General features: G+C 42.5%; 2 protein-coding genes across 3 annotated transcripts; both read left to right on the top strand.

Annotated features, from left to right (window-relative positions):
* Positions 1 to 60,502: 60,502 nt before the first annotated feature.
* LOC308604772 (uncharacterized protein) lies at positions 60,503 to 74,353 on the top strand (the record flags this gene model as incomplete). The annotated part of the gene is made up of 4 exons (XM_081214234.1): positions 60,503 to 60,568; positions 61,350 to 61,541; positions 61,865 to 62,608; positions 73,422 to 74,353. The coding sequence occupies 4 exons, from the start codon at positions 60,503 to 60,505 to the stop codon at positions 73,458 to 73,460; spliced, it is 1,041 nt and encodes a 346-aa protein (XP_081070360.1). The 3' UTR covers positions 73,461 to 74,353.
* A 1,671-nt stretch (positions 74,354 to 76,024) lies between these two features.
* RB1CC1 (RB1 inducible coiled-coil 1) lies at positions 76,025 to 117,767 on the top strand. Of its 2 annotated transcripts, none has more exons than XM_081258553.1 (23): positions 76,025 to 76,135; positions 77,059 to 77,178; positions 78,118 to 78,244; positions 78,423 to 78,593; positions 83,129 to 83,331; positions 84,754 to 85,180; positions 88,955 to 89,125; positions 91,751 to 91,935; positions 92,102 to 92,288; positions 92,373 to 92,454; positions 92,579 to 92,640; positions 93,874 to 93,977; positions 94,738 to 94,864; positions 94,957 to 96,857; positions 104,953 to 105,118; positions 107,784 to 107,892; positions 107,976 to 108,204; positions 109,311 to 109,365; positions 110,385 to 110,432; positions 112,888 to 112,946; positions 114,585 to 114,712; positions 116,670 to 116,740; positions 117,490 to 117,767. In XM_081258553.1, the coding sequence occupies exons 2-23, from the start codon at positions 77,108 to 77,110 to the stop codon at positions 117,565 to 117,567; spliced, it is 4,761 nt and encodes a 1,586-aa protein (XP_081114679.1). In that variant the 5' UTR covers positions 76,025 to 76,135; positions 77,059 to 77,107; the 3' UTR covers positions 117,568 to 117,767. The 2 variants fall into 2 exon arrangements, with proteins under 2 accessions (XP_081114679.1, XP_081114678.1); XM_081258552.1 differs by having other exon boundaries at positions 114,585 to 114,721.
* The last annotated feature ends 26,412 nt before the right edge of the window (positions 117,768 to 144,179 follow it).

Genomic DNA, 144,179 nt, shown 5'->3' with positions numbered 1-144,179 from the left:
GGAATCCTTAGTAAGCTAACGTAAATCAGGAACTCCAGTTCAAACAGCAGTAGGCAGAATTCTATAGACTTTCGTTACCTGAGAACACTTCTTTATGTGGATGCTTCCAAGAGACAAGCATTCTACAGAACACACCTAAGAAAATGCAGTGAAGAATAAAGTACCAAAATAAAGATGAAGTACTGCAGAGGCAAAGTCCGGTGGAAGTCCATGAGAAGAATTGTTCTTGCCGACCAGGGGAAATCAGGGGAGGCGTTACTGAGGAGGTGGCATTGTAGCTGGTTTCCGAAGGGTATAATGAGGATAAGATGTGGATACGGACAGTCCTGGTCAAAGAGCACACACAAACAAAAGAATGAGGTGTCAAAGTGCGTGCTGTTCCTTGAGGAGAGATAATTTTGACATTCCTAGTCCAGAAGACCAGGAGGATGGTGCACCATTTACCAATGATAGGGAAAAAGGAAAATAAAACTTTTGACCAGAAAGAACTAGAAGATGAAGGAAGTGGCATGTGAGAGATGAAGGTAAGGGATTATTTTGAATTTGTTAAATTTGTGATGAAGAGGTTCTTGGTGAAGTCTTCAAGAGACAATTCCTGGAGATTAGGACAGAGCCCTAAGGAGACAATAAAGATTTGAGGGGTCTTCTCCTATCCAACATCCAGAAATATGGGACTAGCTAAAGTAGCCTCTTAGGGATTAACCCTTGATGACATTAATCCATATATCTCAGAAAACAAACTACTTGATGAACATATCAAAATCACGTCCATCTTTACAGTGGCAGAGAATGAGTTCTGATCAGCCTCTTAAAGATGAAATGAACTTTCATCTTTAAGGTCGTTATATGTCAGCCTCTTAAAGATGAAATGACCTTGTTTGTATCTCATAATTTGCAGCACAGTCAGACGGTAGGGTTTCAGCAAAATTATAGCAAAGTTTAATCCTAACTCTGACATCTCAGTCACCTTTCATGTTATTTGAAAGAAAATTGGTCTGCCTTCTCTGGTCTGACAGATGATGGGAAATATTCGTCTACATCAATTCATGAGCAGTAGCTAATGGATTGGCTGGATGCATGGTAAGGGATACAGAAAGGACAGGACTGGAGGACTAGTGACAAGGAAGTTTGGGGTATCCACATACCTCTGTAGATAGATCTCTCAAGTGGGGTTTGTGTCTGTATTAGTTATGTGTTGCTATCTAACAAATTACCCTCCAAAACTTAGAGGCTCAGAACAACAATCCAGTAATGGCTTAGCCGGTCCCCTGCTTCACGGGCTGGCAAGGTCGCAATCAGGGGTCAGAGCTTCTGGCTCAAGTGACGGCTCTTCTGGGACACGATCCACCTCCAGGGAACATGGTTGTGGGCAAGACTCAGTCTCTGAATCTGGAAGCCTCAGTCCCTCACGGGCTGCTGGCCATGGCCCACGCTTCACCACGTGACAGGTCGTCCTCTCCGTCGGGGCTCGTGTGCAGGCAGAGTTCCTCGTCATGTCGGTGGCATGTCACCAGTTTCCCGCATTTCATTTCCTCGAAGCACGTCCCTGGGTCCAGTCCCCACTCAAGGGGAGGGCATCACACGAGGACATACACGCCCAGAGGCAGGACCCCCGGGAACCATCCTAGGAGGCTGCCCACCACGCTCTCATGTGAATACTCGTCCAAGGGTATCCACTGCGGAGGAGGCGCTCCGTGGCTTCAGTCAGCATCCTTCCCCAGCCCCACAGGACCTTTTCATGGACGAGAGAAAAGTATCCATGGTGATAAGGATGCCATTCACAGGCTCAGCAACACACACTCCTCCTCTCCAAGGCTGACCCCTCTCTCTGCGGCCTTATCTGCCAACAGCAGAGAGAAATAGTTCAGCCCCAAACAGCGAACAGTTCTCCAGGAGGAACAACCAGCTACCTGGTGGCAGGTTGGTCACTGGTTCTGTTCCATCATGGAGGAGGAAAGATTCATCCCCACTGGATGTTGACTTGACAGATCAGTCTTTAGGGAGCAGAATTTTCGGCGGCAGATGACTGAAGGTACGGAGTTGTTCATATGGTCTGTGACAGGTACAGTTACCTTTGGGACTGTTTGGGGCCGATTCAGAGAGGTGAACGTAGACTTCTTCTCTGTACTTTGACTGTCAAGCACCCAGGAGGTGCTCAATAAATGTTTACTGGAAGAATCAATAAACTCAAATTACTGTATCACAGGATGCTACTGAGTTAATCATGAACCTTCTCAGGTGATGCTTGTCATTTCAAATATTTCAAAGAAGATATTCCAAAGAAGTCTTCAGATTTTCGGTTACTGAGCTGGGTAGTGGAGAAAACTCTGAAGCAAGGATGTCCTCAAATCAAACCATTTATGTGCTGCCTGTATAGCACACACTCAGAGGTGGTCCTGGCTGTTCATCATTATCTATGTTTCTCCATGGTTACTCTCGGCCAGCCTAGTAACATGCAAGGCTGCCTGTAGGATTGGCCATTTTTACAGCTTCACCGTCAGCTCGGTTTACAGGCAATTTATGCGTGGCTGGAGTTTCTGTAACTTAAAGGTCACGGAACTTTAATAAAAGGCCAAAGGCTGTTATCATTCATCTGCTTTCTTTTATGGCCCTGTGTGAGAAACACAGAGGTAATATTGATAATTCATGGAGGTTCTTATTTAGCTACTTAGAATATAATGCTGAGAACTGGAAAAGGTGTACGATGGCATGATAACCCTTGTATATGGATGGTAACCTACTACTCAGAACTTAACCATCGCTAAGCAACGTGGGTGTTTTTTCCCTCTTTGCTGTGATTTGAAAGAGTTCTGCTGCCGTGCTCCCTAGGTAGGATCTCTTCAGATGACCTGCACCTTCCCAGCATTGCACAGGTCTGAAGAATCAAAGACGGTGCCAGGCATACACCTCAGCTGTCCCTGGAAAAGCTCTGGGCACCGCGGCATGATGCCCTGAGACCACACTGCATGAGAAGTTCTGAGAAGCCAGCGCTCTTTGCAACGGCTTCACTGGGAAAACATCATGTGCGTGGAGGATCCCCCCCCCCATCTCCCGCCTGCATTGTAGGTGCCCGAGGGAAACAATCAAGAAATCCTGTAAAATGTTTTTTCTAAAGTTCGACTTGTTTCAAGACTAGTTCATGTTAAAACATGGTCAAGAAGTCTTACATTTTTAAAACTTTTAATTTTATATTGTAGTATAGTTGATTAACAATGTGGTGTTAGTTTCAGGTGTGCAGCAAAGTGACTCCGTTATACATATACATGTGTCTATTCTTTTCCCATTTGGGTTGTTACATAATATTGAGCAGAGTTCCCTGTGCTATACAGTAGGTCCTTGTTGGTTATCCATTTTAAATACAGCCATGTGTACATGTCAATCCCAAACTCCCTAACTATCCCTCCCCCCGACCCTTCCCAGATGGTAACCAGAAGTTCGTTCTCTAAGTCTGTGAGTCTGTTTCTGTTTTGTAAATAAGTTCATTTGTATCTTTTTTTTTTAGATTCCACATATAAGCAATATCATATGATATTTGTCTTTCTCTGTCTGACAAGAAGTCTTACATTTTTGACGATTAAAACCAAGATGGATATTTTCATGTCACTGCCTGTGACAGCCGGAAGGAAAGTGGGCGTGCTTGGAGGGACAGCGGCAGAAAACTCATGCTGGTAAGACACTTAGGTTTATTGGATGTTTGTGAGGTGCCAGGTTTGCCTGTGTCAGCTCGTCTGAGTCTCAGCTTGGTTCTGTGTTTACCTCCCATCCTCCCGATGAGGACATTGAGGTGTAGAGAGCATGGGTTGAAGGTCACAAAGTGGTAAGCGGATGTGGGAGAGTCCAGACCACACCAGCCCTTACTCCTGTAATTACTCCTCCAGACTGCTTTTCCCCTTCAGTTATTGCTGTAGAGGGCCAGGAAGCAAAATATGATATCCAGCGACCCTTATAAATAAGTCATACATGGGGAAATTCTTAGAACTAAAAAATTATAGATCATACAAGAAAGCATTGAAGTTACATTCAATAAAGCTGTCCGACTTACCAAATATTTTTCCAGACTGTGGACACTTCTGTTTACCAGGTAACACTTAAAATTTCAGTTCTTGATAGTACTCGATAGCTCTTGATAGGATGTTAGTGACATGCTAACCGTCTTGCATCCCGATTGGTTCAAGCCAGTTTGTGATAAACCAAGGGTATGATGTCATAGAAACCTAGGGGCTGCTCTGTGTCCACTTGTCTTCCTGCTGAGCTGTCCATTTTCTTTTCATTTATCAGGCCAGGGGCAGCTGCTGATAAGGTACAGGTATAAGGCAGCCTCTCTAAAATATCACACTTTCAATTCTCTGATGAAATTTAATTTTCTGAGGATTTTTTTCTTTTGTAGACACATTCACTTAATTTAAGTTAGAATTTGTACTTCTGTATTACAAATGAATCCTTCATGTAATAAGTGTTTATTGTGTGCCAGACATTCTCATATGGGTCAGTTATAGTCACCACGGCTAGCATAGTGTGAAATAACTTTTTACATTCATATTTTATGATCTTCCTAGCAAAGCTTTTAAATAATTAAAGTTTATTTCAAATTAAAATGAAGTTGAAACATAAACTCCGGTGCATGAATTTGTAATGAGTCCATAATTCTTAGGAAATAGAATGTCTCCATTGTAATTAGTCTATTCTTTTAACTTGAAACCCTTTAAAACTAAGAAATGGAGCTGTCTACACTTCAAGTTTGCTCAAGGCACACTCCAGACAGCCACTCGGGGATTTTTGTTGAGATACCCTTTAGAGGATGTTCCAGGCCCAGCCGTAATCAAATGGCACACTCCGTTTGAGAAGTCCTTTGAGGAGTCTTAACAAGAGGACCATGAGAGGTGTAGGTCATGTTTAGGAAAATTGGTAAGAAGCAAGAAAAAATGTATCCTGCCGCTGGCCTCAGTGGAGGAAAAGAAGAAGGCATCACCTCCTACGGGCCTGAAAGGATGAACAGGGGCCGGGTTCCCTGGACACAGAGAGAGCCGTCTCGGGGTCAGGGCCGTGCAGCTGGACCACCCTAAGGGAGAAGGAGGCAGCTGGACCTCCTGGCTCCACAGGGAGGAGACCCCAGAAAACACCCCTCACTCCCTTCCTGTCCTCTGACCTCTGCACAGCATCCCACTGGCCAAACTCAGTGGGAAGCCAGAGGGGAAGGGGGGCTGTGGATGCAGCCCACAGAGGTCAGTGTCCCTGGACCCACACACTCTAGAGCATGAGGAGAAGGTGGGAGGGGGTCTGAGAGGGATGAGCAGAAAGCACTATGCGGTACTTCTCTGTCACTGTATGCTGCAAGAATTTCAAGAGCCTCATGAAATGGGGCCACTCAAAACTTCGTTGGGAAAATTAGTATAATACCAACCTCTTGGGTTTTCTTTTTCTTTTCTTTTCTTTCTTTCTTTTCCTTTTTTTTAGTGAAACAAAGTGTTTATTTGGAGGAAAAATAGTACGAGTGAATAGACACACACAGATGGACTCGAGAGAGAGTCACGCCTTTGTGGTGGTTTGAATTACTTATATGGGGCATTTCTTCCGGGTTTCCTCTGGCCAATCATTTAGGTTTTCTTTTTCTCTTCTTACTTCGTTTTGCTCTCAAATTAAGAAAATTCTCCTACACATTCTATGCTGAAGTATTTGGGCAACGGATATGAAAATATTTTTTTGATCTACCTGAATAATTACTCTAATTCTCTCCTCTTCACAAATTATGAGCAAAAAAATACCAGAATAGTTTAAAGTAGCACAGGCCACATTGGAAATACAATTTTGAAGACGATCAGGGTTATGTGTGAGACGAGAAAAATGCCTCTTGTTTCTGTGATGTAAGTGTCCCATGGCATTTCCCGAAAACCATGCACCGAATAAATGAATATGAATGAATGAAGGCATTGGGTAGGAAACACGACACGTAAACGTGTGAGGCCAGGAAGTCACTGCTCTACCAGGAGCAGGTCCTGCCCCTCTCCTGTCATGTTTCTTCTCTGACTGCCCCCATCCTCTCTTCACCCTACTTAACTTGTTTATGCGTCTGGCTTTCTGACCGAACTGTAAATTCCTTCAAAGCAGGTGCCATATCCTCTCAGGAGGTAGTAACTCAATTCATGTTGTTTAAATAGTCGACAAAGCAGGAATTACAGCAATAGTTTAATAGTAAATCTTACAAATAGGTGAAACCAACTAAATTTAAGAGGCCCAAAACTCAGAATTTTCACATGTTCCAAATGCCAAAAAGAATTGAGGGAGGGGAAAAAAGCCTTCATTCCCCACCTTCTTTATTCTCTCATTAAATTATTTTTATCTTACTAGTAGCAAATAGTGTTTCTTTTTTTTTAAACTGGTGCTTTCTTCCATTTCCAAGTTGTACAAATGCTTGCATTACAATACAGGGCACCTATAACAATATTAAATGTATTTATATTATATATTTATAAATATTAGAATTCCCATAATGCTTATTATGGAAATCTTAGTGAAGTTCTAGAAATGGGAGCTATTTAGCATAGGTAGATTACTCTCTGAGGACACAGTCCCGATTCCATGATTCTTTAAGCCTGATGAGGCAAGGGCAAAGGTTTTTCAAGCAAGGCATCTTCATTTCTTTTGCTTAATTATACATCTGTGTAGTGGCTGCAGAAGCTTACAAAAAATTTTACTTTCATAGTTCAAAAGGAAAATGCTTTCTTAATACTTACATTTTTAATGGCAAATATAACTTTTTAAAGCTTTTTATATTGAACATGTTTATTAGCTTTTGAAAAGTATGTTGAAGGTGAAAGTATCTAAAGTGATGGAAGAAATTTTCACACATTGAAGTATGGGGAAGTCGTTCTAGCTTGTATGTGATTTGTCTTGAACTTTATGCTAATGGACAGCCTGTCTTCTGGCCCGTCAGACACGTACTGTACATCTGCTTTAACCATTAAAGAAAAGAATGCATTGGTAAATCAAAATGGATGCTGTACAGCAGAAACTAACACAACATTGCAGCTGACTGTACTCAAACCTGGAAGAGCTGAAAATATACAAATTAAAGATGACTCTGAAAGAGGAAAAGGCCAGAATCCTATTACAACTAATCGTTTTACATATTGATCTTTTGATCTCTCCCCATGGGCATGCATATTTTCTACGTTACTCATTAATACATTCAACAAGCGTTTACTGAGTCTCCTATATGCTGACGTTGTTATAAACGAAGCACATGCACAACTTTGTATTTACTTTTCAACTGAATATGATAATACACATTTCTGTCAAATGAAATAAACAAACAAAAAACACAAAATGGAGTAACCGTGGTTCAGGCATCGGAAATGGAGCCCAGTTGTCACTGTGAATATTGGTTTCAGACACATTCCTGCATCACTGAGAACTTGAATTTTGAACTGTATCAAACTCGGGACACCACCAGCTGCTCTCAAAACAGTACCTGCCAGTAGCTGCCAGCTGCCACCTCATGGTCTCAAGGTCTCCCCTTGAGCGTGCAACCACTTCAGACCCCACCCGATCCTTGCTTAACAAGCACCCTTGCTGCTTGCCAGCTCCCATCCTAATTCTTGACAAACAACTTACGTAACTTTGTGTGTTCTGCCTTTGTAAGCTCCCCCCGTTTTGTAGTCGGGCAGAACACAGTTCAAGTGCTTCTTGAATCTGTGTCTACCGGGCCTATAGTTCTCAGTGTGACTCAGAAAAAACTCATTTCTATTCTTATAATAGATTATTTATGGATTATTTGTGTCAACAAAAGTCAGTGGGTTGTGGTTTCATTCGTTTGTTTGCTGAAATTAAAAAACACACAGAAACAAAAAACCCTGTGGTAAATACAACTTTTATCCTGTCTGCTATCAATTTGGAGAATAGTTTCTATAACTTCAACATCTAAGTTTTCTCACTTTAATTTTTAGTCAGCATTATTTTTATGTTTATACAGTAGACAGTGAACCAAAAATTAGAGCAGAAGTAGGTTGGTACTTTTGAATAGAGCTACTAATTTAATGGTAAAATGAGATTTGCCTTAATAAAATTTTGATGAAAATATTTGATTTCATGTACTCTGTTATAGAAGGAAAAATTTCAGGCTTTTGCCTGAAATATCTTATCAAAATTTCTGAATGCATTTGTAAGTGGAGGTTTTACCTTATTTTTTAATTACCCCTTTGGTGTTTAACAACCCTCACTCTCAGGAAAATAATTTAAATCTGCCTAACTTCTTTCATGAAGGGTAAGCTGAGTTTCTCCTGATTTATCTTCACTGAAAGTATTTATTAGATCAGACTTATTCTTGTCACCTAAGAAAATATGAAATTTTTCCAAGGCAAGCTGACCAAATGCGCTTCCGATTCAAAATGCACTCATTGTTCCCTTATCTTTGAGTGACTCAGGTTAGTAGATAAGAAATGGAGTGGCTGATGGTAGGCTTTCTGAAAGCAGGGCTTTCTCTCTTTCATCCACTGGTGTAACCACCCATAGGGTTTAGAACAGCCCTAGTAATTGTCCAATTATACTTTTTGAATGAATGGATCAATCAAAGCAGATTGTCTTTGTCTGTTTTGGCTGCTTAAATAAGAACACCACGTACCAGGTGGCTTATAAACAACAGAAATGTATTTTTCACTCTTCTGGTGGCTGGGAAGTCCAAGATCAAAGTGCCAGCAGTTTCGGTGTCGATGAGAGCCCAGTTCCTGGTTTATACGGTTCAAAGCCGAGTGTCCGCTCTAACCTCACATGGCAGAAGGGTGAGGGATCTCTCAAGAGCTTCCTTTGTAAGGGCACTAATCCCATCACCTCCCAAAGGTCCGCCTCCACATACCATCACATTAGGGACTAGGTTTCAACATATAAATTTTCAAGGGGCACAAACATTCAATCTATAGCACAGATCTTTCATAAAAGGCTGTTTTGTTGTAATTCTCTAGAAAGCAAACATTCAAGTAATAAAGCAAATAAGGGTAAATGTGGATGTTTATAGAGTGTTTCCAACTCAAGTGAATCTCAGGTAAATAGATGATAGGTCAATTGATAAATATTATGTTATAATAAAGTCATACCACGGTCCACACACCAAGTCTGATCAGGGCTGGGGAAAGAGAGGAACCTTTGGGGATGTTTAACCGATTATTACATAAAACTAACTTTGACTTAGATCAGTTTTCCACGCTTTGGTGATACGGTTCACCTACAGGCTTATTTAAAATATCTTCCCAGGCTCCTCCATAAAAAGTCTGTTTCATTGTACCTGCAGGGATCCCAGGAGTCTGCATTTTTATAAGCTCAGAAAGTGATTTTTATAATCAGCTAAGAGAGCAAAGTGGCTCTGTTTTCATAGGGAAATAGTTAATCAAAAGCAAGAGAAAATATAAATAAGTATGAAATAACAGAGCCGCAACTGTAAAAATAAGAGCTGTAAAAAAAATGTACGGTAGCTCCCCCTTATCTGCATGGGATCTGTTCCAAGACACAGTGGATGGTACCGGACCCTCTATATATTGATACTTTTCCTATACATATATCTTTTCCTATACATACATACCTGTGATAAAGTTTAATTTATAAATTAGAAACAGTAAGTGATTAACAACAATAACTAATAATAAAATAGAACAACTATAACAATATCCTGTAATAAAAGTTAGTTGAATGTGGTCTCTCCCTTTTGAAGTATCTTTGAAGTATCTTACTGCACAAATTTAATGCCTTTCCCATCTTAACTAAGCCCTTGTCAGGTACCACAAATTTTGCAGTTTGAGATGCCACAGCAAGAGTAGGACAAATTTCCTTTTCCTTCTTCACAATTTCACAGATAGAATAGTCGTTCTTATTGTAGATCTTAGCCACTTCAGCATATAATTCTTTTCTTTCCTTATGAACCTTCACCTTTTCACTTAAAGGAAGCACTTTACGGCTTCTATTTGGCATATTCGAATTGCCAGCATGATTCCTCTTGTGCTTTGGGGCCATTATTAGGTAAAATAAGGGTCGGTTGATCACAAGCACAGGACAGTTGGCCTGATCACCCAGCGGCTACTAAGTGAGTAACCTGCAGGACACTCTGGACAAAGAGACGATTCATGTCTCAGGTGGGATGGAGCTGATGGTGTGAGATTTCATCACATACTCATAATGACACACCATTCAAAACTTAAGGGTTGTTTATTTCTGGAATTTTCCATTTAATATTTTCTGACCCTGGTTGACTGCAGGTGACTGAAACCGTGGATAAGGGGGGGCTACTCTAAGAATAAAGAAAGAGGACAAAAAATAAGTACATAAGTTCTGATAAATATCCCTATCTGATAGGAGAGTACAGAAATGTCATTTTGAAATAAAACATTCTTTTTAAAAAAAAAAAACGAACATTTATTCTTTACTTTTACCATAAATGTTTTAGTATATTGTAGCAGCAGCTTCTGAAAATGTGCAACTTATAATTACAAAACTGTCCAAGGGAGGATCTTGCCCAGGAAAGGTAACCTTTTATTTGAAAACTGAAGGAACACCTAGTGTCTGATAGACAATTTCAGGGCCATGACTAATAGGTGTAATAAAAGTGTTTCTCAGCAGGCTGGGGAGAGAAAAATCTGAAACTCTGAAAAAAGTCTCGTCAATTTAAGACCTCACAGATTTGAACTCCAATAAGAAAGACTCAAAGTTTGGAGGGGATTTTGGGGGAAGTCCTGTTGGACACACACAAGCTGGAGCTCCCTGGGCTGTGCCCATGCAGCCTATTCCCCGGGCACTGGGGGCCATGGCTTGCTGGTGCAGGACCCGCTGAGTTCTCTAAATTGTAAGGAATGACTCAGAGTGCAGGTCCCCCACTGGGACCCACTCAGGTCCCCCTTGAAGTTGGGCATGAGAGGCATGGGGGTGAAGAGAAAGAAAGCAGTGGGTTACAACCAGTCTGGCTACAACTGTGCAAGAACCGTGGGTGTGGTCACCAGCAAACAGAAGTCACTGGAATCAAATAGATACAAAGTCTCTGAGGTTTCAAAGACAGCCGTACAGCTCCCAGCCACAGGTGGGGCTCATTGAGAGGCACACTCTGAGTTTGCAGGGAGCCCCTGCCTTCCCCCACCCCAGGGGAAGGGAAGGCAGGAAACAGGACTCACAGAGGACAAGCCCAGCTCCGACATAGCCTCAGTGGTGGCTTCAGCCAGCCCGTGGGGTCTCTGAAGCTGGCGTGATGGTGGAGGACTTGGTACCCTTGCACTGACCGTAGGGACGTGGCTGCACCAGCAAGGGGCGTAACCTTGGCAAGGCAGCTCCCTGCAGCTCAGGGCTAACTGATGCTGAGGGCTAAATGTCGCATCATTCCCGGTACCAGGAAAATCAGTCCTTCAGTTCTAGATGGAGTGCCTGCCAGGGTCCACTTTACCAGGAGACCACAGTCTAGACTAAAAGAACCTGTGACTGGTTGAGCCATAAGATGACCCTTGAATCCCAGCCTACATGGGCAGGAAACGAGCTCAAGTGCACAGGGAGGGGAAATTCCAGTTCCAAGATTGAGTCGATGTACGTTTCCCTACAGTTCCCACTAAGTATAGCTAAATACCTTGGACGTTACATAAAGCATACATAAGAAAACTCAAAAATGTAGAGAGCAAGCAGACCAGCTAGGGACCTTGTGACCTGAGGAACACAGGGCAGTTCCCTGGCTTTTCTTCTTGCCTCACATGTGGAGCCAAAGAAACAGGCAACCTGGAAACACCAACAGGTGCAGATCCAGAAAGTACCCCCCCACCACCAAATAAAAGATCTGCTCTCTCTAGTCAAAGGACAAGGAACACTGTAATCTCTGAGGACAGAAACTTTCAGATAATAATCATTCTACTCTAGCCAAACACCGCAGGAATAGGAAAGCGAGGAACCCAGCTTCCTGGTCCCCAGCAGCCTGTGACAGGGCACCCCTCATCCCCACAGTGGGAGAACCAGGGACTTGCATGACTGCGTGCAGGTCATGAGACCCCAACACAGTGTCCCTGGACCCCACGAGGGGAGACGAAGCTTTCAGCCCGACCCAGCAGGAACCAGGAGACCCAAACCCTTCGGGAGACCAGTTGGGGAGTTTGGACTTCTTCCTGTGCTGGCGGTGTCAAGGAGATGCCCCCCACCTTTTCTTGCCAGAGAAGTGTCAGAAAAAAACAGCTAAAACACAAAGCTTAAATAAGATCCAGAGTTTCATAATACAAAAATGTCCAGCTTTCAATAGAAAATTACTCATCACACCAATAACAAAATCTCAAGCTGAAAGAACAAACGACAACAAATGGAAGCCAGCACCGCAATGACGGAGATATTAGAATCATCCTACAAAGATACAAGCAGCCGAGAGAAAAATAATTCCACGAGCAATCACAGAACACTTGAAATAAGTGAAAAACAGAAAGCCTCGGCAAAGAAAAGCAGCCCAATGGGAATTTTGAAACTGAAATAAATACAATAATGGAAATAAAAAGCTCCGTTGATGGGCTCAACAACAGACAGGAGGGGACAAAGGAAAGAATCGGTACACGGTAAAATGGAAAATTAGAAAATTTCTAATCTGAACAAAAGAGAGAAAATAGGTTGAAAAATAAACAGGGGAGGGGTAAGTCAGAAACTTGGGATGAACACACACACACACACACACATACACTACTATATATAAGATAGATAAACAACGAGGACCTACTGTATAGCACAGGGAACTCTACTCAATATTGTATGATAACGTATATCTAAAAGAAAAGAATCTAAAAAAGAATGAATATATGTATATGTATAACTGAATCACTTTGCAGTACACCTGAAACTAACACAACATTGTAAATCAACTATACTCCAATAAACTTTAAAAAATTAAAAATAAAATAATTTAAAAAGTAATAATAAATAAATAAATGAACACAGCCTCAGGGCCCTTCTCCCTGTGGGATAAGAACTACAGCTCTGCATAGCACAGGGAGATCAGCTCGGTGCTTTGTGACCACCTAGAGGGGTGGGATGGGGAAGGTGGGAGAGAGACACAAGAGGAAAGGGATACGGGGATATATGTATACGTATAGCTGATTCACTTTGTTATACAGCAGAAACTAACACTCCATTGTAAAGCAATTATCCTCCAATAAAGATGTTTTTAAAAAAAAAAAGTTAAAAAAAAAAAAAAAGCACTACAGCCCTTACATTCCCATCACCTAGTCTCAGAAAGGAGAGAAGAAAGAGGTGGGGCTGGAAAAGTACTGAGATAAATAATGGCTAAAGCCAAGTGAGCAGATCATTGGACCCTCAGAATATTTTGTCGCTCTCTGGTCCAGGTCCGCAGTGCAGCACGTGCTGACCCCACAAATCACGACAGACGATGAGGCAATGTTTGGCTGTGCCTCAGATGTCGCTGGTGGAGATGACTGGGGGTGATCGACATGCACACTTTGTGTACAAGAAGAATGTAATGAGTCACTGCCTCTCTCCTACAATTTGACTTTTATGATCTGTAATCTACTTTTGGGCCTTGAAAACAGCTGCTTCCCCCTCGCCATCTGTCACGGCTTCATACGTTCCCGTTAAGGTAGAAAGAAGACAGCAACCCGGTGGTCAGAGTGAGCCAGAAGCAGAAGCACAGTGACGCGGCTTCCGGCTCAGGAGCTGTCCCAGCGCTGACCTCACGGGCCGCGACCCTGGGCAAATCGCTGAACATTTCTGAGCCTCCGTTCCCTCATCCTTAACATGGGCACCATCAGAAGGCCAACCTCGCTGGACAGCTGTGCAGGTTAGATGAGACGGTGGAAATTCTCACTGTGATCAGCTCCTGCAGTCAGGTCCAAGAGGACAGGGCACAGCTGGCTGTGTTGGGAATTTTTTCTCACAAAGATGGTTGTGCCCAATCGTTCATGCACCTACAACCGTGTGCTTAGGGAACTGGATGAGAGGAAGGCACGGTGTTGGAGCTCGTTTATTCATTCATTCATTCATACTCCCCTGCTGCATCCTGGAGGAGCTGACAATCTCGTCAGGGGCCCGGACAAATAGACAGGCATGGTGATGAGTGCTGGAATAAGACATGGGCGTGGTCAGAGCCCCAGGCAGGGACCCACCGGAAGGGCTAGAAATTCTATGTGGAGCCGCTCCTTGAACTGGCACAGCAAGATGGGGGGCAGCACTCTCTATGTGGGGAGTGGAATGGGTCAAAGCAAGAGAGGGCAGGGACGCACAGGGAAGTGGGGGATCTGGCTTGGCTGGAGAGTGGGAATACCAGTGGGAGAGAGGCCAGAGATGAAGGGCTTTCATGCAGTGATGAGGGATGGCGTTCCTTAGGCAAAAGCAAGGAGCTTTTGTATTGTGAATATTGTGAATCAACTATACTTCCATTTAAAAAGGAAATATATTTAAATTCTTATATTAAATTTCAGTAAATTATATACTTCCAAAAACTCTTGGTGTTGCGTTTGTCTTCAGATTGTTTGGTCTGTGGGTTCACCTTTTCGATAATTGCTGGCATTTCTCTGAAGGTTACAAAGGAAAAAAGTTCTTAAAAAGTTAATGAGTCTGTCTTCTGGGGCTCCAAAAGGAAATTGAGACTGTCTGTAGTTTAACGACGGTCTAGCTGCCCTGTACAAGGACAATAAAAATCATGTGCTTCCCTCATCAGACAGGTTTTTTTTTTTTTTTTTTTCCCGGTACGCGGGCCTCTCACTGTTGTGGCCTCTCCCATTGCGGAGCACGGGCTCCAGACGCGCAGGCTCAGCGGCCATGGCTCACGGGCTCAGCCGCTCCGCGGCATGTGGGATCTTCCTGGACCGGGGCACGAACCCGTGTCCCCTGCATTGGCAGGTGGACTCTCAACCACTGCGCCACCAGGGAAGCCCCAGACAGGTTTTGACTGGTTACCTTCCAAGGAGCTCTGAAGCAATCAGGGAGCCTGTATCAAGCAGAACGTTCATCTCTGATCGTCAAGTGGCTACCATTAAGCACATATCTTGACATTTACTTTAAACGTGTTACCCACAGCATCCTATCACTCATTTGATCAAAACCTGCTCTAAAGGGTTTATTTTAATGGCACACATTGGCCTTAGCATCCAGCACTTCCCTGTTTCAGACTCACAGATGGGGAAAATGTAAAGGACATCTGGCTTCTTTATAATTTAATTCGAGTCAGCAATCATTTCTTCAGCGCTCACTGTTGCAGCCTCCAGCCCACGTAGGTCTCTTTCCCCAGCTCCTTCTTACCTCTCACCATCCTCCCCCATCAAAGTGCTGCTCTTTCTATCCTCTTAACTTAATGGAACTACCGTTTAAAGGATCATCATTTTAGACCCACAGGCGTGGAAAACAGACTTGTGGTTGCCAAGGGGGATGGAGTGGAGGAGGAATGGATTGGAGTTTGGGACTAGCAGATGCAAATTATTATATGTAGGACGGATAAACAACAAGGTCCTTACTGTATAGCACAGGGAACTATATTCAGTATCCTGTAATAAACCATTATGAAAAAGAATATATATATATGTATAACTGAATCACGTTGCTGTACAGCAGAAATTAACACAACATTGTCAATCAAAGTATACGTCAATAAAATAAATTTTTAAAAAATGATCCTTCTTGGTGCTGTCAGACTAGACCTGCTGGATTCTGGCCTTAGCACAAGTCCCAGGTCGTCAGTACAACCCCACCTCTGCCCCGCCACTGTCCTCGGCGCCCTTTCTCGGCGCAGGGCAGTTTCCCGGCAGGTAACACCTCCTTGACGGGAACCCAACCCATAAGTCACATCATTTTACTGCTTCCAGCCTGCACCACTGAAAGGATTGTAGTTTTCTGTACAAATCATGCTGCTTTTTGTCTCATTTATTTGTTCATATAAGAAATATTTATTAAGGTACCTGCTCTCTGCAATTCTGGAAATGTCATGGTGAACTGAATGTCTACCCAAGGTTACAGGCTATTGGATGCCTCTGGAAATCCCAGATCCTCACCACAAATCATGGGTCTTACTCGTTGCTGGGCATCACCTTCTAGAAGAGACTTCTGACCAGCCAGGCTCCCGCCCCCACCTGCTTCACACCTGCCTCCTCCCCCGACTGTGCTTCTTTCTGCACATGTGAATACAAGAACAAATAGAGCCACTCTGCAAGACCTTATAATCCGTGAGAGAAGATGAGAAATATGTGCATGTCCCCATGAAAATGCAGAGAGCAGCCAGAGAAACATAGCCTCCCTGGACTAGATAATATGAGCGATTCCCTCAAGAACCATGCCCTGGGCACCTGGTGTGAAGCATCTCCTGGTGCTTGGTGACAAGAAGAGTAGGCAGCAGCCCATACATCTGAGGAAATCACAGGCTGACATGGGGTTCAGAAATTTTCATAGGGAGGAAGCATTGGAGATGGACAGAAATTCCAGAAAGGAGAGTGAGGAAGGGGTGAGCGCTGTGGGCATCAACAGCTGGTGAGCGGTCCGTGGCAGGGGGACACCAGGCTGGGGTTGCTGCAGGGATTAATTTCCCTGGAGGGGGAAAGGATAGCCAGAGAATTGAGGTCTTAAGTAAACAAGTAACCAATCTTTTAGGAGAAGGTGTAACCTCAGATTGACTAAATTTGTTTGATTCTGTTTGCATTTAAGTTTTCTGAGTCACGAGGGGATGGTGACTATTAATTCAGAGTGCGTGTCCGGGCAACAGCTAGGGATGTCAACTTACCGTGAATCATTCAATGATTTACTAGGTCAATCTGAGTTTCAAAACATTCGTTTTCTTTTTTTCTTCTCTCTGTGTGCCAAGCATGGATTTAATACACAATTACTGATGGATTTATTTTAGTTCTGATATATAGATCATACGCTTTCTGAGTCATGTAGTTTCATCCTTTTGTTTTTCTGTCTTTAAATTTGATTTGTTTAAAAGTTAAAGAGGGGTAGAGTGAAGATGGCAGTGTGGGAAGATGCGGAGTTAGCTTCTCCCCACAGCTAGGGTGCCCGCCGGCTGCTGGGGGGAGACTCTGACCCCCAAGGAGTCGGGAGGAACCCCAAAGTGAACCAGTAGGATGTAAGGGGACTGAGGGGGGAGGAGGAAAACATAGGCAGAACACTCTATGACATAAATCACAGCAAGATCCTTTTTGACCCACCTCCTAGAGAAATAGAAATAAAAACAAATGGGACCTAATGAAACTTCAAAGCTTTTGCACAACAAAGGAAACCATAAACAAGATGAAAAGACAACCCTTAAGGATTTCCCTGGTGGTGCAGTGGTTAAGAATCCGCCTGTGGATGCAGGGGACACAGGTTCAAGACCTGGCCTGGGAATATCCCACATGCTGTGCAGCAACTAATCCCACGAGCCACAACTACTGAAGCCCCAGAGCCTAGAGCCCGTGCTCCACAACAAGAGTAGCCACCACAATGAGAAGCCCACACACCACAACGAAGAGTAGCCCCTGCTCGCCACAACTAGAGAAAGCCCATGTGTAGCAATGAAGACGCAATGCCGCCAAAATAAATAAATAAATAGAATGAATAAATTTATAACAATAAATAAATAAAATAAAGAGACGTAAATCTAAAAAAAAGAAAAGGAAAGACAACACTTAGAATGGGAGAAAATATTTGCAAACGAAGCAACTGACAAAGGATTAATCTCCAAAATTTACAAGCAAAACATGCAGCTCAATATCAAAAAAACAAACAACCCAATCCAAAAATGGGCAGAAGACCTAAATAGACATTTCTCCAAAGAAGATATACAGATTACCAACAAACACATGAATAGATGCTCAACATCACTAATCATTAGAGAAATGCAAATCAAAACTCAATGAAGTAGCGCCTCACACCAGTCAGAAATGCCATCATCAAAAAATCTACAAACAGGACTTCCCTGGTGGCACAGTGGTTAAGAATCCGCCTGCCAATGCAGGGGACACAGGTTCAAGCCCTGGTCCAGGAAGATCCCACATGCTGCAGAGCAACTAAACACGTGTGCCACAACTACTAAGCCTGTGCTCTAGAGCCCATGAGCCACAACTACTGAGCCCACATGCCACAACTACGGAAGCCTGTGTGCCTAGAGCCCATGCTCCGCAATGAGAGAAGCTACTGCAATGAGAAGCCCACGCACCACGTTGAAGAGTAGCCCCCACTCGCCGCAACTAGAGAAAGCCCACGCACAGCAACGAAGGCCCAACACAGCCAAAAATAAATAAATAAAAAATTAAAAAAATCTACAAACAATAAATGCTGGCGAGGGTGTGGAGAAAAGGGAACCCTCTTGCACTGTTGGTGGGAATGTAAATTGATACAGCCACTATGGAGAACAGTATGGAGGTTCCTTAAAACACTAAAAATAGAACTACCATATGACCCAGCAATCCCACTACTGGGCATGTATGTACCCTGAGAAAACCATAATTCATAAAGAGTCATGTACCACAATGTTCACTGCAGCTCTATTTACAATAGCCAGGACATGGAAGCAACCTAAGTGTCCATCAACAGATGAATGGATAAAGAAGATGTGGCCCATATATACAATGGAATATTACTCAGCCATAAAAAGAAACAAAATTGAGTTATTTGTAGTGAGGTGGATGGACCTAGAGTCTGTCGTACAGAGCAAAGTAAGTCAGAAAGAGAGAAACAAATACTGTATGCTAACACATATGTATGGAATTTTAAAAGAAAATGGTTCTGACGAACCTATGGGCAGGACAGGAATAAAGACACAGGAGTAGAGAACGGACTTGAGGACATGGGGAGGGGGAAGGGTAAGCTGGCACAAAGTGAGAGAGTGGCATGGACATATATACACTACCAAATGTAAAATAGATAGCTAGTGGGAAGCAGCTGCATAGCACAGGGAGATCAGCTTGGTGCTTTGTGACCACCTAGAGGGGTGGGATAGGGAGGGTGGGAGGGAGGTGCAAGAGGGAGGGCCTATGGGGATATATGTATATGTATACGTATAGCTGAGTCACTTTGTTATACAGCAGAAACTAACACACCACTGTAAAGCAATTATACTCCAATAAAGATGTTTTAAAAAAATAATATGTGGCCTTGATGGACAATAAAGAAAAATATATATGAACAAAAAGGCAAATATAAAAAGCAACCCTAATACTCTTCATCAGAACAAACTGCTCCTAACTTTTTAGTGTATATTATTTCAATCTTCCTGAACTTCTAATGACTAAAAAGTCAACATTAGTTCCTGGTAAGAACACTATTCACTCCATTAACAGGGCAAAGAAAATGGTCAAATAACCAGAACTCCAATTTTGCATCTTCAGAAGGCATTGGTGGCCATGTTTCCCCCAATTCTCATGAGGAACAGGTACCCCTGCTGGTGCTGACAATAACCCAGAGAAGAAGGAAGGCTGCAGGCCACTCCTGCACGTCTGCCTGGACACACATGGGTACGCAGCTCAGGAAGAGACGTGGATGAAGAGAAGGGAGAATCCTTTCTCAAAGGCCATCACGAGACACGTGTTCCAGGCCACAGGGGAGCAGACAAGAGTATGACTCTATTAATGAATCCTTCCCACTGAATCCCACTGAGCTCCTGGCTGCACAATTGTCTTAACTATGAACTTTAGGAACCTGAGAATTAAATTCACTGGAAATTCCAATGTGCAGAGAACTAAGAAACAGGAACAGGGACTTCCCTGGTGGTGCAGTGGATAGGACTCAGCGCTCCCAATGCAGGAGGCCTGGGTTCGATCCCTGGTCGGGGAACTAGATCCCACATGCATGCCACAACTAAGAGTTCACATGCCACAACTAAGGAGCAAGCCTGCTGCAACTAAGACCTGGTGCAACCAAATAAATAAATTAATTTTTAAAAAAATTAAAAGGCTCCTATACCTTTAAAAGAAAAGAAGAGACACAGGAACACAAAAGTCTAAGCCAAATTAGTTTCCTTTGTGGACTGATGTCTAAAAATGTGGGGAGTGGTGTGGTGAGAGCTGATGACAGCGTAAACAAGAGGGGCTGAGCACAAACGTGGAAGGACAAACCGATGTGAGAGGCATCGGGAGGGAGGGCTGATGAGAGGGAGGAGATGAACAGGCGGACTGAAGACCATGCGAAGAATAAACACAATCAACCACAGAGTTTCCAATGCAGTAGAGGCTCAGACATCAACGTTATGTATCTTCTTTGAAGCATTATATTTATTTATACCTAAGAAGGCAACCTCGACTTATGGGGCTTTTCAAGTTAATAGATTTTGGTTAATCCTGGCCAGGTGTCTGTTCCTGATACCATTTGGATTCTGGGCAAACTGACTTAATCTCATTATAATTTAAAGCTTGTTGCTAGGTTCTTTCTGATCCCTAGATCAAGATATCCTTGCCCAAATGTTGGTAAGCTAATCTGTTTAGATACACACACATGTCATTTATGAAACTATCTCTGCATGAACAGAGTCAGATATTTTCCCACAGAAGCTGAGTATTCACCCGATGGTAACCTTAGTCATCTTTTTAAAAACACGAGGATGCCAAAAAAAAAAAAAAAAAAAAAGATTCCAAATGTAGAAGAAAACATAGCACAAGGAACAGAAAGAAATTCCTCACAGTATGGCATTAGATGGTTTTTGAAGTTATTGTAAATTGTGTATTTTTTTGTGTATTTCATTTTATAATTGCTTGTTGCTACTATGTACAGGGTTAAGCATTAAAAAACTTTCTTGGCCTTAAAAAAACCAAACAAAAAACCTGAGGAAATAGAATAGGCCCCTCCCACTGAATGGCCAACAACCCTCTGTCCTTGGCTTCAGAGTTACAAAAGTGTGAAGCAGCATCCTGTGAGCTGAAAATACAAAATCCTCGCCTGCACCTTCTCGTGGAGGACATAGGAGGTCAGAGAGAGAGGATACCTTGGAGCAATCTGGTTCCCAGGGGGTGAGCAGCCCGGGAGGGTTAATGTGGAGATGGGCTCTGGACGACGGACTTGAGCACTGGGACTCTGCTCTGTAGGACACAGGAAGGGATGGGGTAACTGAGGGAGAAACACAGCACCCAAAGGACACTTGAAAGACAACCTACTCATACCATTAGTTGTCAGCCTCGTTCTAGGTCTTGTGTGGGTGATTACTGGTCAGCGTCATGAATGGACTTACGTACTGTGCATGTATTGCTCCAAGGATATCACACAGTGACCACACACGATGCTAAACACTTCCTGTGAATTTATTTGACCAATAAACAAATAAATGCCACAAAACTCTGGTGTGTCTATAAAGACTATAAAGGTGTTAAGTGCCAGTGATTCTACAGAACCCATCAAACAGGAACGCTTTGGGGACTTCCCAGGTGGTCCAGTGGTTAAGACTCCTCACTCCCAAAGCAGGCGGCCCGGGTTCAATCCCTAGTCAGGGAACTAGATCCCACTGGCTGCAACTAAATATCCCACATGCAACACCAAAGATCCAGCGTGCCACAACTAAGACCCAGAGAAGCCAAATAAATAAATAAATATTTAAAAAAAAAAGGAATGCCTTGGAAGAAGTCACCAAGATGGGACCCTGCATTAAAACAGACTTCAGTGACTTCCCTGGTGGCGCAGTGGTCAAGAATCCACCTGCCAATGTAGGGACACGGGGTTCTATCGCTGGTCCAGGAAGATCTCACATGCCGCGGAGCAGCTAAGCCCGTGCACCACAAGTACTGAGCCTGCACTCTGGAGCCCACGTGCCACAACTACTGAGCCCGTGTGCCACAACTACTGAAGCCTGCACGCCTAGAGCCCGTGCTCCGCAACAAGAGAAGCCACCGCAATGAGAAGCCCGTGCACCGCAAGGAAAAGCAGCCCCCGCTTGCCACAACTAGAGAAAGCCCGCGCGCAGCTATGAAGAGCCAACGCAGCCAAAAAATTTTTTAAAAATTTTTAAATTAAAAAAAACAGACTTCATAAACCATATCTGAACAAAATGTACTTGAGATGTGGCACATTTGGGGCAATAAAGAAAATCAAATGAGGACAGGGAAGTGTTTCCCATACAATTCTGGTGGTGCATTCAGTCACTCCCTTTCTTCCAATTTTATTTTTCTCATTAAAATCCTATCTGTGGCACATTTCAAGTTCTCTCCCATCCAACAGTAACACACGGGAAGCAATAAGCTGCACGTACCCTGGGGGACACCAAGTGAAGACTCTCAGGGTTCCAAGGTCCATGTGACACTGCAGTCTACAAGACTTGTCAGCCGCTGATTGCACAAATCTGACACACTGCCAGGTGAGACTGGGTGAAATATGTGGATAATACATATAAGAGTGTTGGAACTGAGTCATACAATTTTTGCCTGTTTTATGGGGAAAAAATAAAAGCATTCAAAAATTGGGCTTGGGGGGAAATCACTTCTTCCCTGGACATCTGAAAGGCTGGGTGGCAGCTCAGACTATTCTAATTGTTCAGCTAAATCTGGTTTGCTCCCAGTGAGGCAAGGGCTTTTTTTTTTTTTTTTTTTTTTTTTTTTTTTTCTTTTTGCGGTATGCGGGCCTCTCACTGTTGTGGCCTCTCCCGCTGCGGAGCACAGGCTCCGGATGCGCAGGCCCAGCGGCCATGGCTCACGGGCCCAGCCGCTCCGCGGCATATGGGATCCTCCCAGACCGGGGCACGAACCCATATCCCCTGCATCGGCAGGCGGACTCTCAACCACTGCGCCACCAGGGAGGCCCAAGGCAAGGGCTTTTTAATTCAACAATGTTCTTGCCTCAAAGCTCAAAAACTAATCATCTTTTTCATGCTACTGCCAATAGCTTTAGTGTTTTGTCAGAAATGCATCCTTCTTCCAACAGAAATCTGCCGACAAACACACAAACAACCCTAAATGATTGAAGAGCTTCATTTCATCCTTATTTAAGTACCGCAGGAAAAGAGTCTTCAATTTTTAAAATATACTTATGAGAAACTCATCTATCTGATGAGTGAAATTAACTTTCTTCCCCTGAAAATTCTTGTTGAAAGTTAGTTAATTCTGGGCTCAGTCCTGAAATTTTGGGGGAATTCCCCATGCTTCTCCCTACACAAATCCAAATTGACGGATAACTAAAGGTTAAAGGAAATCGCCCTTCGCATGACGTCGAACATAAGGATGGAAGAAGGTTGCCATGCCATTTCTGTGGCGTTTGTGCTGCCAGGAGATAGGGCTTAATGTCCCTGGCACAGCACTGCTTTTCTTCTGAAAATGCCAAGGTCAGAATATTCACTGACCAAAGGCAGGCCTACAGGACCTCATCAGCTCATGCAGAAGACAGTGAACCGGCAGGGACAGTGTGATAAATTCCTCAGCATGTGCAAAGGAAGGGAGGTTACCCCTTCAGCTTTGGAAGGTCCATGAGGGCATCCCGGAAGGCAACACTTATAAGCTGACTCCTAAAGGGAGGGAGAGAGCGAGTTGGGATGGAGAGAGGGCGGCAGAAGATGAGAAGTGTGGGAGGCCCTCTAGCCAGTGAATGCAGCTCCTGGACATGTCAGACGTAAAGGGGCACAAAGCTTCAGGAGAGTCCCCAGCGCTAGGCCTCATCAGCAGTGTTTCTGGGCGTGGCCCACAAGCCATCTCCACGTGCAGCGCTCAGCTTGTTGAAATGCAGTTTCCTGACCTTGAAGCTCTACTACATCGGTATCTGGAGCCCAGGACTCTTAAGTTTTGAATAAGCATTCTAGAGGATTCTCCCACACTCCAGATTTTATATCCTCCAGCACAGCATAAGATGGGCAAGGAGGAAGGGTCCAGAGATGATTTTGGAGAGGAGAGCGGTGTTGGACCACGATGTCCTTCAACATTGAAGGCTTGGGACTTGGGACTTCCCTGAGCGCAACAGAGAAGCCACAGCCAGGATCCTCAACGTAACAAAAAGCGAACAGAATTCTGCTTGAGGAAAGGCCATCTTGGCGGCCATGTGTGAGAAGGGAGCTGGGCTGTCAGCTGTTCTGTGTCCCAAGGAGCCAAAGAGAAATAGTTACAAGCAGACCTGATTGATTCAGTGGGATATGGCAGTGGAGGGGAGGGGCATGGTTTTAAGGACAGGGGACACCAAGAATGACCCCACCCCAGGGTTCTGGCTTGAGTACAGGGCACAGGGTGCTGATCACAAGGCGTGGTGCGGGGACAGTTCAGTTCTGAGCAGGTTGCGTTTGAAGTGTCTGTGGAACTCTGATTCTGGAGACACACTTGGGATGGAGTTAAACTCAGAAGTCTTCGATACACAGATGGCAATAGAAACGGGGGGGAAATCAAAGCATATGGTACGCTTTTCTTCATAAAGTAGGAAGTGAAGTTATTTCCCAATGCTTAGTAAAAGAGGAGGTGTCAGAGAATGCAGGAGATACAAAATAGCCTCTACGAAGCCACAAGAGAGAACACTGAGTAGGGAAACAGAGTAAGCGTTAAAGGCTCAGCAAACATGAAGAACAGCGACCATTGCAGTGACCCCTGTCTGGCTGGCTGTGCTGTCCTCGTGTAGCACTTGCTCGCCTGGGGCAGGAATGGAGAAAGAAGACAGCTGGGGTGCTGGGGCCTCGGCCTTTAGAGGAGCCGAGGGGACTGAAGGGCCCCTCTTGTCTGGAGGGCTCCCTCCACCGTGCTGTGCTCCCGAAACCAGAACCTGCCATGCCTTTCTTCAGTTTGACTGCACGCGCACACGTGCACACTTTCACGGATACAAGCACAACCCTTGACTACTTACTAGGTCTACTTAAGTAGCAATGAATGTTGACATTTCTTCCTGTTTCGCAGTTACATGTGCCTACAGCAGAAAAGCCAGCGTGACAATGAAGCAGAACTGTCATTCTAAGGTGTATTCTGAGTTCATAATCAATCATTATTTCTATCCCTGGCGTTTCCCAGCATCTCTCCCTCTGTTCACTCCCTTCTCAGATATCTTCACCAAAATACCCTTTACAAAGGGCTTAACTTGAACACGATTGTATTTTTTAGAAAATCATCTTCTCTGTAAACTCATCTCAGTTCATAGTTTTTCACCGGTTGAATGGTTTTTGACTATTAACAAAACAAAACCAAAGCACAAACAAAACAAAACAAAGCACCTTTAACCACATCAGTAGAAACCCACAGAAATTAAGTCTCACTACACCATGAATCAAAAGAAGATTGGGGGCTTCCCTGGTGGCGCAGTGGTTGAGAGTCCACCTGCCGATGCAGGGGACACGGGTTCGTGCCCCGGTCCGGGAAGATCCCACGTGCCGCGGAGCGGCTGGGCCCGTGAGCCGTGGCCGCTGAGCCTGCGGGTCCAGAGCCTGTGCTCCGCAACGGGAGAGGCCACAACAGTGAGAGGCCCGTGTACCGCAAGTGCTTCTTGTGAGTATAAATTAATATTATCGTGTATATGCTAGCAAGTAATTGGAGGCAACCTAAATGTTCACTGACAATGTGATGGTTAAACAAGTAACTAGGAGATGGTGCAGTCAGTGAAAAGGACAGCTATAGGCATAGAAAGATCTTCATGTTACACTCCTAAGTGAAAAACAAATCACAGGAAAATGTGTGTACTGTACTCCTGCCTGTGTTGGAAAAAGACACTCAATCTATACATAGTGTTATGGGCTGAATTGTGTCCCCCAGACTCATATGTTGAAGCCCTACTCCAAAAAACATCAGAATGAGACTGTATTTGGAGACAGGGCTTTTAAAAATGTGATTAAGATAAAACAGGCTGCTAGTGTGGGCCCCAATCCAATCTGACCAGTGTCCTTGTAAGAAGAGGTAATTTGGACACACAAAGAGATACAGGGGAGACAAGACCATATAAGGACATGGCAAGAAGATGGCCGTCTGCAGGCCAAGTAGAGAGGCCTCAAGAGAAACCAAACTTGCTGACACCTTGATTTTGGATGTCCAGCCTCCAGAACTGTGAGAAAATACATTTCTGTTGTTTAAGGCCCCCAGTCTCTCCAGAACTGTGAGAAAATACATTTCTGTTGTTTAAGGCCCCCAGTCTGTGGTGCTGTGTTATGGCAGCTGCTGCAGAGTAATACTACTAGTAAAGATTTTAGGAAGATACATGCCCAATGGAAAATAGAGGTTGCTTCTGAAGCTCTGGAATAAGAAGGGGGAAAGGAAAGAGATTAAAAAAAAAAAAAATATATATATATATATATATATATATATATATATATATATAGAGAGAGAGAGAGAGAGAGAGAGAGAGAGTTTATATATGCTTTCATGTTGCTAGAAATGTTTAGAGCAGTTATTTCTTTTGTAGTTTTTTTTAAATTGAAGTACAGTTGATTTACAATGTTGTGTTAATTTCTGCTGTACAGCAAAGAGACTCAGTTATACACATACAGACATTCCTTTTCATATTCCTTTCCCTTATGGTTTATCACAGGATACTGAACATAGTTCCCTGGGCTATACAGTAGGACCTTGTTGTTTATCCATTCTATATATAAAAGCTTACATCTACTAACCCCAAACTCCCACTCTATCCCTCCCGTCTTTCATTATTAAAAAAGAAAGAAAAAAAAAAGGATCACTCTGACAAGTTGGGGAACATTTGTCGATGACACACAAAGCAATACTTTAACCCATTACTCAATGTTTTAAACAGAATAGGTGCAGACAGTATGTTTTGAGTTTAATTATACAGGAATGTCATAAAGTTTATATATGGAGTATGTATTTTTGAAAAGACTTAAAATATCAGTTCTATTTTCAGAAGGTACATTTTCAAAAAAGGAAACCTCACAGCCAGTGTAATTTTAAGTCCAAAGACTGTTCATTTTCCTTGCTGCATCTTCATTACTGCAACAAGCCACCACCACATTTTGCTAAATCTAAGTTATTCCAAATTAAATAAACAACACACTGACAAAGTCAGAAACATTTCCACCCCAGAGAGGGCAGCAGAATCCACAGCAAAGCTCTCTGGCTCAACCCTCCACGGCCACGGATACTACCTGCTGGACGCAGATTCTGACAGGTTGTCTTACCCAACAGCTGGCTTCAAGAACTTGCTTTACGCTTAGGTCACTAAAGGACAAATTCAAGAAAAAGAAGCAAAGGGATGAGGAAGTCGCCCCGCCTCCCAATTCTGAACCTTAAAATTGTCGGCTAGAAGCATAAAAACTCTACCATCAAAGTTTTCACTAGCTGAACCGTGTTTTAACCCGGCTTCACTGTCCACTCTCTGCCATCCCCATCCGCATCCCGCCCACCCCTGGGATCAGGGTTTGCATCCATATTGTGACATATTTGTTAACCTGAATCTTATTATGTGATTTTTGCCAGAGAAGAGTCTGTCCTGAGAGGAATAATGTTGGAGGCTCCAAGCAGAGGAACTACGTACATAAAATTGAGCTGTAAAATGACACTCTGGTTGCTGTGTTGATGATAGACAAGGGAGGTGGGGGGCAAGCAGGCAGAAGAGTGGAGCATCTGTTAAGATAGTCTAATGAAGAAGACGGTGGTGACTTAGACCAGAGCATAGGAGGGGAGAGGTGAGAAGCAGTCAGATTCTGGATCGTTTGAAGGTAGAACCAAGAGAATTTCCTGATGATTGGATTTGAGGGGTGAGAGTAAAAGAAAAGAATCAAGGGTGAGTTGGAGTTTGGTCAAAGACAAATGGAAGATTAAGTTGTTGGATGCAGGGGTTTTGGAGAATCAAGAGTGTGTTTGGGGGACGTCCCTGGTGGTCCAGGGGTTAAGGCTCTGCTCTTACACTGCAGGGGGCACAGGTTTGATCCCTGGTCTGGGAACTAAGATCCTGCAAGCCACACAGTGTGGCCAAAAAAAACAGAGTGTGTTTGGGCATATTTTGGAGATTTCACATAGAACACTGGATATATGATTAGAGTTTAGAACCAAGGTCTGAGCTGGACATACAGATTTGGGAGTGGAGGCTGTAGAGTTGGTGTCTGATGCCAATGAGTTGGGTGTGACAGAGGTGAGGTCCAAGGTCAGAGAGACAAGGAGGGACAGCATGAGAGGTGAGAGGAGGAAGAGCATGACACCCTAGAAACCCAGGTGAGGAAGAGGCTTTGAAGAAGGGAGGTGACCAAGCATCCTTGTCCACTGTTAGAGCAGGACGGGACAGGGAAGGGCCATTGGTTTCCGGTACTGCAGTCATTGGGCAAAGCGCTGTCTGCTATGTTTTTCATTTACGTCACAGGATGAAGCACATTAATTGCTAATACTATCTGGAATCAGATTACTACCAGATTTCTGGCAATATATCGATATGAATCCATGTTGGTGTGATAAAGAAGAGATACATATACATTGATATATTTTTAATTAACTTGAGAGGAAACCATGGAGCCATAGATAAAAATCACAGAATCTTGCCAAAAGTTTATTTTTATCTTAAAAAAAAACCTCCTTCCTATTAAACCTTTACCAAATCCACTCAAGAGCGCAAAATTGACTCGCTGATAACTCACCTCTCAGCAATATTAGGTACAATTAACAAATGTTCTGAAATAGATGCAGGACCTATAGGAGGAGAAGCAATAGCCCTGAATAATCTCCAAACTGAATAATCAGCAAGCATTACAAAGCATCTGTAGTCCAGAGAAAGGTGGCGTGCAGATCCCAAGGCCTGTATTTCTGCATCACCTTTGCCACGAGCAAGCTGCCTGAACTCTGACAGGCTGCTGGCCCTTCTGGACCTTCAATTCTTCACGTATAAAAAGAATGGATCAGAACCGAACCTCCAATTCTAAAACGCCATAAGCCTGTACCAGCATAAAAACATGGGTGTCATTCAGAGCAATCTTTGAGGGTATATATGAGTGAACTCCATTCTTCTATACGTATTTTTAAACTCAGAAGATCATTCTCGGATTCAAACTTGACACTACTGATAGCTTTCTTTCCCAGTACCCTATTCTCTATGCAAATGGACTGACTCAGGGGCGCATTGAACTGCTATGACGCTGTTGAGTTGCAACATGCAGGGAAGACTCAAATATTTACACCTTTCTCTTCCTCCCCAGAACCAGTAAATTCAGAAGGTTTAGTAATAATGAAGGATTATTGCACCCAACAGTCGTAAGCATGGAAATGGTGACGCTGTCCCCAGGGGGTCTTCAGGGGCTATAGCACCAAATGAAATGTTTAGTTTGCTTTTCCAGCAAAGAGATCCTGAACATAATGTTTCAAGTTTTGCCTACTGATGTAGCAGAACTGAAAGAAAAATCAAATCAAAATGAAACAAAAAACTCATTATAGGTGAAAGGCAAGGGTTAGATGAAGGTATCTTTGCCTTCCAGAAATAAGTTACAAAATGCAGATGCGTGGTTTATAAACATTTACTTTTCTCATGAAATACAATCAAGAAAATCATACATAACAAAAATGCAAATCAGCACTCTAGGACAATAAAAATCTGAAGAAAGAACACTGTTGGCTTTCAAGTCTCATTAGATGTCAGAAGATATTTATTAGCAAAAATAACAAACCACTACTTTGCCTAGCATTTAAAAAAAATAGCTTAACGAGACTGAAAGGCAGGTCACCTTGCCCACTACCCGCCGGGCACCCATAAAGTGTTCAGATTCCATCGTGAACAAAATAGGAAGTGGTGGGTGTGCTTCAATCGGGGTGACATGACTATCATCAACAACACATGTATCCTCTGGTTATAGATGACTAGTTAAAACTCCTAACTTTTCTATGCCCTTTTTAAAAAAACATTTATTTTTGGCTGCGTTGGGCATTCTTTGCTGCCTGCTGACTTTCTCTAGATGCGGCGAGTGGGGTCTACTCTTGGTTGAAGTGCACAGGCTTCTCATTGCAGTGGCTTCTCTTGTTGCGGAGCACAGGCTCTAGGCACGCGGGCTTCAGTAGTTGTGGCATGCAGGCTCAGTAGTTGTGGTGCACGGGCTTAGTTGCTCTGTGGTATGTGGAATCTTCCCAGACCAGGGCTCGAACCTGTGTCCCCTGCATTGGCAGGTGGATTTTTAAGTCCTGCGCCCCCAAGGATGCCCTGAGTCCCCAGGGAAGCCCTCTGTGCCATTTTTAATTAGAGTAAACTTCATAGACATTACCTTGCTTAAACATTCATTCAGAACAACCACGTTTGTTGAGTTTGCTATGTTCCAGCCCCTCATAAGGCACTGGTATGTATATATACAATGGAATATTACTCAGCCATAAAAAAGAAATTCTGCCATTTGTGACAACATGGATGGACCCAGAGAGCATCATGCTAAATGAAATAAGTCAGACAGAGAAGACAAACACCGTATGATCTCACTTATATGTGGAATGTAAGACAACGACAACAATAAAATGAACTCATAGATACAGAAAACAGATTGCTGGTTGCCAGAGGCAGGGGTGGGGAGCTGAAATGGGAGAAGGTGGTCAAGAGGTACAACGTTTCAGTTATAAAATAGATGAGGCCTGGGAATGTAATGTACAGCTTGGCAACGATAGTTAGCAATACTGTATTGTATATTTGAAAGTTGCTAAGGGAATAGACCTTACAAGTCCTCAACACAAAAAAAAAAATTGTACCTGTGTAGTGTTGGATGTTAACTAGAAATACTGTGGTGATAATTCATAATATATACAAATATTTTATCACTACATCATATACCTGAAACTAATATGTTATATATCAACTGGATATAAATTTAAAAATTAAAAAGACAGTTTAAAAAAAAAATAAAGATTGGAAGGAAAATCAGAGAAGGGATGAGAGCTGGCAGTCTCGGGGGAAGGAATGAACTCCCACCTGTACTGATTCCTAGTCTAGTGGGATGGTCCAGAGGGAGTTTGCAAGGTAAATTATAAATGATACAGCAAGTGTGGGAGAGTGTAAATATTTTATTCTCTATTAGCACAATCCTGAAAAACAAATTTTCCCTAGATTTGATTACAGAAACTTTTCTTCTCTCAAAAATCGCTATATACAAATAACCTGAGGGAATGGAAAGAAACTAATTTTTTAAGAGCAATCAATCATTCGTTGTATTACTTCTTTCATTCATAACCACACAATGAGCACTGAGCACAGCTCTGTTCCCTGTGCTCGGATGCTAAAGTGGATAAACATGATTCTAGAATCCAGTGGAGATGAGGGGCGTGAATCACTCAGAGAAGGAGGGCAGTGGCCTGAGACGGGCACGCACCTTCCTGGGGTGCAGGTCACTTGGAGGACTAGAAGAGGGCCCAGGGGGTCAAGCCCAGGACCTCGAAGCAGAGACTGTGGCTGGAGAGTCCCCTGCATTTAGGGCGGGGTGCCGCCCAGCAGAAGGCACAGCATCCACCCAGGCTGGACTTTGGGAAATCAAGCTGACACAAGCGTCAGGAGGACAGAGAAAGACTGGCACAAATACACTGTGGTGGTTCAAGCTGTCAACCTCAGGAAAATAGAGCCCCTGCCCACCTCCAGAGGGGTCTGAGCTGACACAGAGGAAGCTCCGAGCTGGATCTCACTGTGCCCAGCGGAGAAGCACCTGCTGTCCGGACACAGTGGTGAAGGCTTATAGCTCTTATATTTGGTGTTCTCCAGACACTAGTGAATTTATATATTTGTGTATAAAGAAATACATATATCTTTTTATCCTTTTTTTCTACAAAACTTGAACCATTCTCTGCATACCATATTTTTAAAAATTAATTATTTAATTTACTTTTGGCTGTGTTGGGTATTTGCTGCTGTGCACGGGCTTTTCTCCAGTTGTGGCGAGTGGGGGCTACTCTCCATTGCAGTGCGTGGGTTTCTCATTGCAGTGGCTTCTCTTGTTGCTGAACATGGACTCTAGGCATGTGAGGTTCAGTAGTGGCATGTGGGCTCAGTAGTTGTGGCTCACGGGTTCTAGAGTGCAGGCTCAGTAGTTGTGACACACAGGCTTAGTTGCTCCATGGCATGTGGGATCTTCCTGGACCAGGGCTCTAACCTGTGTCCCCTGAATTGGCAGACAGATTCTTAACCACTGCACCACCAGGGAAGTTCCTGCATACCATCCTATAATTTGGGTTTTTTTTTTAACTTAACATGTCTTAAAATTTTTTCCATCTCAATAAATATAAATTTATGCCATAATATAAAACCTGTATAATATTACATGATATACCTGGATCAAAATTTTCCTGATTATTCATCTACTGTGAGGGATATGAGTTGTTGTTTCCTATTTTCACTCATAAACCAAGACATGATGAAAAACCTTGCAGTTTTCCCATTATTTCCTATGATTAAATTCCTAGGATTGAATTTACCCTGGATCAAAGGATGTTTACTTTTGAAATTTCAATACATGTTCATATTGCTCCCTGGAAAGGTCGATCCAATCTTCACTCTCACCAATAGCATGAGATTTCCAATAAAACCATCTTGGATGCTTAATGAAACACTCCCACCTTGAGATACTAACACCTGCTATGTCACACATACACAAGTTTGAAAACTGATTCACATATCAGTTTTCTTCTCAGATCATTCATTTATCATTTTTTTGATATGGTCTAAACATATACATAACATTGTGATTAAAAGCAATATTCCACTGTAAAAATCTGTACACAGACCAGAGGGCAGACAGCAGAAGCAAGAACTACAATTCTGCAGCCTGTGGAAGGAAAACCACATTCACAGAAAGATAGACAAAATGAAAAGGCAGAGGACTTTGAACCAGATGAAGGAACAAGATAAAACCCCAGAAAAACAACTAAATGAAGTGGAGATAGGTAACCTTCCAGAAAAAGAATTCAGAATAATGATAGTGAAGATGACCCAGGACCGCAGAAAAAGAATGGAGGCAAAGATCAAGAAGGTGCAAGAAATGTTTAACAAAGACCTAGAAAAATTAAAGAACAAACAAACAGAGATGAACAATACAATAACTGAAATGAAAACTACACTACAAGGAATCAACAGCAGAATAACTGAGGCAGAAGAACGGATAAGTGACCTGGAAGACAGGATGGTGGAATTCACTGCTGCAGAAAAGAATAAAGAAAAAAGAATGAAAAGAAATGAAGACAGCCTAAGAGACCTCTGGGACAATATTAAATGCAAAAACATTCGCATTATAGGGGTCCCGGAAGGAGAACCTGAGAAAATATTTAAAGAGATTATGGTTGAAAACTTCCCTAACATGGGAAAGGAAATAGCCACCCAAGTCCAGGAAACGCAGAGAGTCCCAGGCAGGATAAACCCAAGGAGAAACATGCCGAGACACATAGTAATCAAAGTGACAAAAAACTAAAGACAAAGAGAAATTATTGAAAGCAACAAGGAAAAACTGACAAATAACATACAAGGGAACTCCCATAAGGTTAGCAGCTGATTTCTCAGCAGAAACTGTACGAGCCAGAAGGGAGTACCATGATATACTTAAAGTGATGAAAGGGAAGAAACTCTAACTGGCAAGGATCCCATTCAGATTTGATGGAGAAATCCAAAGCTTTATAGACAAGCAAAAGCTAAGAGAATTCAGCACTACCAAACCAGCTCTACAACAAATGCTAAAAAACTTCTCTAAGTGGGAAACACAAGAGAAGAAAAGGACCTACAAAAACAAACCCATAACAATTCAGAAAATGGTAATAGGAACATACATATCAATAATTACTTTAAACATGAATGGACTAAATGCTCCAACTAAAAGACACAGGCTCACTGAATGGATACAAAAACAAGACCCATATATATGCTGTTTACAAGAGACCCACTTCAGACCTAGGGGACACATACACACTGAAAGTGAGGGGATGGAAAGAGATATTCCATGCAAATGGAAATCAAAAGAAAGCTGGAACCCCGGAGGAAGATGGCGGAAGAGTAAGACGCGGAGATCACCTTCCTCCCCACAGATACATCAGAAATTCATCTACACGTGGAACAACTCCTACAGAACACCTACTGAACGCTGACAGAAGACCTCAGACCCCCCAAAAGGCAAGAAGCTCCCCACATACCTGGGTAGGGCAAAAGAAAAAAAGAATAAACAGAGACAATAGGATAGGGACGGGACCTGCACCAGTGGGAGGGAGCCGTGAAGGGGGGAAGGTTTCTACACACTACAAGCCCCTTCGCGGGCGGAGACTGCGGGTGGCGGAGGGGGAAAGCTTCGGAGCCGCGGAGGAGACCGCAGCCACAGGGGTACGGAGGGCCAAGCAGAGAGATTCCCGCACAGAGGACCGGTGCCGACCGCCACTCACCAGCCCGAGAGGCTTGTCTCCTCACCCGCCGGGGCGGGCGGGGCTGGGAGCTGAGGCTCGGGCTTCAGTCAGAGCGCGCTGGCGGCGTGAACACAGCCTGAAGGGAATTAGTGCACCACGGCCGGCCGGGAGGGAGTCCGGGGAAAGGGTCTGGAGCTGCTGAAGAGGCAAGAGACTTGTTTCCCTTTTGTTTTCTGGTGCGCGAGGAGAGGGCATTAAGAGGGCTGCTTGGGGAAGCGCCGGAGACAGGCACGAGCCGCGGGTAAGGCACGGACCTCGGAGACGGGCGTGGGCCGCCGCCGCCGCCGCCCGCCGCCGCCGCCGCCGCCGCCGCCACCGCCGCCCGCCGCGGCCCACCGCCGCCCGCCGCGGCCCGCCGCCGCCGCCGCCGCGGCCCGCCGCCGCCGCCGCTGCCGCCGCCGCCGCGGGGCCTGTGTGCGAGCGCGGGTCACTGTCCGCCCCGCCTTCCGGGGGGCCTGTGCACCCCGCCACTGCTGGGGTCCCCGAGACCCGGGGACGGCTTTCCCGGGAAAGCGCACGGAGCGCCACGGGCTGCTGCAACGTCACGCCGGCCTCTGCCGCCGCAGGCCCGCCCCACACTGCGCGCCCCTCCCTCCCCTCTGCCTGAGTGAGCCAGAGCCCCCGAATCAGCGGCTCCTTTAAACCCGTCCTGTCTGAGCGAAGAACGGACGCCCTCCGGCGACCTACGCGCAGAGGCGGGGCCAGGTCCAAGGCTGAGACCCGGGAGCTGTGAGAGCAGAGGCAGGGAAATCTCTCTGTGCAGCCTCGGAGGCAGCGGATTAAAGCTCCACGGTCCATTTGATGTGCCCTGCGTCTGTGGAGTGCATGAATGGACAGCGAATCATCCCAAATTGAGGAAGTGGACTTTGAGGACAAGATTTAAGACTTTCCCCCCTTTTCCTCTTTTTACAACGAATTATTCCAAATTAAGGAGGTGGACTTAGAGAGCAAGATTTCAGACTTCTCGCCCTTTTCCTCTTTTTACAACGAATTATCCCAAATTGAGGAGGTGGACTTGGAGAGCAAGATTTTTGATTTTTCCCCCTGCTCTCTTTTTGTGAATGTGTATGTGTAATCTTCTGTGTAAGATTCTCTCTGTATAGCTTTGCTTCCACCATATGTCTCAGGGTTCTATCGGTCCGTTTTTTTTTTTTTTTCAATAATTACTTTCTAATTTTAATAACGCTACTATATTTCATACTTTATTCTATTTTACTTTACCTGCTCTTTCTTTTTTTCCTACTCTCCCTTCCTCCCTCCCTCCCTCCGCTCCTCCTTTCCTTCTTTCTTTTTCTTTCCTCCCTCCCACCCTTCTTCTTTCCACTTTCTTTTTCTTTCCTTCCTCCCTCCCTCCTGTCTTTCTTCCTTTCCTTTCTCCCTCCCTCCCTCCTTTCTTTCCTTCTTTCTTTCCATCCTTCCTCCCTCCCTCCCTCCTTTCTTTCTTCCTTCCTTCCTTCCTTCCTTTCTTCCCTTCTTCCTTTCTTTCCCTCTCTCTTTCTTTCTTCTACTAATTCTTTCTTTCTACTTTTTCTCCCTGTTACTCTGAGCCGGGTGGATGAAAGGCTCTTGGTGCTGCAGCCAGGAGCCAGTGCTGTGCCTCTGAAGTGGGAGAGCCAACTTCAGGACACGGGTCCACAACAGACCTCCCAGCTCCACATAATATCAAGCAGCGAAAATCTCCCAGAGATCTCCATCCCAACACCAGCACCCAGCTTCAGTCAACGACCAGCAAGCTACAGTGCAGGTCACCCTATGCCAAGCAACTAGCAAGGCAGGAACACAACCCCACCCATTAGCAGAGAGGCTACCTAAAAACATAATAAGGCCATAGGCACCCCAAAACACACCACCAGACGTGGACCTGTCCACCAGAAAGACAAGATCGAGCCTCAACCACCAGAGCACAGGAATTAGTCCCCCCCACCAGGAAGCCTACACAACCTACTGAAACAACCTTAGCCACTGGGGTCAGACACCAAAAACAACGGGAACTACGAATCTGCAGCCGGCAAAAAGGAGACCCCAAACACAGTAACATAAGCAAAATGAGAAGGCAGAAAAACACACAGCAGGTGAAGGAGCAAGATAAACACCTACCAGACCTAACAAATGAGGAGGTAATAGGCAGTCTACCTGAAAAAGAATTCAGAATAATGATAGTAAAGCTGATCCAAGATTCTATTTCCATGATCCATAATCTTGGAAATAGAATAGACAACATGCAAGAAACAGTTAACAAGGACCTAGAAGAACTAAAGATGAATCAAGCATCGATTAAAAACACAATAAATGAAATGAAAAATACTCTAGATGGGATCAATAGCAGAATAACTGAGGCAGAAGAACGGATAAGTGAGGTGGAAGATAAAATAGTGGAAATAACTGATGCAGAGCAAAATAAAGAAAAAAGAATGAAAAGAACAGAGGAGAGTCTCAGAGATCTCTGGGACAACATTAAACGCACCAACATTCGAATTATAGGGGTTCCAGAAGAAGAAGAGAAAAAGAAAGGGACTGAGAAAATATTTGAAGAGATTATAGTTGAAAACTTCCCTAATTTGGGAAAGGAAATAGTTAATCAAGTCCAGGAGGCACAGAGAGTCCCATACAGAATAAATCCAAGGAGAAATACACCAAGACACATATTAATCAAACTGTCAAAAATTAAACACAAAGAAATCATATTAAAAGCAGCAAGGCAAAAACAACAAATAACACACAAGGGAATCCCCATAAGGTTAACAGCTGATCTCTCAGCAGAAACCCTACAAGCCAGAAGGGAGTGGCAGGACATAATTAAAGTGATGAAGGAGAGAAACCTGCAACCTAGATTACTCTACCCAGCAAGGATCTCATTCAGATTTGATGGAGAAATTAAAACCTTTACAGACAAGCAAAAGCTGAGAGAGTTCAGCACCACCAAACCAGCTTTACAACAAATGCTAAAGGAACTTCTCTAGGCAAGAAACACAACAGAAGGAATATACCTACAATAACGAACCCAAAGCAATTAAGGAAATGGGAATAGGAACATACATATCAATAATTACCTTAAATGTAAATGGACTAAATGCTCCCACCAAAAGACACAGAGTGGCTGAATGGATACAAAAACAAGACCCATATATATGCTGTCTACAAGAGACCCACTTCAGACCTAGAGACACATACAGATTGAAAGTAAAGGGATGGAAAAAGATATTCCATGCAAATGGAAATCAAAAGAAAGCTGGAGTAGCAATTCTTATATCAGACAAAATAGACTTTAAAATAAAGACTATTAGAAGAGACAAGGAAGGACACTACATAACGATAAAGGGATCGATCCAAGGAGAAGATATAACAATTGTAAATATTTATGCACCCAACATAGGAGCACCTCAATACATAAGGCAAATACTAACAGCCATAAAAGGGGAAATCGACAGTAACACACTCATAGTAGGGGACTTTAACACCCCACTTTCACCAATGGACAGATCATCCAAAATGAAAATAAATAAGGAAACACAAGCTTTAAATGATACATTAAACGAGATGGACTTAGTTGATATTTATAGGACATTCCATCCAAAAACAACAGAATACACATTTTTCTCAAGTGCTCATGGAACATTCTCCAGGATAGATCATATCTTGGGTCACAAATCAAGCCTCGGTAATTTTAAGAAAATTGAAATTGTATCAAGTATCTTCTCCGACCACAATGCTATGAGACTAGACATCAATTACAGGAAAAGATGTGTAAAAAATACAAACACATGGAGGCTAAACAATACACTACTCAATAACGAAGTGATCACTGAAGAAATCAAAGAGGAAATTAAAAAATACCTAGAAACAAATGACAATGGAGACACGATGACCCAAAACCTATGGGACGCAGCAAAAGCAGTTCTAAGGGGGAAGTTTATAGCAATACAATCCCACCTTAAGAAACAGGAAGCATTTCGAGTAAACAACCTGACCCTGCACCTAAAGCAATTAGAGAAAGAAGAACAAAAATACCCCAAAGCTAGCAGAAGGAAAGAAATCATAAAGATCAGATCAGAAATAAATGAAAAAGAAATGAAGGAAACGATAGCAAAGATCAACCAAACTAAAAGCTGGTTCTTTGAGAAGATAAACAAAATTGACAAACCATTAGCCAGACTCATCAAGAAAAAAAGGGAGAAGACTCAAATCAATAGAATTAGAAATGAAAAAGGAGAAGTAACAACTGACACTGCAGAAATACAAAAGATTATGAGAGATTACTATAAGCAACTCTATTCCAATAAAATGGACAACCTGGAAGAAATGGACACATTCTTAGAAATGCACAACCTGCCAAGACTGACTCAGGAAGAAATAGAAAATATGAATAGACCAATCACAAGCACTGAAATTGAAACTGTGATTAAAAATCTTCCATCAAACAAAAGCCCAGGACCAGATGGCTTCACAGGTGAATTCTATCAAATATTTAGCGAAGAGCTAACAGCTATCCTTCTCAAACTCTTCCAAAATATAGCAGAGGGAGGAACACTCCCAAACTCATTCTACGAGGCCGACATCACCTTGATACCAAAACCAGGCAAGGATGTCACAAAGAAAGAAAACTACAGGCCAATATCACTGATGAACATAGACGCAAAAATCCTCAACAAAATACTAGCAAACAGAATCCAACAGCACATTAAAAGGATCATACACCATGATCAAGTGGGGTTTATCCCAGGAATGCAAGGATTCTTCAATATACGCAAATCAATCAATGTAATACACCATATTAACAAGTTGAAGGAGAAAAACCATATGATCATCTCAATAGATGCAGAGAAAGCTTTCGACAAAATTCAACACCCATTTATGATAAAAACCCTGCAGAAAGTAGGTATAGAGGGATCTTTCCTCAACATAATAAAGGCCATATATGACAAACCCACAGCCAACATTGTCCTCAATGGTGAAAACCTGAAACCATTTCCACTAAGATCAGGAACAAGACAAGGCTGCCCACTCTCACCACTCTTATTCAACATAGTTTTGGAAGTTTTAGCCACAGCAATCAGAGAAGAAAAGGAAATAAAAGGAATCCAAATTGGAAAAGAAGAAGTAAAGCTGTCACTGTTTGCAGATGACATGATACTATACATAGAGAATCCTAAAGATGCTACCGAAAAACTACTAGAGCTAATCAATGAATTTGGTAAAGTAGCAGGATATAAAATTAATGTACAGAAATCTCTGGCATTCCTATACACTAATGATGAAAAATCTGAAAATGAAATCAAGAAAACACTCCCATTTACCATTGCAACAAAAAGAATAAAATATCTAGGAATAAACCTACCTAAGGAGACAAAAGACCTGTATGCAGAAAACTATAAGACACTGATGAAAGAAATTAAAGATGATACAAATAGATGGAGAGATATACCATGCTCCTGGATTGGAAGAATCAATATTGTGAAAATGACTCTACTACCGAAAGCAATCTACAGATTCAATGCAATCCCTATCAAACTACCAATGGCATTTTTCACAGAACTAGAACAAAAAATTTCAAAATTTGTTTGGAAAAACAAAAGGCCCCGAATAGCTAAAGCAATCTTGAGAACGAAAAACGGAGCTGGAGGAATCAGGCTCCCTGACTTCAGACTATACTACAAAGCTACAGTAATTAAGACAGTCTGGTACTGGCATAAAAACAGAAAGATAGATCAGTGGATCAGGATAGAAAGCCCAGAGATAAACCCACGCACATATGGCCAACTTATCTTTGATAAAGGAGGCAGGAATGTACAGTGGAGAAAGGACAGCCTCTTCAATAAGTGGTGCTGGGAAAACTGGACAGGGACATGTAAAAGTTTGAGATTAGATCATTCCCTAGCACCATACACAAAAATAAGCTCAAAATGGATTAAAGACTTAAATGTAAGGCCAGAAACTATCAAACTCTTAGAGGAAAACATAGGTAGAACACTCTATGACATAAATCACAGCAAGATCCTTTTGGACCCACCTCCTAGAGAAATGGAAATAAAAACAAAGATAAACAAATGGGACCTAATGAAACTTCAAAGCTTTTGCACAGCAAAGGAAACCATAAACAAGACCAAAAGACAACCCTCAGAATGGGAGAAAATATTTGCAAATGAAGCAACTGACAAAGGATTAATCTCCAAAATTTATAAACAGCTCATGCAGCTCAATAGCAAAAAAACAGACAACCCAATCCAAAAATGGGCAGAAGACTTAAATAGGCATTTCTCCAAAGAAGATATACAGACTGCCAACAAACACATGAAAGAATGCTCAACATCATTAATCATTAGAGAAATGCAAATCAAAACTACAATGAGATATCATCTCACACCAGTCAGAATGGCCATCATCAAGGAATCTAGAAACAATAAATGCTGGAGAGGGTGTGGAGAAAAGGGAACACTCTTGCACTGCTGGTGGGAATGTGAATTGGTACAGCCACTATGGAGAACGGTATGGAGGTTCCTTAAAAAACTACAAATAGAACTACCATATGACCCAGCAATCCCACTACTGGGCATATACCCTGAGAAAACCATAATTCCAAAAGAGACATGTACCAAAATGTTCATTGCAGCTCTATTCACAATAGCCCGGAGCTGGAAACAACCTAAGTGTCCATCATCGGATGAATGGATAAAGAAGATGTGGCACATATATACAATGGAATATTACTCAGCCATAAAAAGAAACGAAACTGAGCTATTTGTAATGAGGTGGATAGACCTAGAGTCTGTCATACAGAGTGAAGTTAGTCAGAAAGAGAAAGACAAATACCGTATGCTAACACATATATACGGAATTTAAAAAAAAAATGTCATGAAGAACCTAGGGGCAAAACGAGAATAAAGACACAGACCTACTTGAGAATGGACTTGAGGATATGGGGAGGGGGAAGGGTAAGCTGTGACAAAGCGAAAGAGAGGCATGGACATATATACACTACCAAACGTAAGGTAGATAGATAGTGGGAAGCAGCCGCAGAGCACAGGGAGATCAGCTCGGTGCTTTGTGACCGCCTGGAGGGGTGGGATGGGGAGGGTGGGAGGGAGGGAGATGCATGAGGGAAGGGATGTGGGAACAGATGTATATGTATGACTGATTCACTTTGTTATAAAGCAGAAACTAATTAAAAAAAAAAAAAAGAGAAATCTAGAAACAATAAATGCTGGAGAGGGTGTGGAGAAAAGGGAACACTCTTGCACTGCTGGTGGGAATGTGAATTGGTACAGCCACTATGGAGAACGGTATGGAGGTTCCTTAAAAAACTACAAATAGAACTACCATATGACCCAGCAATCCCACTACTGGGCATATACCCTGAGAAAACCATAATTCCAAAAGAGACATGTACCAAAATGTTCATTGCGGCTCTATTCACAATAGCCCGGAGCTGGAAACAACCTAAGTGTCCATCATCGGATGAATGGATAAAGAAGATGTGGCACATATATACAATGGAATATTACTCAGCCATAAAAAGAAACGAAACTGAGCTATTTGTAATGAGGTGGATAGACCTAGAGTCTGTCATACAGAGTGAAGTTAGTCAGAAAGAGAAAGACAAATACCGTATGCTAACACATATATACGGAATTTAAAAAAAAAATGTCATGAAGAACCTAGGGGCAAAACGGGAATGAAGACGCAGACCTACTTGAGAATGGACTTGAGGATATGGGGAGGGGGAAGGGTGGGCTGTGACAAGGCGAAAGAGAGGCATGGACGTGTATACACTACCAAACGTAAGGTAGATAGATAGTGGGAAGCAGCCGCAGAGCACAGGGAGATCAGCTCGGTGCTTTGTGACCGCCTGGAGGGGTGGGATGGGGAGGGTGGGAGGGAGGGAGATGCATGAGGGAAGGGATGTGGGAACAGATGTATATGTATGACTGATTCACTTTGTTATAAAGCAGAAACTAATTAAAAAAATAAATAAATAAACTTAAAAAAAAATGGAAAAAAAAAAAAAAGAAAGCTGGAGTAGCAATACTCATATCAGATAAGATAGACTTTAAAATAAAGACTATTACAAGAGACAAAGAAGAACACTACATAATGATCAAGGGATCAATCCAAGAAGAAGATATAACCATTAGAAATATATATGCACCCAACATAGGAGCACCTCAATACATAAGGCAACTGCTAACAGCTATAAAAGAGGAAAGCAACAGTAACACAATAATAGTGGGGGACTTTAACACCTCACTTACACCAATGCACAGATCATCCAGACAGAAAATTAATAAGGAAACACAAGCTTTGAATGACATAATAGAGCAAATAGATTTAACTGATATTTACAGGACATTCCATCCAGAAACAGCAGATTGCACTTTCTTCTCAAGTACACACAGAATATTCTCCAGGAGGATCACATCTTGGGTCACAAATCAAGCCTCGGTAAATTTAGGAAAATTGAAATCATATCAAGCATCTTTTCTTACCACAACGCTATGAGATTAGAAATCAATTACAGAGGGAAAAAAAACATAAAAAACACAAACACATGGAGGCTAAACAATACATTACTAAATAACCAAGAGATCACTGAAGAAATCAAAGAGGAAATAAAAAAATACCTAGAGACAAATGACAACAAAAACATGACGATCCAAAACCTATGGGATGTGGCAAAAGCAGTTCTAAGAGGGGAAGTTTATAGCAATACAAGCCTACCTCAAGAAACAAGAAAAATCTCAAATAAACAATCTAACCTTACACCTAAAGGAACTAGAGAAAGAAGAACAAAGAAAACTCAAAGTTAGTAGAAGGGAAGAAATCATAAAGATCAGAGAAGAAATAAATGAAATAGAAACAAAGAGAACAATAGCAAAGATCAATAAAACTAAAAGCTGGTTGTTTGAGAAGATAAACAAAATTGATAAACCTTTAGCCAGACTCATCAAGAAAAAGAGGGAGAGGGCTCAAATCAATAAAATTAGAAATGAAAAAGGAGAAGTTACAACAGACAACCACAGAAACACAAAGCATCATAAGAGACTACTACAAGCAACTCTATGCCAATAAAATGGACAACCTGGAAAAAATGGACAATATCTTAGAAAGGTATAACTTTCCAAGACTGAACCAGGAAGAAATAGAAACTATGAACAGACCAATCACAAGTAATGAAATTGAAACTGTGATTAAAAATCTTTCAACAGGGCTTCCCTGGCGGCGCAGTGGTTGAGAGTATGCCTGCCGATGCAGGGGACAAGGGTTCGTGCCCTGGTCCGGGAGGATCCCACATGCCGCAGAGCGGCTGGGCCCGTGGGCCATGGCCGCTGAGTCGTGCGTCTGGAACCTGTGCTCTGCAATTGGAGAGGCTGCAACAGTGAGAGGCTCGCGTACCGCAAAAAAAAGAATTAAATAAATAAATAAATAAATTTATTTATTTAAAAAAATAAATAAATAAAGCTCTTACTGTTATAAAGGAAAATGAAAAAATTTGAAACATTATTAATGCTAATATTCAAATATGAATTTATATTAATTATACTAATATTCTTTTAAATCCTAATGAATCCTAATTTTAAATATTAGGAACATTGAGAATAGAAATATTTTATTTCTTGAAAAACTTAAGAGCAGCTTGACCACTGTATAACTTACGGAACAAAGGGAGCATATTTTCCTTGCTTTGGTCAATTTTACTGCTTTCTAAATGGATCAGCTTCCAGTATTTTATAGCTTGTGCCTTTGATGTCATGAAATATCGTCAAGAATTCCCTTAACGCGAAGCTTTTTGCCAGCGTCACGGTCTGAGACATTGTCGTCCTTTTCTCACAGCCATGGTCCTTGTTTACGTTGATAAGTTCCTCTAGGCTGCAGGACTAGACGCTCTTGGGGCAGCAGACCACATTGCTGTGGTCCGGTTTCGCTTCTGTAATTCCACTGATGTTTCACTCAGTTTCCACTTCCAGCATGGTCAGTTTTTGCTTCTTTGCTGCACTCTTGTCTTCGTCGGCCAGTTTCCTTTTCTGTGTCTATTTTCAGGAAATGTCACAGGGGTTTACAAGTGGGAGACAAGGAGGCAACAGAGCTACATGCTTTGCTGCCTGTATGTGACCCGAGTAACGGCTCAGGGACCCATCACCAAAGGACTTTGCAAGATGTGATGACACACACCTGCTATTTATGTAATGACAGACACGCCGAAGACCTAGCAGTTAAATTTGTACTTTACCCACTTACAGTTCACGTATGGTGGACACAGACGTTTTAACTGAGTTGTTGGGGGACTGCTTTATTGAGCTGAACGGGGGTAAATGAAAATCCATGCATATTGGGAACAACCAACACAGGGGCTGCCTGTATTGTTCTTACTTGCACATGCCAATAACTTGGAGGAAACTTAGGGAGAGAATGGGACCTAAGCCCCACTTCCTATTCCCTACGTTATTTCTATGCAAGATCTTTCCTTTACCTATTTGCTACAGTAGCTAAAATCCCACTGATGGTCAGCCACCCTTTGGTGTTAATACCCTGCCCTCCTTTGATCAATATTTACTGAGTACGTCCTGTTCCACACACAAGGAACGTAGTGGGAGACGAGCAGAGAGGGATGTAAACGGAGCTTCCATTCCAAAGGAGAGACTCAGAAAACAAAATGAACAAATAAACCTGAAGCATGACTTCTGCCTGTGAAACTTGCTTTGGAGAAAGTAGACAGGGCGATGTAATAGAGCCGAAGCCAGAGCGGGTGGGAGGAGGCTGTGTAAGCGTGAAGGAGAGCAAAGGCCCGCTGAGATTTCAGATGAGCTGCGCCCTGCTGATGAGAAGAAGCCAGGTTTCAGAAAATGAAAATGCATTTGGAGTGTTTGAAAAAAAAGCCAGGAGTGCGGCTGGGGCCCCCGAGTGACGGGGGGAGGAAGGGGACGTGGGATGGCAGAGCTGGGCCAGATCTCGGAAGGCCTGCAGGGCCCCAGAACGGAATGGGGTTTTATTCCACTTACAATGGGAAAAGGTTGGAAAGTGTGAGGCAAAGGACTGGTGTGATAAGAGCTTTGTTAAGATGGAAATATGCCTGGGAAGGGTGACAAGCTGCTGCCAGTTGGAAATAGAAATGGTAATTCTGTAGCTGAGCCGAGCAGAATAATTTGGGATGAGGGGTGCCAGCCACACTGAGTAAGATGAACTGGAACGCCTCCGTGCAGGGATGCGGATGCTCCAGGGCACCCAGGACAATCAGGAGGACAATGGACACCCCTGGGCAGGAGGCCGACCCACGCTGCCAGGTGCTCTCTGGGCTCGGTGATCCGGCCAACAGCAGCCAGTGTGCTAGAGGTATAGACACTGCCTGCTAAAAACGGCAGTTTTCTACCCTGAAGGCTGTCATTGCCTGGCATCCTTTTTCATTTCTTATCTATTGTCGCTAACCCAGATCCCCTAAACCCAGCAGAGAGAAGTAGCTAAGAAAGAAAGAAGATGCATCGTGAGAGGCAGGAGGAATTGTTACTTCCCTGTGTTCCCAAGATCTCGGAAGGCAGTTGAATCTTTCCTCAACGCCTGGGGTCCTGGAAGTAAACCTGGAGTTCTGAAAACTGAAAGAAATCAGATTAAGAGCCCTTCCTATGATATTGTGAAATAAGGATCTTTTGTTAACAGAGCCTCTTTGGGTTGGGAGATGGAATAGACAGGCTTTAAAGTCAAACAGGCTTAGATTCAAATTCCAGGGGTAAATCATTTTATGTCTGAACATCAGCTTCCTATTTGTATGGAAAACAGATTTGATAATCATACTGACCCCCACGCTCCTCGGCAGGTGAGATGAGGCAAATATATAATATGTCAAAATCCCTGGCCCATAATGAGTGTGAAATAAATGTCTGGTATGTGAAATACGGAATCCATGGAAGTTCTGGGCTCCGAATTCGAGCTCAGATAGATTAGTCATCTTCCTTGCCCTCCGGCCATTCCTCTCCCCGCCTCCCTCCCTTGAATGGGATGCATGGCAGGCCCAGACTACCTGAATTTTCTTCAGTATTAAAATATTATTATAAGGTGCCAGGATAGGAAAAAGAGGAAAAGGAAAACAGGAAGTCAACAGGAACATGCAATGTGGAGCGGTCTGGGGGAGGTGGAGAGCAGATCCAGGCAGCGCCGTCTTCCAGCGCTGGTTTGTGCCACTGAGCAGGAGCAGTTTGCTAAAATGATGGGAGCGCACCCCATCCCGGCCCTGAAGCACCAGCCATCAATTCCCTGTGCACAGCACACTCTGGCGCAGCTGGTCCATGAACGGGGAAGAGGGCCCTCCAGGCAGGCTCGCAAACACATTCTTAACTTTTCAAAACATGAAGTGACTGTGAAATGGTGTTGAATGCTAAAATCAGAGTGGCAAGCTAGACAAGAATCTGGAAAGGTTGTCCTACCGATTTCTTTGTCTTATGGCCCAAATAGGGAAGATGCCAAAAATGAATGACATTCAATTTAACAAATATTAATAGAGCACATACCACATTCTAGACACCCAGCTGGGCAGGGAGACTACAGAGATGGGTGTACCCAAAGGGAAGAAGATCTAACATCCAATAGCAAACTATTTTTCTGTTTAATAACCCTTCGCCAAGTTGTCCCTGACATTTTATTCTGTCCCCAAAGTAAAGAAAGCCATGACCTCTCATGGGGATACTAGAGACAGTTAAAGACTGAGACTCTTAGCTAATTCCAAAGTTTTGGCCCAAACAAACAAGGCAGATAAGCAGAAGAGATGATGTCAGACTCCAAAGTCTGTGTCACTTACAAAATGTCTAATACCCAAGGTATGAGTATTTGGAAACCCTAAGGGGATGTTTCCAGCAAAATAGAAAATTAACCTCTTTAGAACTATAGATAACTGGTCTACTAGCTTAGAGAAAACAAACTCCTGTCTTGTGTGTATCCCTGTAATTTGCATGATTTGAATATATGTTCTGCCTGAAATAGAAGTACATCTTTTTTTCTTAACTGGATTGAAATGGAATTGAAGTAGTAATTTTTTTCTTTTTATCATTTCCCTCCACTTCCATCTGATGTTGTTATGTAGACCATGTTAGGCTTTCCTGATATCAGAGGGGCAGAACTGAAGGAGAAGAGAAAGAGTGATAGAAAAACTGTCTCGGGTTTGCTAAGGGAAGTTGGCAAACAGGGCTGGAGTAGGAATCTTGAGATTAAACCCCATCCTGGGGCAGAATTTTCCATTTATGTTTGAATCAGGTAGGTATACATTCTTTTATCATCATTCCTAGTGTAAGAACCAGAGGAGAATTGGTAAATCATTTCAGAAGCAAAGTCGGACTGAGCTATGTGGTTGTTTTGTGCCTTATATAAAATGTATATAAGAATCGCCAAGCAATGAACAAAACTAGACAAAAATTGGGGGGAAATTTGTGTCTTACAGGTACAACGCAAGCCATTCCTATACTCTATGCTTGCTCCTAGTTGCAGCTATTTAATCACTCTGACCTTTTTAAAATTTTTATATTCTATTTTATGTTCCTGTTAAAAGTAAATTCAGAATAAAATCAAATACTCAAATAATCAACCAACTTTTTTTGCATTCAAAAATAAATGAAATTCATCACAAGCCCAATTAGAATCCCAGCAGTCTTTTTGGTAGGAATTGACCAGCTAGTTCTTAAGTTTATATGGAAAAGTCTATATAGAATATGCAAAAAAGTCTTAAGAAGACTAAAGTTGGAGAACTTATACCACCTGACTTCAAGACGTACTATAAATCTACAATTTCAAAACAGTGTAATATTTACATAAGGATCAACCACTACAGCAATGGGATGGAATACAGAGGAGAAAAACAGACCAAAGCTTATAAGCTTATTTGATTTTCAACAAAGAAGACAAAGAAATCAGAAATGGACAACCTTTTCATCAAATAGTGCTAGAACAACTGGATATTTTTTGGGGAAAAATAAAGCATGATCCCTACCTCACACCATACACAAAAATTATTTTCAGATGGATCATGTGCCTAAATGTGAAAGCTCAAACCATAAAACTTTCAGGAGGAAACATAGGAGGCTATTTTTCTGACTTGAGGGTAGGTAAAGGTTTCCTAGAAGAAAATATAGAAAACAATAACAATAGGAAAAAAGTAATCATTGAAAACAAAAGACATTAAAAGAGAAAAGTGATAACTTGGATTTAATTATAATTTAAAATTTCTTATTAAAAGACACCTTTTAAAACATGAATAATCAAGCCACAAGCTGAGGGAACATATATCTGTCAGAGGACTGGTATTAAGGATAAGTAAAGACTCCTTACAACTTAGTAATAAAAACAAATAACCCAATGAAAAAATAGACACAAGATTTGAACAGATACTTCACAAAGAAGATATACGATTGGTCAATAATCTCATTAAAAGCTACCCAGTGTCATTATTCATTAACAATATGCAAATTAAAATTGCGTAAGATGTCATTGCACACCCGCAGTAGCAAGTGCTTGCAAGCATGTGAGGAGTAACTGAAGCCTCAGACATTACTGGTGGGAATGTGAAAATGGAACAACTACTTTGTAAAATGACCCCACGCTTCCTTCAAAAGGGAACCATACACCTACCCTAGCAATTCTCCTCCTGCATATAAGCCAAGTACCCATCAATAGGAGAATGGAAAAACATACTGTGGTGTATACATAAAATGGAACACTAATTAACAATAAAAAAAAAGGAACAAGCTGTGAATACACACAACTACTGGAGGGGAATCTCAAAAGCATTATGCTGAGTGAAAGCCTAACAGAAAAGAGTACAAAGCGTATGATTCCATTTACATGAAGTTCTGGAACAGGAAAAACTAACCTGGAATGTAGAAATAAACATAGTGACTGCCTCTGGGTGGGCAGGGACCAAGATTGGCTGGAGATGAAAAGGGGGGGCGAGTTTCTCAGGTGAAGTTCTAAATCTTAATAGAGGTTTGGAATGCATAGATGTATGCATTCATCAGAACTCACAGAATAGTAGACAAGATGTGCCTATTTCACTGTGTGTAAATTTTACCTTAAAAAAAAAAGAAATGTAAACAATATAGAGTTTAGGGGAGTTCCCTGGTGGTCCAGTGGTTAGGACTCTGCACTTCCATTGCCGAGGGCATGGGTTCAATCCCTGGTCAGGGAACTAAGATCCCACAAGCCATGCGGTGTGGCCAAAAAAAAATTAAATATATATATATATATATATATATATATATATGTATATATATATGTATATGTATGTGTGTGTGTATATATATATATATATATATATATATATCTTAGGGAAAGTGTACTGATTTCTGCAACTTACTTTGAAATACATCAGAAAATAAGATGGGTTGATGGATAACAGAGGGATGGACAGATTGATAATAGGCAATAAAGCAAATAAAATAAAACGTTAATGGTAAAATCTAGGTTGTGGGTATACAGGTTTATAGTGTAAAATTCTTTCACCTTTTATGTGTATTTAAAACTTTTCATAATTAAATGATGAAAGAAATGAACTGGAAAGCTTTTCTTATACTTCTTGTAAGTTTAGAATTAATGCAGCACTATATTATTAACATCCGTCTGGAACTGTCTACGTCTTCCAGATCCGGGCCATATTTGGCATTGCCAATCACGTTCTCACCCAGGCACCCCTCTTTATATTTGCATAGTTCATCGTTCCCCCCCGCCCCAAGCCCCCATGTTCTACACTCTATTCAAATCTGTCAAGAGGCATCATGATGATTATTGATCATGCCTCCATCTTTGTGGTCACTTTGAAACCATATACCTGTCAATCCTCTACCCGCAAACCAGGGCTGTGGTTTTCCAGGGCTTTTTACTCCATCTGATCTCTGTGCAGAGGGTGGGAAAATAGCAGTCTCCTGGGCTGGTCACTAGGCAGCATGTTTGCCCAGGTGCCTCATTTCAAGAGTCATCACATTGAGATTATTTTTAGCCACATAAATTTTTCAGCCAGCAGCTACCTTACACACCAGATGGCTCCCTGCTCCTGCTTTTCTCAATAGGACCTTCTAATGAGACTATTATATGGTGTGCTTAGGGTACCACAATTAGACGTAAAATGAAGAGAGAAATCCAGGCTTTCTGATTTCACAAAGGTCCTTCCAGTGAATCCCCACCGATCTCAGTTATGTTAATCTCATTTTAAAAAGAGAAAGAGTAGATGGGCTTCCCTGGTGGCGCAGTGGTTGAGAGTCTGCCTGCCGATGCAGGGGATGCGGGTTCGTGCCCCGGTCCGGGAAGACCCCACATGCCGCGGAGCGGCTGGGCCCGTGAGCCACAACTACTGAGCCTGCGTGTCTGGAGCCTGTGCTCCGTGGCAGGAGAGGCCGCAATAGTGGGAGGCCCGCGCACCGCGATGAAGAGTGGCCCCCACTCGCCGCAGCTAGAGAAGGCCCTCGCACAGAAACGAAGACCCAACACAGCAAAAATAAAATAAATAAATTAATAAACTCCAACCCCCAACATCTAAAAAAAAAAAAAAGTGTATATGTGTCAACGCCAGTCTCCCAGTTCCTCCCACCCCACACCTTTCCCCCTTGATATCCATACGTTTGTTCTCTACATCTGTGTCTCTGTTTCTGCTTTGCAAATAAGGTCATCAGATTGTTTTAAAGATCACACATCTGGGAGGGGTTGAAACTGAAATCAAGTCTCAGTTTGCTATCCTGGGGCAAATGACTTTTGGGCTTTTTACCACTTTTAAACACTGTCAAATACAGACTCCCTGATTGCTGCCCACGGTCCATGGAGGGGTCTGGGGATGAGATAATGCAATCTTTATAAAGTTCTTAACACAGTGCCAAGCACATAGCAAAGGTTCATTTCCTATAAGCTGTTGTTATGATTACTTTTCTACTTTGACTCACAATCTTCCTTTCCCTCCCGACTCCTGCCAGAATTCTGGTGGTTCTACTGTGAAACAGACCATTCATTTCCTCCCGCTTTAGCCTTTGAGAACCACCCCCCAAGAGTTGGACCATTTACCGCCTTTATCTCTCTCGTATTTGACGTACACTCCCATTACCAGGAAGGGGTCAGGGCACACCTTTAAAAGAGTGACACAGCCACTGAGAACACGACACAAACTGGTTAGAGCCAACTAGTTCCAACATGGTGGACTTCCACTAGACCCTGAGCCTCATCATACGCTCACTGTAACACATCAGCTAAATGACACACCCACAGGTGCCACAACTGTTCCGAGGCTAACCATAAAAGGTCACAAAGTGGGCAGTGGCCGAATTCCAGGAAATCTCTACTCCTTCCCCAAAATAGTTGGACTAATCCTCCTACTCATTAGCCTATGAATTTACCCAGCCCATAAAAACCACTCCATATTTTGGGGCCTCTCTCACTTTCTGAGACAACCGCAGTCTGCCTGAGGCAGAAGGTTGATGGCCCCAGGCTGAACAGTTTCCCCCTTGTGGACAGAAACTACATAATAGCAGAAGCTCCATAAAAGCAGGATGGTGGAGGAGGCTGGGCCCTGCCCAGATAGAAGATAAGAGACTGCATATTCCTCATTCTCGAAGTCAAGGAGACCTCCCCGACTACACATGCGCAGAAAGGCTCCTTGGAGGTCAAAAGGGGAGGGGGTGCCACCTCATAGTAAGTGATGCCAACTACCCATAGGCCTCTTCGCTGGAATCCATCTTGGCTAAGAGATGCTCACACACAGGGGAGGACCCTGAGGTAAACCAAATAGGAGCTCAGACCAGGCAAAGCAAGTCGATTGATCAAAGGAAACCCAGAAGAGATGCCCCATACAAGTGATTCAAACGGCCACAAGCACTCGACTCCCTCTCTCTGAGCCCGCCCATGTGTCTATCCACAAGTTCTGTGCTCTTTTTCCTCCTAATAAACACTTTACTTGCTTCACTACTTTCCATCTCTATGTGGAAATTCATCTCTTCATAGCTGACGGGCCAGGGCCTTGTCACTGGCCACTTGTCCCTGGTGGTCTGGAGGCCAGGATTCAGCGCTCTCCCTGCCACTCCCGACGTCAGTCTGTGGCCGGGAACCGAAATCCTGCTTCAAGCTGCTGCAGGCTGAGGCAACCGAGATCATGTCTATGGAATGTGTATTTCTTTAAGTAAACCTGCTTTCACTTTACTATGGCTCACTCTTGAATCCTTTCCTGCAGGAAGCCAAGGACCCACACTTCGTGGCCCATCCCGTCCCAGGGACTCACCTGAGACCTGGGACATGACCCTCCTCTCACGCCCCACTCTTTCCTGCAACGACATGGAATTCTTCCACATTGTAAGTTCTCAGTGTTCTCCCCTCTAATCCAAGCTGTCTCTGAGAATAAGAGCTGGGGTGTGATCTTCCTGAAGTACTAGTCTGATTATGACCTCAGCCAGTTAAAAAACCTTCAAGGGCTCCCCCTAGTAAAATTCAGTGCCTTTAGCTTGTCATGAGTAAATTCACAATCCTGATTCAATGTAATTCTTCTCCGTTAATCTCAAGCCACAGATACTACACCCTCTAAACTTAAAACTCTCAACTCCAAGGATACCTTATCCTTTTTCCCTTTCTAGCCTGGGTGGTTGCAGAAGCTGGTCCTTAGCCTGGGGCAATGGAAGAAGGTGAGAGGGCCTTTCTCCCTTCTAGGCCAGATGCTCTGGTTTACCTTTCATTTGCGTAGAGAATACTCCTGCAGAGGGACCCTTCCAAACCCCTTCTCTCTGACTCTCATCTCCCTTCCCTTTGTGTCACCTCAAGGTCAGTGTCCCTCTGTAATGCCCAGCCGTCCAGCACTGTTGGCGCACTGGGGCACCGACCACAGAACTGAAGTGTCATGGCACCCGAGGGCTTTCTTCTCCCTCCTTTCCAGGGACTGTAAGTCCTCTGAGGACAAGACCTGGTCTGGTTGTATTTTATTTTATTTTTTTTTTAACTTTCTAGGGCTTAGTGCTGCCTGGAACACAGGAGGCAACCAACAACTGCTAACTGAGCCAGATGACTGGATCTCATCTATTCCAGCCTGGAACTTGAAACTCTTCCACAAAGATTCACAATGTCCCCGCCTCCTGGGATAAATCTCCTCAAGGACAGACAGACGTAACTCCTACCTGAAGACCAAAAGGCCCTCTCGTCTTTTAAATTTAGAAGAAGATGGTTAGGAGAGGGGTATAAGCATAAAAGAGAATTTAAAGATCTGTGAATTTACACTAACCTTTTCGGCAGTATCCACTTTCTTTTGCCTCTACAGGTCTTCCAGGAAAAGGCGAGTGAGACTAAATTTTTTAAATGTAAATGAGATGTTTTTTTCCAATTGCTTTGTATTTCAAGTACAGAAAAAAAAGTGCTGAATTTATTTTTTGCCAGCTTAGTGAAAATAGTTGTCTTTTGAACATATAGTTTGCCATTAAATCAAATGTATTTGAAAAAAATGTTTTAAAAACATACTTCCTTGTAGATTATTCTATTTAACTGTGAATTAGATAATTTTCAAGAAATGAGATGCTAAATTAATCCTTAAATCATTGACTCACCAGAGTGTCTTCAGAAAGGCAGCATGTTTACTCTGAAGTTTATTATTATTATTCATGCATGTGACCATAAATGTCAGGGTTTCCTTTTTTATGGCTGGGCTATATTTCACTGTGTATTATTACCACATCATCTTTATCCATTCACCCATCAGTGGACACTGAGGTTGTTTCCATATATCGCCTGTTATGAATAATGCTGCAATGAACATGGGAGTGCTGATATTTCTCAGAGATTCCGTTTTCACTTCCTTCGGATATATAGCCAGAGGTTGAATTGCTGAATTATGTGATGGGTTTTAGTGACTTGTATTTCTTTAGTTACCTGTTAGTGTCATTTTGTCTTATTTCCTCCTTTTGAGTTCTTCATGTTTTTCTTAGAGATTTGTATGAGCTATTTAGCTAATAAGCATACAATTATTTTTTATGAATATTATTTCCTACTTTATTCTCTCATTTTATTCACAATCAATTCACAACCATTGTGATGTACAGACATTTAGATCTTTTATAGTCAGATCTCCCTACCCTTTCCTTTCAGAGGCCTGCCATCCCTTTGATGCTTAGAAAGACTTATTTACCTAACTCAATGAATGGCTCAACAGCCAAACCAGAAACCGGAAACATACATTATTATGTAAAGGCCCCTTGTTTGTTAAAAATTATTATAAATATAAGTTTATTATTAATGCCTAAACTAGTAGTAGGCACAGTTGGCACAGGACACCACAGAGACAAAAATAAACAACATCCAGCCCGTCCTCCTGCCTCCCCCAGTATTTCCCTCTTCACTCCCACGTCCATCATCTTAGTTCCCACCTGCACCTCCTGCCTCTATTAATCTATGCATTGCTCCCTGATTGCCAGAGTGATTTTCCAAAAAGCCAAAACCGTTTCTGCCACTCCTGTGTTTAAACACCTTCAATACCTCCTTGAAGATTGTCTCAGCAGTGTAGCTTGACTTTATTCATAGTTCATCTCTCCCCTTTTATGTAGTCACGCCCTAAAGCCCACCGATTTTGCACACAAATTACTCCCTGTGGTGTTGGGAAAGTGTTAAATATCTTTTCTATTTAAACAATTTTTCTTCATTTAATACTACTGTCCTCTCTATTATACTCTACACTTTCATTGTCATACCTGCAAACCTCCTTGGTTCCCCAAACAAGTGGAAATCTAACAAGTCCTTTCCACATTCTGATTTGCTGTCCCTTGAGGGAAGGATGGACATGCAAAGGCAGTAATAAATGTATTCCCTGTCTACATTATAATGAAATACACAAGAGTCTACAGTGCCCTTTTTTTTTTTTTTTGCCGCATGACTTGAGGGATCTTGGTCCCCCCCACCAGGGGTCGAACCCATGCCCCCTGCCGTGGAAGCGCCGAGTCCTAACCCCTGGACTGCCAGGGAATTCCCCACAGTGTCTTTTTAAATTTGCCTTCTCAGGGGTGAGGAAACAGGCATGATGGCAACCACACAGCAAGTCAAATGACGCAGAGTCACATTCTTAAGATGAACTTCACGGTAATGATTTTTGTGCCTGAAAAGTGCACGCATTTTCGTTCGTAATTTTGTTGCCTCCTAACTTATAGCCTTTGGAGGGGCAATTCATAAATAATCCAAAGGATGAGGGCAAGCATTCAGCCTCAGTGTGACTGGCTCTTTTGGGTGAAGGTACTGATTCATGGATAGGTTAGGCTGCTAATAAGCAGAATTGTACTTATCGTGACTGGCCAGTGGCTTCTGGGCTGCAAGTTTGCTGGGTGCTGAATTACCCCAGCACAGATCTAACTGTAGCTAAGAGCAAACCTACAACACAACCCATCCTTGCTTATTCTTTACAAGTAAGAGAAATCAGACTGAAATTCCTATGGTAGACTTTCTCAACCTAAGATCCTTGGTTCTTTATTGGTCAACACTGAATTTTGTGCATCTTTCTGGGTCAGAATGTCTGTAGCTATAAGCAAATTCCAGAAGGCGTTAATGATCCCCTAAAATGCTAAAATCTATAGTTTGGTAACCGGAACTCTATTTCCTGTATATACCCTATCCCACCTGACCCCAAAATTGAAAAGTATTCTATCTAATCTTCAACCTGAATTTACTCTTCCTGTTGTCCTTATCCTTCATTTGCCTGTTTATTTTGAATAATAAATACTGAATTTATTTTGTTGAGGCTTAATATTCAAATAAAAATCATGTGACTGACATGAACTCAACATTTTAAAACATTTGAAGGTTTCTAGCTTATAGTGACCCCTGGTGTTATTTTGAAAATATGCAGTATGCTATTCATATCTTTAAGGTCATCTACTGATGGTCTACTGCCTGGAGTGGGCAAACTGTATAGAAAGCTGCTCCTTCCTGGTGACCCATGGGGTAAATAGCAAATTTATCCACGTGAAATTAGATTCTGTGCACTAAACATACAAAAGAGCAACATTGTATTAGGTAATACCTGCATGTGCTATTTTAAAATTTTACAATAAAACCATTTGGGAAATAAATTCATTTTATCAATTCAAAACTATTAAAGCAATAGGAAAAATAAAAAGTGATTATAGGAATCCAGACTTACCTAATCTAGTGGAAGGCAATATCTAAAAGGAGAAACATAGATATTTTCCAAGTACCTTAAAATCCACAATTATGCAGAATTAGGTGTTCCCCCCAAGAAAAGCAAATTTAAGAAATCAGTTGTCTATGTAATAATATGAGATAAATCTAACTAACTCATACTGAACACTAGAACATTTATCTCTGGATATGCTATTGTAATGAAAACAAAATGTTCACCTCAAATCCTTCATGGATGTATAATCATAATTTGTTTAACTTGTCTTCTATTAATGAACAATCCATATTTTACTACTACAAATAATATTTCAATAATTATTCTTGTTCATGTGTTCTTGTTCAGTTCCCATATGTGCAGTTATGTCTATAGAATAAATTAGAATTGACACTTTTATGGTAACATTAATCACAATGGATTGTCAAATTGCCCTCCTTTGAGGTTGTAATACACTTACACTCCCTGAAATAAATATGTGCCCACTTCCTCACCTCCTTTCCAACACTATTTTTTACTTAAATACTACATTTTGGAGATATATATAGCTCTAGTTCATGCACTGAATAGTATTCAATCGTATAACTTGAATATACTCCTATTTATTTATCCACATCCCCACTAGTGGACAATTATGTTTTTCCCATGTCACTTTATCCTTGTCAGAGTGTCTCATCCATGATAAATGTTTGTTGAGTGAATGAATAAACTAATGAATCAATGAGTAACAAAGAAACTGATTGAAAAGTATGCTAGACATCTGGTATGGACTGTAGTTGAGAATCCCTACTACAAATTGCAGTGTCAAAGGGATGCCCAAGAAACTCCAAGCTCCAACTACCTGCTGTCTTTTCAAGACCTTAGAGGTGGATGGGTAGGGTTGGGGAAGAATAGCCTTTTACTGCTTTTAAGCTCTGTATAATTTTTCAGTTTTCATAATTGGCATTAATATCCTCAGTTATCACTTAATCAAAGTGTATATTAAGGATAATTTTTCTACTTTTAAATGTAAACAGTACCTTATTAGTGATCTTTTGAATTGTAGGGACACACCCAGCTAGCTACAGGCCACCACAACCTGAGTGTGGCTTATATTTACTGAATCAAGAATAAATCCAGCTAGGTTGCTTTGTTGTTAAAACAAGACCAGTAATTTGAAGCTCAAGTTTGAGTTCATATATTCTGATTCACCAGTTGGTTTTTATATCATGACAAAGGGGCAGCTTCCACATAAGAACTTTAGAACACTGACCATCCAGTGATGGCAAGTTTTGGCACAGGACGTTATTTAATATTTGGGAACGATGCATTTTGTGCTGGGGCAAAGGAACACTGAAATGTGGTCGACTGAGGTCAAGCTTAGAAACTTCTGATTTCAGATCTCTCTTGGGTCAGCTTCTAGGAATTTAGGGGTGTAAAGGGAGGAAGGGAAAAAGGGGAAGAGGTAAAAAGCCTATAGTATGAATGTGACAAGAAAGATGTAAAATAAAGAAATTTGGGAAATTCTTTTATGTTTTAAACGTACCTAGATGTGTGTACTGACAAACACTTTATTAATTTCAAGAACTGAGAGAGTTGCATTTTTCAAAATGTATCGAGTGCCCATTATATAATTATCGTTCTGGACCAGCACAAAATGTCTTGAATTGCAGTATATTTTACATGCCTTTTTTTTTTTTTTTGGCTCGCTGCACGGCTTGCGGGATCTCAGTTGTAACTACTAAATCATACTGCTGATGTAATGCTTTATTTCTTACTTGATTTTCATTTTAAGTGGAACAACAGGCAATTAAGGATAAATTCCAATTTCAAAAGATGTTACTTAAATTCTGTAAAACATTTGCCACGTATACTTAATTTGGCACTTACCAAGGGGTCCCACAGAATGACTGAATGAGATGGTGGGATGGAGTCAAGAGCCCACCAGTCCCTTCCGTAGAAGGGACTGAAGAGTGACTGGAGGGGCACCAACAGTAGGCATGGAGAGGTTTGCAGATTACTCGGCAGGAGAGCGGAGTTCTTTCTCACAGCTTCCATTTCCTCGTGATGTAGGAGGTGAGATTACTGACCAAGAGAGAGGAATCGCAAAGGGGTGGGGATTAGGGATTTAAGAGCAGTGCAGTTTGATGGAGAGCAGAGTTGACTACTAGGGAAACAAACACAGCACAGACGGCTGAGGCAGGCATGGACACCAGGTTTCCAGGCACCCAGTTTAGTGCACTCCTTAATAAACCATATTAAAAAGGATGCCTACTGGGAAGTGTTTTACATGTATGGGCAGCAGGTAGGGTTCACTAAAACAAATGGATGATTTGGGGAAGCAGTAGTTTCTTTTGCTGTTTTTTTCTTTAATAGATCTAAGACAACCCAGTTCTATTTTTTGACATTTTAAGCTGTCAAAATAATGAAAGACAGAAACTCGATGTGAAAAAATGACTATTTTGTCTCAATCTATCGGTTTAAATCTGTTGGAAAATGAAGGATGCTGTATTTTCTTGAGGGTGTTGCATTAGAAACAGTGTTGCTCACGAAGCTTCTGACTAGCTTTGAAGATCCTCCCTTGTACATTAACTATCATTATCATCATCATTAATAACATGTGAGTACCAGCAGAGCAGCTGACTGGGGCAGCTTTAAGGTCTGTAAATAGCACTGGACAGATTAACTTAATAATGCCAGAAGCCTCCAAGTACTGTACATGACCATATCTTACACACCAAATAGCTATGGTCTTCAAAACAAAGTCCGAGACTTTTTAAAGGGGCTAACTTTTTAAAATGGAAAATTATGATTCATACTTTAAGTCATGTCAGTCGTGGTTACTACTGTTTGAGCATAATCTAAAAAATCAGGCTAATGACACGAAATTGTTTGAGAAATATCTGACACAAATGGAGAATGAAATCCCCAATCAGGCAGTTAACAAAATTAAGCTGTGTACTGTGATCTTCCCAATATCCTGATGTATTTTTGGTTCAAAGATTAATGTCATAAGCTTGTCACGACAATGACTTTTGAATGATCCCCTGTCCGAGTTTCTGAGATCCTCGAGGGCAGAAATCTTCCACAGTACCTTACCTACTCAACCTTCAAGTTGAATATTGCATAATTTATTACATTCAATACTTTATTGCTAAGTGCCCAGCTCTCTATAAAGTCCTAGGAACTTAAAAATGAGTAATTCATAGTTCCTTGTCTTAAGGGTTTCAGATTTAGATGGGGAGACAACACTTTACAGTGGTGTGATACGAAGCAGGGGTGGTGGAAGGGGGAGTGATCGCTGTATTGTCTAGAAGCTGGCAGCTGGCTGAGGCCCAAGCTCTGTTTTAAAAGGTGACTTTGAAAGATGAACAAGAGTGGAAGAACATCCCTGGATGATGAAACTCATACCAGGCATGTGTCAACATGACAAGTGCCAGGAGATACCCTAGAGGTGGGTTGGGACCTAAGAGATTCTTATGCTAAGAAGCTTAAATTGTATGTAAAACGCCAAACAAAATCAGTGAAGGTTGTAGGTGGTAGGAGACAGGATGAGGTTGGTCTTAGATTGAGTAAATAACAAAAGATGAGTTGGGTGGTGAGCTGAGGTATCAACTAAAAAAAACCTGTAGGGCACCGTCAACAACTGTGTGAGTGCACTGTACAGCATGCATTTGGGGAAACAGCTCCATTAAAGGACTTACATTTCAGCAGGTCAGAGAGATGCTGAAAGATACAAGGATCTAGGGGAACTACGGGCATGTCAGGGAAGCCTCCCTGAGAAAGTGACACTGAAGTTGAGACTTAGAGGAAAAAGAGGTGTTAAAGACTGGCACTGATCTGAAGTACTTAGGGTGTTTAATAGCAGACTTTTCCTACTCCTCTTAAAGACTCAGAAAGAGAACCACTGTCTTTCGCCCTCATGGGAAATCCATCAAAGGACCTAAAATGTTTATCAAATTAACGAAGTAATGTGATGAGGACACGATCAAGTCTCTTATCTCTGCGTCCACAGCACCTTATATTTTCATCATTTGCATCTGTATTGAGAATTTAGAAGAGGTCCAAGTAAAGGAACAGATTTAAGAGCCAGGAAGGAAACACTACAAAGGGAAGGGGGAGAAAAAAAGATTTAAAAATGTAAAAGGGCAAATGGTTTAGAAAGTTCAAATTAAGTCTCAGCATTGCCCATTTAATACAATAATTTGGGGGTCCTTATTAATCCGCAATTTCAGCAAGAAAAGTACAGTTGGCAAAAATGAGACTGTGGATCGAGGACTTCCTATCCGGAAGCTTGGCTGAGAAGGAACGCCGCATGAGGATTGTTTGTTCTTGTTTTCATTTCTTAAGGGAGAGAGTGCAGAGGGTTTTCAATATCCTTGGTTTGAAGGAAAACGTGACTTACTGACAACTATTATGGACACACGCAGCATTAGGACACGGTAACAGTGTTTCCTCTAGATAGCTAGATATATGTCAGAAAACTAATGTTGATACATTTTCACTTATCACTAGGCAAGGGCATGAGGCATATAAACTCTTACTATTTATACTCTGGAGAAGAGGAAGATGAGGATTGAATTAGGTTTTGTTTTGTTTTTTCCCCCAAATAAAGAAGTCAGGCAAGTAACATTTAAAACATTTTATTTAATAGATTATCACTGGCATATTCCAGTCATGATTTTACATTCTAAGGTGTATTTAATTTGTACTGACGAACGTCATTGATAACTAAGAGGAAGGTCAAGCACCAATATATTCTTTAGAGGCCTAATCCTGTGCTCCGCTTGCCAATTTTCTGGCTGAATCCCTCCTGACCACTTACTTTCTTTATGCTGGTTACGATGCTGTGCCTGATAAAATCAGCTCCTTTCTTCATCTTGCCAGTTCACAGCTTCCCCCAAGGCGTAACAACGGTTTAGCCTCTTAATTTTCAGTTCCCTGCAGTAGTACCTTGTTGGGGTGGTGTAATAACCCCACCTGAAAAAAAAAAAAAAAAAGTAAAAATGACTCGCCAAAGACAAGACCTCTCCAGGATCGTCAGGAGTGTAAACTTAAGAATCAAGGGGTAACACGTGTTAGCCCGTCTCAGCCATAACTTTCAGATACCGGGTCAGCGCGACGGAAACCGAAAAATCCGTAATGCTTACCAGCTATTCGACGTTTTCTTTCAAGCTCCTACCATTACAAACGAAGGAGCGCAGATTTCGCTTGCCCGTAGCGTGTGTTCTGCTTGGGCGCCTTCGAAAAGGGTGCTGACACGCCTCTTTACGCAATCGGAACTCAAAAGCCCTCTAGTGACTCAGCGGTAGCACCTCCAAGCTGTTACTCATACCAGATATTCCTGGACCTAACAGGAAGCCTATAAGTCTTACGTATTACTCTACCTGCAACTCCCGCTCCTCAGACTTGAATACTTGCGCGCTGCGGCTCCGAGCCATGGCCCGTGACTCACCGTCTTCACAGCATCAGGACCCCCGACACTGCTTTCCTTAGGGGGCTAGTGCTAACCCACTAGAGAGCTCAGGCTCGAGCTGAAAATGGGGTGGTCGCGGCGCTTTCGACCCAACGACCCCACCGACCCAGCCTTAACTGCCTTCTTTCCCTTCCCTGATCTGAGCCTGTGCCGCCAGCGCCTGCAGGCTTGCCAGGCCCCTGGCCGGCGGCCTGCAGGCCCGGCGGGGGGACGGAGCCCAGGGGCCGCGACAGGCCGAGGGGGCCGAGCTCTTCCGCCCGGGCTAACCCAGGATTCGGTGGGTCGACGAGCGCAGGCCCACTCGCTGGAGCGCAGAAGGTCAGGCTCACCTTGGGGCAGTCGCGCCCGGACAGCGGCCAGCACCGCCCCGGGCCGCCCAGCGGAGTCTCCCGGGTCACGCGAGGACGCCAGGGCCCCGAGCCGGGAAGCACCAGCACCAGCACCGGCACCAGGCGGAGCCCGATCCGACCCTTCCCGGCGGCCCGCCGACTTCCGGACCTGCGCGGAGCTGCCCTGCGCTCGCCGCGCCGCCCCTCCCCCGCCCGCTTCCCGGCGTGCCCCGCGCAGGAAGGGCCGGAGTCGACAATAACAAACCCGCGGCGGCCGTGTCCGCGGCCCTGCCGAGCCCGGCGCTGCCTCGGCTCCCCGTCGCCCGGCCCCTCGGCTCTGACCGGCCGCGGCCCGCCCTCCCCCGGCCCCCGACCCAGAGCCGAGGGGCCTGCCCGTCCCCGCCGCCCAGAGGCGGCGGCCCCGGCCGCGGCGGTTGTGTCGGTTGGCGGCGCCGATGGACGGTTGGTAGCAGCCGCCGAAGACGAGGCGGCGGCGGAAGATGGTGCCGGGAGCCGCGGGCCCTGCTGCTGCCGCCGGCGGAGGAGGAGGCGCTGCCCGGTGAGTGCGGCCTGCCCCTCGGGCGCGGCCCAGGGAGTGGGTTCCCGGGCGGGGGAGGCGGAGGCGGGCGGCTCCGTGGGGGCCTGTGCAGCCCCGGCCTCCCGGTGCCTCCCGCCGGCGTCGGGAGCGCCGGGGCCCAGGGACGCACCCTCGCCGCCGCCGGGCTGGGCCCCGAGGTGTCAGGCTCGGAGGCCGGACGGGGCGAGGGTCCCAGACGCGGCTCCGTCCCGCCGCGGAGCGCGAGGCTTCCCCGAGGGCAAGATGCGGATAAAGTTACTCCCGGGAATGACTCAGCCTCCGCCGCCCCGCGGGCGGGCGCGGGACGGGGCGCGGGTGCGGGTTTCACAGCTTCCGCGGCCGGAGCCGGACGGCCCTCGTGGGGGGTCATCGCCGCGGTGCGTCCCACCGCCTGCCGCGTGCGCTGCGTTCGTTGTAGATGGTTTCGTGCCCGCGTCCCCTCCGTCCGAAGTGTAGTCCCGCGGGGCCCTGGGCAGGCGCAGGTGCCCGCTGTTGATAAAGAGGCGCGTTGCTGCGAGACCCGAAGCCGGAGAGGAGCGTCCGCCAGGCAGGGAGCAGTGATTTGGGCCGCGGGAGCAGGGCCTAACCACCGTTTTGTATAGTTTCTAGGTTTTCGTGTGTGGGTGGTGCTTGTGTGCTTTCTCCCGAGGGTGGGAAGGTGAGCCGCTTAGGAGCAGGGTACTCAGTTTAAGCAGACAGACAGCCTGTCTGATGAATCTCGCTGTTGTATGTCCGTATTTGACATAAGCAGCGCGCTTCCGATCCTGACGTTACTATGAGGGGCAGCCAGGGGCCACTGAGGAAGGTGGCTGACTCGATCCGTAAGGAGACCCTTGCTGGCGAGGTGAAGGTCTCTTTTTCCTTTCTGTTTTTAATGTTGCAACAATGGAATATGGTCTGGATGAACACATTTTCTCAGCAACATTTTCGTGTTTAATATTGTGTTTAAAACCTAGAGTTTTAGAAAAGAGATGCTTCCTGTTGATAAACGTTTGTGTTGGCAAATGCCTGTTGATGGACATCGGACATGGACTCAGACCACGGTTTTAAAAAGTAATTTTATTTCGTCTGTTTGGAACCTTTTATGTTAGTCACAGGATTAGTTTGGGGCCTGATTCTTACATGGTGATGTTGGATTACAGGGAAGGCGAGGAAGCGAAAGTCGTCTCTGAGGACAAGTGTTTTTCTGGCCCTTGCCAACAAGCACAAGGTCAGAACACATGGCAGATTGGACTCCTAGCAGATGAAATTCATTAAGTCAGAGGGGCAGAGGGCCGAAGACCTTTGTTTTTGAAAAGCCGCACTTTTGAACTTAACATTTTTCCTAGGTAAACTTGAGGAGCTTTTATTTAGCCTCTGATTTTGAGACTATCTTTAATTGTCATGCGTTCAAGCAAATGTTTGAACACCTGCCCTATGCTTTACTTTTCAGCTGTATATAACTCTTCAAAAAAAGTAGTGGGTAGTGAAATTTTCTCATTCAGGTAATGCTGTTCTGTAACCCCAGTTAAGCTTTCTGTGTTCAGAAAATACTGGCTCAGGCAACTCAGGTAAAAATCTAGCAGTCCCTTTCCACGCACACTCATTTAGATGGTTATTATTTCCTTGCCAAGGCAGACCGTTGAACCAGTTACTGCAAGGAATACAGGAATGTGTTCGATATTGTTTTTGCCTTTTATAAAGAGAGAAAATGGAAGTCCTGTGTACAGTTAATTACTATTTAAGCATTAATTGGAAATCTGAAGGAAAGACCCAAGAGAAGTGAGGAAGCTGGCTGTGTGACTGTCTGGGGAAAGAAGGAATTGTAAACGCAAAGGCTCTCAGGACCTTGGCATATACGAGGGAAGGCGAGAAGGTTGTGAGGTGGGCGGGGCGCGCGAGGGGAGCCCCGTAGGAGCGTGTGGTGGTGGCAGCAGAGGCTCCACAGACACTCAGGTTTCCGGACTCTGAGTAAGGAAGGTAGCGTACTCTAAGCCCCACGTGCAAAGCCACAGAGGTTTGTTCAGTAAACCTGGCAGAGCTGGGAAGCAGCTTGGGCTGAGAGTCATTCCTTTGCTTGTGAAATGTTAAACCCCAGCAGGACCCAGTTTTAGCTCCAGCAACACGAGCAGTGAACAAAAGGAACTTTATATGTAAGCTTTGTATACAAGGTTGTAGGAAATGGTGAAACACCGGAAGTTTTCAGGAAGATAAATCGCAAACGCAGACTGCTCTGAGATGCTGAAGCAGACACGGTGCTGGGGGAGCAGACTGTGGAGTACTTGCTGTCTCTACGTAGTGATGAAAAGGATGCACATTCTCATTATTACATGACTCTGATTCTTCCATATTGGGGACCCAGTAAAGCTAATTTGTCCGTAACCTGGACCCCTTGTGCAGGGCCCTGGGAGGGGGACCTTTCTTCCATGGCTCGGTGAAGTTGCTGTTCGGTTAAATCTCTCTGCAGGTACGGGGCTGGAGCGCTGCAAGGGTCCCTTTCTCCGTCGGTTAGCGTCTGCTTTCACAGCCGTCCAGTGGGGACCCAGAGGGTTATGCAGTCTCCCCGCAACCGCCCCCCTCCCCCGATTTTGCTGTCGAAATCTCATATTTTATTGGCTTGTAATTACGCTAAGAGACGAAATAACGGTGACTCCCCCTCCTTTGGTCGCTGGTTCAGGACTGTTTGCATCATGTTTTCCTTCATGTGCCGCACATAACTGGTTAGTAACCAGCAGAATATCGAAATGTTAGTCGCATCAGTACAGTACCTGTTCATATTTCCATGGCTGTTTTAGCCATTATACTGCAAATTCCAGATGTGCACATCCTTTTTTGATATTGCTGTATATTTACATATAGTCTTGATTTAATAGAATGAAACTAATTCAACATTTGCTGTAAAAGATAGTTTTGGTTCCATTTCTTTACTCTTAGCATCTATTATAAAATGAAGCATAGAACTAGAAAATTTTGCTGTAGATATTATTGTGTGAGACTTTAGAGTTAAAAAAAACAGTTCGCATTTAAAGAAGGTGTCATAAGTCGATATTGATATTTCAAAATTGTACCACGCACAGCCCTGGATTTAACATCATCACGATGACACTAATACAGAAAAAACGGTTGTGGCTTCCATGGTTGGTATTTGGAGGCCGGAGAGCTATTTTGTAGCAGACTGACTTCAATTCATTTTAATGGTTATTCTGAGAATCTATCAAATGACCCATGAAAATTTTTTAAATGTATTAAGGATGAAATCGAATGATACTCTCTATTGGGACTAATTTTTTAGACTGTGTATTTACTAATATTTCCAATTCCAAATTATCTTTAAATCATGTGTTTTACGCAGTTTTTACGACTGTCAGGACACCACAGTGTGTAACACATTTATATGTACTGATATGGAAAGATTCCCATGATATTATATTATTCAACTCAAACAAATTGCACGTATGCACGATGTTATCTCGTTTTTGAGAAACCAGACTGTCCACACGTAGACGTGTCCTTCCTGTACATGTAGGAAAAGCCCGAAGCGCCTGCTCCGCACTGCTGAGAGCGTTCCTTTTGCCTCCACGCTTGTCTGTCGAGCCGCCCTTCCGTCAGGTGGCCCGTCTGGTTGCCGGCGAGGCATTCATTCAGGACGCCCTGGACCTCCATGGAAAGGTTCTCTTTCGGGGAGTGTAAGGAAGATGGCTGACCTACTCTTCTTTCCTTCTTTTTCTCTTTTTCTTTTCTTCTTGAAAGAGAAAGAGGAGGATCAGATGGGAATAAATCTGATCTGGGGAGGTTGAAGCCCAGTTTGCAGTCCCTGGGTAACCCGGACAACTCCATTTGTGGTGAACATTACTAGTTCCATTGATGTAGCACCCGTGGCCCTCACTGAGGTCCACCTGCTGAATTACAATTTGCAGAATTGCACATCAGAAGTTTTCCTGATCCTTGTTCTTTATGAAGCGTTTGGTCCACCTTGTCCAGCGTCATCCACATTTCCTGTGTTCTGCTAGACTTGAAAGCAACTTGAGGGTCTTTGTACTCCCAGCACCTGGCATGGTGTCTGGGTTATGTCGGGTGTTCGATAAAAGTAGGGTGAATAATGACTGGCTTTGTTCAGTTTGGGAGGGCAGAGTTGTTATCTGGGGCTTTCCCCTTGGTCTCCCCAAGTAGGGAAGCTGATTCTGAGTTTTGAATGGATTAGACCCGTTGACAGTAAGCTGGAGTGACTGACCTGGTCATTGTGGTGGTAATCTCTCAAAGAGGAAATTACAAATTAATCTCCAATGATAAATGATAGACACTTTTTTGTGAGTATGAGAGATGCTTTCTTGTTTTTATGGGCATGAAAGGACAGTTGTAACACCTGTATGTCTGGGAATAAATGCAGCGGAATCAGTATTTTTAAAAATAAGTCTCTCCTTTCCTCCTCATTTATAGCTGACTTTATCCCAGGAGGATCCAGAAGAAACAGATGTCCTTTCATGATGTGAGATTACCCCCCCCCCAATAAGATAATTCACACCACTTGATAGTGCAGAGCTCTGTTAGTTCAAGGCAGGGAAGGGAAGACTGTGGGCCACCAGTGACTAGGGAAGACTTCCCAGAAGGGCTTTTTTTTTTTTTTAAAGATTTTTTAAAAATTATTTATTTTATTTATTTTTGGCTGCCTCAGGTCTTAGTTGCAGTGCACGGGCTTCTCTCTAGTTGTGGCCTGCAGGTTTTCTCTCTCTGGTTGTGGTGCGTGGGCTCTGTAGTTTGCAGTACGCGGGCTCAGTAGTTGTGACACGGTGGGCTCAGCTGCCCCGCGGCATGTGGGATCTTTGTTACCAGGGATCGAACCCGCATCCTCTGCATTGCAAGGTGGATTTTTTTTTTTACCACGGGACCACAAGGGAAGTACCCAGAAGGGCTTTTGACCACAGTTGGATGAGTAAAGTTCAGATGAGACGAAATGGGGCGAGTATTTTATCTGGTAGGACTATGTATAGCTAAAGTGAGAGTATGGGTTTCGTGTAGGAGAGTAGCTGGAGATACTTTTAAGAAAGACAAACTGGGGTTGATTATGAAGTCCTAGAGTGTTGAAGATTACGTAAAATTACAGTTGGCACCATTTTAGAAGCTTTTATTATATTCCTTACACCATAACCTGAAATGCATTATTGCCATCCCTCTCGTACACTCTGCAGAAGGTATGATTTCAGTTCATAAACGGATGTGCAGAGGGGCACTGAGGGTGGGAGAGCTGGCCCTCAGATACAGGGGGCTCTTGCCGTTTTCCTGTGAATATGGCTTCAGGCCAGAGCTGTGGCTCCACACGTTTGATGGGGCAGGCAGAAGATGAAGTTCAGGGAGGCTGTCTGTGTACCGAACTGCGTCCTGCACCCAGGTCACAGACAGCGGGGCACGGTGGGCCGCTGGTGTGCCAGCTGCTCTGGCAGCAGTGAGGCTCCAGGGTGGAGGGGCGAGGCGGTGTTGCCCGCAGTGTTGTAAGTGGAGGGCATGTTCAGGAAGGGCTGGAGCCGGATGAGGGGAGCTTCCAGGCTCTGAAAGAAGGGTGATGTCGTCGGAGAATGAGGGGTTGGATTATAAAGGGAAAGAGGGACAGGGTTTAGACAGAAGTAACTGAAGTCTTGGGTAGCAGGAGAACCATCGTTTTGTTCACAAAAGAACTTAGGGAATAACTTTAAAGGAAAAGCACTGAGTTGAAATGTAGACGTGTTGAGTTTGAGGAACAGTGTGGATTCTGACTGGAGACAGTTAGCAGCGGCCAGGCGCTGGTCCTGAGCTGAGGACAGAGGTCTGGGAGAGTTAATTGTCTTGCACGCGGTTTGCATAACCCTCCTGTGTATGTGTAGATTCTTCTCTGCATTCTCACAACCTGTGAGTTGGGAAGTCTCCTTCCTTTTGGTATCAGAACAATTCAGGTTAGTTGAGGTCCATCAACATCACACAGTCGGTAGTGGGGACGGGACTTGCACGTAGGTCTTCTGACTCGTGATCTCACGTTCTTTTCACAGTTCTCTTCTCCCTCTTATGTGCACATCAAGACAGTGAATGAAACTTGAATGGCCATCTAGGGAAGTGTGCAGAGTAAGTGGGGTGGGTCTCCCTGGGGCCCGATTGGGGGCCAGCCTGGGACCAGCAGGTGGGGAGGGTTGTCTTGTCTCTTAGCTGGACCAGCTCTTATAGGGCAGTATATTCAGGTCCTTTATTTCTTTGGAACGTGTAGAGTGTTGTCTTTTTTTCTTTTTCAAAATGGAAGCAAGTATTTTTAACCCCAGATTATAAATGTGATTTTAAAGACACCAGAGAGCGTGAAAGTCCTGCATCCAGAGATAGCCTTTGTTAAAAACACTGACGTTACGTTGTTCCAAACTTTTTTTTAATGCTTGTGTCTGAGTATATATCCTTCAGTTAATAAAATAAAAATAAAATCCACAAACAGAATCACATGATATATTCTGCAACTTGCTTTCTGTAACTAAATGATAAATATATCACTAATCAATGGGTCTAGATCTAATGAACATTTTAAAATGTCTGAGTAATGTCACATTATATAGTTGAACTGTAATTTATTTGACCGGCACCTATGATAGTCATTGTTCTGATGTTTCATTGTTAATAACGGTGTAATGGAAATCATTGAATATTTACCTTTGTACACTTGCCTGGTTATCTGCTTCCGATACCTTTCAAGAAGTGGAATTTCTGGTTTGCACATTTTAAGTTTTGGTGCATATCGCCAGATTAAATCTCCTTAAAAGGTATACCAATCTATATTCTTGTCAGAACTGTGCCAGTGTGCTCACTGTTACCTTGTCAGCAGTTTTATTCATTAATCATTAATAGTAATCTGAAGTGTAAAAATGGTATTTAAGTAGACTTTGTTTTTCTTCATGCTGTGGATAGCCATTTAGTATAATACTTTGTTTGAACAGTTTTTACTTTCTCTCTGTTTGGATTTCTCCTGTTGTGTATCTGTGTGTATGTGTTTAAAGATATGTTTGAATCTCTTCTGTTCCATGTGTTATCTATTAATGGGCCAGAATCCTAGTTTTAATCGCTGTTATAGTATGTCTGATGTGTTTTGATCAATGTTCCTTCCTACAGTGTCTCAGTATATGTACAGCAGGCTGGTAAGTTGTATTCTCAACCGACAGAAACTAAAGACAGTGTTTATGCAAAGGGCGACATAATTTTAAGAAAATTTTGTGTCAGTGGTTGAGTTACTAATCATTTGATTTTTAAAAAAAATCTAATATTGGCTTCTTTTCTTTCTTTTTTAAAAAATTTATTTTTATTTTTGGCTGCATTGGGTCTTTGTTGCTGTGTGTGGGCTTTCTCTAGTTGCGGCGAGCGAGGGCTACTCTTTGTTGCGGTGTGCGGGCTTCTCACTGCAGTGGCTTCTCTTGTTGCGGAGCACGGGCTGTAGGTGTGCGGGCTTCTGAAGTTGTGGCAGGTGGGCTCAGTAGTTGTGGCACGTGGGTTCAGTAGTTGTGGCTCGCGGGCTGTAGCCCGCAGGTTCAGTAGTTGTGGCGCACGGGCTTAGTTGCTCCGCGGCATGTGGGATCTTCCCGGACCAGGGATTGAACCCGTGTCCCCTGCATTGGCAGGTGGATTCTTAGCCACTGCGCCACCAGGGAAGCCCCTGACCCTTTGGTTTTAATTTAGAATTGCGTTGTGTTAACTTGTGTAATATTGAGTATGATTTCATCTTGTAGAAGTTAATAAAAAGTTTATATAAAAAATGAACATGCCAAATTTTAGAAAATCTTGACTGGTGGAAAGTAATGTTACATTATGAACTAAGCTTATATTTTATATGAGGCACATAGAGTTAGTTTCTAATTCCTTCAGCAGCAGTTGGCTTCTGTGCTGGTACTTTATAATTAATTGCATGTAAGAAAGGATGTCTGTGACCTCTTTGCTTACAAAATGGAGGCAATGAAATGATAGGAGCAAGGGCACGAAAGATGAAGCTTATTCCTCCCTGTTCAGGAGGTCAGCGTAAACGGTGTGCAGCTTTATGTAGCGAGCTGTAGAAAGGCGATGCTGGAGTGTTAGTCCAAGGAATTTAGATGATTGAGTAGATGTCATCAAGCGTTTTTAGTTTGGGGAGAACTACAGTGACATTAAAATGAGACCTAAGATTGCATAGTTGGTGATGTCCTCCAGGATGGCTTTGACATGACTGCTGCGGGTAGAAGGAACTGAGCTAGGCTGTTGGCCCAGGTGTGCAGTAGTAGCGCTGAGTTAGATCGCTTCCTGGGAGTAAGGTGGACAGAGGGGTGCATGGACTTGGGGCTGTTAGGTCTGTGCTGGGGAGTGCTTCTTCACATAAGACACGTTAAGCCAAACTGATCACCACTGGTAAAACCAAAGAAGTGGGTAGGAGGGGTAGTTACAAAGAGAAGGATATGTTTAAGGTAGAGGTGATTATTACTGTTTTGTTTTTTTTATTAAGGAACCTTGGAATATGTTGGCTGCTAAAGAAACTACCAAAAATTAGCTACTTGGATGTGTTCTCTCTCAGTTACTATTTGAACTCTGCTTTGCTAGTAGTGGAGTTTTTGTTTGTGAGGACCTATTCACTCAACAGATAATCTTGAGTACTTTGTGTTATGTCACAAGGTATTTATTTCCTGTCCCTAGGCAGCATTTTGGAGTATTTACTGTGCAGTTGGCAGTGTGCTGAATATGCTCTTTTGTGGGGATTATTTTACTTGTTTTCTACAAAAGCGGTATGAGGCAGGTATTGCTAATATCCCTACTTTACAGGTTAGGAAATGGAAATTTAGCTGGGTGTGCACTGATGAGGACGTTGGGTTTTTTTTTGTTTTTAGCTCTGTTTACTTGACAGTGAAGCCATGTGGCTCATGGATTGGCTGGAGAAGATGTAACTCAGTAAAATTTTATAACTTTGATTTAGATTAAACAAAATTGGTCTTTATATAGGTCTTATGACATTTCTTTTAAAATAATTTAAAATATTAGCATGAATAAATATATTTTGTTCATTCTGTTACCCTTTTTAGAACATTTAATTTTATAACCCATACTCTTCGGTTAGAATCTGATCAGAGCTTTTATTTCGCTCACATACACATTCCTATTTCCATTCCCTTATTATTGTGTCCAGTCTACAGATTATGAAAAAAATAAAATTAAATGTAGATATAAAATCTTTCCTCTACCAAACAAACTTCCTTGCTGTGAAGCCGTGACATGTTCATCTAAAAATTAGTAATACAAGATTGAAGTTACAGCTCAAGATAGAAATAGATTGTTTTAAAGGACTTTAGTCTTAGAGGAGCTAAGGTAAAGGAGAGAGAACTTGACATCAGGCAGCTTTATGAGGAAGTGCAGGTGGTGGAAAAGCAGGGGTCTCTGTGGTACTCTTTGGCTTGGACTGGGACAGAGTGCTTGCGTGAGAGTCACGGGACATCTTTCTCGTTTACTGTTTATTCACATCTGGCTCTTTGAATTGTTAGTTACATCTTGTTACCCCTGCAAGATGGTACACCCTGCAGGACAGAGACTCAATTTTGTCTGTTTCCATGTACACAAAATTTACCTTATAGAACCTCCCTCGAGTAGGTCGGTACTGTGGGTGTCCTCCAGGGTGTCTTTCCTCTCAGGGCAGTGACAGGTTTGGGGAGCTCTTAACTCAGAAGTAATTTCATTTTTCCTGTCTGTAGTTTGAGAATAAGAAAGCCTGGACTGACCTTTATACTGTATATCGATCAGGTGTTGGTGCCCAATGGAAGTTTGGTTTGTATGTTTCTGTATATTTATGCTTACTGGTAGGAAGTTATGATTTTCATTTCACTGGCAGTTGTTACTGTTACTTTTAGGTAGTGAAGCATAATATTTATGCCTTGCCGTGGACACAGTGGCCGCAGAGTCCCTCTGTACAGGCATTATTTATATATTTTGCTCATTTTCATGGATTGGCTGTGAATATGATATGCTGAGAGCTGATAGGAGATGCTGGGTCCAGACTTACTTGAAAGTGGGATGAAGATTGCCTTGGAGAAATTATGGAAAAGAAAATTTCTTAGCTCTGTCTTACCACAGTGAAAGGCTACTCCAAAAGTGTTTCAGTGACTTGTATCCATCAGCATGAGAAAGGATGACCAAAAGGTGTGGGGGGAATTAAGTTTGTGTCCAGCATGAACGGTGGGAGATCAGGTTCATAATTTCTGGTGTGCATGTAACCCTCGCACAGGCATATGTGTCATTTTGTTCAGTAGTTATCTCATGGCCAATCTTGCTTCATGTATGTGTCCCCCCCTCACTTCCCCTTGTCTCACTACTTTGATCTTGTAAATTTTGAAGAACAGATATGCCCCGGATAGCTCTGCAAGGAAGATATTATCTCTGCTTTTGAGATGAGAGAGGTGTGTGTTTATTAAAGTTTTACTTACCTATCCCAGGAACACCGGTTGCTTTTCAGGAAGGTCATAATTATTTATAGTAGATTCCCACCTATAATATATGAATGCCGAATGTCTTGTGTGCTTTAATAATTACCAGTCTTTTGCTGATCTTATCTATCCCCCTGTGTAGCTAAACTCTCCCCTCCCTCCCTCTCTTTCTTCCTTCTTAAATTTGTTTTTGCTAGACTATTTTAGAACATCTCAAATATCATTTTACATATGAATATTTTTAGAACTAAATTATTTTTTACAACTATTATTTTATAACCAAAATGCTATTATCATCCAAAAAGAGGAATCTTAATTCTTTTTTTTTTTAGTTAATTAATTAATTAATTTATTTTTGTCTTCACTGGGTCTTTGTTGCTTCACAGGTTGGAATGCTTTTTGGCCATCAGTATTGGTGCTTATGAAGTATCTGTAATGGTGTGGAAGGATGGTTACTAAGTGATGGACAGGTAATTTAGATAAGTCAGGATACACTGGATGATGCTCTGGTATGAAATTCTCATCTAAACTTTCAGTGATTTTTCACATGTTTTTCTCTCACACTACAAGCCCCGCAGGGGTGGGCAGGGGACCGTGCTTATTGTTATTACCCAGAGACCCAGCTCTGCTGCTTGGGATGCCCTGATAATCAGCTCTTTATTTATCACTTCAGTCTGTTGGCTTCCTAGTCACCTTCCTTCATTCATTAAAAGATTTGGTTCTACTGTAGTGTAACAGGAGCATATCTCTTAGTACAAGTTAGGTATCTGTTTAGTTGGGCTGAGCCGCTGGGGTTGCATTTGTAGAGTAGTTGCACCACCCATAATCGGTAGTGGGGCAAGTGTGTTGTGGTGGGTGAAATGCAGCCTTACTTATCCTTGGTGGAGATAAAGAACCTGTGGTCAGTGCCACGCATGTGACTTCTTAGCAGTCTTCATAAGGATATAGAATAATCCTTTACTGGTGTAAGATTAATCACTCATTTTATTGAGAAAGTATTTTAGAGCTAGTTCCCAGGAATACAGGGTCCTTGCTTTAAAGAAGCTTGCCGTTCAGTAGAGGTGAGAACTCTGTAAAGAAACATCACAATATATGCAGCGTAGACGTGCACGTGGAGTACATAGTCAGCACGGCTAACAGCAGGATTGTGTGATTAACTCTGTGAAAGACTGTGGTGGGGGGGCAGGGGGAGGGTGACCACAGCCGACCAAGGAAGGAGGCTCCAGGCCGGGGAACAGCCCTCACGAAGGCTCAGAGACTCGAAAGGGCTAGTTTTGTTCAGGAAGTTAGGCAGGGTGGTATCTGGGAGTGACAAGCTGCGGAGGGGTGGGAAAGGGCGGGGAGGCTGAGGGTGGAGAGGAAGCAGCCACGCAGTGTCTGCTGTTCTCCTGGATGTTACCATCGTGGTTAGAGACTCGAGAAGATGGAATTGGACCGTCTGGGTTTGAGTCCTCACTCATTACCCTGTGACATTACTGAAGCCCTTAATTCTTAGTTTCCTTGTCTATAAAGTGAGGACGATGATAGTATCTACCGTAAAGGATTCTTGTGAGGATCCAATGAAAACGTTTCATTTAGTAAAGTGTTTAGAACAGTCGCCTGGGACAGAGTAAATCCTTATGAATGGTGGCCGCTGCTATAAAGGTCATCCTGACCCTGGTTGGTGTCCCGGAGCAGAAGGGTTGAGAACGGCCTCCCTGAGGGCGGTGGGAGGGTATATGCGGGGGGGGGGGAGGGTCAAGGAGGTGGGGAGCCGGTTGAGAAAGTCCAGAGTTAGCGAGGGCTTGAGTAGCCACAGGAATAGGGGTAGGTAGCGTAGATAACGCGTCAGAACCAAGCAGACGTGGATCGTTACTGACGTTTATGGACCTGTGAGGAAGACGGAAGACGCAGGACAGTGGGTGAGCGTCAGCTCCATCAACAGAGAGGAGCAGAAATGGACAGCGAGTTTCAGGTGGCAGGGCGGATTCCAGAGGGGTTGCGTGAGAACTCGGGGCCAGGGAGTGATTCAGGCTGGGTTCGGTGGTCGGCAGTGGTGCCTCTACAGCCCCGGGGGGCGGTGAGGTCCCAGCCGAACGCTGGAGAGGTGGCCGAGGAGGGCGAGGAGCCCCAGACAGGGTGGCGGTGACGGCCTCAGCCCTGCCCAGCACTGTCCTGTGAGGCCCCTGTGGTGTGAGCACCATGTTACCCGTCTCTGAGGAAGAATGACCACGATCTTCGCTGTTTAAAACGTCACAGACGTATTATTTCACGTTCGTGGGCACGGCTTGGCTGGGTCCTCTGCTTCACGGTCTCTCACAAGACTCCAGTGAAGGTCTCGGCCCGGGTGGGGTCTTGTCTGAGGCTCAGCAGGAATGATCCGCTTCCGAGAGCTCGCAGTGGTTGTCAAGAGCCGGCCGGTTCCTCGCAGGCTGTCGCACTGATGCCCTCAGCTTCTTGCGGGCTGTTGGCTTCGGTTTCTTGCCACGTGGGCCTCTCCCTATGACAGCGCATTCCATGGAAGCTGGCAAGAGGGAGGTCACGGTCCTGAGTAGCCATCATGTAAGTGACACCCCATCACCTTGGCCGAATCTCAGTGGTTAAAGCAGATCACAGGCTCCGCCCACGTCCAAGGGGACTTGGGGAAGCCGCGGGGCTGGCTCAGAGGCCCAGTGCTATGGGCACCATTTTATTCCCGTCTTACAAAAGAAGAAACTGAAACCATTAAGCATGCAAGTAGTGGGGCCGTTATATTTTAAGGACTGAAAAACGGCTCTACGCTTTGACAGTGTCGGGGAGTTCTTTAGGGACTTTTGTCTGGTGCCTTTTTAATGCAGTGCTGTAGGTCAAGGTCATGTGCTTGTGGTTCAGTGAATGTGCAGGTGGGAAGAGAAGCCGAGTAGAGATTACTCTTTCAGAAGGTAATGTTAAAAGGAAGAGCACGTAACCGTTTTTATAGTCACATTGAATTATTTCTTTTTATAATCAGAAATTTTTCTTTTCCAGTTCACTGAGTTTAACCAGTAATGCCATTCAGTTGCCAATATCAAGCAAAGCAAACATAAGCCACCTTTAATCTGCTTTTTAAGAAAAGTGGTAATCCTTTTCACAGTGCCTGACGGTAAGTCACAGTTCCTGCCTTTATAACGGAGTTTTGATCTAATGCATTTGAAATAGCGATTTTGGAAACATTAATTTTAAAGCCTTATTTGTTTTTTCTTCCCTCATAATTCTGCTCTAAGCTCATGTGGAGAGAGCGTAAAGAAAGATAACTACTAGTTTCTGGAAATTTATTTATCGTCATCTTTCATCACTTACATTGATATTGGGGGTTTTTACCTCCAGTTGTTAACAATAGAACGCTAGCTCTGGACATCTGTCCCTTTTATTTATAGACGAGGAAGCTTTATTTTATACATGGGGTTTTGACTTGGACAACTAGGTAATGGCAGGGTTGTTTTACGTATTCTGATTCCCAGACCTGTGCACTTTCTGCTGTTCCACAAAGCGATGAACTGTTAGGGCCACAGTTTCTTCCGTCAAGTGTTTCTAACTCAGCGTGGAGGTGGAACACAGAGTAGGAGGCACCTGGCGGAAGGAATAGGGGCTCTTCTTATTTGCCGTTAGTAAGTCTAACCTTAAGACGTTTTCACTGTTACAAGGAAGAAGCAGGGGGAGAACTTTTGGAGTTAGGAAGATGTTGGACCAAATTTTTAATTTTTATTTTTCTTCCTGACGTCGGGTGGTCCATGAGAGCAGTGTGAAATGTACACCACAGTGTTCTAACTACTGTCCTCTTTCTTCCTCAGAACAAATTGTTTTTCTTTATGATAGAAGTTACGCTTCTCATTAGCCTCATTACTGTTCATTTTTGTTTTTTAAGCAACAAGTTTACTGAATTGTCCAGTTAGCCGTTCTAGACATCAAAACCTATTCTGTTTTTTTGTTGCTTATGTAGTATAACTGTGCTCTGTCTTACACGAGCATAATTGTCTTTGTACTTGCGTTTGTAAATTGACCACTTTTCTTGTCTGTTTCTTTCAGTAATCGTATCAGAGTGAGGTATAAGCTCACAGAATCCAGAGAAATCATCATGAAGTTGTATGTATTTCTGGTGAACACTGGAACCACCCTGACATTTGACACTGAACTTACAGTGCAAACGTGAGCTGGGTTTCATGAATTCTCATCAGTTTTGCATTTTGTACATGTAAAAAGTTAAAGATTTGATTTTGAGAATACTATTCCTTTATTAAGTAAGAGTAGCAGTATAGCAAGTCTTAAGTTTTTTTATCCTCAGCATATTACGTATACAGTTGTCATCTTTCTCTAAAGTGCTCATGATAAATTTGTTAAGTTGTGCTTTGTTCTGTTTGCGTGACTATATTTTTCAGAGTAAACATACTGATTTCAAACCAAAGCTCAGGATGCTGCTGAGGGGGTTATTGCTAGCTACATAAACCAGCATGTACCAGTCCTATGGTTTTTCGTCATTGTTATTATTTTATGTGAATAGAGTCAATAGTGTTTGTTTTGTTTGCTAATGATAGAGTAAAATTTCGAATTAATCTTATTTTTTAATGGAATTATGAAATTATTTTTTTGAAAGTTCTCGTTTTTATAAAATCTGATTTGACCTGTAAAGGAATGGTGTTTTGAAAGATCAGGAAAAGGAAGCAGTTTTCATATGGTGTAGACTTCATGTGTTTTGTGTAATGTGATGTGGAAATTTTAACACACATCCTTTGTTCTGAGGATTTTAACAGACCTGGTGCTAATTTGAGCATGTTCCTTTGCTACGTTATATAAAGATCACAAAAATAAATGTTTCTACTGCCTGCATTTCATAGGCTCACTTTTAGGTGTGGGACACAGGTGATCGATGGCCTTCTAGTTATTTATGATTGGCTGGTTGATTATGGAATCCAGCTGCAGAAACAAGAAGCTTGTAGTTTTTACTACTGTTTTGGGGGAAATTTTGAGAGTGAAATTCATTTATCTGTCAGGTATTTTTACATAGTGCCACTTGGATAATGAAAAAAGTTGTCATTGGGCAAATGTAAATAGCTGATGTTTTGGCCCCCTGCCCCGCCTCTTTTAAAGTGTGGCTGACCTGAAGCATGCCATCCACAGCAAGTACAAGATCGCTATTCAGCACCAGGTGTTGGTGGTCAACGGGGGAGAGTGCATGGCTGCAGACCGGAGAGTGTGCACCTACAGTGCCGGGACGGTAGGTGTCCAGGGCCTTTCCTTCCATGCAGACGCGCTCCAGCTTCACGGAGGGGCTCGGGGCTCGTGGTCGCAAGGAATGTGTATCTGATTGGTGTATGGAGGGCAGTGTGCACATTCAGTATTTGTAACATTTTACTTCCTTTTTTTTTTTTTTTTTTGCATTTTTACTTCTATAGGACACAAATCCAATTTTTCTTTTTAACAAGGAAATGATCTTATCTGAACGTCTACCTGCTATTCCTAAAACTACCTTTTCAACAGAAAATGACATGGAAATAAAAGTTGAAGAGTCCCTTATGATGCCTGCAGTTTTTCACACTGTTGCTTCAAGGACACAACTTGCAGTGGTAATTTATAATATTTATTTATATCTAGTACAGTTTAAAATTAAAAATTGGCATTATTTAACAGAATAATGTCTTATTCACATGCTTGGTAATGTTTTTGTGGACTATTAGCTTACTAGGCATTGACGAATGATCTAAAAAATTGATTGCTTCTAAAAGCATTCAAGTCTTGGGCTTCCCTGGTGGTGCAGTGGTTAAGAATCCGCCTGCCAATGCCAGGGACACGGGTTCGAGCCCTGGTCCAGGAAGATCCCACATGCCACAGAGCAACTAAGCCCATGCGCCACAACTACTGAGCCTGAGCTCTAGAGCCTGTGAGCCACAACTACTGAAGCCCACGTGCCTAGAGCCCATGCTCCGCAACAAGAGAAGCCACCGCAGTGAGAAGCCCGCGCACACAATGAAGAGTAGCCCCTGCTCGCTGCAACTAGAGAAAGCCCGTGCGCAGCAACAAAGACACAATGCAGCCAAAAATTAATAAATACAAAATAAATAAATTCATTAAAAAATAAAAGCATTCAAATCTAAATAGCAGAGTAGTCTAAATTATAGAAGAAACATGCCAAAAACATGAAAAATAACAAACTTTGAAAAAATATTTTGTGATTACTTTGTCTGGTTTTTAAATTTCAGGCATGTGCTTTGTAAGTCATCCTACGTTTGCAAACAGTTACAAGCTCTTAGAGTGGAACAAGTGTCTTAAACGTGGTTTGTTTACTCTTTCCTAGATGATGGTGTGCAGATAATGACTTCAGGACATTGCTTTGATCAGTGCAGTACTTATGTTCGAGTAGACAGACATAGGCACAGAGAGCTTAAAGAACTCTTTAAGATTGTGACTCTTTCTCTTATATCCATATTTAGGTCCTGGAGGAGCACCCAGTTTCTTCCTAACACATACCTCTTGTGTTGCTACTTGCAGTCCCCATGCATTGTTTCCCAGTCATTTGGTTTATTTTTTGTTTTTGTTTTTTTGTGTTTGTTTTTGACTTGCTGGTACTTTACTGTAATACTGGCTGTAAGCTATCAGTTGTGGGACACATTTTGCTTTCAGACATAAAAAAAATGTTATCTTTTAGAATCAACTGAAAAAGAGTATTTACCTTTTATAAAAATAAATTAATGAAATAAACTATTAAGTAGTAATATTTGCGATTTTTAAAGAAATTTCAGAGCAGGTTGTTTTAATGTAAGTACATACATTTGTGAAACGATACCATTTTTCACACAGGATACAACATAAAAAGAGAATAACCCCATCTTTCTGGAATATGCTTAATAAACATTAAAGAGTCTGGAAATAATTTTTAGAAAGCAAAATTATTTTTAAAAAGACAAACTCTTTAAACGGAATTTATGTAATAGAGTCCTTTAGATTTGTTTTCTGATTATTGGTCTATAAATAAATTAATAAAACTAATAAAGATAGGTTACACAGTTGCATGCCACTTAAAAAGTAATAGTTTTGAGTTAATTGAAAAATATAGATACTACATGCTAATAGAAAAATGTAATATTAGATATAAAAATTAAAGGCTAACCAAATAGGATGTATAATTGTTAAGTGATAAGAGTAAGAAATCAAAAGAACAAATAAAACTTGATAAAAAGATTTAAAAATCAAACAGATGAAATGAGAGAGAGGATTAGTGTAGCAGCAAACGATCTTTGCATTATCTGGTGATGCCAGGTGGCAGGTTAAAGATTGTAAAGGTGTAATCCAGGCATGGATTAAGTCAAGTAGGAAAGAGAAGGGGGTATAATGAGTAGCAGAGAAGAGCTAGGAATGGATACTATCTTCATTAAACTAGCAAAAATCTAGATAGGATATAATAGAAATAATAAAGTGAATACTAAACATAAAAGAGTGAGATTAATACAGTCCAGTATTTGGTTATTAATTAGCCAACTTTTATTAAAAGAAATTTTATGGTATGATCAAAACAGAAAACAACTATGCCATCACAAGAAATACTGCTAAAACAGGTTGCTAAAGTATGAGAAGAAAGATATGCACGGAACTAGTAGATAGTGGTTGTTAAAAGCATTAAACAGAAAAAAGTGAAATTAATAATAAAAGATTTAATTTATGAAAAAGACAAGCCACATCTGTATTTGCCTGTCAACACAGGCTAAAGATAACAATATTAATCCCAGGAGAACTTTTAATATAATGACGTACGTCAGTGTTCATAGCAAATGGTGGAAACAGCTCAAATGTCCAAGCGGATGGATACACAAAATGCGGTATATTTGTACAGTGGGATATCATTCAGCCTTCAACAGGAAGGAAATTTGTGATATGAGCTACAAAATGGAGGGACCTTGAAGACAGTATACTAAGTGGAATAAGCCAGACACGAAAGGACAAATAGCGTATCATTCCAGTTATATGAGGTCCCTAGAATAGTCAAAATCATAGAGACAGACAGTAGAATAGACGTTACCAGGGACCGAGGAGTGAGGGGAATGTTGAGTTAATTGTTTAATGGATGCAGAGTTCCAGTTTGGGATGATGAAAGAATCCTGGAGATGGGTGGTGGTGATGGTTGCCCAGCAACGTGAATGAGTTCATGGTACTGAGCCATACACTTAAAGATGGGTTGAAACGGTAAAATTTATGTGTGTTTCACCACAAAAAATTTTTTAAGGGAGATTTTAATACATTTCTCTCATAATCAAAAGGATCTTGTGGACTAGATTGAATTCTCTGAATCCTAAAAATATAGAATATACTTTTTTCCTTATAGATAAAAACCCAGAAGAGTATCAAAAGACTAATATATTAATAGCAAAAAGCAGATGTTATGGGGATGCAAGGATGGTTCAATATTTGGATATGTATTAATATAATTAATTGCCTCAATCACTAATACTTTACAGGAGAAAACATAGAGCATCATATTAATGTTGTCTGGAAGAGGCATGTGTTAAAATTCAGCAGCTGTTCCTGATTAATTAAATAGCCCTAGAAGGGAGCAAAATAAATGTAACACAGACTTGACCAAATATAAAAAGATAATCAGCTTTCAAGTAAGTGAAAAGCTAGAGTCACTTGCATAAATCAGAATAAACCTGTTTAGTATTCTTTTGGAACTTCTGGGAAATATACTGAAATTAAAAAAATCAAGTAAGTGGTGAAGTTAATGGAAAAGAAGTGAAAAACATCCATTTTAGGTGATATGATTGCATATTTGGGAAATTTGAGAGAATTTAATAAAAACCCACTGGAAGGAATTGTAAGGTTGATTGGGTGTTTGATAAATATATAAACATCATTCCTATTTCTCTGTATTGGCACTACTTTAGAATAGAAATGGGAAATATATTGCATTCTCAATAGCAACAACAACAAAAGTCTATAAAGTTCCAGAACATAAAAACTTATTATGTTTTTAATCTTTAAAAAAATTTTATTTTATAATGGAACATAGTTTATTAACAATAAAACATAATCAAATGAAAAGATATATTCTTAATGTTCATGATCATATTCTAATTACTATCTGTTCACTAGCTTAATTAGTTAATTGCTATGATGAAGCATTTTTGCTTTGGGGGGGTGAGGGAAATTTGGTTGTTTTGTTTGTTTTATTTGTTTTGCATAAAATGGATATTAAGTTTGCTTGGAAGGATCACTGTCCAGGAATAGCTAAGAAAGTGATGAGAAAGAAGAATGGGAAGTGGAGGGAAGAATGTACCTCTCAGATTGTAACATTCACCCAAAGCTACTCTAACCAAGATAGAGACCCACAGTCAAACTGTCCATCACTGGGATCTTAGTTCTCCCACCAGGGATCAAACCTGGGCCTCCAGCAGTGGGAGCTCAGAGTCCTAACCACTGGATCCCAGGGAAGTCCCGAGCCTCTTGTCTTTTAACCATCTAGAGCGTGGTCTCCAGAGTCACGTTTCCCAGTTACTTGTGTGACCTTGGACTGTTGTCTTTACTGCTAGTGAAATTAATAATAGAGTGTTGTTTATTGATAAACATTTGAAAATGGACATATCACAATTATACATTCATAATTACTAGTGCAGTTTCACAAAGTGAACACAAATTTTAAAATACGGTGTCACCCCAAAAGCCCTACTTCATGCTTTCTCCCTTTCAGGACCCATTATTTCTTTCATGAAGTTAACCAATATCCTGACTCCTAAAACAGTTTGTTTTCTTTTGTGTCTGGCCTCTTGGACTCAGCATTATGTTCCTGAGACTCATTCATGTAATTGCGTGTGTTAGTGGTTTGTATTCATTGCTGTGTAGTATTCCACCATAGAAAGTTCACAGTTTTACTTTTGATGGTTGTTGCTGCGTTGCCCTGCATGGACCTCTGGCCGCATTTACTCCCAGGAGCAATGAGTTCCTCCTCATTATCACGGCAACAAGCAGGAACCAGAAACGGAAACTTTCCTGTAACAATGCTTCCTTTGAAATGAGTTCAGAGCACATTCACACATGTACGTATGTACACATATGCAGACATGCACACAAACATTACCTTCTTTTACCGATTATGTCTTCTTTTCCAATATAGGAAATGTATGAAGTTGCCAAGAAACTTTGCTCTTTCTGTGAAGGTCTGGTCCATGATGAACATCTTCAACACCAAGGCTGGGCTGCAATCATGGCCAATCTGGAGGATTGTTCAAATTCCTACCAAAAGCTACTTTTCAAATTTGAAAGTATTTATTCGAATTATCTGCAGTCCGTAGAGGACATCAAGTTAAAACTTACTCAGTATGTATGCCATTAAAATGGATAATAAGATGTTTGTTTAAAATACCTTTGCAATTTATCAGTAGTTTTAGTAACAGTAATTTCGCTTCTAGTAGGCCATATATTTATTATAATTGAGGTTCATGTTTTTGAGACTTTTATGCTGATTTTTATGGACTGTAAAATTTTTTAAATTATGGACAGTTTTATCCTCCATATATTTTATGGATCTGCCATGTTTCTTTTTCTTGTATTTTCTCAAAATACTTTTGAAATCACTTAGAAACCAGGAATCTTTGTCTCTTGCCTTGCTACCAGTTTTACAATAAAGTAAAGCAAAATGCAGAAATAACAATCTAATGGGAGTGGAAAAGTTTTCAAACATTAGGCAGTCAAGGAAAACTCTATTTTTCTTTTTAAATATTGCCACATGATGAAGGCTTGCTGAGGTGGAAAAAAGGCTTTGTGTTCTGGTTCTCATTTAGATGTTTTTTTGGTTCTTTGCATATAAGCCCATCTGATACCCATTGGTTCTTTTTTAAAAGGGCTATAATGAATGTAAAACAGCACGGCAATAATTCCACACAAATGTAGCCCTTTGTTGTTTGTGTGTTTGTGCTTTCAGTGTTTTGTATTCATTTTTTTGGTTCTTCTTAAATTTTTTATTTAACTAGAGTTGGAGGGAAGTATCATTTTCTTTTTCTTCTTTCAAGTAAACTTTATTAATTCAAGTTTCTCTATTTTGTGGTATGAATATTTAGAAATTTTGGCCTTAAGTGGACAGTGGGATGCATCTTGGGAAGGCAGGAATGATTAATGAAGACTGGAAAGAGCATTTAAAATTTTTTATAACCTGAAATTTCAAGTAACTGTTTTTTGGGGGGGTGGGTAGTTCTCTCAGATGTTAATTTAATGTAGGATCCTGAATCATTTTACATAGTTTTTACAGAAGTCAAATCATCAAGATTTGATCTTTTCCCCATGTTTTTTTGACAGCATACATCTATCTACCTGTTTATTTTCAGGGAGTGACGAATGCAAGAGTTAACCTTAATCTCTAATAAGAGTGTTAATTTTATGCTTTGCTTTCAACATATCAAAAATGTTTTGTCTTTAAGCTAATCGAACATTAAACTTTCTGTGGTAAATCTTTTTTATAAGTTCCAATTTTTTATACCTTAAGGTTTGTTAAAAACCAAGCGTCCACATGTCTAGTGTAAACTTGCTATCTTTACTTGAGAGGGTGTTTCAGTGTGTGAACGATATCCTCCTTCTCTCTGTCTTCTTTTAAAGAGCACCTCATGGACTACTTAGATGCATGTAGTGTTAGCAGAGAGGTGGTGAGATTTCTGTGGGTGATAATAACATATTATTTCTTTCAAAACGCTAACCTCTGACTAGAGCAGTCCCATTATTTTACTGACAGGTCTCTTGTACTTTAAGTTTAGGAACTGCGGTTTCAGTCATGGCCAAGATTCCACTGTTGGAGTGCCTAACCAGACATAGTTACAGGGAATGTTTGGGAAGACTGGATTCCTTGCCTGAACGTGAAGGCTCCGAAGAGGCCGATATGAAAACCTCCACTGAACTGGTGCTCTCTCCCGACATGCCTGCAACAATGAACAAACCCTCCTTAACCTCATTTCACAAGTCCGTGGAACATGTAGCCCCAGACGCCACAGATGCCGAAAGTGGAAAAGAAATGAGGGAACCTTGTCCAAGTCCTGTCCAGCAGGACGAAGCTGCAGTAGATGCTAAAGACGGTGACCTGCCTTTTTTTAATGTTTCTTTGTTAGACTGGATCAATGTGCAGGATAGGCCTAATGACGTGGAATCGCTGGTCAGGAAGTGCTTTGATTCCATGAGCAGGGTAAGAGTCATCTGATTTTTCTTGTCATTTAACCACTTGAGATTATGTTACCTGTACTACATACTTTCTGTACAGTAATGGGAGAAGGGGCGGGGGTCGTACCATGTTATAGCGGAAATAATGAGCCTTGGAATAAAACTTTACAACCATATCTAAGACTTCAGACAAATCCAGTCATTTAATGCATAACCTTATTTATGAACTGATAGTGAATTTGGGAAGATTATTAGAAGTAATATAGGTAAAGTCTCTATGCAGTGCCGAGCCTTGAGGTGTCCACTCCAATGGGGATGGTCTTGGTGGTGGTGGTACTTTGAAATTTTTTTCCCCTGATCCTGTAATATTACTTGGACTTTTTAATATCTCCTATCCTCTAATTTGTCCCTACAGTTAGGCTCCTTGATCTACTAGGTAAAACTTGAACAGTCTTGCTGGTTTTCATTATTGTGCCTTGAGTACTGAGCATTCTCTACAAGTAAATCTACAAGTAAATGGGTAAAATGATAACATTTGGCCATCGCTGTTTCTTACATTAACTTAATAATGATTCATATGTTCACATTTACAGATGCTGTAGAACTTTCAAGCTTTGGGGGGGAAAATATTAACGATATAATTTTGTTTTTATCTATAACAGTTTTTTACACTGAGAATGATTGACGTTCGATGAAATACACAAGTCTGGAGTGGTTAGTTCACGGGAGTGACCAACATCCAAAGGCAGATACATTGAACCTTTCCACCTCCCAGAAAACCCCCATGGGCCTCTTTTGCATCACTCCCTCCGCCCCCCCCCCCGAGCCCCACCCCCTCCCAGGGAACTCGTCTCTGAGGTTTAAAAGAAGTAATTTTAGATACAGTATCTGCCTGAGATATTTTAAAATTCAAAACCTAGACATTGTGTTTTTAGTTTTAGTTTGTAACGGTAGTGACTTGTGTTTTGGATTAAGTTCTCCCCCAAGTACACTTATAAAAACTTTTAAACCTGGGGAGTAAATCTGGAATAAACCTCTTCAGATCTGATCAGTAAGTGGATAGAAAATCTTTGAGGCCTGAGAGGAAGTTGTTGAGGCACATGCGTCAGTGATGCAGACCATATGAAACAGTATTTTGAAGGCTGCTGTTGTCTAAAGACGATGGGCAGAATACTTAAACTTTTCTCAAAGGTAAACTTTTGACTCAGTTGGAAAAGAGACTTATTAATCTTCAGTTGGTGATTGGGGGAAAGGCAGCACACTGTCTGGGATGCCTGGAAAACAGCAGCATTTTTTCTTGTTTAAGTTATTGGACAGTAAAAATGGAGTGCATTCTGAAGTTTATTCTTAATTCTTTCAGTACAGCCATTTCCTTGATGACATCCTTTAGGCACTTCTTTCATTTTGACCATTTATTATCTGTTGTCAAAGAATGCTTCAATTATGACATTTGCCAGGGCGGGGAAGCATGGAATATATTGTGCAAAGATTGCTGCCAAAAATGAATGAAAACTAGTGTTCCTATTCAAACTGTTGACATTTTAGTAGCCTAAAAATTCTATCTGTGATTGTGGAAAATCAACCACATGATTGTGATGGGTGATTGAAGCGTCATTTTTTATAATTCCACATGAATCAGAGAACAGGGCTCTAGGCCACGAGAACCACTTTTTTAAAGGGCTTGCAGTTGGCTTTGTGTTTGCATGTTTAAATGAAATCTAGCAAAGCCATAAGGTTTATTCACTTTATATGACAAGAGAGAAGAAACAATGATCCTTTTCTGGCTTAATAATGAAAATTCACAATAATTTATACCTACAGAATTCAGTGAATCTTAAAATATTCTTCCATGCTTGTCTGTGTAGTTGTGTTGTACTCTGAGTGAATTATGAGATACAGAAACATTAGAACCAGGAGCCATGGTTTGGAGTTTGTTTTTTCTTCCCTAAATCACTGCTGTGTTTTATGTATAGCTGTAATTTGGCCCAAGTTGAAATTTTGAATTACTTTAGTCATCTTTTTTAGCCTTTTATCATCCTCATAGTTTATAACTAGTCAATACTTTGGATTGGAAATGTGTGCACATTGGACTCAGCGTGGAAATGAGGAAATGTTCACATATGCACAGGTTTTCGTTAATATTGTGTGAAGCAGGTACTGTCTGTGTTACATAACGGCTGTGTTAACTTTTCTGTGATGTTAGAAGTGCAGCTTCTTATCGACTACACTGAATTCTTGATAACGGTAGAACAGTTCACTTTTAACTGCTTTCGTATGTTGTCTGTGAACCTAACAGTGCACCTAAAATGAGTAATTTACAGTCCCTTTGTGGTGATCAGGGAAGACACGAAGGAGGTGGTGTTGGCTAGGCCCCTCACAGGGAGGCTGAGGTGGGCTTCAGCAGCTGGCAGGACAACCCGTGAGAACAAAGATCAAGCTAGAGAAACAGCATTTGTCTGCAGTTCAGTGTCTGTGCTTTGGGGACACGTCTGGGGGCCGAGGGAGCCGTTTCGGGATTCCAGCAGAGGACAGCTTAGTAATCACGGCCGGTGTCCGCGTGGAGGTGTGAGCGGGCAGGCAGAAACCCAGGCTGAACATTTGTGAGAAGGATGAAGGGTTGGACAGGCGTGGGGAGTTCACCTCCTTCGAAATCCTGTAAGAAACAGTAAGGATGGGCCATAGCACAGAGTCCTGCGGGATCTCGCCTGTTTGTGGAGGAGACGGAAGAGGAGCCAGACCCAGCGGAGGGGACGCCCGAAGCTGCGAGGGGTGGTCTCCCTCCCACGGGTAGGTGGGCTACACTGTGAGCCCCGGCGGAAGCCAGTGCACCGAAGACGCCAGTGTGCAGTGTTCTTCCGAGGGAAAGTGGAGCGGGGTGGAGAGAATTTGGGGGGTTCCTTGAATTACCTAAATCCCAGAAATCTTGGAGAAGTAAAGCCCAGGAACAGGAGAGATTGCAGAGTAAGAGAGTGTAGTTGATCAAGCAGCTTCCTTGAGGAGCTACAGACCGAGAATAAAGGTCTCTCCAGGAGGGAGGGAGGTTTGAAGGTGTTGCTGCGTTTTAGGGGGAAGTTGACCGATCAGACAGGTAATGACCGGAGGATGTGTTTTCGTTATTAGTTCTGCTGTACTTCATAAGACCTTGACAATAACATTTTCGGTGGGATATTGAGAATTGAACGAACTGCGGCTTGAATTGAAAGGTGTAATGCGGCTTCCCTGGTGGCGCAGTGCTTAAGAATCCACCTGCCAGTGCAGGGGACATGGGTTCGAGCCCTGGTCCAGGAGGATCCCACATGCCGCGGAGCAACTAAACCTGTGCGTCACAACTACTGAGCCTGCGCTCTAGAGCCCACGAGCCACAACTACTGAGCCCACGTGCCACAACTACTGAAGCCTGCATGCCTAAAGCCTATGCTCCGCAACAAGAGAAGCCACCACAATGAGAAGCCCGTGCACCGCAGCAAAAAGTAGTGCCCGCGCACAGCAGCGAAGACCCAACACAGCCAAAAATGAATTCATTAATTTTTTTTAAAAGTTAAAAAAAAAGTGTAATGCCTGGAACTAGATTCCTAGTTATGTATCCCAATATAATCAGTAATAATTGTGTTTTTTTAACACCATAATTACCCTGTTCTTGACCTTCTTGTGGAAATATAACCTTGATTGCTCGTGCTTTTGCTTTTCTGTATTTTTCACTATTACTGTTTTTCATTAAAGCTGTGTACCAAAATAGTGTGAAATACATTTTAAGCCCTTTGCTGAAAATTTCATTCGCACGTGTTTTCTTGTCATTCAGCTTGATCCACGGATCATTCGACCCTTTATAGCAGAATGCCGTCAGACTATTGCCAATCTCGATAATCAGAACATGAAGGCCATCAAGGGGCTGGAGGACCGGCTGTACGCCCTGGACCAGATGATCGCCAGCTGTGGCCGACTCGTCAACGAGCAGAAAGAACTCGCTCAGGTGCTTATTGCAGACTTCTCTCAGGAAAAGGAATTTGCGGTTTTCTAGACACATCTTTTTACGTGCGCTATCAGTTTGCTGTGCACCGTGTGTTCACTTCACCCATGAATGCTGTTAACGCGGTATTACTGGTTCCACGTAGTAAAGGAGGAGGCCGGTTCTTCCCGTTCAGGTTCGAGAACACCACGTGAGCTGAGGCTGCAAAGGGTGACAGCCGGGAGGCGGCCCGGAGACGCTGTGGGTGGCAGGGGAGACCTGCGCACGCGACAGCCCCGTGCTCGCCACCTGAGCAGCCTCCTGCTCCCTCCTGGGGAAACCGGGAACCTCAGAAAATGTAGGTCTTGTTAATGCAGTGTTCTAGGAACCCTGTTGCCAGGTTAGGTTGATGACCAGAAGAAGGTGGTGGAATCGTGGGGAGTTTTCCACGTGGTGACTGGCTGTGACTCTCGACTGCTTTGTGTGCCCCCTTCCCTGGTGAGAGCATTCTGTGAAAACAGCCGGGGGCCAAAAGAGGTCACTTTTCTAACCTTGACGCTCACACACGCTTTTCTGGTTCAACTTTCCCTGCCACCATTTTTCCTCTAAATGTGTTCTTTCATTAGAACATCAGAGTGGTCATTTTAATGGGTACAAATGTTTTATTTCACCTGCGTGGCTGAGGACATGCAGTATCGGGTAGGTAGATAAAGTGTGTAGATAGAGCCTTGCTGAGTTCTTTTTAAACATGTTTAAAATATTTATAGCATTTTTATAGTTTACTAACTGAATTCATCTTGTAATTACCAGATTCTCTTTTTCTGTCTCTTGATTTTGGATCCGGCCCCCTTACTGTGAACTGAATTTCTTTATCTTGTGTTTGCACCGAATGGAGCCCTCCCAGTGTAATGCTAAAATAGATGTGATACTGGGTGTCCTTGGTTGATTCCTGATCTGTAGAAAATGATCAACGCTTCACCATTACAGTGTTCGTAGTAGGTTTTTTTTCCTCCTTGTTTTAATAGAAACCCTTTATCAGATTAAGAAAGGTACGTTCTACTTCTAATCTTGGACCATCCTTGGATTCTTGGAATAAGCTCAATGTGGTCATAGTATATTGTCTTTTTAATGTATTAGCTGTATTCCTTTTAAGGAATACATACATCCTTGACGTATTAAAGTCTATCATACGTTAAAATATCCTTTAGTATTTCCTTCCAGGGGCAAATTCAGGTTTTATCATTTGAAAATCCTTTGTTTCTGAAGGATATTTTCTCTTAATAGAGAATTCTAGGCTGTTACTGATTTACTTGTAGCACTTTGCCTTTGGTTTGGGTTTTAGAGTTTGACTGTGATACGGTGAGGTGTGGCTTTCTTTGTATTTCTCCTGCATTGGGCTTGTACTTCATGAATTGTGGATTGATGCCATATTTTTCTTGGATTCAGTAAAAAGCAATTGAAAACCTATTAAGATTTTATCAAAGGAGAATAAAGCAGTAAGTTACTTTTTAAAAATAGATTAAATTACAGAAAAAGCATAGCCACGGTTAGGCACGCAGCATATTGGAAGAAAAATAAGATATAAAATAATTACTAAAATTATCTTACTTTCAGATATTGAATCATCTCGACTTTTTTTTAACACACATCATTTAAACTTAAATATTTTCATGATATTTAGAAAAAACATGAAACAGAAAAGAGAGAGAGACCTACCAGAAAGTAAGAAGACACACTTGCTGTCCTTTGTTGGTTGTGTGGTTGAGCCCTACAAGGATAATTACCTATAGTAGCAAGTGTGACAGCGAGATGGGTGTGCAGATCCTAACACTTCTATAACATGGTAACTAGTGAGTCGAGCAGGGAAAAAACCCGTGAATACAGTGAAATACTCAGCAAGATGTCTCATCAAGATGTCTTTGGACTTTTTTTTTTAAGTGTTTGCTCTTGGCTTTGGCACATCTGACTGAATTAATCTATAGCCTAAAAACAATCCCTGCCTAACAAAAAGATGCAAGGTTCACCTGTGAAAATAAATAAGGATAGCTAAGAAAAAAGTGTGATAATTACTTTTCCTATGAAACAGTAAGATATACTGTAGAAGTCATTGTTCTAAAGATAATGAGCACAGATCAGTGGAACAAAGTATATAATAGCCCAGAAACACCGGAGGAAGGAATGACTTTTCAGCGAGTAGTGCAGAGTCGATTGATTGATTTTTATTGGGGGAAGTGTATAATATGCTACTGAATATCATTGATTAGATTAAATCTGTTGTTAGTTTTCATGGGGCTTAAAGTCAGTGCCCCTGTTTTTACCCGTGCTCTGACTGAACTGTGGTGTAACAGGAGTTTACACTCATAGGTTCTAGTTCTGATTTGCCTGCTGTGTCCTTGGATATGTTGCTTTAGCTTCCTGGGTCTCATTTATTTTTCTAGCACGAAAATGGAACAGAATTAGATGAGCATAAATTTCTTAAGAACTCTGAACTTTTGCTATGGACACACCAACTACACTCAGAAAAGTAGGAGATTTTAAAATCTTACCTGAAAGTAGAACAGTTCATGTCTAACGTAAAGCTTTTCCTCTTAAATGAATGCTCATGGTTTTCATGAAAGTTAATATCCTTTAAAATATTTTCTCCCAAAGGGATTTTTAGCTAATCAGATGAGAGCTGAAAACTTGAAGGATGCGTCTGTGTTACCTGATTTGTGCCTGAGTCATGCAAATCAGTTGATGATTATGTTGCAAAATCATAGAAAACTGTTGGATATTAAGCAGAAGTGCACCACTGCCAAACAAGAACTAGCAAATAACCTTCATGTCAGACTGAAGTAAGTGATTCTAGGGTGTCTAATTTGGGATGTTGAGAGTTGATTTTTTTTTATTTCTCCCAAGTGATGGCGTAATCCTGTCACCATGTTGACATACTTCACTGGTTGATTAACATGGGCTTGGATGATTTGTACAGCGTTTGTGTGTCTTGATTTCATTCTGTAGGTGGTGTTGCTTTGTGATGCTTCATGCTGATCAGGATGGAGAGAAGTTGCAGGCTCTGCTCCGTCTCGTTATAGAGCTCTTGGAGAGAGTCAAGATCGTTGAAGCTCTGAGTACAGTTCCTCAGATGTACTGCTTAGCTGCCGTCGAGGTGGTCAGGAGAAAAATGTTCATAAAACACTACAGGGAGGTATGCAGGTTGGATTGTACTTTGATTGTGCCTGAGCCTCAGTGACTTGGTGTGTGACACTAACAGAAGCTTTCCTTTTCTTAGTGGGCTGGTGCTTTAGTCAAAGACGGAAAGCGATTATATGAGGCTGAAAAGTCAAAAAGGGAATCCTTTGGGAAATTATTTAGTAAGTGTTCTTTATTAATAACTTATACTTTTTAAGAAAAAAATGCTCTTTGTATTTTATAGATATGAATAGCATTATATAGCATGAGTTGTAAAATAACCATATTGTTAATTTCTTTATACAGGGAAGTCCTTTTTAAGAAATCGTCTGTTTAGGGGATTGGACTCCTGGCACCCATCCTTTTGTGTATGTAATTTATCTTCTAATATGACTAAATCCTGTGTGTGTTCAGACCTTTATTTCAGAAGTAGAGATATTTATCGGAAACAAATTTTTTATCAAAATGTTTTTGGCTTTAAGATGAATTCATAGTTTTTGGTCAGGAGTCTTCACTGCATGGGATGATGAAGTCCTACTGCACTGTCGAGATGGGTGGGAACAGATTCTCCCCCTCACTTTATCTGTCTCCACCCCTCCTGTCCCTGCCGCCCTTTCCCTCCCCTCCCCTCCCCTCCCCTATCATTCATGTTGCACAAATCAGAATAGGGTGACCCATCAGGTCATCTTCATTGAAACCATGAAAAATAAGGTTGCTGTATTTCTAAACCAGAGTGGTCTGGGGACCACTAATTTTATTACATGAAACATGTGATTCCGTGATCAAAGAAGTTTTGGAAATGCTGTAGGTTTGTTGTTTTCTCCTCAGACACACTGCTTAACTGTTAAACATGTGTTTGTACTGCAGGATTCCTTAGGGCTTTAAATATGTGTTTTTGTGTATCTATGAATGAGTGTTGTAATAGGCAGGATTTCCCACACTCCTTTATTTAGGACCCCTGCTTAATGAAGGGTGTCTTGACATCTCTAAATCTGCATAAGTGATGACTCAGACCATTGGAATTATCCTAAAAGGTGCATTTCTTGGCAATGTTTATAAAGAAATGGTAGATAATTTTTTTATGAATCTGAAATTGGCTAAGACTTTGTATTTTGGAAAATGTAATGAAGAGGTGAAGAAAAGGGCAAGGAGGAAGTTTTGCATAAGAAAAAACGATCTTTACTGCATTAAGACAATACAGCACGCTACTAGGTGACAGGAATAGATACAGAGGGCTGGGGCTGTCCTCACGACTGTGCTGTTGGTCAGGTAGAAACTTGGGAATAGCCTGTGTAATAGCGAGACAAATGGGTTCCTTTAATGCTGGCGGGAAGACGCTGAGAACAGAGAAGTGGGGAGTGAGCACGGCAGTTGATCACCAACAGCTTGCACGTCCCGGTTATTTCAGACTCAGAAAAGCGGTCTCCCCATCCTCACTGAATAGTCCTTCATTTGCATTTTATTATTTTATTCTGTTTCTTAGGTGTGAGTAGATCATTTGAAGCATTTTTGTTTATTTGTTATTGAATTTGATTATACTAAGAAATCAGTTACAAAAGGATACTGTATATTTTTTGGTACATTATTATTTTTTAATATAGACACAGAAGCCTCGAAAATTTGACTGTGAACTTCCAGACATTTCATTAGAAGATTTACAGTTTCTGCAATCATTCTGTCCTTCCGAGGTTCAGCCATTCCTCAGGTAAACACAGTTCCTATTTTTAGCTTTAGTCACTGCCTTGTGATGATTTCGTTATTCTGGGGCTGTGGGAATGGCAGCAGCACCCCAGGGGATGCCGGAGCGGAGGAGTGTGTTACGATGGCTGGCGCGCTCGTGGCCGCTTTGGGAAGTTTCTGGAGAGTATGAAAAGGACCAGAAAAAAGGATCAGAAAATGAAGAAGATAAAGTAGGAGGAAAGTAATGCCTTACATGAAGTTAGTTCTTTTCTGGTAGTTGTCTGACGTTGTTGCATACTGTGAGAGATTTCTGAGTTATCACTTTATTTATTTTATATATATATATATATATATATATATATATATATATTTATATCTATATTTTTTAATTGGAGTATCATTGCTTTACAATGGTGTGTTAGTTTCTGTTGTACAGTGAAGTGAATCAGCCATATGTATACATATATCCCCTCCCTCTTGGACCTCCCACCCATCTAGGTCATCACAGAGCACTGAGCTGAGCTCCCTGTGCTCTACAGCAGGTTCCCACTAGCTGTTTATTTTACACACAGTAGTGTATATATGTCAATCCTGACTGATCTCCCAATTCGTCCCACCCTCCCCTTCCCCCCCATTTAATGATACGTCTTAGTCTGCTTAAACTATTCGTGGTATTGATTGAAAGACGATGGTGAGTTGCTTTTGACATAGATTGTAGTATTTGGTTGCAGTTACCATTTTTCATTGAGAAATTAGACATCTAAGTTGATTGTGCTCTCTTTCAGGGTGCCCTTACTTTGTGACTTTGACCCTCTACACCAGCACGTACTTGCTCTACATAATTTGGTAAAAGCAGCACAAAGTTTGGATGAAATGTCACAGACCATTACAGACCTACTGAGTGAACAAAAGGCAAGTCCCGTTCTTTCTAGTGGTTCGCCCCGTTAGCGTAAATGCCTGTGTTGCTGCAGCTCTGTCAGCCTGTCTGTCCCTCTCTTTTCCAGGCATCCGCGAGTCAGACGTCCCCACAGGCGGCTTCCTCCCCCCGGATAGAAAGCACGGCAGGAACCACAACTACTACCTCGCCCCGAACACCCCCTCCACTCACTGTGCGGAGCCCCTTGTGTCCTGCAGCCTGTCCCTTAGAAGAATTGTCTCCGGACAGCATTGATGCACATACGTTTGATTTTGAAACCATCCCCCATCCAAACATAGAACAGACTCTTCACCAGGCTTCGTTAGACTTGGATTCATTAGCAGAAAGTCCTGAATCAGATTTCATGTCTGCAGTGAATGAGTTTGTAATAGAGGAAAACTTGTCATCTTCCAATCCTATCAGTGATCCACAGAGTCCAGAGATGATGGTGGAATCCCTTTACTCCTCAGTCATCAATGCCATCGACAGCAGGCGAATGCAGGACACGAGTGCCCGAGGTCAGGAGCACTCGGGCCACCACGCGTCTCTCAGCGTCCAGTTGGAGAAGTGCCGTGTCACTGCCCACGACTCACAGCTCAGTGTACAAACCATAAAGGAGGACCTTTGCCACTTCCGAACATTTGTGCAGAAGGAACAGTGTGACTTCTCAAATTCTTTAAAGTGTACAGCAGTAGAAATAAGAAACATTATTGAAAAAGTAAAATGTTCTTTGGAAATAACACTAAATGAAAGACACCAAAAAGAACTACAGTCTTTAAAAAGTGAATATGAGGGCAAACTTGCTGCACTAGTCAAGGAGAGTGAAGAAAATGAAAACAAAATCACAAAGCTGAAAGGAGACTTGGTGTGCCTTGAGGAGGTTTTACAAAATAAAGATAACGAATTTGCTTTGGTTAAATGTGAGAAAGAAGCTGTCATCTGCCTGCAGAAGGAAAAGGATCAGAAGTTGTTAGAGATGGAAAATATAATGCATAGGCAACACTGTGAGATTGAAGAACTGAAGCAGTCACGAGAGACCGTGCTAGAAGACTTAAAGAAGCTCCGCGCGGAGAACGATGAGAAGCTCCAGCTGTTGAGGGTGGAGCTCCAGTGCCTGGAGCACAACCGGCTGAAGGACTTGGAGGACACCCTGCAGGTCAGGCACACCCAGGAGCTCAGGAAGGTCATGGCCGCCCACGAGGTCTGTTTGGAGACATTAGAAAAGGAAAATCAACAAAGAGTCGAGCAGATGCAAGGTTCTCACGCCACAGCCGTCCAGGAAAAAGAACAGCAGCTCCAGGAATTAAAACTCAAGGTTTCTGATTTGTCGGACACGAGATGTAAGTTAGAGGTTGAACTTGCCCTGAAGGAAGCAGAAACGGACGAAATAAAAATTTTGCTGGAAGAAAGCAGAGCCCAGCAGCAGGAGACCTTAAAATCTCTCGTTGAACAAGAGACAGAACATTTGAGAACAGAGATAAGTAAACTAAACCAAAAGATTCAAGATGATAATGAAAATTATCAGGTGGGCTTGGCCGAACTAAGAACTTTAATGACAATTGAAAAAGATCAGTGCATTTCAGAGTTACTTAGTAGACATGAAGAAGAATCTGATATGCTTAGAGCCGAGTTAAACAAAGTGACATCATTGCGTCACCAAGCATTTGAAGTAGAAAAAGGCCTGAAAGAAGAATTGGCTGAACTGCAGAGTAAACTGGACTCAGAGTTGAGTGCTCTTGAGAAACAAAAAGATGAGAAAATCACCCAGCAAGAAGAGAAATACGAAGCCATTATCCAGAAACTTGAAAAAGACAAAGAGGAATGTGTCATGAGGCACGAACAGGACCGAGGACAGCTGATTCAGAGGCTTAAGTGTGAAAAAGAGGCAGCTATTGAGACTGCCCGTAAAGAAATGAGCTTGGAAAGGGAAGCTGTTGAGAAGGAGCTGTTAGAAAAAATTACACATCTTGAGAGTCAAATAGCAGAAAGGTAAGAATGAACTTCAGTCTATAATCATAAAATTAAAGTCTCAGTGATGGAGATTTTAATTGTGAGTGTCATCACGGCACCTTGATTTTTTACTCATTTACCTTAGGTAAAGGTAACAGTGGAGATACTTTATGAAGTAAAAACGTACGTTTTAAAGTAGTGTTTCTCACAGACATCTAAAAAAAATGAACAGGCTACGTGAATCCATTAGGATGGCTTTTAAAAATGGATTCGTATTTTGGATTTTGAGAGGAATAATTTTTGAAAATTTCCTATGTTTTCGGGATCTTCTTATTCCTTTTTTAAGTTATACATTTCCTTTTGGTTTGTTTGTAGTTCTTTCCCTAAATTCTTCATTTGAAAGTTACTTATTTTCATTCTTTTAAAATACTGTATGTATGTATGCATAAAAGAGAAGTAGTTAGTAACTTCTGGGTTGGTGGTTAGCTTTCTGGTGGTTATTTTCTTGATATTACAATTGCGGTTATTTCCTCTGTGATTCAAAAGATAATGTTAAATGCTGGGTTTATACAGTGGTGAGGGTTTTTGCGTTGTCGTTATTGTCACTGCCGGACGTTACTGCCTTGGCTGAGAGAAAGTGGGCTTCCGCATTTCCACTCGTTAAAATTCATTGAAGGGGTTTGTGGCCTAATAAACAATTTCTAGAACATTATCAGTTGGTTCTATCATTAATTTTTCCAAGGGAACATATGTATAGGTATATTTGCATTGGCTATTTTAACCTCTGGCTGGAGGTTAAAGGGACTTTTACACCGTCTCCTGTGATCGACTGTCCGCTGTGTGGTGTTCATACCCTGGTGTGCAGTCCACCCTCCGCGTCTGTTTTGAAGACAGAAAGCCTTTATGTGTTCCGGAGGGATGGCGGGCTCTTAGAGGAACTAGGCCCTACACGAACCTTCTCAGAGCTTGGGGGACGCCGAGGTCCGGGCAGTCACCGCAGAAGGCTGGGAGGGCACCGGTGACACAGCAGGAGGACAGACGCTGGCGCGCCCACCGCGGCTGGCGGCCGGCGGGGCCCCTGGGATGGCGCGGCGGCTCCGGGCGTCCCCACGGGGCCCAGCGATGGGATCGGGGTGCGGCTCAGCCCGGGACTGTGTTCCTGGACGACGGGGAGCGGCCCCGGGGAGCGGGCCCGGCCGCCCTTCTCCTTCCGGACTCCACGCTCGTCCTCCTCGCTGGCGGATTTGCAGTTGCAGAGGGGGTTCCGGGAATAATCCGGTGCAGGTGAGGCCCTGGCACGGCGGGCCGCCCGCCACCAGGCACCCTGTCCTCCCCCGGCTCCCGCATCTCTCTCACCCACACTGACCTGCCGGAGCCAGGCTCCCGCGACGCGGCCTCTGTCCCCCGTCTCCCCTCCCTGGAGCATATGTGCCACCCCGGAGTGGATGCGCGGCGCTGAGTTCCCCTTTCCACACGGACGGTCTCTCTCCAATACTCTGTTGGCCGGTCCTCCCCCGGGGAGGGCGTCCTCGAGTTCACCGCTGATCTCGGGCGCCCCTGCCCGCCGGGCTCTCGTCCTGCCCCTGGGCTCTGGAGCCGGGCCCGCCAGTCAGCTTCCCTGCCGGGCTCGCCGTGGCTGTGATGGAGAAAAGGGAAGCGCCTCCTGCGCCCGCCTGGCGCTGCCGGGGCTCGTGTGGGCCCGCCTCGCGTCTACCACGTCGTCACCCGAGTGTCCCCCCCGGCGTCCTGGCTCCGTGGGCGAGACAGTGTCCCCTTCCTGACAGGCGTCCCAGGTCGCACGGTAACTGGGGAGAGCACGGTCAGGCTCTCGGCCTCTAGACCCAGGAGCGAGCCCTGAGCCACCTTACGGAAGGGAGACGCTCACCTGCCTCAGGATCCTGAGCGCCTCAGCCGCGATTCTCCTGGAGGACCTGCCGAGGCTCCGCACACTGCCCACTTCTGCCGCAGACACGTCAGGCACCCGCTGGGAGACGGCCCCGCCGCAGGGCAGCTGGCACGGGTTGCAGGGGCTCCCACACAGCAGGAGGCTGGGCAGGTGTCCAGGAGGAGCTGAGCTACTGGGTGCTGCCCGCAGCCCTCGGGGTCCTCACCCGCACCCTGGACGGGCGTCTCGCAGGCCTGGACCGCTGGGCACTCAGAAATCTCGCTGTGCTCACAGGCTTGTGGGCTTCCACGGCGCTCATTGCTCACCCCACCGGCACTCACGTGTCTTGCCCTGGTAGCTCAAGTAGTGGCTAATTCCTGTTTACCAGGCCTGAGGAGCATGTTGCCATAAATGGGTTGGATTAGTGTGATTTCTTGAGGAATAGCAGGAAGATCGATATCCCTGCCAAGGAGATTTCAACAGAGGACCGGAGAGTTGATCTAATCCTGGATAAGACAGTCGATTGCGGTCCCTGTTGGTGAAATCACACTGCTTCCTGTGGTCTCTACCCAGGATTGATAGTCTGTGGCCTGTGGGAATCCAGCCCACAGCCTGGTTTTGTAAACACAGCTGTATTGGCTCACAGAGAGGCCATTTCTCTAGCTGTGGCCTGTGGCTACTTTCAGCAGAGTTGAGTAGCTGTGACGGAGATTGTCTGAGTAACATTTATACTATTCAGTATTTGTCTTTACAGAGAAAAGTTTGTTTATCCCTGGTCTGTACTAATAAGAATAAAGGGGGAAGAAATCACCGTATCAGTAGCTACATGTCAGGTAGTAGTGGTCTTGTTAATTTGCTCCAGTAAAGAGGTTGTGTAAGAAATAGCAGTTTTATTGGAGTCACTACCTGATTAAATTATGGTAACCCATTGCTTGTTTTTATATGTTTTCGACAGGACACATACTTAAGTTGAGCAAGATTGTGGTAGAAATCTCTTCTGTGTTTCAGGGGTTTTACCTGGCTCTTCCTGCCATAATGGTCCTCGTTGCATCAGTAGGGGGACCAGCAGTGATTCGCCAACAGTTGCTTTTACATCTGTTCCATTTCAGGTCCTAGATGGAATGACGCGTCTCTCATGTATGGTTGTCAGTGGTGTCCTGGTGGACCACAGCGGCATTAGTAACGTGAGAACCAGTGCTCAGTATTCCCTCAAAAGTTGATTAATTACCTTCCTTGAATACACACTCAGCCTGGAAAATGGCCGTGGGTCTCTCTGAAGGTTAGAAAGAAAACTCAGTATAAAATTTTGGCATTGTAGTTGGTGACTGACTCAGGTCTTGGAATTGGGTGAAAGATGGTGATTCTCTGGAAGTTAGATCTCTGAACGCCAGCTACCGGGTTTTTTAAAAATCAGTTTAATAAGCCTTTATTGGCCCATTCTGGTAGAGCCCTAGTGACAGCCACTGCCAGAGGTTTTTCTGGGTCAGACTTTTGGTTGCTCTGGCTCTGCTGCCTGTGAGGGCACCACGTCCTGCGTCTGGTTAAGTGGTGCTGGTCGGCCTCTCCCCTCCAGAACCTGTCCTGCCCGTGAAGCTTGTTGAATTTTACTGGCTTGTCCTGCCACTCTCCCTCTTCTGCAGGCGCCCTGCAGAGCCTTTGGGGTGGTGTTTCTGAAAGCCTTGGTGAAGGAGCATTCTCTGAGCCCTACCGGGGGTATACAATGAATCCCAGGATTTTAGTTTCTTTTTAAAGTGTCACATTTTGTCAGTGGTAACAAGTTATGTCACTTATTCATTGAAGTAATGTTGATCATTTTTGAGAAAACATCTATCAAAAATGCAAGTCTAAATAACCAAAGCTCCTCATTTTTCAAATAGAAGTAGTGCACCATGAAAGAAGGTGCTCCTTCGTCACACACAAAACAGATGTGCAGGTGCTTTTCCATGAGACAGGCGTACCTTGTGATGCCGGAGGGCTTCGTAGGTACTTCTCATTTTGTCACACAGAGGATTAAACGCTGTAGGCTCCGTGGTCAGGACCCAGTACTATTACTGATTTTACTGCATCACGGATATTCCACAGTAAACCTGCCTTCACTTGGCGTGCTTTGACCTGCGGGATACAGTGACCGAGAGCATAGCTGGTGCCACTGGCTCTCCATCAGGGTGTCAACAGCCTTAGCGTCTGTGCGACGCCAGCAGGGAGTAAAAGAGCATCTTGGCGTCATCGTGTGAGTAGTTTTGACCTTAGTGATCCCTTGACTGTTACCTCCGGGGTTCTGTGGATCGCCCTTTGCGCGTCACTGGTGTAGGGAACCAGTTGGCAGTTTCTGTAAAGGCTTCCTTTTCAGTGTTCTAGGCTTTGAGGGCTAAGTGGTCTCTGAGCTATTTAGCTTCACTGTTGTATCAAGAGGAGTGAGAGAGATGAACGAACAGGCACGGCTGTGCTGTGGTGAAACTCACAGGTCACAGGCCGCATCTGGCCCGCAGGCCGTGGTTTAACCGTTAGGTCCAGGTTTCAGGCTATCACCATAGCAAACTGATAATAGCTAATATTGAATCTAGAATCTCTGGTCTTTACATCCACACAAAGTTTGGCCTGATTCTTCCTGTTCTAACTCTCATTGGGTCCATCCCTGTACGTATTTCCTATGATTCTGCCAAAATAAATGAAGAAAATCTTGCAGTTGTATTTTCTCCTTGGTTAGATTTTTAGCTCCTCTGGGATCTGGGGATTTGAAAGCCGCGCTGGGTCGAGTAGTAGTGAAATGGTGGAGAGGTTGTCGAGAAGAAAGATCAGCTTAACTGAGAAGGGACCTCAGGAAGGTGATCCTGATCTCTCCAGAGAAGGGGGCAGGAGAGCTTGGTGGGGCACTGGGGGCTCCGCTGGATGTCTCCAGACTCTCACTCCCGGAAGACACAGCTGTCCGGTTCTGCAGTGGGGGCCCGGCTCCACTGGAGCACCCGTTGCCCTGGTGCCAAGGTGGTTGCTGCCTTCCGGTTGGAGCCGGTCAGAGAATCAGTCCCAGGTCTCTGTCTTGATGGTTTTCTCCCCTAGGGTTGTATTTGTCTGATATGAGCTTAGAAAAATAGAGCCTCTTTTAAGTATTCCAAGAATAAAGGGTTTAATACTAGGTTTAGAACTTGTATGAATTTGGGGAGGGCTGGCGGAGCGAAGGGTAAGCGTTGCTGCTGAAGGGCTGGGAGTTGGTAGGTTCACAGTCACCTTGAGTACAAAGCTGGTGGCCCATCAGGAAACCGTTACAGATTCTTTGGAGATTTCTGCCAGGTGTCTACGGAGACGTCGACCCAGGGAGTTCACCTGGAAACCCCTTGTGACCCTCATTGCCTCCCTCTCTGGTCCCAGCCCCCTCTGGAGTGACAGACTCTAGCACTCCTTTATGCAGGTAACTTTTTGTTGCCAAACTTGAGACCAGAGCCTCCTGGGAAGGGGATTCTGCAGAGTGTCGTTCTCGGCTGCTGTTGCACAGAGGAAGCCCTTGAAGAGGAGTGAGGGGACTTGAAGGGAGTGGTGCCAACGTGACAGCACCCCGGCCACCTCCTCTCCCAGCCGCCCCCGCTCGGCCGGTTGTCCATCTGCCAGCAGCCGCGTTGAGAGGCCACCTGCCTGGGAGAAACGTTGGCGAGATGTACATGGGAGTATTAATTAGGTCTGTAATGTCAGAGAGGCCCCACAGATGAGGGAGAAAAGGGCAAACAGTCCATGAGGAAAATGGGCAGAAGCTGTGAATCGACGGATCAGAGAAGACAGAAGGCAGCCAGGATGCGAATAGCTGCTCCGCCTCCTTGGGATGAAGGAGATGCAGAATTAAAAGTGGGTACCTTTTCTCCATGTAACTGGGAAAAATGAGCTCAGTAGTATATATTATTTTGAGAGTTGAGGGCAAGGGCTTTCTCACACCCCGTGTACACGGAACACGCGTGCAGGACACGTGTGTGTGGTTTGCATGTGTCGGGAAGCCTTCCTCCCGTGCCGCTCATAGGCGTGTGTCCAGGAGCAGTTGCTGTGGGTCTGCCTGGGGACGGGAACACTGGAATAGGGTGTCGTTTCGAATCTCTTATTCTGTGATCTCAGGAGAGTTTTAAAAAACCCACGATCAACTACTCGGTTGCTAGGCCCAAATCTAATGCAGTCACTGATGGGGGAGAGGCCACTCTGGTGTGTGTTCAGTGCGGGTTTCCTAGTTACTAGGAGCGCTGGGTGAAATAGCTTTGCTCGCACACACTGGTTAATGGACGTGGGGGAACCAGAGTTGCTGTGCTTCAAGTTCCGTGTGATGGGATGACGTTCCCAGCTGATAACAGATATACCTTGCTTCCTTGAGTTTTAAGTTCAGGGCCTTTTTAAGGTTTTAAATTAATATATGGAAAGATAGGGTTATGTAAGTCTCTCATTGGGGGAGGGCAACCTTTATTGATAAATTTCTTAGATTTCCCTGGTAGCACCGCTGGATCAGAAACACCTTTAACTAAATTGTGAGATACTGTAACCCTTTTTTACGCCTTCTCCCCACACAACACAAACATAGTTCCTAATTCCCCAGAGGAAGCCAGCCAGTGACGCTGTTAAAAAAACTACTTAAAATATTCAGCTATTACTTACTGCTCAATTGCTAGGGTTAATTCCCCCTGAGGTCAGAGCCGTTTGGGGCCTTAGAGTCCTGCAAACTAAAGCTGAATGATGGGGCTGGTGGTAATCTGGAGCGTTTTCTATGGGACCCTCCAGCAGTGTGACACAGTGTGTGCTTTTGGTCAGACTAATAATAACAGTCCTCGATGTCATGGGGGTTTGTTCCAGGACCTCCCCCAAATACCAAAACCCATCGAAGCTCAAGTCAACTTGTATAGAGTGGTGTGGTGTTTGCATATAACCTCCTGAACACTTCAGATTATCTCTAGGTTACCTGTAATACCTAACACAATGCAGATGCTGTGTAAATAGTTGCCAGCCCTCAGGCAAATTCAAGTTTTGCTTCCTGGAACTTTCTGGGATATTTTCAACTCGTGGTTGGTTGAATCCGTGGATGCGGAACCCAAGGATAAGGAGGGCCGACCGTAGAGCCACGAGAAGCCCTGCCCCAGCACAGCGTGGTTCTGGATCATTTTTTGTGTTAAAAGCTCTTTTTTTGTTGTTGTTGTTTTTGCCTGCGTTGGGTCTTCGTTGCTGCGCGTCGGCTTTCTGTAGTTGCGGCGAGCGGGGGCTGCTCTTCCTTGTGGTGCGCGGGTTTCTCATTGCAGTGGCTTCTTGTTGCGGAGCACAGGCTCTAGGCGCATGGGCTTCAGTAGTTGTGGCACTCAGGCTCAGTAGTTGTGGCACACAGGCTCAGTAGTTGTGGTGCACAGGCTTAGTTGTGCCGCGGCAGGTGGGATCTTCCCGCACCAGGGATCGAACTCGTGTCCCCTGCACTGGCAGGCGGATTCTTAGCCACTGTGCCACCGGGGAAGCCCCATAAGCTCTCCTTTCTTTGTTTTTACTGCCAAAGTGTTCACCTTGCGGGTCAGCACATACCCTGTGCTGATGTCACGGGTGTTCATCCTGGTGTTGGGGATGACCGTGTGTTTACAGAGTCAGAAGTGTCTGAACGTCCTTGTGCCTGAACTGTCCTCTCCTTCCTGCCTCATCCTCGCACAGCACTGACCCTGAAATAGAAACAGCACTGCCCTCGGTGCACTGGGCAGCGCACAGGTGCAGGGCACCTAGGAAGGAAGGTGCTTCCTGCCTGTGCACGCACACGCGCTGTGAGCGCACAATTGCACTCCTACAGGATTCTTATTACTTAGCGTCCTGTGTCAGTTGAAACCTCTCACGCAGACATGCCCCAGTGTTCTGACCAGGATCCTTACAACAGTCTTTTAAAAATCTAAGTTCACTATATGTCATTCTTTCTAGACAAACTTCTTCAGTGACTTTACATTGTACTTAAAATACATTTGGTTACTTTAAAAAAATGTTATGGTTGAGAGTCCGCCTGCCGATGCAGGGGACACGGGTTCGTGCCCCGGTCCGGGCAGATCCCACATGCCAAGGAGCAGCTGGGCCCGTGAGCCATGGCCGCTGAGCCTGCGCGTCCGGAGCCTGTGCTCCACAACGGGAGAGGCCACAGCAGTGAGAGGCCCACGTACCGCAAAAAATAAAAATAAAAAAAGTTATTGAAGTATAGTTGATTTACAATGTTGTGTTAGTTCTGTGTAATTTTTAAAAAATTAATGCTGTATTTAATTTTTAAAGTCATACCATTGAATCTACCAAAGAAGATTCTTCAAGCCTAGTCGCTGAACTTCAAGAAAAGCTCCAGGAAGAAAAAGCTAAGTTTCTAGAACAACTTGAAGAGCAGGAGAAAAGAAAAAACGAAGAAATGCAGAATGTGCGAACATCTTTGATTGCTGAACAACAGGTATGTGGGTCTCCCACCTTACTGCATTCATTCTAGGTCTAGAGGAGATGAACATACATTAACAAGTAAAATTTCTTTGTGTAGCTGAGGTTTCTTATATCTTAAATGTGATTTTCCCACATTGATCCTGATGGTATTTATTATTAAATAGCTTCTTTGTGATAGAAGCATTTTCTTTTTAACAGTCATTATGTCACATAGGTGCTTCAGAATGAAGCAGTGCTAGATTAGAAATTAGGAAATGTAAATTCTGTTCCTGGTTCCTTAGCTACCTATGTGGTCTTGTAAACATCATTTAACCTCTTCCCATCAGTTTGGTTTTTTTGCAACTGAAAGTGTTTGTACTACTGCATAGATGATAGTTGAATTTTTTTTTCTAAGCTCTAAAATTTTATTCTAAATTACATGCTGATAATTCTTATCCATGTGATAGGCTGGCGGTAGGTTATGGTGGAATACTGTTGAACTTTGGTGATTCCCTTATTGATCTGGATCAGTGGTGAGAGCTGACGCTTGTGAGGTCAGCAGCGGCCAGTCCACTGAGGGTCAGGATGCCCTGTGAGGGAGCATTACATCAGCTAAGGTGCTGGGCGGCAGTGGGAGAGGAAATAAAGGAGTGACGCGGTTGGATTTGTACGTAATCAGGATCGCTGGCTGGGGCACGGGGCAGGGTGAGGGCTGCCAGAGCGGAGCGGACCTGGGTGAGAGCAGGTGTGAGTCAGGCCAGGGGCAGCACGACGTCCCTTTTACCCCGAGGAGTACGTTTCTGAGACTGGCAGGCATGTTACAGTTGATGTGCACATTGAATGTGGTGTGGTGCAGTTTTCCTTTTCTTATTGTCTTTTTAGAGTTTTAAAAAAATGTCAACCAGAGAACAGAAAGAAAATGTAGAAGTGTAGTTCCACACACTTAGGAGCTTTAAATGTTAAGGCCTGGGGCTTCCCTGGTGGCGCAGTGGTTGAGAGTCCGCCTGCCGATGCAGGGGACGCGGGTTCGTGCCCTGGTCTGGGAGGATCCCACATGCTGCGGAGCGGCTGGGCCCGTGAGCCATGGCCGCTGAGCCTGCGCGTCCGGAGCCTGTGCTCCGCAACGGGAGAGGCCACAACAGTGAGAGGCCCGCGTACCGCAAAAAAAAAACAAAAAAAATGTTAAGGCCTGGGGAAAGGCAGAGGAGCCTGGCAAAGGGGGAATGAGAAAGAGGAGCCAGAAACAGAGTGTGCTTCACGGAAACCAGGGAGATGAACTGTCCAGGGCTGGGGAGGAGCCACCAGGGGTAAAGTGAAGAGGCCGCTCAGGTCTCTGTTTTTAGAAGTCTGAAGTTGCGCATTCTTTCATGTCTCCTCCTCCATGAGCTACGTCTTTCTCTCCCGCTTTCTTGCTGCCTGTCTCTGTGCTCCCCTGAGCCTGTGCATCTGCAGACTTCCAGCATTAAGGGGGGATGAAATAAGACGGAGACTAGCTTGGAAACCTGCCAGCCACCTGATCCACATGTAGTTCTTCTTTTAATAGTTGTCAAGCGAGAGGGGAGGTGACTCCTAAGGTACCTGCCAATTTTAAGTGGTGTTTGGATGTTAAGTGGTAGTTACTTGAGTTGATTTGTAACTAGCTTTATAAGGGCTACTTGGGCCTAGTTGGCTCTTACATTAACTAGTCTTGTTTCTAATCTGTGTGTTATAAATTGTGTTAACTTTTCTGAAAATCCATTTGATATTGCAGAAACAGCCAGAGGTTATGAAAACAAAGTAACTAATATAGTATTATAAATATTTGTTAATTTTCTACCATAAATGATACAGAGCAATGGCTTAATACAAAGGCATATCATAAGTATTCTTTTTGAGGGGATCTTCCTGTCTGCTTTCTGGCTAGAAATGAGTTTAACTCAGTATTTAATAAATTCACTAATTTTGGCCCAAGAATGCCACATTCTTGTTAAATGTCTCTGTTTCTAGCATCATTGGCATTAATGATTGATTGGAGGATCTTTGACTCTTAATTTTGGAAATTGGCTCACGGGATCTCTGCAGGCAGTTGGTATGTATGAGATCCGCGGTGAGAAGGCTTTCCTAGAAGTCGAGGAGTGGCAGGTCCAGCCATTATAAACCAGCAGACATCCAGATGAGAGGAGGAGATGGGATACAGTCATGTCCAAAATGTGACTGGAATCAGTCCAGCCATTATAAACCAGCAGATATCCAGATGAGAGGAGGAGATGGGATACAGTCATGTCCAAAATGTGACTGTGGAATCGAGATTTAGCTAAGGACAGAAGGAAGATTCCAGAGGCAGGGAGATCACTAAAAGAAACAGTTCAGTACGTAACAGCACTGGTTAAAGTGTTGGCTATTTTATTTCTTTCCCCCACATTTAAGACATATTTACTAATGCTTTTCCTCTGACAATAATAAATGTGTGGACAATAATGTGAAAATAGCATTCATTTTCAAGATACTAAATTGGAACATATTTAATACAGAACTAGGAAAATACAATCGAATGTGTTTACCACAGCGTGGCATTTTTATTTCAAAATAAACATCACTTGTGAATTACGCTTTTTCTTCTCCCCATAGAGACGCACCATGCAAAAACAGACGTATTTTCTTTAGCTCTGGCTGCCCTGTGCATGCAGATAATTTAAGTAGTTATCGTTCTGTTGTTCCAGACCAATTTTAATACTGTTTTAACAAGAGAGAAAATGAGAAAAGAGAACATAATCAGTGATCTCAGTGACAAGCTGAAAAGCACGATGCAGCAGCAAGAGCGGGACAAAGGTCAGTGACGCTTCCTAATGCGACATTGTTAGTTCCGTGTCACACTCAACGATTGTAACGCTCGCGTCCGCCCGGGGCTGCAGATTTGATCGAGTCCCTGTCTGAGGACCGCGCGCGCTTGCTGGAGGAGAAGAAGAGGCTGGAGGAGGAGGTCAGCCGGCTGCGGGGCGGCGGCCCTGTCCCCTCCCCGGGGGTGGCCGTCGCCCCCGAGCTGTATGGGGCCTGTGCGCCCGAGCCCCTGGCGGAGGCCCCGGATGCCCTCGGCGAAGGCAGGCCGGACTCAGCGCTGGAGACCAGCATGATGTCTGTCCGGTGAGTGCCCGTCCTGCTCGCCGGGGGCCGCGGCCCGTGGACCTGGGAGCTGCGCGTGTGAATTCTCCGTGCCACGGCCTGTGATAGCGCCACTGATGGTGTGCAGGAATCCACTTCGGCACGTTTTCATACCGTGCCCAGGTGCCACCGCAGTGTGCAGGCGGCCGGGCGGGGACCCTCCAGGGGGGTCTAGGCCTTGAGGCCATGGCGTCAGGGGCGCAGGGCTTCCTTAGGGTCGCCAGTGTGTCCAGTGTGCTGAGGCCGTGCTGGGGGGAGGGAGTTGTCACTTCTGTGTGGAAACTGAAGTTAAATCAGATAAAAGTCAAACTCACGGAAGCAGAGAGCAGGAAGGTGGCTGCCAGGGGCTGGGGTGGATTGTGGGCCGTGTTCTTACGAAGAGGCGGGTGAATGACGTGAGGTGACGGGTGTGTCAGTTAACTTGACGGAGGGGCTCCTCCCACAGCGCGCACGTGCGTCAGGCCATCGCGTTGCGCACTTTAGATACATTACGGCTTTACTTACGGCTCAGCTTAAAAAACTGAAATAGCCTGCACGCTCTTTCTTGTTTTCTTTTCTGATTCGTTTCTGACTACCTCAGTGTGATGGGCAAATTCACACATGACAGTGACTAGCGCTTTGTAGACATGTAGGAATACTTTTGTAGTCTTTATATAGATTTGGTTCTTTATGAACTGAAGCTTTGAGTTTTATAGCCCACTCAAGGACTTGTGACATTTTGTTTGTTTTTAGTTTTAATGGTGAAGCCGCCCAAGAATGACCGTTGTATCTGTAACATGGATAAGAATGGTCCCTGGGAGAAAGCTTGAAATTTCAAAGACATTATCCCTAGAAAAATGCATGCACAAAGTTTTGCTCATAATTTCAGAAGGTTTATCAATCCAGGTCCAGGGTCTGTGGTATAAATTTTATACCACCCTACACCATCAGAATGTGTCCTGATTTCAACAGGCTGCTTCTGAAAATTTAGTACAAACCCTTAAATCTGTAAAGTGCTGTGTATTAACAGTTACATTTCCAAAACCTTATTGGAGACTGTGAAGTCCAGAATTTTAAGACTGAAACTAAAATAAGCCATTCTCTCTTAGAGAAAACGTCCACATGCTCTCTGAAGAAAGGCAGAGGATAATGCTGTTGGAACGAGTAAGTGCATCGTTTTCTTGAAACACAGGGTTTAATACATATGTTCACTCCGCGATGCAGTGAAGTAAACCTTACGCTGAAAGCAGACTTTATTTGTGTTTATAGATTAGGGTTTTTTCTTTTCTTTTCTCTTCTTTTTTTAATTTATTTTTTTGTCTGCACCACGTGGCTTGTAGGATCTTAGTTCCCCAACCAGGGCTCAAACCCGGGCCCTGGCAGTGAAAGTGCTGAGCCCTAACCACTGAACCGCCAGGGACTTCCCCAAATTAGATCTTTTTTAACGGTTATTTTTGTGGTTACTTTCGAGAAGTCCTGTCATCTCTGATCCAAGTGGCCAGGAACAGTTCAGGATTCAGCAGTACAATAGAAGTGTGAATTTCACATATTAATTTCAAAAAACAAAATATTAACTATTTTCCAAAATAGGGCACAAGTAGAATATGTGAATAATGAAGAAAAGTTAGGGGTTTTATAGTGATTAATTGAAGTAAAGAGAAAAAAGTGGTAATAAGGGGTTTCTTCTCAGTTGCAGACTTTACACATCTTTGTTCAGAGACCACTTTTCATTGCTTAGGCTTTGAAGATTTTTAACACTTTAGCTCCCTACAAGATAACTGTCTGATAAGAACTCAGAGTGAGAATTGTACAGATTTGTGCTCTTGCACGTGTGCCCTTGTTAGTGAAGGTTCATCAGCATCTGCTGGCCTGAGTATTATAATTGCAGATTACTCCTCTTGGGCCCGACCTCCTAACAGAGCCTCTGGGGATGGATCTCAGATAGTTACTGCATATTTACAAGGTCACAAGTGGTTCTAATGCATATTAAACTTTGAGAATCCTTGGCTTAAGGAAATAAACCTAAAATTGTTCTTATTCTCTTTTAAGCCAGTAAATAAGACAGGTGGAAAGGATTCCTAGAAAAGAATGTCCCCACAAACCTTTTATAGTAGAACCAGACTTGAGTACGCAGACTATATTTTCGAGCATAAACCAGGGGTCTCTCTTTCCCACCCCTGCAGACACTACAGTTGAAAGAAGAAGAAAACAAGCGGTTGAATCAGAGACTGGTAAGGTCTTCTCGCCCAGTTGATCTTGACATTTAAAGTGGTTGCATTGCATTTCATTATAAAGATCAGAAGGCTGTGTGGTGTGATTGGTTCTTTCCTGGTAGTTTGCGTTGAGCTGCGCTGGTCACTGATGACAGTTGACTCTTAAGCCTGACCACATGCACTGCCTCAGCCTTACAATGTTAAAAGCAGCCGGCAAAATCCAGATTGTCTTTTCTGATTATTAATAAGCTATAATCTCTTAGGATTGCATAATTACATGTGTTTATAACGTCAGGTTAGGGCTCTTGGTTAAGTGAGCGAATAGTCAGAGCTGCTCCTCCCGAGGCTCTTGTTGGCGCGTCCGCCCGTAGGTGTGTGGAATCAGCACCTTCTGTCCGTCAGGGATTTTTTTTCTTTCTTTTTTTTAACTCAAGGTGTTTGAACCTGACACCTTGCCTGGGACCCTGCGTGGCCCTCTAAATTGCCTTGGCTTTCCTCTAGCCTGTGAATCTAACCAAGTGCTTGATGAGTCAGTTTTACAGTCAATCTTACCTGCTTTAATAAAGCAATTGCTTCATTTTTCAAATTCTGATGATGACAGTTCATGAGGAAATAGGAACAGTTTAAGGCCTGTGTTCAGGATTTTTGAAAAATTTTAAGGTACAGATTAGAATTGAGTTTTTTTTTTTTTTTTTTTTTTTTTTTTTATTTATATATTTATTTATTTTTATTTTTGGTCTTGCTGCACACAGGCTTTCTCTAGTTGCGCCGAGCAGGGGCTACTCTTCGTTGTGGTGCGTGGGCTTCTTATTGCGGTGGCTTCTCTTGTTGCGGTGGCTTCTCTTGTTGCAGAGCACAGGCTCTAGGTGCGCAGGCTTCAGTAGCTGTGGCATGCAGGCTCAGTAGTTGTGGCTCGCGGGCTCTAGAGTGCAGGCTCAGTAGTTGCGGCGCACAAGTTTGTTGCCCTGCGGCATGTGGGATCTTCCCAGACCAGGGCTCGAACCCGTGTCCTCTGCATTGGCAGGCGGATTCTTAACCACTGCGCCACCAGGGAAGCCCGAGTTTTTTTTTTAAATAAAGTGTCTTGTAGGGAAACATCTGTGCTTTCTTTCGTTTGCCTTTCTTAACTTGAACAGCAAAAATTACGTATTAATTCCATAGCTCTGCCAGAGTGTCAGTCATGAATTTATCACCAAAACAATTTTTTGAAGGCTATTTGCTGTTTCCGTGAGTGAAGCAAACCCTTTTCAAGGAGCCTTGGAGGAGTTGCCTGCGGCCCCTGGGGGCGCTGCACAGAACAGACATGCTCCACGTGTGCTCCATGCAGCATCCCCAGTGGGATGGATGCTGTGCTGGGCGAGGGTATAGGGACTTTGTTCACAGGTGTGCTCCTGGCACCCGGAATAGTAGGTGGTGCGCAGCACACAGTAGATGCTGGGGAAAGGCTTACGAGGGAAAGGGTCTGGTCCTTCAGATCCAGAGCGCACCCGCTCCCCCGCGAGTGGCACCTCCGGGTCACTCATACTTTCATATCGATTGACAGCTCTGTTCAGCCAGTGCTTCCTCACGTCTAAGCCCTTGTTTGTAACAAATACGTGGAGAGCTTAAGCTTTTTTAAGAAAATCTAAACAGAGTTGAATACAGTCTGAAAAATGGATCATTAAACTTGTTCTCACTGGCAGCATGTAGACTATTTGGATGATTTTGAAAACAGGTTGGAATACACTTTTAGGTCTTTCTAGTTACTACTTACTGTTTTCTTTCTCTTTTGTTTTTAAACATTAATTGAGACCTTTCATAGTGTTCAAAGGGAAATGGAAAAAATTCTGAGCGTCAGAATTAAACTTCTGAACAAAGAGAAATCCATTTTTTCTGTCCTTGATCTGTGTGGTTATAATTGGGCCCACGCTGCTTGGGAGGGATACCTTGGGACCCGTGTCCCATGTATCATGTGACAGTGTGAGAAATGTGCTGAAGCCTGACTGAGGAGTGGAGAGTCCCGGCCGAGCTGAGGCAGCCACAGAGCAGTTAGCCCATCCCGTCCTGTCCCGTCCCGTCGTGTCCCCCTGCGATGCTCGTTAGGAGAGGGGGAGGGAGGGCAGCCCCTTCCTTGTGTCATGCTTGCTCGGAAGAGTGGGTTTTAAACTCTTCTCGAAAAACATCAGTCTCCTTCCTAGTGATATTTTTTAGGATTAAATATGTATTTGTAAATAAAGTGATTATTCAGTCTTTAATCTAGCGAAACCTGATTAAGAAATTACATAAGTAAAAGTGTAGGTAAATTTGTCCACTGAAAGTAATTGTTGAAGGAAAGGAATTACATTAATGGAGCAGAGAAGTTTGGACCCTGAAAGCTGGGACACAGACGTGAATGTGTGTAACGTTGGAAGAAATGTTTGCAGCGTGGACCTAGTAAGTGCATCGAGAGAGAACATGCTACTTGTGTAAGCTTTGTGAACTGTTCTCTTTCTAGATGTCTCAGAGCATGTCCTCCGTATCCTCAAGGCATTCGGAAAAGATAGCTATTAGAGAGTAAGTATTTGATTTGTATTTTGTGCTTTTTTCTGTGAAAATAATACACTGAACTGAGTAGTATTGAATTGTCAATGAAAATGTATTTCAATGGCTATAATCTTTCAACTTCAGGTTCAGTCAGCTGAGTGTTTTGTACTCATTCATAGTTAACTTTTTTTTTATTGAAAAGCAAGGTTTCTCTAAGTTATTTTGGGCACATTAGGATTGTATTCGAAGTCCTTCCTTTCATAGCTTTAATTATCGCTGACACATACATTCCTGAAGGCTTTTGGATTCTGCTTCCTTTTCAGCTGGTGCCACCTCTTTCAAATCCCTTTTATCACCTTGGTCTTTTTCATTTTAGATTGGAGAATCTTGATATTTGAAGTTGGAGTGTTTCTTCGTTCTTATTTCTCAGACTTCATTTTATTGATATGCTACAAATCCACAATACACTGTTAAAATTATCACTTGAATAATTTAATAGACAATATTCCAGGACCCAATTGCCGCATAGTAATGTATTGGTTTTTGGCTACTGGGAAGGAGGTGTCTGATACAGCATTGTTCGCAGCTCCTGAACACTGGTCATCTCTTCTCTGCTTGTCAGGACTGACCTAAAAACAAATAAGGCCCTCTGTTTTGTCTGTAATAGATGCATCGACCATATGTTCGGTTATCAGGCACTCCTGATGTTTAACTTCTCGTTAGAGTTTTATCTTTTCCCAGTGATTTGAAAGGGCTGGGTGTATCGGTCTTTATCTACCAGCTGTATGTCAGGTCAAATCAATATAAGGTTTTTCAAAGATTAGAGAGAGATGAGCTTAAAAAAAAAAAAAAGCTGCCTCAGAGAGGCCCTATCTTCCGTTTTTAAGGTGAATATCCTCCAAACCAGTGCCTGTCTCATCTCTTCAGGCGGCAGCGAAGTGTAGGATAAATAATTAGAGGCTGATAGACTGTTAACTTTTTAAAGTTTCCCCAGTGATGTTGATGATTTATTAGGTGTAGGACCCACTAAGTTATCTTAGATCTAGGTTAACTTTGAACTGATACTCCAAACGACACTTCCGAAGGACCCTGGAGAGACAGGCACCAGCTGAGACACCCTAGGCGGTCACACCTACTCTCTCCTGCTCCCTCCTTGCTGGCTTCACCCCGAGTCGGTCATCGCTGTTGACTTGTTTGAGCCCAGCTAAGTACACACAGCTGGTTCACTTGGGTTTTCTTTCAAATCGAGGAGACTACTTGGAGACCGGAGAAGTAGTATGAGGTAGTATAAGGTAGTTCTTTCTTTCCCACCGTGACTAAGTGTGCTCCCTCAATCTATGTTTATTATTGTAAAATGGAAGATTAGGGTGAATGCCTTCTTTCTATAGCTAGATGAACTATAATGGGTATTCTTTTTCTCCCCCTCACCCAAGCATTTTTTTGGGTTGCGCTCTTTTAAACAGAAGATTGTACTGGAAATTTTATTTTTAAAACTCTTGGGTCTTTGGCGGTTGCGCGCGTTAGCCTTTGAGCGTCTGTGTATGTCCAGCATTCCCATGAGGGCCTGGGTAGAGTAAAAAAAAATCAGGTAAACATGAAATTTCCTCCTGCACTGTTCATCGAGTGTTTCGCCGAACACTGCAGAATCGAGGTGACTCCTTCGTTCAGTTTTCAGGTGGGAGATCTGGTCCTCATCATCCTGGACGAGCGCCACGACAATTACGTGCTCTTCACCGTGAGTCCCACCTTGTACTTCCTGCACTCAGAGTCGCTGCCTGCCCTGGACCTCAAACCAGGTGAGGGGGGTAAGTGTCACATCTGTAACCAGAACAATAAACCTAGTGTGGAGAGAATATATGAAAGATTTTTCTCCCACGTTGTCTAATTATATCAGAATTCAATAGGTAAGCAGGAACTCTGCCTAATCTGGTTTTTGTTTGTTTGTTTGTCTGTTTTTCTAAAATCTTCATTATCCAGATTATTTTCCTGGATTCTGCTGATGCAGTTGGGTCAAATACCTCATACTGTAGCAATAGCAGAATTACACTGTTAAAATTCTCATCCCTATTTAAGCTTTAATATAACATGCTCATTTGTTTATAAGGGCATTACTTGTTTCGGCAAAAATAAATTCTTTTAAATTATAAGATGTCTTTTCTCTCCTATTTATCATCCTGTTTCTACCTTTTTCTTTCATTGAACTTGTCAGTAAATTTTTTTAAAAGGCAGTAAGCGTTGTTAAAGTATACTAAATTACAATTAGTATATTACTATCATCTATTACATTGATCTTTAAAGAACTCAGAAAGAACAGAATAGGTACCCTGGGATACTTAGGCTAAATAGAATTATTCAAAAACAAGACTGTGTGTCCGCTTGGTTTGATGTTCCTGTTTGGAAAGACTTGTGAACATGGTCATATGCCCGTTCTCTGAAGTAGGCCGCACACGATCACACCACCATGGCTGTTGGCGGTGGGTTATGTAGAATGTGACCGTGAAAAATGAGAAGAGAAGCTTGCAATTTAATTGACTGGTTTTGTACCTTGAAAACAATGAACTTGATTTTTTTTCTTTAATTTTTTTGTAGGTTTTTTGTTTTTCATTTATTTAGACTTATTTGAAAATGATTTTTAAATTTACCAAAAAAGTTGCATAAATAAGTACAGTATAAAAAAGCCGGATATCCTTCGCTGAGAGTCACCTGCGGTTAACGTTCTGCCCCGTTTGCATTACCTCTGCCTGTGCACGTCTAAATGCACTGGTCCACGGCTGTACACAAGCATGCACACGTTTGTTTCCAGCGTGACCAGGGCGTTGTTATGCCCATGACGGGGACTCATCACTCCTTGGACATGAGTGTTAGATGACTCTTCAGAAATTGTGAATTATCCTTGAAGGGCTCTATTAGTCCTTACAGTAGACTTGCCATGTCCTGTGGTCCAGGAGCTTTTTTATCTTTGTATCACATGGTAGTATCTGTGTGTTCATTTCAGATGGTTTATTCAGGATATCTTTTTTTATATGTCATGCCAAGTAAGGTTTATGGAATAAAAATCAGTTTTAGCTTCTCAGAGGCTTTACCCTCAACAGGTAATTTATTGGTCGAATACTTTTGGAATCAGCTCTTTTATGACAGCTTCTCTTCCGGTGAATTTTAAAAGAGAATGAGTATTTATCTCTTACACACTGCCGTGTGAGAACTAGCTTTTTCATCGTGTCTCCTTCCACATTTTTTTGTCTCCCCTCCACACAAGTACTGCCCTTTAGACTTTCTTTCATCCTTAATCCTTATTAGTTATTTATTGTGCACTGACTGTGTTTGCATTGCGGTGCCAAAAAAAAGAGAGAAGACAATGCTTTGCTTTGAACCTAGAATATAAATTTTGTCTGTGTAATAACTGTCTTTCAGTAGCAGAAAAGGTCATGTTTTAGCACTTTCAGTAGGTGGCACTGCTGAGCTAATTTAGAATTCCTAGATTTATTTGTTCATGATTTGTTCTCAGATTGTGTTTTTGTTTCTTGAACTTTGTCAGTTCTGTGGTTTGACTTACCATCTGCACTTAATGAGTAAGTGAAGCCAAAATTAGTGGTTGAAAAGTAAAACGAATTCAGTTTTGTTTTATAAATTGTTATGCATTTCTGTGATTTCACTCTCGAGAATGTCATTAAACTGTTTTGACTCTGGCAGTTATGTTTTCATGAATAATTATAGTTGTACTTTCAAAAAGAATTTAATGGTTTGATTCCACAGCTTCAGGTGCATCTCGAAGACCATGGGTCCTTGGAAAAGTGATGGAGAAGGAGTACTGTCAGGCCAAAAAGGTAAGCCCATCGTGGGACATGGACCTAGGAGTTGTAAGAAGATTCTCAGGATGCTTTATGCAGAACAGTGCTCTTCTTGGCCTTCTAATTCACTTGAATTAGGCCTGAATTTAATGAGTGTGAGTTTGCACCAGCAATTGTATGAATATTTATGTGATTTACCTTCCAGTAGTAGAGGTAGATGGCCAACAAGCTATCAACATATCCAGGAAAACGACAACAAGTTTCTGTTCTGAGTATTAAATTACTAGTGTTTTCATGTGCAAAAAAAGAACACAACATAACTGGTGATTGATGTGTTTGTAGGTAGAGCTGATGTTTCCTTACTTTTATAATGCTACCCCCACTGAAGAAAGATAATGTGAGCTGTTGATGGCTCAGAACGCACCTGACTCATGTTGGCAGTGTCAGTGCTGTGGAGGCAGAGAGATGCAGTGAGCGGTCTTCCTAGCTTGTTTGTGGACCCTGTGCGCCAAAACAGCAATAGAACTTGACCTGTGTGTTGTTGAGGTTTCTTTGATGTTTAAAATAGTAACATATGGCTCACTTTGTAGTGTATTATTTAGCAGTGATTACCGAGCCCTCTGTCCGTATTAGTGGCTCGTCTGTTATATGCTCATCTGGTGAGGGGCGGATCTGCGTCCTTTGATACAAAGACACCCCTCTCCCCACAATGATCGAGCATTGCATAGTGTGGTAGGATAGTACCTCTGTAATTTGGTTTAATCACCCTTTTCTTTCTGTCTTAGGCACAAAACAGATTTAAAGTTCCTTTGGGGACAAAGTTTTACAGAGTGAAAGCTGTGTCATGGAATAAGAAAGTATAATTTATGGAAGAAATTGAGACATTCTGTGACGTTTTTCTGATTTGTCCCAACAGTGCTCATTCATCACTCCAAAAACAGCAGGCCATCTTTTTATATACAGGTCAACACAACAGCATACTTCTTTCGTGTATATCGTTTACTTTCTACCTGGCTACATTTTAGGAACAATAAATTCATCAAAACCCTTGGCTGAGTTAAAATGGTTTTGTTTTTGTTTTTCTACCCAAGTAACTCTAGAAATGCGGACCAAACTAGTTCACTTTCTCAAAGGGCACACCCCGTGCATTGTGGTTTATGATCAGCCATATTCTTTGCCTGTTGCATATACCTTAGCTTGAACTTAGATATTCAGTGTTAGTTGTTATTACCAGCATTTGTCCTTTTGTGAAATCAATATCAGAAAACTTGCACTCTTTAACACATTCTTTATAAAATGTATAAATTCTTCAAAACTATTTAAGGAGGAGTGTTACTGCATGCAGATAATCATAATTTTGAGTTTGCCTCTGTAGATTACTAAAACAAATTGTTTCATTTATTTTTTTAAATGCCCTTTGATGTTTCAAAACAAAAAGGAACTCTAACTTGATTGACTGACTTTAAGATCAGCCATAATCAGCAATCTTCAAAAGCACTTTGAACAGATTGGTCGCCTGGGTTCTACAGGGAGGAGTGTGCTAGTGATGGTTTCTCAAGCAGCACACACACCTTCCCAACACTTTATTATTCTGTTTAGAATAATCATATTGATGAAGTCGTAATTCATGGTTCAGTTTCAGAAAAAACATATTCATTGTACATTAACCATTTAGAGGTCATTTAAATATAACAAAATGTTGTATTGTAAAAGACATGTAGAATTTTAAAACAATAAAGATTTGAACCTGTAAGTGTGTGTGCCTTTTAAAGAAGGATACATTTTTAATATATTTGAGTGATTGCTGGGAAGTGTGAAAAACTTGTTCTGTATCATATCAAAAGAGAAACATATTTATTACAAAAATGTTCTTTAACTATATGCTATGTAACAGGGTAAAACAGTGTTACGTAGGATAGAGTTGTGTGAAGCCGATCTTTAGCTAAGTGGCCACAGAGCGGGGGTATTTAAACGAGTAGTTGAGTTGGTTGAGACTTGTTTCAGGTTTGTTGCTAGAGAACAATAATAAAGTGATTCTTTTTTTTTAGAAAATATTTAATTTCTTCGTAAAAATAAGTTAAATATTTTTTTAAATATGTATGTCTAATAGTACAGAAAATGGAATAAACACCATAGTGTATAGAAAACTGAATTTGACAACATATTAATGAATAAATGAACAAATGATTTCACATGTTTCTATTCAGTCCTTCCATTACATCTTCACGCAGAGAATATCAAAGCACTAAAGAACTTTATATACAGAGTGGTCCTGCTAAGCAGATGTGGTTGGTCTGAATGAATCTGCCGGGGGCCTGTTTGACTTGAGATTTCACGTTGTCATTGTGCCGTGGGGCTGTGGGCTGACGTGTGACATCTCAGGAGTGTCACTCTTTAACGTTGGCTTCTGTTGCTTAGAGTTTTTCTTATATCCCATTTCATATGCATGCTATCAGTGGTCACATAAACCTTCACAAAACAAACAAAAAGAAAATGCAGTTTTCTTAGTTAAAAGGAAGAAAAATGAAGCCTGGTTGAGTTCTTACCATTGGGTCGTTGAGGTGAGCCTTGGCATCAGAATGTCCTTGCTTCAGTCCCAGATCTAACTTTAGTTTTGGCCAAGTTGCATAAACTCTGAACCTCAGTTTTCTCATGTATAAAATGGTGTAATAATAAGACCTACCTCGTAGGGTTATTTTGAAAATTAAGTGATGAAAATTATAAAGGGCTTTGAACAGTTTCAGATAAACAAGTTAAGTACTGAATAAACATTAGCTATTATAAAGATTTCTTTATCAGAATCTGTAAATTCACTGTTCAAACTCGAGTAGAAATGTAGCTCTCTTTATTATGAGAATAATAAAAAAATTTTTTAAAAAGTTGAAGTCACATTTAACTGCAAGTAAACTTTAAGCGTACATGAATTACGTGGATGGTTTTACTTTTGCAAAAGTACCTAGATATCCTAAGAACAGAATGAGCAAAAATTATACAAACTTTTCATTTTTATTTATTTAAAAAAAATATCATGGTATAAAACATGTACGTGCTTTCAATATGCCCTTAAACCCCTGTCCTATTTCCCAGTTTTGCCACGTGGAAGTAATTTTGCTTGTTTGGCCTTTTTTTTTTTTTATGTGCCAGACTATATGACTATTCTGGTATTTCTTGATAAATCAATTTATATTATCAGTTTACTTTCTCATAGGATACAAAGATTTAGTTACTTCACAAGAACCTTTTCTGCTTCTATCTTTACTGCACTGTATATTACTTTCTAGTTAGTTCATTAGCAATTATATTATCATGACTTTTTTTTTAGTAGCCATCCTAAGTGGGTGTTTTATGTGCTTGTGGGGCATTTGTATATCTTTGTTGGAGAAATACCAGTTCAAGCACTTTGCCCATTTTTTTCAGTTGTCTTTCTGTTGTTGAGTCGTAAGAGTTTTTTATATATTCTGGATACTAGGCTCATATGATTTACAAATACTTTCTCCCATTCTGTAGGTCATCTTGTCAATTTCTTGATAATCTCCTTTGATGTGCAGAAGTTTATCATCTTGATAAAGTCCAATTTAATTTTTTTTTGCTTGTGCTTTTGATGTCATATCTAAGAGTTTTGTGGTATTTATTCATATTTAGATTGTTGATTCACTTTAAATTGACTTGTGTATTTGGTGTGAGGTAGGCGTCCAACTTCATTCTTTTGTATATGGATATCCAGTAATCCCAGTATCACCTGAAGAAACTTTTTTTCCTCCAGTTGAATTGTCGTCGAAAATCATTTGACCATTGATGTATGGGCTTATTGCTGGACTCTCAGTTCTGATTCATTGGTGTGTGTGTGTGTGTGTGTGTGTGTGTGTGTGTGTGTGTGTGTGTGTGTGGCCTTACATCAGTACTGCAGTCTTTACTATATTGAGTTTTATAGTAAATTTTGTAATAAGTTTTAAAATCTGGAATTATGAGTCCTCCAACTTTGATCCTCTTTGAACATTGTTTGACTCTTTAGGGTACATTAAATTTCCATATGATTTTTTTTTTTTTTGCCACGCCGTGAGGCATGCAGAATCCTAGATCCCTGACCAGGGATCGAACCTGTACCCCTTGCAGTAGAAGCATGGAATCCTAACCACTGGACAACCAGGGATCCTAACCACTGGACAACCAGGGAATTCCCTCCATATGAATTTTTGAATTGGTTTTTCCATTTGGGAAGAATGACTTGGAATTTTGTTAAGGATTGCATCAAATCTGTAGGTTACTTTATGGCAGTACTGCCGATCTCTTTTTTAAAATTAATTAACTTATTTTTGGCTGTGTTGGGTCTTTGTTGCTATATGCGGGCTTTCTCTAGTTGCAGCGAGCGGGGGCTACTCTTCGTTGCGGCGTGCGGGCTTCTCATTGTGGTGGCTTCTTGTTGCGGAACACGGGCTCTAGGTGCGTGGGCTTCAGTAGTTGTGGCACGTGGGCTCCATAGTTGTGGCTTGCGGGCTCTGGAGCGCAGGCTCAGTAGTTGTGGCACACGGGCTTAGTTGCTCCACAGCATGTGAGATCTTCCTGGACCAGGGCTCGAACCCACGTCCCCTGCATTGGCAGGTGGATTCTTAACCACTGCACCACCAGTGAAGTCCCTGTATTGACAGTCTTAGTATTGTCTTTCAGTTCATAAATACATGATGCCTTTCCATTTATTTGTATCCTCTTTATTTTAGAAATCTTTTGTAGCCTTTGTTGTACAGTCCTTTTTTAGTTAAATTTATTTTTAAGTATTTTGTTCTTTTAATTATCAGATTATCTGCAAATAGAAATTGTTCTACTTCTTCCCTTCCAATTTGGATGCCTTTTATTTCTTTTTCTTGCCTGATTGCTCTAGCTAGAACTTCCAATACTGTGTTGAAAAGAAGCAGTGAAAATGAGAATCTTTGTGTTCCTATCTCAGGGAAAGCTTTCAGTCTCTCGCCATTATATATGCTACTCACTGTGGTGGGTTTTTCACGTATGGTTTTCATGTTGAGGAAGTTCCCTTCAGTTTCTAGTTTGTTGAATGTTTTTAATCACAAAGCGGTGTTGAAGTTTGTCAGATGCTTATTCTGTATTAATTGAGATGGCCATGTATTTTTATTCTCCTTCCTTCTATTAATGTTATGTGTTACATCGATTTTCATATGTTGAGTCATGCTTGCATTCTGGAATCGACCTCCCCACCCCACCTGGCGGTCATTTTGTGTAGTCCTTTTAATCTGTTGAATTCAGTTCCTAGAATTCTGTTGAGGATTTTTGCATCTTAAGTGGAGGGACACATCCTCTGGATACTAATCCACCATCTTTTGTGACGTCACTATTGGATCGATCCTTTTAAAGACAAGAAATCAGGTTTGGAGTGATTAGTGACTTGGCCAATGTCTCAGAATTAGGAGCTCAGTGAGAATCACATCGATCACTCCTGACTTAGCGTAATGTTCTTCCAGTTGCGGGAGAGAGAGTAAAACCCCAAAACCCTGGGTTTATGGCTCAGTTTATTCCGATGGTTGGAGTAGTTTACATGTATTTCATTTCTTTCAGGCATTGGCCTGAGAGAACAAAAACAGACCGAAAGATATGTATTTACTAGAAATTAAGACTATGCATTTATCATAAGTGCTCTAAAGTGGATCGTTTATACCCTCCTTCCTGCTTACTCAAAGTTGGGGGTCAAGAGGTCTTGTTTATTTTTAAAATGTCTTTGTGCGTATATGTTTATCAAAGTACAACTCCCTTAAAAATTCTGTGGGTTTCCTATAAAACTGTTTGGAGTTCCCTAAATGTCCTTTAAAAGTTAAATCGTGATTCACACAAACCTCTCTGGAATAGTGAAGTGCTCTGGGAAAAATCTCTTAAGATGCTTAAGAACTCCTTTGTCTAGCTGAGAGGATTTTCTAGGTGCTGACGTAACCCTGAAGTCTTAATAAAGGGCATAGCAGTTACAGTCTTGATTTGATCATGATCCAGGAACCATTTCTTACTTTGAGAATCTTCAGCTCTGGAGAGAGTGGACCCAACCTACAGGTCCTACGTCTTCTATATTTTTGCTGAACTCTTCTTGCAAATGAAAAGCTTCTTTTCTGTTTCATGTCCCTCTTCCCATGCCTCATACAGAGCTGAAGGAAACCAGTGGACACTTTGAACATTTCTTAGAAAGTTTCTTAGCCAAAAACAAGCATTTGCCAGTTTTGCCAGTTGTTTTGCTACTTAAAGATGTAAATCACCATCTTTCCAGCTTCCAATAGCAGTTTTGCTTTTCCAACCTTCACGGACACTTAGTTCCCTGTTCTCCCAGGCTTGTCAGGCAGTGCCAGGTGTTGTGGGTTTGGGGTACCAGTTTCTGTGTCAAGTGTATTGTAACTGCTCATGCACTGAGCAGTGGCTTAAAGTACCGTTCATTTGCTTTGCATGGCTGCAGTTGTCTGGCAGTTCACTTCACGCTGGCTGACATCGCTCACTTGGCTGGAACTGACTTAGGGTCACCGGAGATGCCTTGGCTCCTTATGTGTCCTGTCAAAGTGCCCCGGTTTCTAAACAGTGGCTGCAGGGGTGCAGTATTCCTAAAAGAGGGGGCAACAAAGTCGGAGGCTTGGAAGTCAAATTATGTCACTGCTACCGCAGTCTTTTGATCATACTGAATGACTGAGCCAACTCAAAGTATAGGAGTAGCTATTGGCCTTTAATATTAGGTATAAATGTCCTTGAAGATTTTTTGCTTTAAAGCATGTGATTCAATGATGCCTAAAGCCACAAAACTGAATACTGTTTTGTTTTTTAAGATTTTTTTGATGTGGACCATTTTTAAAGTCCTTATTGAATTTGTTACAGTATCGCTTCTCTTTTGTGTTTTGGTTTTTTGGCCATGAGTCATGTGGGATCTTAGCTCCCCAACCAGGGATCGAACCCGCACCCCCCTGCATTGGAAGGCAAAGGCTTAACCACTGGACCGCCAGGGAAGTCCCCAATACTGTTTGCTTTAAAATCTAATTTTCATAAATTTACCCTTTTACTTAAACACTTACTAGTGATGACTGGGAAGCAGTTTAAAATGTTATTAATGTCCATTAATTGATGGCTTTTATGTTAGTCATACTCTTAGAATATAAACAAGCCATCTTTGGCCGATTTTGAAAAACACTTTGTATAATTTATCTTTAAGGGTAAGATGGAAATTCAAACAATTCCTAACATAGTAGTAATAACACATACTGTCAGCTGTGAGCTATTTGGTTTACATACTTCTTAGGTGTCTCAGACACCACTGACGTTGAACTCCACCTGATTGTTCCCTTCTTACCTTAAGACAGATGAGGCTTAGCAGCAGCATCACTTCAAGTGTTAGCGGAAACAAGCCTCCATATAACAAAATGGACCGTCAGTCCTCTACATACCCTTGTAGTGAAAGCAGTACCCGTGTGTGTGTGTGTGTGTGTGTGTGTGTGTCACATAGGGACACTTCTGTCCAGGGTCTGTGCCTCACTAAAATGCTGGGCCGTCAAACCACTTTAACAGATGTTACCCTTTTCCTTCAGAGCAGGGCACTAGGCAGGAGTCCTCCATCTTCACTGTCACTAGAGTTTAATGGCAATTTAGGAAATTCCAACACTTTCATTGCCTTTCAGGGACCATTTTTACAAACGTTGTGTGTCGCTTCAGAAGGATCTCTCCAGTTTTGTGGACCCTGATAGCACAGATGCTTCTCTGACAGTCTAATTCTGAATTGATGCTGTAATACTTCTTAGACTGATTTAGAAATGCCACCAACTAATTCCCCCACTGGTCATACTAGTAATGTTACTCAGTGAATAATTAACGTAGGTGTCACTTGTAATCTCTTTGGAATTCTGTTTGGCCAGTGGGTGTCTGCTTAACCAGCTTAGGCTTTTAACATGAACTTGGTTTCTTAAAGAATGAGTTCTTAAATAATTCCTACAGTAGTGTAAAGCCTAACCTTACAAGCATATACGATGCCTGAATTCTCGGCAATTTCAGTCATAATCATACACAAGCTTATCTCTTCATCTTACCTGTTTGTTAAGACATTGGAGAGGCTTTTCAAACCATGAAGTTTTGATTTCTTGAAAAACTAACTGGCCATTTACTGTTATCGGTAATCATGGTATTCTCAGCTGAGGTAGCTGAAACCTCACAGCATGAACTAAATGATAATTCCTAGTGGGTAGAGGCTTGTGGATATAACTGGAACGTCAAAAAAGTTTCTCCACTTTCGAAGCATAAACGCTGTCTTATTCCCCTTGAATTACTTATCACTTTCCTTCTATAAGCATGTCAGTGTTGCTCTGTCTTCTAAATACCTTTACACAAAACTGTTTCCTAAATATATATATATATACACACATATATTTATGAATCAGTAGTACCAGTTTTTCCATGATTATGTATAAAGGCAGACCATGTCACAGGGGTTGTGGTTCTGGTGTAAAGCAAAACCATGCTGATTTGTGGTGAGTAACATAGTTGCCAAGGGAACATAGGATACACGATGGTTCAACTTAACTTTTCGACTACCATGTGAAAGCGATATGCATTCAGTAGAAACCATACTTCAACTTTGGGATTTTGATCTTCTCCTGGGCAGCGAGATGCGGTGGATCCCCTCGTGAAGGCTGGGCAGGGCAACAGCAGCTCCTGTCACCACAAGGTCTCCAGGGTGATCCACTGATGCACTGGAAACCGTTCTGTTTTTCGCTTTCAGTACAGTGTTCAGTACACCACGTGAGATAGGCAGTGCTTTAGTATAAAACAGGCTCTGTGTGCGATGATGTTGCCCAGCTGTAGGCTAACGTGAGTGTTCTGAGCGCATCTGAGGGACGTGAGGCTGAGCTACGACGTCCAGTACGTTAAGTGTAGTCAGTGCCTTTTCCACTTGAAATATTTTCGACTTAATGCTGGGTTTATCAGGATGTAAACCCAATATAAGTCAGGGAAGATCTGTACTAATAGATGAAGTCTTTCTCTTGTTGGAAGCCACACATCCACAGCCTCTAGGACTATTTTTCCAGGTGACTAATGCATTTTTTCTCTAAACTTTTCTCATTTTACTCAAGTTCTAGGGATGCCTGCATGTGTTCTCTGCAGTGTCCATTAGAATAAGCAAACTTAAATTCGAAATACACAGATTATTCACAAAAATCTTGACAATTCCAACACTTCTGACATACCAAAATACCTGCTGAGTGCTCACTGCCATATTACTTCTATTTCGTTAAAAAATTACAGAGCTTGTCGCTAAAAGTTTATGATTAGAATGAAGTTCAGAAAGTTTCCATTAAATAAATGCCTAACATCAGAATGATTCTGCTATTCAGGCAACAGCGAAATTCAAAGTTTGATTGGGGTTAGAGGGACCAAAGCCAAATGCCTTCTACTTCACTCGCAGCGTTACTTAGGAGGGTGCAGTTGCGAAATGGGAGATGACTGACATTTAGACTATCAATTTATTACAATTACTTTGCTCAATATTTTCTCGTATATTTTTTTCAGTGTTTGGGGAGCCTCTGTATTCAAGTTTCCCATAATAACAAAGTTGGATGTTACAGAAAGTGATGAATGGTGACTGTGCTCCTTTCTGGGAGCAAGTTCTGTACGTTAATATAAGAGCACAAGCAGACCATGTAAGGATAGGGATTGTCTGACAAGAAGTGTGTTGACTATTTCCTGCTTAGTGATCCTCTTATAATAGGATGAACTGCTTTGCTCTGGGGAGTCTTCCCGAGTGAATGCAGGGAGAGGGGGAAACAAGAAATCCATAATTTCACCAGTAAAGCTGCACCTACTGCTGGACCTATGTTTATGGGAACCAGGTGCGTTCTGAGATGGACTTAGACATTTATTTTCACAAGGTATTAAGTGTTCAGTGACCAAGTACTTGTAGAGAATTGAATTTGGTAAACTAGTCCCACTGGGTGCATCAGAGAAACTGTCATCAATACTTACATCAGGAGGTTTTTTTTTTTAGTTATCTTATGAAGAATATGTGGAATTTTATTTCTTAAAAATATCACAGCCAAAATATACACAAATATTTCTTCTTGTAGCTGTTGTTGCCATTCACAGTCAAGAGCTAAAAATGTGCTTTTCTAATTAAAAGATAATTTATAATTTGTAGTGCAAACACAGGTAGCATGAATATCTATAATAATTATAATAAATGCCAAGATTAAAGACAAATTGATGTAATTTTTTTTTACTCATAAAAAATAGGAAAAGGAAAAGTTAAAATCCCAGGTTATAGCACTAGCTGTTATTTCCCTGAGATCTCAAAACATTTGTAGAATATTTCTAGTAGATATCCATATATACAACCAGGAATATAGAAAATGAATTATGAACAATGCAAAATAAAGGCTCCTTAGGCGTTCATGTAATTTCACTTTGTTTTCTGGATATTGGGTTAAGGGACATATTAAATTTTGTATTATTTTTTCTATTAGAAAAAGTAGATGTAATAGAATTTATAGTAAAAAATGTCTGGATCACCACTGCCATTGCATGGCCTGCAGCTCTCTGCCATCTTTGTCCTTATAAAGAGATGGAAAGTAAGTCAGGGAAAAGAATCAAAAGAACTCTACCAAAGCAAAAGCATTCATGTCTCCACCTAAAAATAGCATCTTGGGAAATGACTGTCTCTGACCCCACAATCCAGTTATGGTTTCTGCTCACAGGATAAAATGGAAAAGAAACAGAGTCCAGAAATAGACTCACATATATACAGTCACCTGATTTACTACAAAGGCACCATTGCAATTCAGTGGGGAAAGGATGGTCTTCTTAATAAAAGATACCAGATGCAAAATAAATGCACCTTGGCCTTGACTGCAGATTATGCACAAAATGTATTTGAAACACACACAATATGTATTTTGAAATGGATCATGAAATGAAAGGTAAAAGGTAAAACAGTAAAGCTTTTAGGAGAAAAAAAAAAGAAAAATATCCCTTTTTTCCCCTCTAGGGAAGGACCAAAGAAAACATTAAAAGAAAAGATTGAGACATTGGATTTCATTGAAACTAAGAACTACTATTTATCAAAAGACCCCCTTAATTAGAGTAAAAAGACAAGCCACAGACTGGGAGAAGATATTTGCAATACATGCATCTGACAAGGGACTAGTATCTAGAATATATAAAGAACTACAAATCGATAAAAAAAAAAAAAGACAAGCTGATTTAAAAGTGAACAAAAGACTTGATGGGTTCTTCACAAAAGAGGATAATCAGTGGCCAATAAGCTATTAACAAAGTGCTTATATCATTAATCATCAGGAAAATGCAAGTCAAAACCACGATGAGGTGCCACTACACACCCACTCGACTGGCTTAAATTCAAAAGACTAACAATACCAAGTGTTGACAAAGAAGTGAGACAATTGGAACTCTCATACACTGCAGGGGGGAAGAGATTTGAAAGTACGGCAGTATCTTTTGAAATTACACACTGCACTGACTTGGTAATCCCACTCTTAGGTATTTACCCAAGAATAATAAGTGCATATGTTTACCAAAAGATGCATACAATAATGTATAGAGGTAAAACCTGGAAACAACCCAAATGCTTTTCAGTAAAAAATGGATAAATAAATTGTGGTATATTCACACAGTGGTATATTATGTAGCAATTTATAAAAGAATGAGCTATTGGTACACATAAAAACAAATATCACAGACATAACAATGATAAAATGACAGATACAGAGATTTCATACTGAATGATTCCATTTATATGAAGTTCAAGAATGGGCAAATGAACCATGCTGACAGAAGTTAATTTTGTAGAAGGGCCCTGAGGGAGACTTCTTGGGTGCTAGAAATATATGTTTTCATTGGGGTGGGGTTAAGTGGGTGTATTCACTTTACTAAATGCATTTTACCTCAACTTCTTAAAATAACTGCAATAGTTGATTTATGTATTTCTTCTCACTATTTTGCCATATGTTGTTCTATGTATTTTTAGACTATATTGTTAGGTAGATCTATGTTCATAATTGTTACATTTTCTTGATACATTTTCCCATTAACCTTTATACAACATTCTTCCTTAGTATGATGCTTTTAGTTTTAAAAAACATATTTTGTCTTATTTAATAGCTACCCTTGCTTTCAATCCATATTTGCCTGACATCTTTTTTTGATCTCTTCATTTTTATCCTTTCTTGCATTTTGTTTTACATAAGTGTCTCTTGTAGAAAATATATTGATGGATTTTTAGAAAACATTTAAATATTGTTATTTTAGGACTTAATTCTCTTTCCTGATATTGGCAGTATTTTACTCTGCTTCCTTTTTATTTCTACTTATGTAAAAGTTATACACTTAAAAAAATCTTCCTGGTGATTATCTGTAATTTATTAAGACCCACCTATATGCTTCATTTTCCCATAAGTGTCTAAAGCTTTATTTATTTATATTTATTTCTATCCATGCTTTTCCCTAAGTAAAACCTTTCCTCTATACAAAGTCTTAGCACACTCATTAGTCCCTTTTGTTTCTGTTGACACTGCCTGTATTAGTGTTGTTCATGGTTTTTTCCCAAATTTTAAAAAATTTTTATTTATTCATTCATTCATTCATTTATTTATTTATCTTGGCTCTGTTGGCTCTTCATTGCTGCGCGCGGGCTTTCTATAGTTGTGGCGAGCAGGGGCTACTCTTCGTTGCGGTACGTGGGCTTCTCTTCGTGGTGGCTTCTCTTGCTGCAGAGCATGGGCTCTAGGTGTGTGGGCTTCAGTAATTGTGGCACGTGGGCTTCAGTAGTTGTGGCTCGCAGGATCTAGAGCACAGGCTCAGTAGTTGTGGTGCATGGGCTTAGTTGCTTCGCGGCATGTGGGGCCTTCCTGGACCAGGGCTCGAATCCATGTCCCCTGCATTGGCAGGTTGCTTCCCAACCACTGTGCCACCAAGGAAGTCCTTTCCAAATTTTTTGACAACTTATTTCTTTCCTAGAAGTTCAAGGATTGAGCTGAATCAGAGCGCCAGGTTCGCCATCTTTTCCAACCTCGAAATAAATCTCTTTCTCTGTTTTTACACATAAGAACACTGATACTCACAGGGGTTAATGGAGTAGCTCAGGGTCAGGACCACGAATTCTGTCGATCACTCACCAGTTCAACAGTTACAGAGAAATGGAAATAGTTGCAATTAACTCCTTTTCCTGGCTTCCCGTTTCCTTCCGCAGGCAGCCTCACTCCGCCTTCTCCCTCTCACTTCCACCGGGAGATCCATGTGTCCTTCAGACCCTTGCTCAGTACTTATTATACTCAAGTCATCGTGAGGGTGACGGGGTGTGCTGAGGAGAGTGTGTGTCCCCGGTGGACACGACCTTCCCGTTGGTCCCCAAATTCAAAAGTAGTAAGCATCGTATTGGACCACTGCTCTGAGGTGTTCAGTTCCCACGGAGGATATCTTAGACTTTTAAATGTATTGTCTGCCCTTGTATGTCTTTGTCTTGCATTCATCACTCGCCAGGCTGTGAGTCCCAGAGAGGCAAGAACGGTGCCTGGCAGAGGTGCTCAGAGCAAGTTTGCTCCCTTCTCCTCGGTTTGGGGAAGTCCTTTACCTCAAGTCTAAATCCAGCCTGACGCTATTTTATTTTATTTTATTTTTATTGAAGTAGAGTTGATTTACAATGTTGTGTCAGTTTCTGGTGTATAGAAAAGTGATTCAGACATACATTTTTTTTCAGATCCTTTTCCATTATAGGTTATTGTAAGACATTGAATATAATTCCCTGTGGTATACAGTAAATCCTTGTTGCTTATCTATTTTATATATAGTAGTGTGTATCTGCTAATCCCAGACTCCTTATGTATCCCTACCCAACCTCCTTGGTAACCATAAGTCTGTTTTCTATGTCTGTGAGTATTTCTGTTTCGTAAATAAGTTCATGTCATATTTTAGATTCCATATATATGTGATATCATACTTGTCTTTGGCTTACTTTACTTAGTATGATAATGTCTAGGTCCACCCATGTTGCTGCAAATGGCATTATTTCATTTTTTATGGCTGAGTGATATTCCATTGTATATATGTATCACATATTCTGTATCCATTCATCTGCCAGTGGACACTTAAGTTGCTTCCATGTCTTTGCTATTGTAAATAATGCTGCAATGAACATTGGGGTGCATGTATCTTTTTGAATTAGAATTTTCTCTGGATATATGACCAGGAGTGGGATTGCAGGATCATATGGTAATCCTATTTTTAGTTTTTTAAGGAACCTCCATACTGTTCTCTATAGTGACTGCACCGATTTACATTCCCACCCACAGTATAGGAGGGTTCCCTTTTCTCCACACCCTCTCCAACATTTGTTATTTGTAGACTTTCAGATGATGGCCATTCTGACTGGTACGAGGTGATACCTCATTATAGTTTTGATTTGGATTTCTCTAATGATTTGCAACGTTGAGCATCTTTTCATGTGCCTGTTGGTCATCTGTATGCAACCTCATGCAATTGTAGACTGCTGAACCCTTGGTCCATGTCTACTCACAGGAGGAACATGGTCAGAGAGGGGAGTTCAAAGGAAGACAATGGGGGACGACCATGTTTTTCCTGTCGCCGGTACTTTACGGAGCATGCAGTGCTCTGTGGCTAGCACGCCCAGGACACACAGGGCTCAGGACAGATGATCTGCCCGATTCTGAGATTCAAGTTAAATCAAATTCAGTGGTATAGCGTGAGCCTGTAGGAGGTGTGTGCATGAATGGAGAAGGGCAGATCCACATCCGATGATGGGAAAGGACGAGAGCGATGATTTATTTTGAGTTTCTAAGCCCCTCCCCACATCCAGGGGCCTCCTTGGTCACCACTGGGTGCCTAGTAGCGCCGGGTGGAACCCCACAAAGTGACCCTCACCAGCATCTTGTGTCTCAGTCCTTGAACAAGACCTCTAGAAGCTCTCTTTGCCCTTGGCTAAACCCATCACCCAAGGCTGAAACACACCACAAGGGAAGAGCTGAGTCCCAAACCCCTTTATAAAGCAGCAGAGGAAAGAGGCCCATTTAGCCAAACCAACACACCTTATAAATGTAGGCAACCGGCTTGCTTGCAAAAAAAATCAACCTAGTTTCTTGCCCGAAATAACATCCAGATGAACTGAAGATAGAAAATGTAGATGCCATTTAAAAACCAGCCCAGTGATGGAGATAAATACTTGTTACCACCCTGGAAGGGAGAAGACTTTCTAATCTTACAAAGAGAAGAAATTACGAAGGAAAGAAAGAAAGGTAAACTTGTCTGTGCTGATGGAAAAGTATCTTCAGTGAATGGAATAATGGCCAGCAGCTCACAAAGAAATATTATTTCTACAGTTATGATAAAGGCTTACTATTTTATGTAACTAAAAATAAATACAAATTAATAAGAAAGTTACAGCACATGAATGGGTGCAGTTACTACAAAAGATGCCAAGAAATTTTCTAAACAAATTGGGACCTGTTTTACTTTTTACCTTTTAAAAAGAGTGTATCAAAAGAGAAAGTTGAGGGCTTCCCTGGTGGCGCAGTGGTTGAGAGTCCACCTGCCGATGCAGGGGACACGCGTTCGTGCCCCGGTCTAGGAAGATCCCACATGCCGTGGAGCGGCTGGGCCCGTGAGCCATGGCGGCTGAGCCCGCATGTCTGGAGCCTGTGCTCCACAGCGGGAGAGGCCACAACAGTGAGAGGCCCTCGTACCGCAAAAAAAAAAAAAAAAAGAGAAAGTTGAAACTAAAAACGCTGGGTCTCCATGGCCTAAATCACAGACTATTTACCGGCAGCCTTAATAGTTTAATCCCACCTACTTCTTGGTGGGTTTTAATTTCTCTTTCAGGAGAACTTCAACTTTTCAGACACATCAAAATTGTTCTGTCAAAACGTTTAGATTTCTTTCTGTTTGTGACTGAAAAGCCTTGGATAATCATGAGTTGTTATGTACGGATTCAAGCCTGCCCCTCACTTGCCATTTTCTTTCTTTGTTTCTTCCTCCTTCTGATCTGTGTGTTTCCGCTTCGCGCTTGGCGTGCTTTTGAGCTCCCTGGCTAGTGAGCACTCTAGGTGCATCGGGTATGGATGCTTGTGGGAAATCTCAGAGCTCCGAGCCTGAATTTGGTGAGCAAAAAGTGTAAGTAGGTGTCAATAAACTGAGCAGTACTGTGGCAATCTCGTCCAACTTGGATTAATCTGTCCAGTACTAGTTGTTAGGTCATAGCCCTTGAAGACGTTCGGGAAACTGCCTTTTTGCAAGAGCGTCGAATTCCCCAAACTTAAAGTGCCAGCAATTACAGGTCTCTCTACTGACCTCCAGTGACGGACCTTCCTGGGGGTCTGGGGCTGCATTAAGTGCACTGGGGGACGATGCCCAGGCCGTCTCATTTGCTTTCTGTCTTTGGAAATTTAGTCCGAGGCCTCTTCTTCCACGCTCGGCTCGTTTCACTGAATTCGCCGGCTGCCACCTTGCTGACGAAAGAGGCCCGGAGAGCAGAGACGGCTTGCAGCCCAGATCACGACGGCCACCGGCAGCGTCCCCAGAAAGGGTCCAGGAGAGTCCGCGTCCCCCTTACGTTAAGCATCAGAGGCGCTGTGCTTATTCCTCCGTGGCTGAAGTGGGCTGCGCGTGCAAGGCTGACACAGTGAGCGTCCAAGGACCATCTGTTTTTTACACATCCCGTGTTGTTTATGAACAATTTTCAGATTAGCGTATACTTAAGACTAAAATTCTTAAAAATTGCCTTCACTTAGGAAATCATGCCATAAATAAATGCTACCTCATTAGCATCTTCAGGGCAGGAACAAGCACAATGGAAGCTACTTCCGTAAAGGCCTTAGTGTCCGTCCGGGGTGTTGCCGAGGTCCAGGTGAAGGGCTCCATGTGCCCTGGTGGTGCCAGCCGTGCCCGGGTGACGTGGAGGAGTGCTGCTCCCAGCCGACGCTGCCTCCCAGACGGCCGCCTTCCTCCGGCCACTGTCCACGGTGGCCCTTTTGGGGCTGTTGCATCCTCACAGACATCTCTCCTCGTGGGGAAGCTGGAGTGCGTTATCTCAGCAGTTATGTAGAATGCTTGCAGCCAAGCCAAGGACCTAATTGCTAATTTTGCAGAGACGCAGACGTGCTGCCTGGAGAGGGAAGCCAAGCTCAGAGCAAGCTCTCCGCACCTCCCCAGACAGGTCAGAGCCAGAGCCTCCTGACCGGCGAAGCTGGTGACTTCGGATTTGGTCCAGATGATTCTGTTCAGTGAATGAATTTGTGTAGAAGGAGGAAACAGGAAGACGATGGCGTCGGCTGGGCACAGAGAGCGTGAAGTCTGGAAGTTTAAGTCCTGACTCTGCCGTTCACGAGCTCTGACCCTGGACCAGTGACCTTCTCCAGGATTCAGTCTCTCCCTCTATATGATGCAGATGGGGATGGTCCTAGTATTAACAGCTCATAGGTGGCTGTGAGGACTAAAGCCGTCATCAGATGTAAAGGGCTTGGAACGAAGCTGGCACGGTCTACACCGGTGGATGTGAGCTGTTGTCATTGTGTGGCCTCCATCCTCCCCGTTAGCAGGCGTTTATCTTCCCTGTAATGAGCACACTATCCCCCAAAGTCAAACATACTAACAAGAGAGGGAATAAATTACGATATATTTCAGTAAAAGTACTTAATCCTCTTAGGGAGTTATTAGTAATTTTTACTGGTGAGTATTGATTATTTCAAGAGTATGATCTATTAGAAATTGTGACTCAGAACCAGTGGCAAAGAGCCTTAGCAGCCTTAGCAACGCAGTTTTGTTTCATCAGACTTAATACTGACAACGGTTTGAATCAAACATGATCTAAATAGTCATTTATTCTTTAAAATGATACCCTTTATGATCCTAAAGTTTTTCTAAAACATGTTATAGGCAGGATTTCTCAAGCTAGTGTTCACAGCCATATGCTCATGATTCCATTAAAGAATTCTTTTAATTTAGAGGTGATACTTAAAATGAAATTATTTTAGCAGTAATAATGAGTAAACATCTAGTTTGTAGTGCTACGTCACAGTTGAAAGATATTTTCATACAAGAAGATTACATTTAGTGCTTCTAAGACAGCTTTTCTTTTTTTTTTTAATTCTAATTTCTTCTAAAAGGCTGAGGATCAATTTACAAAAAGGCCTTAAATGTACATTCCAAAGTATGTTAGCCTGGAGGTACAATAAAGGTCTCAACACCAATTGCTGACAGCATTAGGGGAAAAAAAGCTCATGTATTAGCAACTGAAACAATATCCTGTAACTTAGAGATGCCCTCAGTGACGTGATTTCAAGCCCTAGCCCTAACCAAGTAGTCGGAGCTCCTCTAACAGTACAATAAGGACAAAGATGAGTGAAAGGGCATTTAGAGTTTGAGTGATACACCTAGGAAACACATATTATTACTCACCATCTGCTCCTCTAAAATATGCCTGGACGTGATTCCTAGTGACAGAAGGTGAGACCAGGCAAAGTCTCATAACTGTCGAGGATGGTCCCACTGAAAACAACAATCATCATCTTGCTAAAGTGAGTGTGGTGTTTCAGCGATTGGTAATCACGTTTATGATGCTCTATTTCCTCTCTTCCACTTGACATCGATGAGTACTGGTTATAAAGGTGGCAACTGCTTTAATAATTAGGGCACCAAAAGAGCATATGAAATTAACTGTGTTTCTTTGCAACTGGCTAGTATTTACATGCAGGGTGCAGCAAGGCCTCTTGATCATACAGCTATGCTCAGATCTCTTTGAGCTGAGGAATAATGAATGATAAAATCTGATATAAACCTGGAATTTTTTCAACCATCTGGATCTCATTCATACAATAGGTATTTGATGGAGTCTTCCTGCAGTTAATGACTTAAAAATCTATTCTCTTCATTAGTTGGCAACTTCTTAGGAAAATCAAAATTTAATAGATGATTCCTTTGAATGGCATATGAGCTTTTCCACTGTGATTTGGATACAAAGCATGAATTCAAACAGTTACCTTGGCTGCAGTATTCTAAAATTCAAACCTATTATAGCTCATCAGTAGAGTTGTATAAAATCAGAAAATATCAGTATCAGAGACCGCCAAGACCATCATCACCAAAATCCGAAACGATGCTTCTTGTCTGTAGCATATATGACTTTCCTGGGACTATCCAACTGAAGGTTGAATTGCTCCGGAGACGCACAATTTACTACCACCCAGGACAGGGTTGAAAAAGTGTAAACCTTTACTGTAAAAGTAATGTCTGAGCAGATCAGAGGAATGAACGTCTCAAACTAAAGCGGTTCTGGGCAGAGTGGGAGGTGTAGAAACACCTGTTCAGTGGGATAGAAGAAGGCAAGGCTACTTAGCAGTGACACGGCTCAAGGGACAGAATCATTGTCGTCGCTGCATAAATTTTTAATTTCCCCAAAGAGAACTGCAGGCGAGAGGCGGAGCATAGAAGGAAGGTCTTCTCGGGTGAGATGTCCGTGGCATGACCTTGGGATTTAACTGTAAAGGAGACAAGCCTGGTGCGAAGGTGTCATCTGTGGAGGACACACAGCTCAGGTTCTGGCCCCGGACTGGGAATGCAGGAGCAGCCCACGGACGCCCCAGAAGGCCGCTGAGCAGCTGGGAGGAAAAAGACTGGCTGTAAAGTAGAAAGTAACTAATACCCTCATAAAACTGTCAAAACCCCCCTTTGGACAGTGGGTTTCAGTTATCATATTAATCACCCTCACGAGGTTTACAAGGAGACGAGCAGATAAATAAAGTCACTTGTTTCCTTAAAGGGTTTGGATTGGTTTTATAGTTAAGACTGTTTCAGAAGATAGAAGATGGAAATTGAAACAAACTTTACAGTAAGTTTAAGGAGCGCAGCATCCCTGGGCAGCTGGAGATTTTCCCTCTCACAGTGTTCTCAGCCCAACCTTCGACCTCACTCAGAAAACATTCATTGATTTGACTCGTGGCACCGAGTCCATTCATAAGAAGTAAACCATTCTGTGAATGGTTTATTTAAAGCCAATATTTCTATCTATATACCTCAAATTATATTTTTCAATTTTTTTAAATAAATGAGCATTCTTTCTGCTGCTAAATAAATAAAACTGGGAACAGCAAGTAAGTCAATAGTCCTTTGAGTCATAAAAAGCCATTTCCCTCATTATTCTCATCATTTGTAAGCATTTTAATCGAAGTAGAAAGTAGTACTTTCTTCAGAAGACTCAAGTAACCAGAGTGAATTTCCTTCATTGCTAAGGATGGCAATCAGTTAGTTTGTTTATGGCTCGTAGTAACAAAGAGTATTTACATGAATTATTGCAGTGGGAGTAAAAGATGCTCCCCTGCGCCCCGATCTCATGGAACCTCTTCCAGTCTTTGTGAAGTTAGCACAAGAGATAAGAGGGCTGCCCTCTTCTGCTGATGAGGAGGTCAAGACTCAGCTCATTAGCAATTTGCCCAAATTCACACGCTCGCAAGTGGAGAAGCTGCTTCTAAACCCTGGTGTGTGTTTTTTGTTTTTGTTGTTTTTTAACCAAAACTTCAAATCGACTCTCTTTCCTGACTTCCTGCTTCAGGTCCTTCTTTGGAATGAAGTCAAATTTACACAAACATACATACAACTGCTGTTGGGTCTACTTAAACATACTAACTTTTTACAGCATTTTGAACTACAATAATGTGTTTTATCAGTTTTTCTACGATGGTTCCTTATACAGTAAGCCTCAGAACATCCAGAGCTCTCCAAAGACCAGGATTAAGAAAAAAGAAGAAAAAGAATAACAAAAACCCTTTTCCAATACTGCTAAGAAGTGCTGGTGTTACAATCTTGAATGAAAACCAGTGCTTCTTCATCCCCCACAAATGCTTTCCTGCAGTGGGCAGAGAAGCTGATGGGTCCTGGGGGAGTGATGACCCTGAATGAAATAATTCCCCTGATGCTTCCAGGGGGAAACCCTTCTGAAACAGCGAGACCACCTGTCATGATTAGAATGCTGTCAAAGTGACTGAGAAGCCCTCATGCCCGAGCAGCGGTTCCCAGGTGTGGTCCTTGCTCACCTGCATCTCAGTCATCAAGCAGCCACAGTGACAAACACAGATTCCAGGCTGCTGTCCTGAGCCAGGTTCTCTGGAGCTGGTCTCTATGTTCGTTTCCTAAGCAATTCTATAGGAGCGCCTGGCAGACACCAGAAATTCAGTGATCGTCTCAGCCTGATACAGCAGGCTTGGGGAAAACAAGGGATGCTAATCCATCTCAACTGGGTCTGATTAATAAACTAGAATGTTCTCAAGAGCAGGGACTATATCTGACTCACTTATGTGTCTCAGAGCTTAGAGATGGCCTAAGTGATCACAGAAGCTCAGTAACTATTGGCTGAACACATGCTAGAACAGAGTTTCTCAAACATAGATAAGGAATTGAATAAATATAAATAAGTATGAAAATAAATGGGAGAGAAAAAGAATCTAAAAAAAAGACTGGATATATGTATATGTATAACTGATTCATTTTGCTGTACCGCAGAAACTAACACAATATTGTAAATCAACTATACTCCAATAAGAATTTTCAAAAAAACAAAACAAAAACAAAAAAGAAAACCAAAACCAAAAATAAATAAATAAATACATAAATGGGGGAGAAAGGCTGGTTCTACCTTAAATAGACTGCCAACTAATAAATGTAGACTATTGATAAAGTGGAAAATTACCATTAAGCAAACAGACAGGAATAATTGTTGCAATCAAGAATCAGCAATGGATGCTAAAATTAGATGTTTAAAATATGAGAAACAAGGTATTTGGTCAAGAAGTATCCCTCTCCACAAGATACCTATTTCTTACAAAGGGAAAACTAGTAAATTTACAGTGGGGATGTCTGTCAGACAAATGATCAAAGAAGACAGCAGTAATGAGACACAGTCCCCAAAATATAGTTTATTCATTGTGAAGTCCCCTGCTTTCAGTCTCCTTGTTATACTTGAAAGTTGCTAGACAGTACTATTAAGTGTTCTCACCACACACACACACAAATGATAATTAGGTGATGGCGGTGTGAACTAACCCTATGGTGGTAATCATTTTGTAATATATGTGCATCACGTCATCACGTTTAAACGTACACAGTGTTATATGCCAACTTATCTCAGTGATGCTGGAAAACACTGTACACAATCTAGGCTTTTGTTTAAATAAACTTTAATTTAGAACAATTTTAGATGTACAGAAAGACTGTGAACATAGTCCAGAGAGTCCCTGTATACCCCACACCCAGTTGCCCCTATTATGGCGCCTTGCACTAATATGGTACACTTGTGCCAATTAATGAACCTGTATTACCCACTGTTACGCCTCAAAGTCCACCCTTCACTCAGATTTCCTTAGTTTTTAGCTGCCGTCCTTTCCTGCTCAGGATCCCATCCAGGAAACAGCATCATGTTTGGTAGCTGTGTCTCCTTTGCCCCCTCTGGGCTGTGACAGTCTCTCAGACTGTCCCTGCTTTTGATGACCTTGACGGCGCTGTTCAGGAAGTTTGTGGAGTCCCGCAGTTGGGGTTCGTCCGAGGTGTCTCTCATGACCGGGTGATGGGCTTCTAGCACGAGGACCGCAGAGGTAAGGTAGGGATACCGTTTGACTGCATCCCATTGGAGGTGGGATATGTACTCTCCTCGTGACATGGCTCTTTATGTTGACCTCACTCACCTGTCTGAGGGGGTTTGGTCAGTTTTTAGTAATCATAAATAAAGCCACTGTAAACATTTGCATGCAAATGTGTGGGCATGATTTCCAGATCAGTTGGGTAAATACTCAGGAGTGTGATTGCTAGATTGTATCTTAAGACGATGTTCAGCTTTGTAGAAACTATGAAATTGTCTTCCAGAGTGGCTGCACCATTTTGTATTTCCATCAACAATAGATGAAAGTTCCTGTTGCTCCAGGAAATGATACTGTTGGGGTTTTTTTGTTTGTTGATTTGTTTGTTTGTTTTTTGATATTCTGATAGATGTGTATCGATATCGCATTATTGTTGCAGTTTGCAATTCCCTAATTACAAATGATGTTGAGCACCTTTTCATATGCTGATTCGCCATCTGATTATTTTCTTTTGTGAGGGATCTGTTCGCATCTTTTGTCCATTTTAAAATTAGGTTGTTTGTTTTGTCATTGTTGAGGTTCACTTCTTTTCATATTTTGGAAACCAGTTTTCTATCAGATACACGTTTTAAAAATGTTTTCGCCTGGTCTGTGTCTTCTCTTTTCATTCTCTTACAGTGTCCTCTGCAGAAGTTTTAAATTTTAATAAAGTCCAACTTATCCATTTTTTTCTTTCATGGATCATACATTTAGTGTTGTGTCTAAAACTCATCACCAAACCCATGTTCCTCTGGATTTTTTCTACGAGGCTATAGCTTTGCATTTTACATTTTAGGTCTATAATTCATGTTGAGTTAATATTTGGGAAAGGGGTAAGATCTGTGTCTGCTTTCATTTTTTTGCATATGGATGTCCAGTTTCTTCAGCACTAGCTTTTGAAAAGACTACCCTTCTTCACGGAATGGTCTTTGCTCCTTGGTGATGGTATTGGCAAGAATTTCATAATCAAGAGCAATGATCATTTGTTCAACTTTTCAGCTGACTTTCTGCTCTCTCCCAAGAGCACATACATTTCCCTCCTTCTGTCTGGAAGCTCACAGTATTTTGAAAGAGAGCACGTCTCTCATCTGATCTTGAAAACCACCTAGTGGGGTAGGAAAGCCTTAAAGAAACCAAGTCCTGAGGGAATAAGGAACTGGGGGATCAATTGCAACTGAGCAGGCACCAGAGAGTAAGTGGGAATGTAAGGATACATACAGGACACCTGTACTTGAAGAACAACTGAGAAGACTAGTTTAGCCAGGTAATAAAATAAGAGTAAAATTACAAAGGCCTCAGACAGTGACCGTTTGAGAACCAGGACGATTGTTTGGACTTGGCAGTGTCAGCCATGGGGAGCCGCTCCACGTTGAACACGGGCTGACGCGATCAGACCGGCTTTTATGAACGTGATTTAGTAGAAATCCCAGAGGCGGCTTAAAGAGTTGAGACAGAGAAGTCTAGCTGAGGGAATTCCTACAACTCCAACTGTTCTGACCGCCGTAGCTTAGGGCAGCGGCAGACAGAGCTGAGAGAGATGGGGAGGGCTTTGGAGCCCGGTAGAAAGCACAATGCAGGGATGGAAAATGAAATCGGGCACTTTTGGCAATTTACTGCCTTTCTGGTATAATCATCTGTCCAGAAATTAAGTCACCACTGCCATCTATTGGTGAATAAGCCGCCTGTTCTAACGTTGTCCTGCACAGAAATACACCGACAGGAATCTTGTTGCTTTCTCTCACTCACTCCAATCAAACCACCCCAAAATATCTATTGAGCTCTGTTCAAAGTACCGAGGGGAGTGAAAAATAAATGCCCTGTGTTCCGGCTGGGAGAGTTTAAGGTCTGGTTTAAGAGATAATATATGCAAAACAGCTACCTACTCATCTGTTTAAGTGCAAGGTGAGGCCCCAGGGGGAGAATTGGACGGGACTAATTTAGCTTGCTGCCGGCTCAAACGGCGGTGGAAGGTGGCCCATCCATAAAGGACACATGCAGATGGAAGCTTTACGTGTGGTCTGAAAGGGGAGTCCCCAGGTCCAATCCACCCTAGAGTAGGGGTCCTCAACCCCGGGGCCACAGACCGGTAGCGGTCGGAGGCCTGTTGGGAACCGGTCTACACAGCAGAAGGTGAGCGGCGGGCGGGCGAGTGAAGCTTCATCTGCCGCTCCCCACCGCTCCCCATCGCTCGCATTACCGCCTGAGCCATCCCCCCATCCACAGCCCCACCCTCAGAGAAAAACCGTCTTCCACGAAACTGGTCCCTGGTGCCAAAAACGGTGGGGAGCACTGCCCTAGAGAACCGTCAGCCTCAGGCTCCAGTGGCATTTCTAACAAGCAGGTTTGAGAGTTAATTGTCCCAAGCTTTGAGCCAGCTGTCCTTTTCCAAGATGTATGAGACGCTACGAGGAGAAGAACATCTCCTTTCTTTAAAGACACCATTTCCAGGCAAGAGCCTGCTGTGGCCACCTCCTCGAAAGGAGAAGACCCAGATGCATCCAAAGAAATGAAAACATTATTCACATCACTAGCAAAGGACTGAAAATTGTTCGTGCTAAACTAGAGGGTCAAATGGCAGCTGGTCTCTGGCTGTCCCGGGATTTGTATTTATTTTAAAGGAGGCTAAAATTAAGTCTAGCCTAGATGTGGCCATCACCAAAAGTGAGTGAGAGACAGAGGCTTGGAGAGAGTTAGGTACCCCTAAGGTCACACAGCTATGAAGTGCACAGCTGGGATTTGCATCCAAGTAGGCTGATTTGGGACCCCTTTTTCTGGAAATGTCACATTAGACTGTTTCCTCGACTTTTACTTGAGTTAACTGCAGCTACTTGATACAGCATTATTAAATTGCTGGTACCATGAACTATGACTAATTTTTATTATTTTAAGCACAGTCTAACATACACTATCTTGTTTTTCCATTAAGATCAGAGTAGTGTCTTATCATTTTTCTCCATATAATATTTTACATATAAAACTTTATTACTTTCAAATTCCAGTCTTTTACTTTTTTGAATTATTCCCAATCACTTGGATGGTTTATGTCTACTTAGCCATGACATAAATGTTTTAAAAGTTTGTAATGATTCAAATATTTACCTAAGAACATTGCAATTTGTTTCTTTATCTTTCTGAGTATCTCAACTCAAACATATGAATAGAATGCACTATGATGCCCTTGCTAGAGAATTATGTCTACTACCTTTTTCCTCCTACTGCATTTAAGTATGCTAGTTAGCTGATTCAGAATCATGAAAGTGACATAAAGGTAGCTCAGACTAAACATGTATGAGAGAAAGTACACAAATTAAGCTTTTTATAATTCTTGATGTAATTTAGTGCTATCTTTAAAGACCCCCATGTGTTCAGAGTGACCACCTTGACAGCACTGTCACGTGTGTTTGCATGGACCCAGGGCCGCTTTCCTGTGTTGCCTTCTTTGGCAGAGACCATCAGTGTGGAATTAGGAAGCATAGGTCACCAAAGCGAAACGTGTAGTACAAATATACTGTATAATTCTCTTCTGGCCTTGCCTTGATTAAAAGGGACATATGGGCAAGGAATCTTGCATAGAGAGAAAGCAATTTTCCAATCTCCCCAGACCTAAACGTCGTTTCTTTATTTAGATGCTGTGCTATACTGTGAATCGTTTTCTTCTTCCTAAGATGATAAGAAATATGGAATACTTGCCACTCAGCACACTGAACAAAAAGCCTCGCATTACCTGTCTGCTCAGTCTAACTCCATGACTGTAAATGAGATTGGCTGTCACATTTATCACAGGCTGTGGATTCTCTGTTTTATTTTCCTGATAGTTAGCATAGAGATAAGAACTTTGTGTTGTCCATGGTTTTAGTATAGAATCTTTAGCTGTCTGTAATGTAACTCATTAACTCCAAAGCTTGTTAATTGTAAACATTTCTGAAATGTGTTTGTGAAAATTGCATGTTATCACAAAACCAGTTATAGGAAATGTTAGTCATAAATATGCCTATTACTTGTTGATTTGTTATAAATGACCGTATCAATTTTGTCCCTTCTTTTTCTTTCCCTTGTCATACTATAGAATTGTACAAATCACATATATACACACAGTGAAAACTCTGAAGAACTGGTAGATAAAAAAGCCAAAATTAAACACACATTTGAAAAATAAGTTTAAGGAAGGCCTTTATTAAAGTTAGAGTGGAAACAACAACTTGAACTTGTGACCTTTGAAACTTAGGTCTTTGATACCCAGCTGATGTGTCATCCCGCTCACAAACCTCACCACATTTTGTCATGTGGAGCAATATGATTCATCTCCACCAAAGCCTCCTGGAAAGTAAGTGATTCCAGCCCTCTCCCTGACAGAGAGGTATCAGGGGACTTGAGAAGTGTCAGGCACCTTGGTTGGCGCTGGAGAGCAAGGATGCTTGGTGCCGTCACAGATGTTGGTGGAGTGTCAAGGGGAAAGGAGACAGCTTACAGACTTCCAGCTGACCAAGTTGTGTTGTTCAAGCATCAAAATAAATAAGTAATTTTGTCAAAATTATCATGAATTCTTAATGTTGCTCAAAGCTGTGGGCAAAACATACATGATTTTTCCATCGTATTTACAAAACATGTTGTCTGTTACTCAATTCAAACTACATGTGTATTGAATGAAGTTTAGGTCAAATCAGACAGTGAAATATTATGTAACAATCTTGCAGCCTGGAGAGTGTGTGTGTGTGTGTGTGTGTGTGTGTGCAAAATTCCATGAATATAGGCAGAAAAAAGCTGTGAGAGAAATTATTTTAAGAGTTGTGTGAGAGATTATAGTTAAAAAGAGAAAAAAGTAAATGTGAAATGTA

The sequence above is a fragment of the Mesoplodon bidens genome, assembly GCF_964165515.1.
Source record: "Mesoplodon bidens genome assembly, chromosome: 16".
Classification (NCBI taxonomy): domain Eukaryota; kingdom Metazoa; phylum Chordata; class Mammalia; order Artiodactyla; family Ziphiidae; genus Mesoplodon; species Mesoplodon bidens.
Note: the sequence above shows the minus strand (reverse complement) of the source record. Positions and strands in the feature narration are given on the sequence as shown.

Coding starts and splice junctions, on each gene's coding strand:
- RB1CC1 (XM_081258552.1), top strand. CDS start 77,108: ATGAAGTTGTATGTATTTCTGGTGAACACTGGAACCACCCTGACATTT. Junction 92,289..92,372: donor TCATAAAACACTACAGGGAG/GTATGCAGGTTG, acceptor TCCTTTTCTTAG/TGGGCTGGTGCTTTAGTCAA. Junction 105,119..107,783: donor CTTTGATTGCTGAACAACAG/GTATGTGGGTCT, acceptor CTGTTGTTCCAG/ACCAATTTTAATACTGTTTT.